The sequence below is a fragment of the Ptychodera flava genome, chromosome 6, assembly GCF_041260155.1.
Source record: "Ptychodera flava strain L36383 chromosome 6, AS_Pfla_20210202, whole genome shotgun sequence".
In the NCBI taxonomy this organism is placed as follows: Eukaryota; Metazoa; Hemichordata; class Enteropneusta; family Ptychoderidae; genus Ptychodera; species Ptychodera flava.
The window spans coordinates 20,254,478-20,376,615 of record NC_091933.1 but is presented as its reverse complement, the minus strand read 5'-3'; the positions used below and the strand labels follow the sequence as shown (position 1 = coordinate 20,376,615).

The window sequence follows — 122,138 nt, the reverse complement described above, 5'->3', positions numbered from 1 at the left end:
CAACTAAAATATTGCCAAGTCAGCAGTTTTTAACGGGTGTCCTTGGAGTATGAGCTCTTTGAGTCCGTAGGTTGCAAATAAACAGGGAGAAACACACAACAGGTCGTTTCCCAAAATTCACTTCAAGTGGATACTTATAGAAGAAATCGTTGTTAGCTGTTCAATTGAAAATATAATAAAAACAAATGTTTTGTGCATGTACAACTACCACGACGGTAAATGCGAAATGATATAGGGAGAACTGACATCGTGGTTTTTCTCCTCTCCGCATTGAAAGAAAGATACAACTGTTACAACATTCGTTGAAGTAAACATGTCCGAGTTAGGGCCAAGTTTCATTTTCAATCAATCAATCAAACAATTTGATGTTTTCAATGCTATTCATATAATAATGTGGTGGTTTGTGGAATATATTAATATTATAATGGAATCTCTCTCTCTCTCTCTCTCTCTCTCTCTCTCTCTCTCTCTCTCTCTCTCTCTCTCTCTCTCTCTCTCTCTCTCTCTCTCTCCTTTTTCGTTTGTTGGTATTGTCAGCAAACTGAGGTCCCTAAACTTTCAACCATTTGATATTAAGCCTAAACACACTGTTGTTCGGTATTTGCACTCTGACGGGATGGATCTTGTTATTACATTGAGTGTAAAATTGTTGCGATGAGTCCTCGGTGGTCCAACCACCACCCTTGTCCCACTGAGCATTCAAGAGGTCACAAAGTACAATTCCACTGTGTTGAAGGTGGCTTATATTATTGTTTTCCCACAGTATTTTATCAGGGTGATAACATCTAAAGTTTCCACCACATAGCTATCGCACATGAACGGTTTTCTTTTCAAGATTACACTAGAAGTGGAAAGGGATACCCATTTATCAAATAAGGTGTAACTGAGAGGCTATACGACACACCAGTATCTGCATCAAAGGGCCATGATATTCCTAAGAGAATATAGAACACTAATTTAGCCCTAAACACGATTGGAACTAATTTCGGATGAGTGGATAGTGAAGTTATGCAAATGTAAGCTCATCTGCTCTTCTTTTTTATGTCACACACTTGTTTTTATGAGTAAGTTGTAATATTACAACATTCAGCTTTAGGGCACTTAACACTGTTGAGAAATTTGAACAATGATGAAGATGCAATTCTCCCAAATTAGTTCCAATCGCGTTCGTAGTGACATGCTTAAATAAGTAATACAAATTGGTGGCGGGGAAAAAAATGTGTTTACCTATTGCTTGCTAGTTGTCAGTTGCTTTTGTTCCCCTCCGGATGAGCAAAAGTGACAAACTACTCTTGGTTATAACAAATATTAAAAACATCTGAAATATCGGGAAATGTTCAATAACTTTCAACAGTATATTAACATCTTTCTGTGCAATGATGCAATCTATGACAGCTGTGTCCTCGGACCAACACGGTTGAAAGTCGGAGGTGCGTGTCATGTGGCACATGCTTGTTGGGGTTTTTGTTCTCAGGGGAATTACACAGCTAAATCTATCAGAGTAAGAATAAATGGTATTTTAAAATTCACACACAGGATGAACAAGATGTACACTCAACAAGTAGGATTACACAAAGAGAGGGAAGTGCGGACATCGATCCAAGTAAGCACGGCAATGAGCGTTAGGGCTGGTGCTGCGAGTATCGTAGACAACAACTGGAATACAGGCTATGGACCCTTCCTGTTTACCACAGTTAATGTATATTTACGCACTAACTTACAACACCTGCAGACTCCGATGCATATGCTATTTGTGCTCTTTAGCCGATAATCCTAGAGACCGCTTCTGATAGCTAGCGAATCGCGATGGAAAGAAATGTGAACGGAACTAGATGTTGTAGAAATGCACTATATAAGTGGACAGTGAATGGACAGAAACGACATTAAAACTCTTAGAAAGGCAGCGAAAACGGAGAAAAACTCACAATTATTAACTTTGTTTACATGTTTGCTTTAAATGATTTCAGAGCAACCCATGGTTACCTGAACATTTACAGTACTGCTCTCGTGACATGGTACACGGCTACTGGGTCGCTGCATTTCAAATGGAAACAAAAATATTCATAAAAATATTTTACCTCACAATGCAATGAAATGTAAATATGAGGCACGATTTCAACGAGAGGGTTGACGAGAATGAACTGCCATATAGGCCCACACCTGTGAAACAGCTTTAGATATTTCACAGGATAAACATCCCTTTTTGACGTTTTTAGATTTTCGGAAACTGTCCTCTCGCCAAGAAACTTGACATTTAACTCCGCTGTCGCTTTTCTATAACAGACGACTTATCTAGGGACCTGCTCAGTGGAACTTATAGGAAAGGAGGGTGAAATACACTATGTTGTCTTGTCCGCATGGACAATTAACTATATGCAATGTTGTTGTAATCGTTAAAAATTCACCTCGGATTTTATACATAGATATGCAGGCAGTGTTGGCAAGCCTTATACTGGGTATTTCACCGTGATTTTAACAGAAGAACAAGAATCTGTCTGTCACAAACGGAACAAAAATAGTTGTAAATTGGACCAAAAGTTATACGTCTAATTGAACAGTTTTGCTTCCAACAAGTGAATTTTGTTCTGTAGACGGCTATGTCGTCCTTACTTTCCTTTGGGTAAATCATTTAAAAGAATTGCACAGCTTATTCACTTGAAGTTTGATCCTGTAAGGAAAAACTTAATTGAAATAATCTACAAAATTATTTCTTCCGACCTTCTTTCAAAGACGAAAATTGACATAAAGCATTCATCGATGTTCACAGTTTGTCATAGGGCCATATACTGGTGAGTTACGAGGCGATTGATTCGCCCGTAAGTTCAGGTCTCCCCTACTACAGGCCATGGCCATATGTGTTTATATTTGAACTAAATCTGGCAGGAATGTCGACAGCAGAAAAAGAGTCTATTCTTCATCCGGTATACATCTACGTTTAAACTGGGACACACTTCCAAATCAGAAATTCTAAGCGATCCATCAACTCTCACGTATGGGGAGGGAGCGCGGTCTCTTTTTTCAAGAAAATTACTCGCGGCGTGAGTTCCCCCCTTAACAATATGGGAACTTCGGAATAACACGTAAAACATCCACAGCAGTTGCCATGGCAACGTGGAGAGTCTGGCTTAGCGATGAGGATCAGATGTGAGGCGAGTGCGTGATGATTAGCGGAAACACTGACACTGATATGGAATTTAGCGTCTGATCACATACGCGACGCCTCCCAGCGCATAGAAGCCACACTTTCCCTGTCATGCCCAATTCCCGTCAACACATCAAGCCATTCTGCGAGTGAACAATGCCACTGTGTTCAATTGCAATGGCATGTATTTTCCGAGTGTACGACGAGACCGCGATTCTGTATTTGCGCACAAGACCCTTCCTTCTATACAGTCGATCGGAGCGATACTTTATGCTGATAGGGTGGTATATCTGCAGGAAAGTATTATGTTGAAGAAGCTCCAGAACAGAGTTTCACATAGACAATGGATGGATGGAGTTTGTACTGATCAAACACCCGGTACAAAGGAACAGATTTGGGGGACAGTAAACACGGTATTGGGAGGCGAGCCCACATACCTCGATTTCAATGCGTCCAAGCCCATACATTGTGAAGTAAATTGGCGACAACGGATCAATAGCTATTTCACACGCCACGAACAGACGGGCAATGTGCAGCCCAAATTGTGGCCTCAGCAGCCGCTAATAGAGAAAGAAAGACGGTATTGAGTTGGGTGTGAAGTTATCAACAAGCTTTATCGAGTCTAATCCCAGATTACTTATAAACTGTCATTCAACTTTATCGGGCAAACAGTTAAACATGCTGTTGGCAAGCATCTTACCCGAAGTATTGATGAAAACATCTGTTTACAGGAACCAACTGTCTGTATTTGTACGTGCAGAGTGGTTATCACAGAAAACATGCTTTTATTTCACTGGTTTCCATTTAGCAGCAGTAAATGTGATATCGTTTGCTGAGATATCTGGAAAATCGCATCAAACGTCCAGGGTTGCGCGCGGCGCAGCAGAGCGCGTTCAAATCACCAGCGCGTGAGTGACTGGACCGTGTGTGTGCATGGCTGTGCCGATACTTCTTATCTGCTAATAGACCGACACCTGGTGTGAAGTGGTTGGCACTACAGCCCCCTTGTCCCCGAGCAAATAAAACATCAAATGAGTTCTGAAAAAATAAAACTGGCCTCATTCTTTGCGTGATTATATTTACTTTTGAAGTGAAGTTTGCCCAGGGCAGAGGCACATAACAACCACCATAGTGGCAATTAACAGCAACCCCCTCCCCCACTGCTTTCTTAACACATCAGAGTAGTGCCCGCGATCAAAATGGGGGACTTTTTAACCACTTCTCCTTTTTAGGTACCTCTCCTATAATTTCACTGTTTCAGTTCATTGAGTGGTCTGGGGTGGAGGGGGGGAGCACTCTACTGGGAAAGATTTCGACAGGTAATTCAAGGGAGCGACACGTACATACAACACTGTAAAGATGATTTATGGCGGTCAGCCCTATACAACCCCAGCCCTTTCTCTTCGGCAAGTCATCGATTATCCAATAAAATCCTCCCGGGCTTTTTTTCCGAGACTCGCCATTGACAATTTGCGACCGCGCAAATCTGTCAAAAGAACACGGACACATTTTGAGTAACCCGTTTCAATATAAACTCCTTGAAGATTAAAAATCATGCACACTGACAACCCTATCTTGCGAGGAAATCATTCTCATATTGTTCCCTGGCAGTTTTAGGAGATGTGCTGCATTGTACACCGGAATGTCCCTGACAGACTAAAAGCTGTTTTGTAGGTTTCGCGTTAGGTAAACCATTTGACGAAGTTCCATCAATGATGCTTCAGAGCGATGGTATTCATTTGGACTTAGCATGGCCTCCCCCCTACTTCAGTCTGCCCCAATCCATACTATTCTATCAAGTACCTATTTTACCCTTGCTGATCTTTATAGATAGCCCCAGAAAGAATCCCTAATGGAGATGGGCCAAAAGAAGGAGAGAGGGGAACAGAAAGAGAAGCTTGGGCTGTCGGCACACCTGAAAACCCCTGGCCATCCGAGTTCAGGAGGGAGTTATTGAAAGCCCAGTGCACGCATCGGCGAGTTTCAAAGGGCAGGTTGCAGAATTTCACTCCTCCTACAGGCCTCTAATATTGCCCCGGTGAGGTTTTTTTTATGAATTCACGAGTGTACTAACATCTTAATGTGTGGGCAGGTACACCGAAATAGACTTAGTACGTAATCAGTCTTTTATGGTGTAGCACTGAATTTACAGAAAGCCGAAAACGGCAGGTGAAATTTGGATTTCGAAATGCAGACTTGCCCAATAATATTTTAACGTTGGACCAGTCTATTCCCTTCAATTGGCACACTGTCGTGAAGGGTTTGCGCTATTAGGTGCCTGACACAGTTATGACCCTAGAAATCATCGTACACCTGGTCTCCCAGCTCCTTGTCTTTTTTAACCCTCGTCGAGCACGACTTCCCGACGTGGAAATTTCGTGAACAAAAAAAAATTGTGTCACAGTTCGGGCACAAAATTCTGTCGGATGTGATGCGAATGAGGAAATTACCTCGAGTAAATAAACAAACGGCTGGAAAATAAGTTGAAAGTTCACGGCGTAGGTATACTCGTGCGGGTTTAATCTATCAAGGAGGGTAAGCTTTTTAACGCGAACACCTGGTCTCCAGTAAGAACCCAAACAGCGCAGATTAGATGTAATAACTGCGATGTTGATTGAACCTGTTACGGAGGAAGTGGTTCTGAATGTGACAAGGGGTGCTGAGATGTCATATTGCGATGAAATCATACGACAGAAGGGCCACCGGATTACATGCAATTTAGCTAGGTACACACACGGCGAATACACATGTCCCTGCAATTACTAAAATGCCATCACACCCTCGCAAACTTGAATTTTTCTCACATGGTTACAGAGAGCTGGCAGAGTGCATCAGTCACGGCTCCCCATCAGTCACCCGGGTGAGAGGAGGATGATACTCAGACCGCTCTGGTTGTCATGGCAACTAAGAGACCAGCATCAATAGGGACTTGCCATTTTCTGCCCAATTAACTACAGAAACAAAGTAGCGTACATTACGGGAACCTCCGTTTGTCATGCAAATTTCCAGGTTTTTTTATGCCCCACCAGCGATTTTCACTTGAATATTAAAATGAAAACGATGACCAGTGACATTAATCTATAGCCAGACATATGTCAGTTCAAGTACCAAGGTGCTTTAACATTAAATTTACACGAACAAATCACCATGACTGATATGGAAGACAATTTTTACAACACTTGAAAAACAAAAAAACAGGAATGAAAATGCCTTGATTTTTATCGTGAGAGAAATTAGATATGTGAGAGTGAGTCACAGAATAGTCAGTGGATCTCAAGTAGGAAACCTGTTAACCCCGGTTGATAGTGTTGTTCGGGAAGTGCCTCTCTATCTAAACACTGATTTTTTTGTATACACACTATGCCCGACTCGCCCTGACTGGAAATGAGACAACACTATTGTAGATTCTCCATATGTACCAAATGATTATCTTTTACCTTAATTTAATTTAATTAATAGCATGAATATTTTGGGGTGTTGTGTGTGTGTGTGTGTTTGTTTTATATTTTTGTTTTTTTTGGGGGGAGGGGGCACAATGAGTGTCAATTTTTATTTTCAAATAAGAACACACACCAAGAATAACCTGCGAATGAGACAAAACGAACAGGATGTTAATTACTTTTGGGTTTCAATAATCCTTTGTAATACTTGAAAGTGCGGCCGGACTACCCACTGGGAAATCACAAAGCTTTGTACATCCGAAAATTCAAACTCGGAACAAAGTTGATAAATTGTCTCTCAGTCTTAATATTTCCCTCAACCGAACACTTTCTGAATTCATTTGCGTCTCATTACAGAAAACCGAGAACAAACTGCACACAGCTTCTATAGGATTTGCCGTTCACAGGGCAAAAAGACCCTCCCATGGAATTTTTTTTTTTAGGGGGAGGGATTCAGACTGAAATATTGTCGATTTGTTCAGCAATGGATGGGTCAATGTTGGTGAGATCTCCATTAACTTTGCAGTGGAAAGAGGATTATATTCAGCTAGGGTGTTTTCCATACCGTTGGCTGGGATTACAGCAGCTTTTTGTCTTGCTTTTATATTTGAAACATTCTTGCAACAATTCCTCTGGAGTGATTTAAGCTCATTTGCGCAGCTATTACACATGAAACAAAAAGTCATAAAAAACGTTTTGCTCAACACCTGGTACAACAATGCTTGGTCAGAACATTGTCCCCCATATCGTTGCCCCCCCCCCTCACCGATTTATGCACTATTTTGAGGCATCAATTGTCAACGAAAACTAGTTTTGCTGATTAAGATACTCTCGTGGGCAAGATACTCTTGTGGGCATAAACGATTTTAGCCAGGCCGCACAGTGGACAAAGGGGTAACTTTTATGACGTAAAAGAGAGAATTTGTCAAAAATTGACCAAAGTTTATCCAGCAGAGTTGATTTGAACACTTTTTGAGGACACTGTCAACTTCGCCAAACACGTAATTTTACTGAAGACATGTAATTGAATTATTGGAGATATGTATTGCCTGAAGGCGCACGCACAAATTTCAATGAACTGTTTCCCAGGCTGGCAGACAAGAGTACGATAGATAATATTGCAGCCGAGCAGAAATTGACAAACTCGGGTACAAAGGTTAGAAGACGGTTGTCTCTGTTGTAATAGCATTTATTTGTAGGAGGAAATAAAATAATGGCGTCTGTCAATGAGTCCAAATGAGAAGTGACGTCCGTGCATGGGGTTGGCGCTGGAGACGATGACGTTAGTTGTGAGTGGGGGGAAAGCAGTTCTTCTGGAAGAGATCTGTGTCTCGGTATAGGTGTGGGAACCCAGCCTTTTCGCGTTCAAGTCACGAATTTGCAAAATAAACTAGATCGTTATGCTATCCAAGGTTTCATTTAACGGCGATAGAGCAGGTTCTGCTATCGCCCACCGCATGAAAAATGTCAAGTTTGCCACGAAAGACAACAAAATAGTTGGTAGATATATGGGAACTGATGTATTTTGGTTGGCGACGAAGGCAAAGGCATTTTCTTTTTCGGAGACAGTTAATGGGGGGCAATGTCGCCCCGGACGAGTTATAGGAGAACCATATTGCAGTTTGTGAGCAAGACAAAAACGTGTATTAAATGTAGCCAGCAGAAGTTACGACGTGTATTACCTTGGCCACAAGGAAAGATAAATGGATTGATTTCTGTCGGTTATTTTAATTAAAACCTGGCAGTGTTGGAGGATATGTCCTCAGGTGTAGGTTACCCTGCAAAGGGAAAAACTGTTGGATTTACAATGTTGCCTTTGTAGACGGCGTGAAGGGACACAAACACATTACAGGGATCGCGGATTAAGGGGAGAAAACTGCCCAGCTGAACAGCTGGTGCGAAATATCATAATGAGACTTAATTGTGCGAGTCTTAGGGAGTGGAGACTGGAGGAGATGGGTGCAAGCAAAGCCTTCAATGGTAGAATCTGACAATACTACCTACTTCACGGCATCAGCTTTGTGTTCCTCTTTCAAAGCATCAACTGCCAATCATTATTTCTCAAGACAAACACGAACAGATAACGTTAACAAGACTCTGTTTTAAAAAAATTGAGGGAAATTATCAGAAACCAGACTAACGTTGATTGATAGATATGGCATGTTTTAATTGGCTTGGGACTCTAAATTTCGTCAGACCTCTGAGTGCGACGATAAAAGCGTCACTTTTAATGACACAATGAAAAGAGGTGAAAAAAAATGCCCTTAGAAATCATTTTGTTGTTCTAGGCGGAGACAGGACGGATATTCTTCGGTAGTTTTCACAACTTTGTCGACAGGCAGAAGAGACAGTTTTGTGGTAGGAGTTTGGTGGACATCAGGTGTTTGGAAGTTCGAGAAAACGAAGACAGATACGGATGTCTAATTAAGGAAATAGCCGACCGGATTGGCGATTGTCAGCCGTTGCAGCTAAACTTAACCCCTGCATAGGAATGCTGTCCTATTAACCACTTTAATGACTACTTCTCCAGCTATGGTATTCCACTTGAAGTAGACTGCATTGTCAGGCCGATGGAAACCCATTGTTACCGCCGTGAAAAAAGTAACTAATGTCTGCCAAAAAGGGGAGGGGTGATGTTGGGAGGGGAAGAAACAGTCCCCCCCCTTAATTTTGGTCATGATACAAGACCCGAACAAGCGAGTGGATTCAATGTGAGAGAAGCAAAGTCCTTGATAGAGATTTAGCAGAGGTTCGGTGTTCTTTACCGCGGGAGGTGGGAGGGGTGGGGACTGATTTTAACCTTAGAACTGACTCAATACAAGAGAATTGATTGGATTGTGGGCAAGTACGAGGAGTATTAATCCAGACCTGCTCATTATGCGCACTTTGTCTCAGAGATAGCTTGGTGTCGGTAACTTGATAGCGTTAAAAATCAAAATAAACACAGAGGTAAATTCAACGGTGCGGGGAGGAAGGGGCCATGTCGCATCGCCACAATTCTGGTCATTGAAATACAAACCGGAGAAACAAGCACGAAGGTGTAAAGAGGGTCCTTTTTTTCTAAACTGAAGACCCAGCAGGTGTTGTCAACAAACCATCAGTGTGTTTAGGAAGATCCATTCTGAGGGCCGGCAAAGTCTTACAATTTCCACAAACACCATTATACCAACTATTCTCTCTGCCCAGTACCTATTCATTGGAGGTGTTGACTTTATTTGAATAAATACAAAGATGTCTTTCAGTGGAGCTGTGAAAAGAAAAGTTGCGAAAGGGGGAAAAAAGCTTCTGGTGATGTAGAAACCAGTCACTATTTGGTAGAAGCAAATGTTTGATTTGTTTTTTTTAGTTGTCTGGTACATGATGGTGCAAGCGGATTTTTGAAGGAGCCCGGGCATAGATTTGATAAAGTTTATTAGACTGACACCGTAGAAATGTCACACTGCAGTCTGGCACCAGAAATAAACTTGCCTTATGACCACCCTTGTAAATATGTGATGCCCTGATCTGGTAATAGAGAAAACATGTGTTTCCGTTAATGCTTCATAATAGGTCCGCTCTAATGCTGGCTGTGCGTGCTGTGTCCATGATACTGGGAGCCCAGTCGTGCCCACACACTGGTCTTGTCAACTCAAACTACCATCTCGGTTCGAACAGTCCGTGATGGCCAACTTTACATTTGGTAAACATCACATACCCGGAGCCTCACAATATTAGCGTTACTCACGGATATTAAAATTCTTCCATATGGAGGACAGAGAGCGGGGAGTTAGTTTCTGGCGAGCACTCCTGTTTCGCTGCCCCGACTGTTTGGGAGATCTTCGCGTTTCTCTAACTTTTTAAAAAGGAATTTGCACAAAATGCATGACCATGTAGTCAACAGTGAAATACGGCACCCTCAGAAGTAGTTAAACACGCCAGAGTTGACGCCTTTGTTCATGTTTTAGACTCATGTCCCAAATGTGGCCATGTATCATCTGAAATGAAATGTCTGACATGTGCAAATGACTAGTTTCATCCCCCCACCCCACCCTCAAATGGGATAGGCGATCTTGGATATGGCCCTCAGACATTTTGTGATGAGGATGATCAGTAGAGCAAGCACCCTCTCAGTGGTATCCATCGCCATGAATAAAGTATATAAAAACTGAAATGTTGAATAACATGATAGTGGTCCATCAAGCTACATGTAGGTTGTTTTTATCAGTAACTTGGCAAGTACAAATGTACATCACCAAAAGTTGACAACTGTTTTCCCATGGTAAACGACCCCTCAGGAATACCACAATTCTAAAACTGGACCCTGAGACCTCTCCCTACTGTACAACTATGTAGATGATCCCGCTTCATGATGGTAGTAAAAAACAGGCATAGAGTCATGTCTGAAATCCGGCCGTCTACTAATTACTAATGAAATGTGACAACCCCCACTCGGCACTAACAGAGCCCCTGCTGTGAGTCTGGGTAGAGGGCGCTCACAGAACAACTTCAAAGATGTGACCCAAGCAGTCAGACATGACCTTGCGGTGTCCTACTGGGCTAGTCGGGTTACAAACATTCTCATCAGTAATGAGACACAACACAGCATTAAATTACTAGTGAATGTGGAAAGTTCTTAATTTAACATGATGGGTCATTGCAGGATGTGGTGAAAGAAATGCTCAAATTATTTTTCAGGAGAGTGTTTTCTTACTTTGTTTTTAGTAGTATTCTCTGATAGCTAGGGTATTGGTGTACGTACTACACTATAATTTGGCGCAAATAAGCTTGAAACAAAGTGAAATCCCTTAAACATCGTGGTCTTCTTTAACAGGGAGAATCATTTCAGAGTCCTGGGGGAAATCCCTGCATAAATTTTGTTTGTTGTTTTTCATTATTTATTTTGTTGTCATTATTTATTTCTTTCATTTGATGAAATTTCGGCAAAGAGTTTTGAACAAGTCAGTCGGAGTAGATGAAAAAACGGGTTTTTATTGGTTACGATGATTCCCAGAGAGCTTGGATTGAACAGCATCATGGGAAAGACTCCATTTGTTGCCTTGTTACCTAGGTTATGACCTGCCCTCATCAGGTCATATGCGTGTGTCTCATGCCAGCGTTGCCTGGGAACAGCATTTGATCTCGACACCCTGGTTAGAAATAATCCCAATGTCAGCATCTTCTCCATGAGTGGATTTTAGACATTTCGAAGGAGCAATCAGAAATCTGTCCACCCATTTGGCACAAGAGAAGATCAGATTACCCACTTTCAGCACAGTGATGTCTTAATGAATGCATATTCTGTGCCGAGCATGTAATTTTGAACTGCTTAACGCAGCGGAGCACACATATTTCCATCCCAGGCGTTCAAAGTGGACCAATGTCAACAATCAATCGTAGCCGATTAACTGATGGCTAGCTGTGACCTCTTGCCGGGGTCAATGGATATGTATATCTGGCAATGAATGGTTTTGTGTGATTTTGCCGATACTGCATGCACATATGCATGTCCATGGTGTGTTCATTTAAATTGCTAGTAAATATTTGATTTTTATTTTGGTACTATTCAATGTGAGAACAATTCTAACTTCAATGCATAGCAACTGCTGAATGACTCGTGTGTTTCTCGTCTAAAGTTTACTGAAATGGCAAACGTTAATAACACCATTATCTGTGGTTTCAGCCAATTTTTCAAGTATGAGAAGGATGTAAGTCATGTTTGTCCATTCTGTATAGACAGATTTCAAAGGGAGTCACACCAATAACAGAATATAATTCCTTTGAGTGTGACAATATTTTATCTCCATCACGGTGGCTCCTGTACACTCTTACAGTGCGTTTCACCTAGGTACCGCAACTCAGCGTATGAGACGGACACAATCCACGTACGAAACACACAATTAGCTTGGTTATCACGGACACATTTCAAAGCCACCGACTCGTCGATTTATTACAGTAAACCAGCATGGGCAGCCGCTGTCTAGACTGAGAGATAAACAGTTGACCAGACTTGATCTACAATGTAACTTTTTCTTGTACAATTTCAGCTAAGAGTTCAAGAGGTGAAGGTATTCTCAACAGAAACTAACTAAAAAGCCATACATTGTAGATCAATGTATCTCTCAGTCTAGACAGAGCGGCTGTCCCATGCTGGTTTACTGTAATAAATCGACAAGTCGGTGACTTTGAAATGTGTCCGTGATACCCAAGCTAATCGTGTGTTCTGTACGTGGATTGTGTCCGTCTCGTACGCTGAGTTGCGGTACCTAGGTGAAATGCACTCTTAGTAGCTCAGCTGAATATGCAGATTCCCAAACAATATTAAAGCGTACATGGTCTTCCACTCTACTGTGTATGATTGAAATGACAAAGTCACTATATCTTTTCAAATCATTTCAGTCGTTTTTTGTTTCATATGAGAAGTGTTTTAAATGTTCTGCCCACTAAACCATATTGAATTTTCAATCATCAGAGCTGTATTTACACTGTGGGTGTACACATAACATGTAAATATGCTGATGTCATAATTTTTGGCATGAACCATAAATTATGCCATCAAAGTAGTTTTGCATCAGTGCGGTGCACTCTACAGCGTGCGGCGGATTTGCAGTCAGAAAAAATGTGACAACTAAACTCTGTTATTGAACCACTGTTTTTTTAAACGGTTAGGGATTTCAGTAGCTGAGCGGTTTTGACTGTGATGTCTTCGCTAGGTGACAAGGTGCAATATGCCGTGAGTTGGAATCCAGTCGTGAATTTACCAAATTGTTATATCTACAAGCAGGCAGGGAGAGGAGATCGGACGACTCACAATCAAGCATGTTTCAATGAGCAGAACAAAAATGAATAGTTTGCTCATATAAAACAAATAAAACTGAAATAATTGAAGATGGGGACTGTGTCCTTTTAATGAATATCTGTTAAGCTCATAATCTGTATTAATTGTTTGTATCAATTCAAAATATTGTCGTCTGTCATTTAAATTGACAATTGAAGTATCACTGAACTGAGATATATTTGATTCCACGTTTGTCTAAACAACAGAAAGCAGTGATTGATTTCACAGATTTTGAAGGAATAACTAGTTCAGTGGGATTGCAAGAAATGTCTTTGTGAGAATTCATCTTGAGACACATATTTCTGCTAATATGCAGTGTGCTCAGAAGGTTATATCTAATTGGTCGATTGTCCATATTCACAGCAACTTAGGGAGTCTATTTGTATTACTCAGAGACGGTCAGATTCTGCCACTTTATTTTAGACTTGCAGAGAGAATTATGATTTCACCATATCGTCAAAATAAAAAAAAATTCATTTTCCCAAAGATTTCATGCGGAAATTGCAGTCATCTTGAATTTCAAACATCACTGATTAAAACAGATGCCATAACACTTAGTTTTCTTGAATAGGATCAGGACAGAGATAAAATATAAAAAGTTTCCACAGGTGAAGAATAAACAAAAGTGTCAAACTATTATCTTCTTCCCAATGCAAACATTTTTTCCCATGGTATAATTAGGAGCATGAAAGCAAATCTTGGGACTTGTTTACCTGCATCGTTTTATACCCTCTGTCCACAATATGGAGAGATTTATTTCGTGTCTCAGATCATCAGATGTACTTTTCGGTTCCTGTTGTCAACAGTGATTTCAAATCCTTCAGTCATGCAACAACTAAGAAATATCAAAACAGATTCACTCATTAAAGCTATCTGTAATCATAAAAAACAGCAGTTTTCTACACTTTCCCAAAACACTTCTAGCCCCCCCCCTCCCACCCACTCCCTCACAATTTCAGTACTTGAGAAATTCAGCATAGTAAAGTTGTCACATGTTTTGTTGAGATTTCACTTGAGTCAAGACATTTTCAGTACAGCCAGAGCAATATCAGACACATTGCAGGGTTGCACTCAATGAAATTATTAGGACACTCCAAAATTTACAGACAGTTTTTTTCTTCGTGTAAGTGTCATAAGTGGCACTTACTCAACACGCAGTAAAACACAAGAGTTTTGAGATGGCGTCAGTTTTGGAGCAAAAATCACAGAATCATGCGACGTACATACAGCTTCTCTCAGTATCCTTTCACCGATGTAAATTACATTTCATCCCTGTTGTTTTACAAGCAGGGATAAAGATGGAGGGGATTGGGTGACTGTGTTGAAACACAGGGCGGACTCATTTAAATGTCTCGGGGTTTCGTTTTAACTACGAGAAATTTACTCAAGCTAGACCGCGGCAGTTTGAACAGGTTTGGCAGATTTTTACAACGCTGCTGTGAAGTGGAAGGCTGAATAAACACCACTTCAGACAGCTCTCCAGCGTCTGCAACCTGCACCGTTTGCCAAATTTAAAAATTTCAAGACAAAGGAAATTTATGGTTTTGGCGCAGATGACAATTCACAAAGTGCTTCGGTGTCTGTTTCTATACACTGCGCAGTCAACTGAAGCTGGCAACGTGAAACACGACTCTACTCAAGCAACGCAGTAATGCGCAGGAAAGCTTCGATAATTCAAATGATCACATTGCCATGAAGTATGCTGCGTATTTACATATAATATTGATCCATGAAGAATAGGGTAGAATAAAATATTTTCAAAATTTAAATCTTAATATTTCACGACTTAATATAATTCACAGTCACAAATTTCCCCTGACATTATTGATAGTTTTTCTTTTGAACATTTTTAAATTTTACTTTTGTGTTCCCTTTTAATGCCCTTTTTCATAATCTCTGATACTCCAGCTAGGTCACATAGGAATACAGGATGCTAGGAAATAGGTGGATATACTTGATTGTGGCTGGTAGGAAATCATACCAGCTCTACATGTAGTCCCTGGATTTCAATACACTTGTACTTTTAGGATTAGATAAATGGCTACAGAAGCACTTGTATTGGTTTCGAAAGTGTCTCAATTTAAATTCATCTTCATAAGAAGACATGTGAGAACATTTTACATTTTATCAATCTGTTTCAAGATATTAGATTCTATTTTTGAATCTTCAATTCTTCCCTGATCGTTTTTTTATGATTTAGACAAGACTGAACACTGCTGGGCCAATGCCAAACTATTGTACCATTCAACATTAACCTAGGGGGTCTGGGTGCATTCATCAAAGACGTCCCTAGAAAAGCGCTGATTTTCATTTATCACACGGAAGATGGCACCCCGAGTGCTCGTCAGGTGTCCAACACTGCAAGCAAATCAGACCATGATGGTGAGCTGATCTGGATGTGTCTAAAGCATATCCCATAATATGAATCCCATGGTAATAGCCAACCAGATTTGTTCAGTAGTTTGTAATTTCAGCAGGTAGTACAGCAAACCAATCATCACATGCCAATGTGTGATGCTCAGTTCCCAAGTCATCTATGCAATGTGTTTGTACACCTATCTTTCCCAAGCTGGCATAAAATGCTAAAGCCTGACTCCAAGAGAGGAGTAGCAACCACGGAAAGTTGTTTCGTTTCAGAAAAGGGATGAAAGGAAGATGACGATACAAAAATATCTGGAATGTGATGATCAATTGAAAAGTTTTGAAAAAAGTCTTTCGACATTCACAGTGATCGTATGCTATTAACTAGCTTGTTGGTTCAATAACTTACCATGGGAAGAAGAGTGGATGTAAACAGTAAACACCTTAGAGTGAGGGGGGTCATCCAATCTGCAGCTTTGCGATGTTCTTGTTGATAAATATTGCCTCTTCCGAGAAACTGGCGATGAATGTTGAGCAAACGTTAAGCAAAGTCAGCATTTGATGCAGGTTCCTTGTTCACCATTATTTTTTAGCTTTCCAATCACTTCATTACTTTGCTAAATCATAGACAGTAGAGGGGAACCCCCTCCACTGGCTATGGCTAAATACACTTTGCTTGCATCCCTTCTTTTACATGAAGTTGCTCTGCCGTGGTTACCAGTTTCAGAACAGCCACCATTTTAAAATTTGGATATGCACAAGGGATGTTGGGATATGTCATGCATAGCAACAGACTCATCGTATGGGTTACATACGCGCAGCTGCAGACGGGATGACCCCCCTTCCCTTTAAATAACCAGGATGGGGCTTTTTTAAATCAATCCTCACTCAGATTGGCATTCGGGCTGCAATGTCAATCAGATTTGGTGAATCGGTTGAGCAATACTGAGGCCAGTCGACAAAAAACCCCAACACTCAATGAATAGATACCATGGTAAAAAGCCAATATACTTTAATGAAATATACAAACTAATAATACTACACACATGATCAGCATGTAAATTTCTAATCTCCAAAATTAAAATGTAGCAAACAAAAATATACAATTAGTGTACGAATTACATTCACTATTGTACAACATTCAGGATATACCAGTAAGCCTGACTCAATGTAAATTAAAGATGTATACATCGATAAATAATGCAAAACCTGTGAAATGGCATAAACAGTGTTATAAATCCCGATGAAAAAACGCTTAATTTGATTGGTAAGTTACAAAACACTGCAAAAGTTTGACGTGGAGGTGAAAATTACCAGAGACAGGAATGAACAATCACTTATTAAATTTTATGCTGATCATCAATGAGATCAAAATATAACAAAGTTACTTACAGCCAAATGTAAATGAATCAGGACCAAATGCAATCTGAAGAAAACAAATTATAAAGTACACTTTCATAAAGCAGACTTTAGGGGTCCATAATAACCTAAGCTCTTCCTTTCAGGTGATTCCCACCTCAAAATTGAAAGACTTCAACTTTGCTCAACTTTTCTTCTCACAAATTTTCAATCACTCTCTTTAAAAATCAGGGATAAAAATTAAGGGTTCCCCTGCAAATGTTAGTACTTGAGAAACAAATCACCCAATATGTAACAATATTTGAAATTCAACATGGCTACCACGTCTGTGTTATCTCTATGAAGGGAAACAAATTCCCAATTTTCACAAAGCTAAGCTTGTAAGATTTTATTTACCCCATAAGCTTCAAAGTGATCCCTAACAAGGAGTATGCCAAAAGAATATTTTTAAAGTGGAAGAGTCCTACTATCTGTCCCAGGGGTGCGTTCTACCTTACGTAAATGAATACACTATAATGCCTATGACTGCCAGCATGTTCCACTGAGAACAAACTCAAGAAATATGGCACATTTCAGTATAGGGGGAACTTCGCATGGCAGCTACTACACCTTAAAAGCAACGGCTTTATAAATCTTGTGGTAGAGCCCGATCTGAACAGTGATGGATCGAGATAGGGGACATGCAAAATGTTCGGCAATCTACGTCTAATCGCTGTCCCTTTTGCCTAGCTGGGATAAATGTACAGCCCTTCTGATTGACTTTGGCATCCACAAATAGACACACTCACACGGACTATCGAGACTGGCTTCCCTGAAGACATACTGACAGTTTTCACAGCATCCTCCCTGATGAATGTCAAGCAGTAATTTACTTAAAGCACTGGACCAGCATAGCTGGGAAAAATAAATCTCTTGAAAGTAAATGCTACTTGAACTCAATGATCACGGCAAAAGGTTCCCAAAGGATAGACGGATTGTGCTCATCATTTGTCTTTGCTTTTTTTGACAAGTGACTGTAAGAGACTCGAGACTTGACATCTGAGATCATCATATCTTCTTCAAGTTAAGCTGCTCGCTCACCCCAATACCCAGTGAAAAGGTCCGCAGCCATCATTGATAAGAATAGGTTTGGGTCAAACCATGATAGTGAACGGGTTAAGCTGTTTGAATTTTACCTGATTGTTTCCATTTTGTCCCCTGGTGTTTATTATGATGTACTCTAATAAGCATTACCCGTACAGAGAAAAAAAAATTTGCTTCATCAGGAAAATCACCTATAGATGCGAGTGCTTGCCCTGCTGATCTGCAAATAAGATCACAGACCGGCTTTGGCACACGTTGAATCTGCGACATCTTCTTGAGGCATTGTTGAAATTTTTGAGGTAGATCCACACACGAGTCTTGGGGATGCAGAAAGTGAAAACACACACACACACCTTGGCTTCATGAAGTCCTTTGACAGAACCATCAGGTGTGTGATCAGTACTGAACTGTCTCAGCATGTGAATAAGGAGCTGGAATGCTGTCACACACTTGATTACGCTTCAACTGTCATCCAGATTCCATTAATACAATAGATTCTGTCGAGTAAAAAAACCAACTGATTCATCAGTAATGGTTGCCAACATCTGCGAAGGAAAATGACAAAAACGAAATCACAAATGTTGAACATTATCGTTTTAGAGATAGTCTCAAAAATGTGAACTTTTGACCAACATGCAATAGTTCATGAACCTGAAAAACTGGTTTGAAGATGGTGGCTTCTTCGCAGTACAATGAACAATGAATAAATTTCTGAAGATATTACAACATACCAGCAATTGACTGTCACAGTCTCCTTTGGTACTAATTTTAGCATAGACCCTAGAGTTTTTCTCAAGAGTCTACGATCTCAGTGATGTCTGTCTTCCCTGTACATATAACTGGCAATCACTTCCCAGGACTGAATCTGATAACTTTCAGTGTTTTCTTTTGTTTTCATCGTTAACCCTTTCACTACCGAATAATGAAACAACCCTATTGTTTTCTATGGCAAAGTTGGACCTCTGCACTCAGATATAGTGGTGAGAGCTTTACTATTTCCATGCATTCCACATATACCAGGAGATGGAGCAAAGACTCCAATTGGTGATAAGAAATTTGTTTTACACTGTTTTTCTTTATGATTGAAGGAAAAAAGGCAAGTAATTGGTGAAATCACAAAGCAAATCCGAATGTCTGGGTACCTGCAAATTAATGCTTGTAGCTTGTGATATGTCAAGCTCTGCTTGACTACAAAATATTGCTGTTACAAATTATAAAGTGGGAGGGGGGTGTATAACCCATTTCTTTCACAGGAAGAGCTGTATCGGTTTGTGTATTATGAAATAGGTGTTTCCTCTAATTTATGATGCTAGGTATTCTGACGGTTTAAGATTTAAGACCCTGAAAAGGAGCCTGCAGGAAAGAAAATATTTGAAGCCCACACTTAATGTTTGCATTTTCAAGCCGTTCCTATGAGTGTCCACGTGCTTTGTATGCAGTGAGCGGATCACTGTTTGGCACCCCCAAATCCCTGCATTACATTCTATTGAGTTCAGGTGAGGGATACGTGATCCAGATGTCACTATTGGCTCTCCAGCAAATCTAACCAGACTCAAGACAATAAAATTTTGCCATCCAGACTTAACTCCCAGACTTAAAAGCTTTTCCTAAATTATGCCAAGTGACGCAAGCGTGCAAAGTTTATCACCCGCAACAGGAATTTAAATAAATGAAATCGATGATCCTGCTAGCATGACCTAGCAGTTTATATTAGGTGAGAATGGCTGGTGTGGGAAACTTATGAGACCATTTAAACTGACATTTTCAAGCGGAGGTCTCTGTCGTTTGATTTCATTAGAGTCTATTATTACCAGCACACCGGTGTTTATGCGACGATTATTTACAATATTGTGATGCAGGACTCAAACGTTTAACTGCCAAAGAACTCAAATCTCTTTCATTGGTTTGTTTGTCCCTTGATAAAGAGCAAAAGCTGACTGAGGTGATCAGGGTCTAGGAGATAGAGATGACGAAAAAAGGTGCCAAATTGAGAAAAATTGGTTTGATTTAGGATTTAATGACGCTAGATGACTTTGCATTGGCACAAGGTGACGGTGAACGATGTCCGACTCAAAGAAAGACTGCGCGGCGGATTACGGCTGTATCATTTCGTCAATGGCTTGTAATTTGGAACGGCGGAATTCTCTCCCAGTAATACGGTGGGCGCATGTCTCAATGAAATTAAGTAATAAAAGGGTGAATAATACAGCAACTGGCTGGCAGCAAATCATATATATTTTATAAGAGTACAGTAGCCGGGGGCATTGCACCCATCATTGTCTTGTGCTAACCTAGGCATAAATGCAACATTAATATCACTAGTTTCACACCCTGGCTGACAGAGCAACACTCAAAGGCATTTGCGCAGTAAGACACTTGGATTAGCCGTTTAAAAAGCTCTCCATTCCCCGAGGGCATTTTTTAGAGCGCATGAACTATAGCCTCGCCAGGAATTAAAACTGCAGTACGTTATACAAGCGGCGCTTCACGGCTAACTATCTGCTCAAACACGGCTAAGAAAATTAAGTGATCAATCACGGGCTCTGCAGCGTTTGGGGTAGCATTACATTTAGCACTGATCACTGATTGTGTCCATATTCCCAAGCGCAATCAATAAAAAGAACTGCTCCCTTTTTTTCCCCACCCCCCTTTTCTCTCCACACGTTTCTGCCAACTGCATTCATTTTACAGCGGAGATTTATCGCCACGTATAAAAAGAATTACCGATGGAAAATCTGGACAAATTAAAATGTATGGCTGTTCCCCTGTATCTCGTGATTAAAGTTGACCAAGACTGGGACAATAAAGTAACATTAATTGTCACCTTACACAATATCATTAAGATTGCAGGAGCTGCCACCAGCTGCCCCCTTTTCTTTTTAGGAATTACGGCAATTGTATCAACAGACGACAGAGTGTCAGTGAAATTGCTGTATTACATGCCCTGATGCAAATCTTCTGATTGCTCAATATTCTATGAGAATTTGACGATGACATGCGTACATACCAGGATTGGGTGTTAATGGTTGAAGGGAGTGGTCAATGCATATTTATCTTCCATATGACCTGAATTTTACATCAATTATATAAAACTGTACATTATCTCTGACGTTCCTCTCTATCTAAAGAACATTTTGTTTGCTGTTTATGATAAAACCAAACACGGCACGTCAGTGTCTTTCATTTCAAATCTATTTTTGAAACTTTAGAACGGCTTACTTTCATTTTCAGATTTTAATTGATCACGCATTGTTGATAGGTGGTCCGGTGCAGCGGACTTCATTACTCTTGGTTGTGAATAACCAACAGCTATAAGGGCAGCAGAGTCACTGGGACGGGCATTTGGTTTCTGCAATTCATGTTAATGGGACCCGTAGTCCATATATAACAAAACCCTGTGCTGAACAAACAGAAAAAACCTCAGTATTTCATCATTAACATATCAATTTGACACACTTTACCAAAACCTTCAAACAAGCTTACATTTTTACACTTCATGTGTATCTCTACTGAATAGACAAAAAACCTGGAATTTGAATACAGAGTGAAGAAAAAAAACCCCAAAATCATTTATGTAACAAGAATAGAAATATGCAGGCCCCTATATGTGCCAACACCCATAATTTTTTTTGTACGGATCACCATCAGATCGCTTTTTTGCTTTGTATTTGCAGATGAACTGCAGAAGCCGCGCCATGTCATTTTATTTGGAATGCCAGACCAATTAAATATTACATGAACCTCTGAATATTTTATTATATTATATGTTTGAATCCATAATGACTTTCAAAAAAGTGCACAAAAAAAATAATATTTAAAAATTCAACATTGGCACTTATGCTTGCAAGTACAGAGTAAAGACAAATTTAATTTAGGATGTCCAGACAGATATGTAAAGCTGGAAGGTGATTCTTTGTGTGAGACATGATAGGCATGGGGTCTCATCAGCTGTCATTGGATTATACATTAATTGGTATCATGAGAGGGGCTTGCTGTGCTCTCTACATGCGACAAAAATCAATATTCTAAAAATTGTCGCAGTCCGGGTACTGCCCGGCACACACCGCACTCATGTAGTTCCAGTTTAGTTTTCCGTTTTCAATGCTAGTTATACGAAAGAATAGATTAGCCTCCCTGCGTGTTCTACACTTTGCGGTAGGTAGAATAATTCTCCCTGTCCATATGAGTAAAGATGCGTCTCTGTAAAACTGTGCGGTGGATAAGTATGGTCGGCTGTTTGACATATATCAAACTGAGCACTCGGCATAGAACCTCTGAATTCACGCCTGCAATTTCTTTTACCCGTCTATCTCAATTTTTTCCACTCAATCATGGTAGGCAACGTTATGAAGAGGCAGGGGGATGTGATTATGATGCTACGCTGGGTGGCATATTTTTTTTATTCTTAACAATCAAGGTGCATGTACATTGACACCTCCTGATTGGCTGGTTGAATCGCTACTGTTATGATGGCACGTGTACAGCCTTGTTACAATGTGTAAAGTTACCTTTCAACTTGACTGACAAGACTGATGTCAGTTCACACGCCTTTCACGATCGCTTTCTATTTCATCAGTTTACGGACAGAAAGAACATCACATCCAGTATCGATAATATACCTTGATTAAACAACAACTGAAGATAAAATCGGCTTCATCAGAGATATTGGAAAATCCTGACAGCCTCTGGCACTGCATTCACGGATGAAATATTGTGAATAGTACGTTGCCTATCCCACTTCAGAAAAACCATGAAAAGAACAAAAAATACATGGGAGTAGTTTTCTCCGTCGACAACGGTAAAACCTTTCATTGCCAACCTAGATTTTCATCACTGTGAATATGGGTGCACAAACATCTTTACAATCAGGATGATGTATTTCTACTGGGGAAATGAGCTTTATCACAGGAAATTTACCAACTTTGCACATATCAAGTAGTCCTGACAACGGAAAGGGATACTGAAATATGCCTGGTAGCCGGGTAGCGCCACGCTAAGAAAATGCAGCAGATACTGAATTATGTTGACAAGAGAGGTAGTGATTGCGATGGCGAGTGACATAAACCCACGGGTGCAAAGAGAACATAAAATTAGGAACAACAGAATGAGGAATGCGGGAGAAAAAAAAAATCAGGTATTGTCAAAAGATTGACGAGAAGTATGAAAAATTAATGAGAATGGGTGAAATTTTGTGACAGAATAATCGACCTGAATTGGAAAACCTGTTTGAACAAAATATAACCAAACTAAAATACACTGAATAAATACGGACTATAAAAACAACAGGCAAAGTAAAGGACATAAAAATGACAAAGAATTTATTATGCAATATCAGACAGGACAAAAACTGGATTTTGATATAACACATTTGGTTAATCATATATCAAAAAAAAGAAATTAACAGATCACAAGAAATAAATTTTAAATGGAAACATGCAAAGATATGAAATATGTCTTTATATATCATCCATTATTAAATATTCTCTACTAGTGAGATTTCATCAAATCATTCTGACCCAGCATGATACATTTTAACTTGGCAGTATGCTTGCTCTATAAACCCTGGTATTTTCATACTGATGATAGAGGCAATGAGTCAAACTTCCTCAAGCAAAGGATGAATAAAAGCTGAAGACTTTTCTCACAGAGGCTTTATCCTGAGGGATCTATTCCTGTAAATTAGGATTTTTTCTCCAGTCATTCTGTAACATAAATCAACTTGGCATCATAAATGTATGTCGACTTTCTGGATTATGGTGATTCGAAAATGGTGTTTTTAAGACCCAACACAGTTTTTAAAAGGAAGACTCCACGTCAATATGGGTTAAATGTTGTCCACAATAGATCGGAAAGATATCTGATAATGATGGTAAAGATATTGCGACTTTAATTTTCTTAACAAATTTGTCCTATGGGCGTCTGTCTTTATATTTAATTTCAACAAACACTAAGATTTCTTCTGATATATATATATATATATATATATATATATATATATATATATATATATATATATATATATATATATATCTCAGGATTCAGAAACAGTGAGCAGCCTGGAAATTCAGTTTCTGGTAAACTGGGGGATTTCTCACAATTGTCTTTTACAATGGCAGATACAGGTACACCCCTTGGCGAGGGTGGAATGCATGTGAAGCGTTTACGAAAATGTGGAGTTCAGAGATCAGCCAATTGAAGTTCAAGTGTGTTTCCACGGTTCAAGGTCAGGGACATGGCTGTCATCAATGAATGCTGATGTCACCGTCGATCGATTCATCTCACCTCACTCCGACACATTGCAAGATGGAATGCAAATGAGGATCCAGTGAACACACACAACATGTTTCTGAATGTATAACATCTGCATAGACATTGTACAGAAGTAATCTATTTTATCCGCTCTTAACGCTCTTCCAGACCGGTGATGGAAATCTTTGTATGACTCTACGTAATCATTTCCATACCATATGCCAGCATGAAATTGTGAATGCAAATCTTTAACCTAATTTCGGTTTAAAAAATCACTGCCGTCTTGAAAAGCTGCGTTTCCATCATAAATTATGGAAGTATATGCATTTGCTGTAAGCCATAGAGAATGCACAAATAAACAGGTATGGTCGGATCAAAACCCTGCCAGCAGGCCATGCACTTCTTTTACCATTGCTCTCCTTGTCTATGACTGCTCACCAGGAATATAAACTTCAAATTCAAACAACTGCATGTAGCTACTCTGGCTTTCCGTCAGACGTTACACTGATAATTACAAAATATGATAAAAGGGGGGTTAATTAAACATCTCTCCATCCGAGTCAAATTTGAAACCACTTCTACTTGTTTTGCTGATCCACAGTCAGGTGGCAGATGAATTGTTCTTTGTCAGATGTCTCATCAATAGTAATGATGAGTTATGCATGATCGGCAAAATCAGCCAGGCCTTATCTCCCGATGTGACTCAGTCCAAGTCACGCATCATTAAGTAAATTTTCAGCTACACAGACCGGTGGATTATTAATGACGGCGCTTTGTGATCGAGCTATCTTTACCTGTCGTGCAGTTTTCCATCCTCAATCTCCTTATTATTTTTTCCCTTTTTTCCAGAGAAATTACTTTTGATCAAAGATTAGCGATGTAATGGTGGGAAGTTGATGTTCATTTGATAAAATTGAGAGACTGTATAATTGATTCCCTAGATGGTTAATCTGAAATGGATCTCGGAAACCTTATCATCTGCTGTAGAAAGATAGTCCAGGGCCCAGACATGTGTCCCTAGTTCTGCAAACCTAGAGTATGGCAAAAGAGGATACAGACAGACAGACAGACAGACAGACAGACAGACAGACAGGCAGACAGACAGAAAGAAAGAAAGACAGACAGAAGACAGACATCATAGTCTTCTTTTTTCCCTTGTACCGTTACAGGTAAAGGGCCAATAGCTGTAACTTTTGATAATTTTTTTGATTTTTTGTTTTTATTCTGGTTCTACTCCCAAAAGCATATTGAGACAACGGGTAATCAGCATGTAAACTCAGCCTCTACATGTGTAGACTGCATTGTCTGTAATTGTTGAAAAGTGCATCCTGGTCCAGAATGGAATTCTAATGTCCACAATATTAAACTGAACATTTTACACATACAGAAGTTGTGTTGACAAGCTAAGCATCGGGCATTTCAACATGTTTTTGAGGAGAAGAACAGTTAAGACCTGACATATAGAACAAAAACAGTGAAGAAATTCATCAATAGTTACAGCAATTGGCTTTTTAATGTCAGTTCTCGTTGACAGCTTGCATTGCATTTTATACAAAGATTCTTCATTTCACTGCCATCATTTCCTAGTGATTCCCTGGCATCCCCCCTGCCCCCCCCCCCCCAAAAAAAAACAAAAACCAGAGATCAAAGAGTCTTGCCCTTTGTACAAACCAACACACATCGTTCTGCAATGTACCGGGGTATGTTGGATTTTCAATACTCAGTGAAATACTGAGTTAGTGAAAACTGTATTTCAAACTTTCAATATTTCATGTTTGTTAGGTTTACTAATTATTTTTCTTGGCAACAAATCACAAAATAATCTACAAACGCTAACCTTCTTGATCCAAGGAATACCACTACGATACCCTTTTGCTGTACGCCATCTTTCATTTCATTGTTTACAATAGTTTCTTAGCAAAGTTGATGGACTCGGCCGACGGTTCCATACTGGATCATTGACAACTTTACTATGTTACTACACAGACTAAATAAAATATGAACAGAGTGCAATGGACTCCACAGCTTGGAAAGACAGAAGGGTGACCAATTTACATAAAAATACATAATTAGGATATTCTTTGGTACAGTTATTACCCTATGAACAGATTGCTCCAAAAAACTGAGAGGTGGCCCACCCCTAAAAACCTGTGGAAAACCCTGGAAGGAATGTCATCTCTACAAACCTCTTCTTCAAACCAAAAAACACAGGAAAAAACTTTTTAATAATGTGTTCATATGATGCTATATTACAATTTAACAATACTTACATGTATATTAATAATGTGTTCATATGATGCTATATTACAATTTAACAATACTTACATGTATATTTTTGCCTATATTTGGAAAATAACCCCAAGACAGGCATATTCTAGAATTTGTCTACAAAGACCGGTAAAAATCACAACATATTAACAACAATTACCAACAAATTACATGGTCTTCAAGAAGTGGACAGTAATTCATGAAATGCTGTTGTTTATTTCCATACCTGTATTCATTAACATTTTGTTTCTATTTTGAAATCACGGCAAATTTCTCTTTCAAAACATTTGTCAGGTGGCTATGATGATTGTCAACATTTGATGGGAAAACACGTCACAGAACTTCTGTAGGAGTACGATTTTTTAAATCTGTTTCAAAGGAACAAAATCTTTCCGCTCTCATTAATAATATTGAAACATTTTTGATTGCAAAAGTTCGGAAGTGTGTGTTCAACACACTGACTCACGACCGCATCTTTGTACAATATCATACGTAGGTATATTCTACTATATATTCATACCTGAGTAAAAGAAAAAAATGCTAAGGATCATGGGGGCGCAGATACCGTGTTATCTCTTTATCATCTGTCAGTGTCTTCATTGGACTCATCATCATTTCAGAAAGATCAACACTGACCTAAATAACCGGTTATTTGAAGACAGGTTTATGCCCTGCTTGCAGAGTTATAATCACAACGGTTAAACTGTTCATTTCTTTTGTTGACAGTGTCAACATAACAACACATAACAAAACATGTACATCTGTGGACAACACTGGAAATCAGAAATAATATGTCACTAAAAGATTGTAAAACTGTCAATGTTTCACGTCAATAAAAATACGTGTAATATTGGAGAGTGACCCGACAACTCATTTAATATACTTCAGAATGATAATCGAAAACAAAACAGCCTCCGTTGCCGAAGGATCAAGGTTCAGCGTGGTCAACTCAAACTCATCTTATTACCAATCTTATTTTTCAGATGGGTCTGAAACCAACCTTTGCATCAGGATGAAATAATTGTCTCACTGTTGTCTGATACCACACCGAGAATATGTGGAGGTCAAAAAAAGCAGACCTGTAAAGCTGTGTCCAGTCTAAACCTTTCATCAGCTCGTCCCATCCTTGGATTTACATCCTAATTACTGGAATTAATCACATGGAATTTTAATGGACTTTGTGAATTGTTGGAAAAGGGAGCATGCCATCAGTATCACTGAAATTTAATTAAAATCCTGCAGACAATGGACACACACACACAGATTTATGACCTGCAGTAAATTACTTTGGGTGACAGAAAGGGAGCATTGGTTGAAACGCGCGATAAATAACGCCTTGAAATGACAGACGACCTGATAGAGGACTGGTGTTTAGTAAGTAATCATGTCATTTTGGGGGATATTTATCGCACTTTACCATCGCATAAAAATTAAATCAGCATGAGGGAGTGAAATGACTGATATGGCAGGATATAATTGACAGAACTCGCACAATAGACACGACACCATTACAACAACGTACAGGAAAACACCACCTGCTGTAATCAAAGTCAATCATTATTGTTGAACTTTCATTTTTTTTTGTCTGACAATGAATTTACAAGCCTATATTGAGTGGTTTTTTTAAACTATATTTTTAGTTTCTGGTGAAATTAATCAAAATTGATTATGCTCACCTAATTTTTTTCAGTCTCATCAAATTATTGAGAGAACAATGCTTTGTTCGTAACTTCATTGTGAGAATGACACATTATCTCTGACGTTACCGAGAGAACAATGATTGTCCCTGACTTTATTGTGAGAGCAATGTATTTTTCATGACTTTGTCAAGAGTACCATACATTGTTCATTACTTCATTGAGACAACAATACATGTCGCTGACTTTATCGAGACGACAATACAATGTCCCTGACTTTTATTGAGCGATCAATCCATCCTTCATGACTTTATTGAGAAAAAACTACATCGTTCATGACTGTCTCCTTTTCTTCATTCTATGTATTACAAATACTATCAGTCATAATGCAGATTATATTTTTTTAACATAGTTTGAATATATGAGCGCCAATCATCAGCTTTTGGCGTGTGAAGGTGGCAGAAATCTGAAGGGGACAAAAGCTGGAATACTTTATTACTTTTGTTTAATTAACTAATGCATTTTCTTGTTCTTCTATTTAAGGTAGTATGCACCTCGAAAGTGAAAGACTTAAGGCTATTGTAGGGGCTATTTTAAAACACTAACCGTGTAGTACCTTGTTTTCAGAGTTTGTCATTTTTTGTTGCAGTAGATGGTAAAATGCAGTGCAGGGGGAAAACCGGATATTCGGTTGCCGTGGCGACAATTTCAGGGTTAAAAATATGAGGAAATTTGTGGCAAAGATATCTATTGAACGAAAAGTCATACAACAACCGAATTTTTTCTGTAGCATTCAGATGTATATGTATTACAATATGAACCTAAATCTATGACTGTATAAGATGTCAATATAAATTAAATCATAGTCATCTCGGTAAGATTGAAAAATTAATAAATTTCACAACTTCCGTCAAGTTTCTACTATGACATGATTGGATGACCTTGTTTTTGAGATTTATTTTGTAAAGTATTTAATTTCACATATGTTGGCTGATTTTCATTGCATTCCAACCATTCTTTCAAGAGTTATTACTGCCACAAGAACGAATGCAGTAAAAAACACAATTGTTAGGAGTATTGGATTGAAATGTTTACAACATAAAGGTGATACTCATACTTCATGCAAAGTTTACGACCTCAAAATAGGGTATTGGACAAGTTTAAATTGTCAGTTAGAATTCTATTTACAAAAGCCTGGTTGTAATTGCTTTCTAAGTGAAAAATGAACTGTTAATTATCAAAAAAACATTGATTTTATAATCAGCATGATAATGAGATTCATGTGAGATTCTTTACTTGTTATGTATATGGACACCATAATAACGTCTAATACGGTTTGTTTTCTGGTTTAATTGCTATACCTGAATGAAAATCTTCATATGCCTTACAGTAATATCCACACAAATATAAAACAGAATCATTTGTTGCAAATTTCTTCCCGATTACTCATTGATCTGGCTTTTTTAGACTGCAATTAGTCTCAAACTCACAATTTCCACAACGCCATATTTTTACCTCTGAAAAAGCTGCTTCAATAAGCAAGCAAATGGTCACTACTTCATACATGATGCCATAACTCAACAAAGTTTTTAGGCAACCAATAATAGCGATTTACCTGTTTTCAATATATAATTAGACTAAATAAAATTTGACCAGGGGTCAGTGGGAAAAAACGCGATTTTTCTCGATTTTAGTTAATATTTTTTGAAGAATGATATAGCTTATTTGAAAGTATACATGTTGAGGGTGACAATGAAGGAAAAAAATAAAATTTGATTTTTTGAGCATTTTGACCGACATTAGCCCAGACGATAGCCTTAAAAAACTTTTGCTCAAACTTTCTTCAATGAAACTTTCAGCCATTCTCTTTCAAAATCAAGAAAAAAAAGTAAGAGGTCACATGCAAATTTTGCTGTGAGAGAAACAAACTGCCCGACATTTAGGTACTGATATTTGGAATTCAAAATGGCCGTCATCCCTGTGTTATCTCTATGGGGCAAATAAAATTTATGATTTCAACAAAACTAAGCCAGTGACAACTTTATTTACTAAATAAGCTTCAAAATGAGCCCCCAAAAGTGGTAGGCAAAAAGAATATTGTAAAAGTTTGAGTCTGAATGTCTATCCCGGAGGTGCATTCTACCTGAAAGTATTTGGAATTTCAAAATAATAGCCATACTAACACACTGCATTAACTACAATGATGCTATGTTAGTGTTGACAAAATGAACAGCACTGATCATGATTTCAGGTTTGTTACTAAATACAGTTGCACGCACACAATATTGGACACCACTGCTTAAAATTTGGACAAGTTTTATTGTTGCATGCATAGATGTTGTTGCAGCTTGTAGTCTGAGCCATTAATTATGACTTTTAATATCAATTGTAACACCAGCCGGTTTCATTTTCCTTGTTCTGGCAGAAAATGCAGACAGATTTTTATTTTTGCATATTAACCCTTTGAGCGCTGTAAATTTTCTCACCAAAATTATAGTGTGCAACATTTTATCAATTTTGTGAATTTTTCTGTAATTTTTATGACAATTTTGGACCAAATGTACATCACATTTTATTGTGTTCAGATTTTTATCAAAATTTTAGCAAAAATTATAATTAAAATTGACTAGTGTATATTTTGATATAGGAGACAAAAATTGACTTTGGCACTCAAAGGGTTAATGAAAGAAAAATGATGTTATTTGTGATCAGCGCTATTTTTAGTCCAGACTAACGTTCAAAGAACACTTGACAAGATTTGGTGAGTAGACCAAGAAATACAATTTATGAGACAGAGAGAAAATTTGCTGCGAAATACAAATACAAAATACAAATACAAAATACAAATACAAAATACAAATACAAACAAGAAACTGTAGAATACACAAAAATACTAATACTTGATATAAGAAAACACTTACACAGACATACCTAACCAAAAATACAAGAAACTGGTTAAATATTTATTGCTAGAGAATGCCATGATTCTGCTGAGAAAAAAACATCTTTTCATGTCATCGTGGCATTCCAGGCATTTTTTTAATGATAGAGAAGACAGTGTTTAAAGACAGAGCTACTGGTCTGGGGGGCTAGACGTTACAGTTGAAATAGCAATTACATTTAGCACATTGGTGGGCTGTACCATGGAATATGTTTTAAGTGAAATTTTTAGAAAAAAAAAACTGCCTCCTAGCTTCCAACAGTAAGGAGCACTCATATCGTTCCAGCCTGTGGCTACTCATGTTATTTTTTCCTCGCTCAACTAACTCTCCTCTCTTCTCCATGAGTTAAGTGTACCTCGCAGGCATCTAATGGTCCTCTCAACTGTTCATTTCTGGTGAGCAAATCTTGAGGGCTGTTTCATTATTCAGTTAGCATCGAAAAGCGTTGGAAGAGCGAGGCAGTGGCGATGGAAAAGTCACGCACAGCGCGAATGCTGCATGCGTCCGCAATACTCGAGTAGGATAAATGTTTCGTCAATAATAAGACTGGGATAGAGTGACTGAGATTTCCATTTTAAGCCGGAGAGCTCTTATATTTCCCAGATTGAGTAGGGAAGTATTTTTTTTCACAGTATTTGTGATTTACACCGAATGAATGAGTTATGAGAATGCTGACAGCACCAACTGATATTTCTGACACTCAGACAAAAATGTGTTTCAACTTAAGCTATTCTTTAATACAAGAAATACATGATTACAGTAACTTGAACAATTTTTAAAATCTAGATCTGGAGGCAGGCTTTCATCATTTTTTTTTTCATATTTTGTCATATTCAAGATAGAAATAGTAGCTTATTTCACATTTCACTTGCAGTCTTGCCTGTTTGCATGTATAGCACATGCATGTACTTGTAAAATCTCCTGTTTAACAAAGAAAAACCCCCATTAGAAATACAACACCCACTGGTTAAATTTAATCCACCATTCACACATAAAAATTATCAATACTAAAATTTCACGCCAGAGAAATTCAGTTCCTGACAATATATACTCTATATTCTGGCTCCATTTTGCACTTCTGTCCACAAAACTTTTATCACTGCTGACCAAACACAAAAGTCTGCCCTTAAAAAAAGGCATATTTCACTTCGACAAGAGCGGAGGGTTGATGGTTGCTGGGATGGTGGTGATGGTGAAGACAATTACATTCATGATGAATTTCTGTAAAATTGGACAGAAATAACGTACCTGTTATCGTTTGTTTGCAAAAGACAATTTTTTTTTCAAAAGTAGTGTGAAAATTTAAAATATTTTTCTAAGAAGCTTTATGGTTATACAAAAATAATCCCCATTCTTTTCTTTGCTGAAACAACTCTGTTTTCCAAATGTTTCACCGCATATGGTTATAAATAAATACAGTTTTGAAAGCTGCCCAGGTCACAGCAGACATTTACACTGTATTATTCACCAAATTTTGCTCTTGTGGTGGTGTCTGCCTTCCCTATGACTCTTTTCCAGACAAAAGTGCTCTGGTATTCTGACCCTTTCCCCCCCGTTCAAAGTTTGCTGGTCCATCCATGCTCTATGGAACAATAGGCAGGTGGTGAAGGAATTAAATTTGCAGAGAATTTCCCTTCACTAGTACCTGATCTGCCATATGTCTACCTTCCAACTGGTGCGTCACCATTGAAGATTTACGATATGAATAAAACGGTTTTCTAGGCAGACTACAAGCAAAGTACTGTATGTTTTCAATTGCTATCCCTAACCCTACACTCAATGACTCCCTGGATCACCAGTGATTAATATGAAAGATTCTCTGTACCCACTAATCTTCATATTTGACATTGGTAGAGCATTGCGTTCCCATTCCCTGCTATTCAAAATAGCTCAAAATAGCCCTATCACAAATGACGTCACATTTTCTCTCATTAATATGCATAAAATTAAATATTTGTCTGCATTTTCAGCATGAACAGCGAAAAGATAACCTGCTAGTGTTACATTGGCTACTAAAAGTCAAACTCTTTCGTATGAATTTATGGTTTTCACAACAAGCTATACAACAACAGCCGCGCATACAAAAACAAAATTTGTCCAAATTTCAGGCAGCATTGTCCGAAGTCGCGCGCATGCAACTATATTTATTAACAAACCTTAAATCGCGATCAACGGTATTGGAGCCTTTTTCAAACTGCTTTGTCATGAAAGACGTTTTCCTAAAACTTTAAAAGCGGCAACCATTCTTTAGAAATTGCTGTGACACCTTGACTTGCAAATTTGCTGATATATTTTTTGTGTTGATGCATGCAATGCAAATAAGGGAAACACTTTGGCGAATGTTCCTACACGGACGGCAATGAAAACAAAAATTGGAACTTATTTTGCAAATTTCAGTGAAAGTTACTGATGCAAAGAAAGAGCGACGTATAACACAATATTTTGGTTCAGTGGTAGACTATACATCACTCATCAATTTGAAATGTTCAAAAAAAAAATTTTTAAAGCAGACTTGAATATTTTGTATTTCAAAATTATCAACTTTTACGTTTTGTGTTAAGCCTTGATACTGTGTTTTCAAGCAATTTGAAGTTGGTTATAAGTACAATCTCTTGGTGATGCAGTCTGTTTTGTGTCTCGCCTAGTTACCATGTCACTATTACTGTAGTGTATATTTTCCATTCACGTAAGAACAGACAACCTGATTCAACTGTATGGCAATATATTCATTCGAGCGCAACAGAAGCACGGCATGTCCCCGTTTTAGTTTTTTTGACAGCCATACCATAAATTAACACATTGGGCCTGTTTAATCAGTTGCCTTCCAACACCAGTTCACACAAACACCAGTGCATTCTGGGAAACGAGAAGTCAGGCAGGCCGCCATGCACACTCAGGCAAACTCGGTTGCCAGGAATGCCTGCATGGAAACTCTCAACATTCCTGACAATATCCCTGATAGTTGCCTTGGATTCAGAAAATATTACGCCATAATTTACCTTGATTTGAATCAACTCTGCAAGTCTGGCAAGTCGGACTGCCGCTGTGAATCATTATAAAACGGCGATAAAGTAAAAAGCTGCACAGAGATAAATATTTGCCATGCTTGGTTCACCTGTTTTCACGCTTACATCGAGGAAATATTAAAAATCAGCCTGCTCCTCCAAGCCCTGAATAATTTTGAAAAATTTTCCTGACGTACATACTCAGTTATTGCAATGACTCATAATTTTACACAGTCTTCGCTTCCCATTTTTTCCAATATCATTTTGCCACAATTTATATTCCGGGCAGCAGGGTTTTTTTTCGCAATTAATTGTTGCTACAGCAACTTCACGTTTTGAGATATATTTATCACTAGCGTAAACAGTTTGTAAGTGTTGATGAGTGGCCAGTCTACTCTGTTGATACAGATACAGTTTTTTTTCCTTTTAAAACCTTTTTTTTGTTTAATTCTGACTTTATTCCAATGAAAAACAACAGAATATAAATATTCCCTTGCGGTTTTATTAGACAACTGTCAAATATTACAACACTGTATTTTGTGAACACTGGCAGTTATAGGGATCGTAAACTGTTATATCATCTGGTTGATATATGTGAAGGGAAAATAGGATGTTTTGCGATAAATGTGAATAATCTAAAAGATGGCTATTACACATAAAATACCAGATGTTGGACTGGAATATGCATGTTGTCTCAATTATTGTAAATCTGGTGTATCAGTGTTAAATTTCATTCCGTGGAAAAAGAACATCATCCTGGAAAACAGGGGGAACCGCAGATAATGAAATCTGACAACACAGCACAGTGTTTACACGGCCGTGTATGTATTATTTTGCCTTGGAGTGATCATCAATATCGTCAGAATGACAGGCCCGGCTCGGGGCAGTGCATCTTGCATTAAAAAACACACAGATGACTTTGATTGCCATATGTATGAAGATTATAGCAAATTTTCCATGCATTAACGTACCAGAGACAATCTGTTTTCATTAAAGCAGAGAGTGCGATCACACATCCCAGTGTTTTCGATTCTTGCAAGCGTGTCTGGGAAATTTTGATCGTCACCGCGATTCTAGGGTGACGCGGAATAAGTACATGCTGGAAGAAAACATACCATTAGCACTGATCGGCATTGTGACGATCTATTTAGATGGAATGACTGATGTGAGATGTACACTTTCTAATATAAATTGCATTCAAGCTTTGGAAATTAGACATGTACGCGAAAAACGCAGAAAGGTCAAAGTACTGATTGGCTATTGAAAATCTATGCCTGAAATAACAGCTTAATAGAACCAAAAAAAAATGTGTAACTGTAACGTATGTCTAACTGATCCTATATCCTGTAAATTGGGTAGAAATTACTTCACTTCAGAATGCTACTGCGATTCATTTTAACAGAATTTAACTGGCACGAGTCCTTTCATGTGACTGCTTTCAATACAAATATGTTTCAGCATTGCAAGGATTTTTATTACCATGTAAATACCTTTAACTGAGAAATCGAAAGACATGAAAGTCACAAATGTGGCACCACACATTTTGTTCAGCATTTCATAAACTGGTTGGAAATTATCGACGCGAGGAGACGTATGTCTCTCTTACACCTTGGCGGTCCAGTTCCACGTTTAAAACATGAAAGCCATCCCCTGTGCAAAGGACTGCCCCCATTTGCTGCAAAATCACTCAAACTCAGCAAAACATCCCAACACGTGACAGAAGCAAATGTGAAGCAAAGAGATCCATCTATGCACAGTTAAGAGCATTTGCGAAATACACCGTCGGGTTAATCTTGAAAAATGATTACATGTACGAAGACGCATTGGACACAGATTTGTGGGAATTCTGAGGAAAACGCTGCTAACAGAAGATCATGATCAATCAATTGGTGAAAGGCTTACATCAAAAAATGTGTTGACGTAAAGGAAGCCAAGATTCATCTTAGTTGCGATGACAAAAAAAGGTGTCGCGACGTCTTTTCAGTGGATTTTCTCATCGCACTTTTCACTATACCCCTGGATTGACAGTGTCAAAAAATACTTGGAGTATCTGCTTGAAGGGAATAAACATCACAGTAACAAAAAAACGAGCCATATTTCATAAAGAGATTAAAAAAAATTCCATCAAGCTGTCGCATCCTGGACAAAAAAATATCAAAAAGGAAATAATAACATGTGAAGTGGGATAAATATTGAGTTACAAGGGCAAAAATGTCCTCAACTGATCAGAGTGTGATAAATGTTTTACCAAAGTTCATAATCATAAATGTAACCATTATCTTGAAACATGCTGAAACTGTAGATTATCTAGGCCTCTACTCAGCAGCAAAAATTGGGGTACGTACTATCTTTTTTGAAAATTTTATTTCATTATTCGTTATTGTTTTCTCTGCAATGTTAGACCTGCTAGTACAACTTGGAGATTCAAATACTGCACGTTATCTCAGTACATCAAATGAATAGCCTCTTCAGATAAAAGTCAGAAAGATAAAAGATGAGCGATGGCCTCACCATTTTACCAAAAGATTTATTGATGGTGAGTAATCGCATTAATGTATCACAAGTTCATTTCTAAGTTTGCCCAGGATGCGCGTGAACTGCCATCATAGATCAAACTATATCTTTCTCAAAATTTCAATCCCAGAATTCATTTTTGTGCGTGATGTGAATTTCTGTTAAGCTGCATGACCCCCCTTAAGAGCGCATGAGACGTTAATTTCACACCAGGTTTCACTTCTGATCGTTCTATTTCGGTTACAGCGCTATATAAACACAATATTTGTATGCTTTGACTCGCACACCATTGCCATAGCAACGACACGTGAGGTGTCGGGCCATTTAAGACTTAAATATGAACAAAGATATGTGTTTGAATGCATGTAATCCCGTCACCTAGCTCTCCCTCGTCCCTATTTGCCCTCAACTCTATATTCTGGAATACGTCTATAGGTTATAGCAACTCTGATATGCAGTGTTCATTATTTCCCTGGCAGCTACTACACTCTCCCTTTTTTTCTTTCAGTTCCGGGAGATTCTGCAATGTGCCGACTCCTGGGTATTGGAAATTCCAATTGTGCCTCCTCTATTTTGAATTTTATGAAACCAGGTAATGCAATTCCCTGCATCGTTTCTCTGTTCGTTTACAAAAAAATCTGCATTTGTACAATGACTGAGGCAACTCTCGAGCTTCCGCGTAATTTTTTGTGAGGCCGCTTGATTGGGAGCCAAACCGGCCGTGCCCGTGAAAATTCCTGAAAATTAAGGCAGGGTAAATTTGGGGAAACCAAATTAGGATAATTTTGGGACTGCTGCTAAACTGGTTAAATTGGGCGCTGCTTTCATGTTTGATGTGATTAGCATTTGTAGAGTGCTGCAGAGAATTGACAGGTTCATCTTGCTTGCACAAAAACTCTCTCTCTCGTTTCGTTTAATAATTACGTGCAAGTGTGAAAAGCTATTCTGATTTGAAGTGCAACCCATGACCCTACGACCTCTTCATCACACATTTTGTCAAAGCGTATTGCACAAAGTGCCAGCTACTGTCACAATTGCAAGAAATTATTCCAATCAGCCAAATCTGTCAGATATGTATGCACAAACACACAGTATGTATTGAAAAAAAAAATTTCAATATATTCAAATGAGAAATGGCGAACATGACCGAAATACAGTTGAGCAGATAATCTTTGGTGTTGTCACTGGTTGAGCAAATTTGATACTGAGAATGTCCGTAAATTTCTGATAAACCATCAAACAGCTGTTTTCAACATATTCACCAACCAACTGAAGATGGGAGTTCTGGTGATGAAAAAATTGTGACTTTGTGAAATTAGTGATGAGAAATACGTGGGACTCCATTAAATCACTGTATATTGCTTTGTTCAGCCACTGAATGGTAAATTTCATATGTCAATAAAAATTGACATTTTGGAATGAATCGACCAGGAATGGTAATGAAGTGATGAAAAATTCAATTTCACAAGTAGACATAATCTCCAAGTTTCACTTTATCTGAAATGTAAATCACTTTCTGAATTTGAGTGTAAGATAGCAGATGTCGAACACATTTGCAAAGGTATGGTAGGTACAAGTTGGTTTTTTTTCCGCCCTTCCACAAATGACCAATGTCTACTATGGTACTGTACGTGTAACCTGCACAGTACATTAGACAATATTCCCAAAGCTTCATCATTGCACAAGATAACTTATCAAAATTTTTAAACTGAATCCAAATGCATTGTTTTCGCCAAGATTTGGGTATAATAGGCAAATGGTCTCGGAACCCCAGCAACATTTGTGTCGTCCCCTAACGTGATTGTGTAAAGGGGGAACCTCGGTAACATGACTGGGTTATCCCATAGTCATGTTACTAAGGGTGCAACCCTGTAACGAAAACGCTGAAAAGTCACAAGTTACGGAGAAAATTTCCAGTGAATACTTTAAACTTTTATGATGCATCTGAGGATCATAAAGGAATTAAACCATATGCCATCTGTTTCATTTTTTTATCGAATGAAGCAAACCCAGCCCATGCTGAAGATCAACTGATCATGCATGAACATATGAATAATAATCGTAACAACATTTTCACATATTTTGGAAACAAAACAATTCAATTCTTTGTCACTGCAGTCTATGGAGGTATCATGTATTTTATTGCTTTGTCATTGAAAACACTCTTTATTACAAGAAGTTTCCCTGTAACCTGGATTTTTTCAGGAAAACACACTCTTGATATAAATGCGACCAGCAAGAATGCACATTGAATTCAAGCATCATGGGTACCAAGCTATCATCCAATATTGGTATGATATCTGAGTAATAGACAGTAATTAATGCTTCATTACAAAGGCATTGTCCAAGCTTAGACATGGGGCACAACCGTGTGTCTGATTGCCTATTATTATAACAGTAATACGACTAATAAAACTCAATATGTCCTAGAAAAAGCGTGCCGAACACTTTGATGCACCCGAATGCAGGACAAAGATGGGCACAGCATGCATGTATAGTCATCCTTTGTGTTTGGTGTGTCACTACCGGAACATCATGCGTTGAACTCTGCCTGATTTTATCGCTGTACATCCATCAGAGCTGAAAGTATACAGCGGGCTGATCACTGCCCGTAATGATCACCGTTTGCAGTAAGGGCGTTTATGATCTTGTCCATTGATGGACTAATGCGATCAGGTACTATTGTACTTGTTCATCGGGATGTGACGGGGTCACATGTCAATGTACAAATACATCCCATTGTCATCCCGGGTAATCACATTGGGGTATTGATCTGCCAAACAATACCATTTTATTCACTTGCATTTTCCGCCAAGCTATAAGGTGCCAACTTCTATCACTTGCGTGCACGGTTCAAGGGAGACACCTGATTAACCCTTTGAGCGCCAGAGTCAGTTTTTGTTGCATTTATGAAATGTACACCAGTCAATATTTTTTGAGAGTTTTGCCAAAATTTTGATAGAAGACTGTAGGCAATGAAATTTGATGTACATTTGGTCCAAAATAATCAAAAAAATTACAAAACAAGCGACCTAGCGGCCGATATAGCTCCGCTGTGTTTATGTAGAGAATAACTATTTTTGACACATGCTGATGAAGAAGGTGGAAATCTTTGATAGCTCAATGCAGTGGCCAGAAAAAAGTAGCTAAAATAGCTGCAAAAATACACAATCGAAGATTTCATCATACTTTGAATATATCACATGGGATCATCCCTAAGAACATGTCAACCACAGCTATCTCATGAGTAATTTTTGGAGAATAAAATTTTCTGACCAAGAATGGTAACAATTGCCCCCAAAAATAAATTTGCAGATTTCATCATAATTTCAAAAGATCAAATTTAGTTCATCTATAGAAACCTGTATACCAAATTTCAAAGCTGTTAGAGCAGTTATGTTATGCTATGTTATATCAATTTATTAAAGTGTCATGTGTGGTCTTAAACAGCTTGGTTGCCTCACCCAGCCCCAAGGGCTTACAAGACACGAAAACAGTATATTTTGAGAAACACATTTTTTAACCAAAAATGGAAAAAAATTGACCCAAAAATTCAAAATTGCAGATTTCATCATAATTTCAATAAACATTATTTAGTTCACCTATAGAAACCTGCATACCAAATTTCAAAGCTATCAGATGAGTAGTTTTGGAAAAAGACATTTTTTGACCAAATATGGCAAAAATGCCCCAAAAATACAAAATACAGATTTCATCAGAAATTCAATATATATTACTAAGTTCATCTGTAGAAACCTGTATACCAAATTTCAAAGCTATCAGACCAGTACTTTTTGAGAAACACATTTTTTGACCAAAAATGGCAAAAATTGCTTTAAAAATGCAAATTTGCATATTTCTGCACAATTTGAACAAATCTGAAATAGATCATCCCTAGGAACATATGTACCAAATATCAAAGCTATCTGACTAGTAGTTTTGAAGAAGGAGATTTTTAAAGATTTTTTTACCAAAAATGACAAAAATTGCCTTAAAAATACAAATATGCAAATTTCACCACGATTTGAACAAATCTGACTGAAGCCACCCTAAGTAAACTGCATATCAAATTTCAAAGCAATCGGACAAGCGGTTTCAGAGAAGAAGATTTTTTTACCCGAAAAACACCAAAAAATGCCCCCAAAATACAAATATGCAAATTTCACCACGATTTGAACAAACTTAAGTGAGGTCACCCCAAGTGAGCTGCATATAAAATTTCAAAGCAATTGGACTTGCGGTTTCAGAGGAGAAGGCAATTGTTGACGGACGACGACGGACGACGACGGACGACGGACGACGACGGGAAAATCAACCTATTTGATAAGCTCCACGTCGCTGACAGCGGAGCTAAAAATTTATAAAAATTGATAAAATGTTGTACCAAAACTTTGGTGGGAAAAATTACAACACTCAAAGGGTTAAGAAAGCCTGCAGCCAATTGGAAACAAACAGCGTGCATTTGCAACGCCATCTATGTCAGAACCATACCCATACAAAGCTATTCAGGGGGGAATTGGGTGGGTTTTGAGGCAGAGATGCTGATACTAATGCTTGTTCACTACAATACCAAAATGCAGGTAGGAAAGCCACTTTGCATGGACCTAGCAATCTGAGAGTCCAGGAAAAACTCATTACTTTGATTGCAATAAAATATTTATCAAGGGATATCAAATCTAGACTACATCATAATGAGAAATTTATGAACATAAAGTGAACTGTTATTAAGGCAGTGCGCCTCTGGCATTCTAATTGTGATCAATATCCGTTAATTAAATTTTTAATATTTTACCAAATTTTTTCATAGAAAGCAATATCACATTACATTCGTATGTATTCTGATTTGCTAGAAATATTTATAGAGCTATTGATGAAATGTGAATAGCAAATTCCTGATTTGAAACAATTATTTTTATGATTTCCTTGCAAAAGAAAACAAGGCTTGATTTTCTGAGTGATTTGCATGATAAATGGTAGAAATTATGAGGATACGTACAAGACTTGTGGCCAAGCTAATATCTCAGATAAGAAATGATAGCCGTGGCTTTTGATAATGCCGTTGTATTTCCACGATTTTCTATAAAAGAAGTGCATGTTCCTCACTCTTCTCCCAATAGTACATGTCGAAAAAACCAGACATTAGTTTTGCTTCCTCAAGGCATTTTTCACCGTACGCAAAATAATTTCTGAAAAAGTTGAAAATGATATCATTGGACTTAATACACATACAGGCAGTCTCGACAAATTGAAAAAAAAAGGCTTTTGGACATGATTTGCGATTCGAACGAGACAACATATTTTATATAGAAGAAAAAAAATGCAAAAAAAATATATCAAAAGTTAAAGCTGATGAACCTTGACATTAGGATGGAAACATCCACAGCAGAAAGGTACATATTTTCCAGAATTGAAGACTGAATGACAAAACCGGAATGAGACAATAATTCCATGAAATATGTGATTTCTGTCCAAAATCCCTTGATTTATACACTGAAGTGCTAAGAGGATTTTCCGTGAAATGTCTTTCAGTTTTTACGATGTCAGCTTACTGAGGCATTATTCAATGCTGCTTGACACGTCTGCGTTGCTAAGTTTGTCCATCGGAGAGAATCTACGACACCCACAGACTTCAATTTGCGTATTCTGATGAGATTAATTTTCTCGTAAATTGCAAATTGTCAAAACGGACAGTGTATGATATCGGTGGAAATGTCTGAACCCCTACACACTGTTGGTGCTATATGGTCTACACTCTTATCTGCAACAGGCCTTTTTTTTTCAAATCATCGTATGCACTTATTATAATTCACATCATTACGGTGTCTCCATCATCATCTTGGGGAGTGCCATGCTGCAAAACAACCTGGGGACAAAACGAGCAAACAGCCATTGTTTTGCAAATTCATCCAATTGTGCGATGAAAAGCATCTTTGGAAGGAGCGACGCAATTGGTTCAATTCTCTAGGTTTCCCTCGGCATGGTAGTGGCGAGAAATTTGACTAATTCTAGCATTAAGGAAAGTAATGCAAGTGTGTGATAGGTGAGGTGTTTACGACAACATTATGGATATTTTGATGCGGTTACTTGTAATTGCCACCTCCATCTATGTTGCTACGCCTGTATTGGTAAAACAAATTCAAAACAAGCTATTATGATATTGTTGGTACAAACAACTTTTTCACAATTTATTAATAAAGACCAGGCACATTTCCTTTGCACTAATGACTATGAAAGGCATATATCTCTGTACAACACAGAAATTTCATTGTACTAGACCTGACATAGATGAAATACCATTATGCTTTTTTGTAGATGACAAAACTTGTGTTGCTTTGTTCATGTATATCTGGCTCAGATTGTTGACAAAAAAACCCACATAATTTAGGAGCAAAGCAAAGACAAAAGTTTGAAAACAACAGTGTTTGATCTAGACAGGGGGATGGGGTATTCCTCCTCTGTTGGCATGTTGGCAATCCCTAGTAATTTGTCAAGGGGGCACCCCTCCCCTCAAACTATGAAATGGTGCCAGTCACACCGTAGAGATATTTAAGCATAACACATGAACTGGTGAAATCCCCCCTAAATTTTCTAGTAAAGGGGAAAATCCCCCCTGTTAATACCATCCTCGATGAAACACTGAAACAAATGACATGAAACAAACAAACAAACATGCCATTATGAAAGCCAGCCAAGTTAACTGAATGTTCTTATGGAAAAATACAGTAGGGTTTCATTGTGACAATTCTACAAGAAATTATGGTAGTATCAGCGGATTGAGTGTGTTCACAGAAGCTTGCAAAATTCAGCAGATGTAGGTATAATGGCCTGTAAAGGACGATTGATTAATTCACATTGAAAAAAAAAGAAGCCTAGAGCACTGTGCCATCTGACAGAGCCTGCTGACTATTGTCATGGCGACATCATCCATAAATATTACGGCACAGGAAATATAACATTATAATTAGTAATTGTCCGGGTAATGGTAGCGAAACAACCATTATTGCACATTAGTTTCTGCTATCAATCACGCAAGGGGGAGAAAGTTTTACAGAAATTAATGATGCGCCTGTTTTGTTGAAAGATGGTTCAGGCAACATCACTCAAATGACCTTAGAATAGACTTATATGACAATGTGATACACTTTTCCTACTTAAAATGTACATAAATGATGAATAATTAATGTTATGTGCATTAATAACAAAAAATGGGGAACTGAAAGCATTGAAACAGAAGGGGGAATAAATTCCCAAATCTTGCAGTAATGCTAGGCAAAATCCAATTGTTGGAAAAGGCATTATTTCCTCGTTGGTTTGTGAGTTATCTGATTAAAGATGTAGTGGCATCTTTTGGTAGTATCTCCTTCATGATATTACTGGTGTGTAAGTACGACACAGACATCTATCATCCTCAGTGTAGTGCTTCTCTGCAAATAATGCGCCCAGAGTGTGACATCAGATCTAATACAGGAAATTAAAAAGGCTTATTGTGTCACGAGAGATGCGCGGCGAAAGTTTGCACACATAACTTATATGTGACACCAGCGTAAGCTGAGTCACTTGGAGAGGGAAGTCGACAAACAGAAGGTGTTTAAAGTGTTGTTCTATGAACACATTGCGTGACTACTCGGCAGTCTCGTCCTCAATCAAATGGTCCGTTCACAATGACCAAAGCTGCGATTGCTGGCAACTGTGCAAATATGCGGGAAAAGTGAGATGCTTTGTAGCTGTGTAACATTTTCCGGGAAAAATCAATATTCCGATTTGAGATCCCCTCTATTTTTGACAGGCGTACAACCGGGCAGAGTAATGATGGAATAGACCATCACAGACACGTCTGCTGCAAATAGGGTTTTCAGTGTCAATAAAAAGAGTTTTTTTTTTCTCCTTTGAGCTGCAGTATGGTTTCTTTGTTGCCGGCAGAGGAGTCTGTTTGAGCCGGCTACCGAACACAAGCACTTGACACAACTCCTGAGAATATTGTAAACACTGCTCTCTTTGTGCAAGAAGGGTCCACAACATCGCATCAACAGAATACACTGTTTCTCACAGCATATGGTTTTGGTGAGAAAAGAAACACATTGTCCCTCTCTTTCTTTTATGCCGCAGACATCATTTTCCAGTATGGTGTGAATAAAATCTCTCTAAATCCACATCAGGGGTCAAAGATGAAGACTTATTCACAAACAGTTGTTTTTATTCACATTTGTCAAACTCACAAAAAATATAATTGTACCCCAGATTTTTTTCTCAGACTGGCTGACATACAATTCATTTCCCATGGTGAAAGAAAGCCAAGCATGGCAAAGAAAATATATTCCAATGGCGACCTGTGAATGCGCAAGAAATATGGAAATCCCTGAACAAGATTTTTGGCATTACAAATTCTATGATTGGAAAACAAAGAAGGGCTGTGCAACATATGTGTCCGCGGCTGACAATTCATGTTTATCAATTTCTCAACACTCAAACATAAATTGATTGCAAGAGACCCAATTTCAGTTGCGGAGGCAAAAGAATGGATCACCAATATTTTATCAATAAAACTGCAAGCACGGCAATCACGCGAGCCATATTGAGCAGATTGCGGGGAGACAGACTACGTGTCAATTTTAGCCGATGCATGAATTTTTTACCTCAATAAATCCTTCAATTACCAAACTTTGAAATTAGAAACTGTAAGCTGTTGTGAGCAGACCGTGATTTCTCTGTTGTTTGATGCGTCTCGGTACCTGTGATCAAATTTAAAAGCTTTTGCAAGATATGGCATTGTTCTTGAACTGAGGACGAATCAGGGCGATTGCTTGCTATCGACAGATACCATCCCAACAAATGATAAATCCAGCAACCCTTTTTTCAAAGCTGTAAAGACTGAATTTTCAAAATGCATGATTTTGTCCCGCTATTCACTAAAAAAAAAAAGGGTCAAAGGTCGAGTTATAATTATCATCAGTGGACACATTTCTAACATGCTTAACCTGCAAACTAGGGCTGATCATAACTTAAACTAGGGGTCAAGAGAATTATTAGCTATACTTTCTGCTTTGACAGATATTTAAATCCTTTGAGAGTTGCAAGGATCACATTTTTTGACACAGCATATAATATAATGGTTACTTTTATGTTTTTTTTCTGTTGAGGGCGCTTTGAATTTCACTTGACAACCTACAGAATTCCTCCGCTCAGCAAGTGAATGTGCTTCTTTAAACATTTGCTTTCATGGACAATGTCAACATGATACCAAAGTGTATAGACTGGTGTCTGTTTGTTTCAGTTGTTTGTCCAACCATAGATGAATTTTCTGAAGAGTTTCAATTTTGATAATCATCAAAAGAAGAATTTTGAACTATGCTGATTACCTCCGTATAATTTGTGATCTTGTTGCAGGCTTTCTTTTCATGACTGAATATTATTAAGGTAGTATGTGCCTCGAAAGTGAAAGACTTCAACTTTTGCTCAAATTTCCTCACTGAAACTTTCAACCATTCTCTTACCAAATCAACAATAACATCACAGGCCACTTCATGCAAAGTTTGGTAATAGAGAAACAAATTGTCTAATATTTACCGATTTTTGCAATTTGAAATGGCCACCACCCTTGTGTTAAATCTACAGGGGAAAAATACAATTTTCAATTTTCGAAAAACTAAGACAGTCAATGAGACTCCCACAAGTGATAGATCGGCAAAGAGTTGCGAAAATTTGAGAGTCTGAATATCTGTCCCCAAGGCACATTCTACCACTTTACGCAAGGACACATATCACATTTTTGTTTGGCTTACCCAATATTGACTGGCTGAAAAAATTCAATTCACAAACAAAGAAAACAGAGATTTTGTAAATGTATCTCTAGGTCTAGATGTGAAAAAATTTTTGATTTACAACTTTTTGAACTACTTTTTTTAGGCATTGGCTGTACAGTGTAAGATGACTATGGCAGTATCAAATCTGCAAGTGGTTTCACAAACAAGAGTTCAAGGCTGGGGGATAGCGATTATTATTCAGAACTGCTGCTACTACTTAAAAGACAATCGGTAGAGATATTTAGAGTTCTTAATTTCATGGCAATCACACGGTGCAAGTCAGACATCCATCAAATTAGTCCACTCTCCGCTCTGAATCTAATACTCTCCCTCTTCAGGACAGGTTTTTATTACTCTGCGTTTATTGCTGAAATTCTCCATTCTTTCCTCCGCATCAGTAGCACAAATTACACCGTGTTGCCAAACATCTTGTCCTGAATGTAAATTTGAAGGTGATAAAGGAATGCACGGAGTTGCTTCATGTTGTATTCTGTGTCACTGTCACTTCAGATGACAGACCATGTTTTTCGATGCGTGTGTAGAACAGAGCTAAGACAATACCAGAGTTCAACTCCCTTTTTGGAGGGCCGCGAACCTGACATGATTTTTTTAAACACAGTCTGACCTTGTCATGTCATTTGCAAGAGGTACGACACAGATGCACAATTGCAGGCACACACTGAATTCGTTTGTTCAGTGACACTGCCACTACGACTCAATGAGTTTCTGTCCACTTGACGATCACTCATGCTGTGGGAACCTGAAGTTGTCAGCAAAGAGAACACGGGGGCTGTGCCAACCGAAAGATGTCAATAACCAGCGGCTCCATCATGTCTTTCTAGTCAGATACGATTAAACTGCACATTTATACAACTGGTATACATGATAAAAGTTGTTCTAAGAGACCTAATGAATTTTTCTTTCCACCCTTGCATATTAGAAACTCCCAAGTTTCCTTTATGCAGGGACTGACATATTCCGGTGTCTCCTGTTATGGATTTCATTTAACTTGTAATGTTGCTTCCTCAATTCACAGTAATAGAATAAACTCAAGAGAGAAGATGGGAATGCAAAAACCTGAAATTTCCACGGCTCGCTCCGGAGTTTAAAATTAGAAACTTATTTCCTGTGATCAATTGGATTTCTTGGAGAGGCAAAATGAAATTGCCTCAGCTTTCTTGAAGTCGAGGTACGGCAATCAATGCAGCTTTGCTAACACAATATCTCTTGACTTTGTTGGATTACTAATAAGATTATTTTGAGAAAGCCAGTCGGAAGAAAGGAAAAGTGTCAAAACTGTTGCCTCGCTACGCTGTGATGAGAATTCAATTTACTCGACAAAATGACGAAGATGAGGTTCTAGAATACACGTAAAAAGTAATTTTCTCAAAGCCATTGAGTGAGTCTACAGTGTGTTATTCCTGAGTTATTGAAATAGAATGCCACTTGAGTTGAGTGCATTTAAGTTTATTTTCTGAAAATAATGACACAGCGTAAGAAAAACAGAATAACGCTGCCTGGATTAGCACTCAAAGGTAAATATAATCATCCTCAGTGATAATTTTAATGCTGAATTGGAAATTACGATCAGAGATGTGGGTGGAATTCCAAGCATTTAGCAGACTGTATAGGCAAACTGATATACGCTTGTAAAAATTTTGTTCGACAAGACTTACAACTGCATACAAATACAATTTACTCCTGCACAGCTACTCATACTAGTACTTTTGCTCAAATATCTGCAAGTCAGAATTAATTAGAGGTAATACTGTGTGATGTGATTGCATTGTGAGACATGAAAGGGAAAATTTCTTCGTTGTTAGTGATAGCGCCCTCATACACACTACTATACATTTCTTTTGTTTGAAGAACAAGCCCTCCCAACACAAATTCGAGAGAGAATGACGGTAATAATTGCCACAAACATTACTCTAAGAGAAAGATTGATATGCTAACTGTTGTTGTAGCAAGGTTTGTGAATCAGAAATTCCTGTTTGGTTCTGAACTTACCAAATCATGGGTACTGTTAAACTCTTTTCTTTGGATCAACTCCACAAGTGCCAGTTCCACATTCCAGTTTTCTTCCAGTTAGAGAGAGCCTGTTGTTTGCAAACCACATGTAGGCCTTGTCAGCCAGGCCAGATACAATAGGTAGTTTGGTAAAACTCCACAGCCAACCAAGTCCAATGGCTGAATACATTTGTCTCATCGCTTCCACCTTTGTGTACAGCTGGAAAACAATGTAATGAATTTAAAAGCTGTCTTTGGACTCCTTTCTTTGATGGAAAAGTCTATTAATTATTTATCAAAAGCCTATAAGAACAATTTTATTGTCAAAATGACAACTTGTAACAACGTTTACAAAACAAGAAAAAACAGGTATTAATGAACATGATGCGAACAGATCTTCATCCATTGAGAGATACCACCAAATTATTTCAATAATTATGTAAAATTGATAATATTATAAATCTGGAAAAGTCACATTTTGAATGGACTTCTGACATTGAAGATTCCTTTCACTGTCTATTTTCTATTTCAATGCTTTGGAAAATGTTGTCATCCTTGTACATATACATACTGGTAGATAACAGTACCTGATAGAATTAGAAATGGCCACTTTCATAGATAACAGTACCTGATAGAATTAGAAATGGCCACTTTCATCGTAAATATACCTAATTTTGATTGAAAATCTCTCAGAATTTTGATTGTCAAAACAGCTTAAGTACTCGGCACCAATTAAATTTTTTAAATAGACCATAAAAGAAACGTTGTGTATCCCTTGTCAACTATGTTGGTGTAAAGAAGTGGCTTTGTGCCGCAGAGTAACAGGCCATCATACCAGTGCAGTGTTCAGAAAATTCATCAGGCCCATAATTTAATTGTCAAGCATGTATTTAGTTACAAAGTTACACTTGACCATCTTACTTTACTGCCTGATATCAGTACTTAACCTATGCCAAAACATGTTCTGGCAAATTGTAACAAGGAATAAGCATGTGCCATGTTATAATATATATTATATACCCCTGGGCGTAGGGCTTAGGGGAATAGCAATCTGTTTCTGGTATGAATGGCGCCCTCAAGGTAATCAACTGACACTATAGCCCTCATGACCAGGTAATAGATATTTATTATAGCCTAAACAAGGGACTGTGTGCCCAAGGACAGGTGACGATTTGCCAAACGGAAGGAGGGCAAATGGACTCCTGCCTCGAGGGAACACTGCCCCTTATCTGGGTTGTTTTTATTACATTTCCCTTGTACATAGTTTTCACTCCAAATTTTAGGTTTATTTGCAAATGACAATCATAAAAAATAGTATGTTTTTCATAATTGAATGGCATATCGGTATATTTAAATAATTGTAATGCGGTTTATCCATTTGTTGTGCAAAATTTTCTAAAAAAAACAGATTTTCTATGAAAAACAGGTAATTTTATCATTTTTAAATCCTAAAGTTGACAAGTTGAAAAAAGTTCAGGGTCATTTTCAGTCAAATGATGACTATATGGCCCACGACGTCACCAAGAAATTACCTCTTAATTCTATAGGGCATGAGACATTTAATAATTGAGGCATGTAATAAAGTAATTGGGCGTTCAAGATGGTCTTTGCAAGTGAAGTGTTACCCTCTTGAATTCAAAACTCTTTTTGCCACTAGAAAGTTCTAAGCTAACAATTCAGACATGAGGGACTTTAGAATTCCTCCTGGCTCTCAACCAGCTCTGGTCTTCAGACATGCCAAACATTTGTGGATTTCCTGGAATTTAAAAACCCTGGTTGCAAAAAGCTTTCACACCTTTCCAATGTATCAAAATGTACTTATGCAACACTGCACACAATGGTTTCTTCTTTGTTAGTAAAATGCAAAATGGTACAGCAATTGGGGCTGAAATGAAGTTATCCAGAAATCCCATAATTGAAATCAGATCACCATGCCAGGAATTTAATGTACGCCTGTGGGACCACAAACTTGTGATGAAAGTGCTGACGCGGTCAATGTCTTGACATGATGGTAGGGTTCCCCAAACGGGGATTTTTAGGGGTTGGCCACCCCTCTGCTTTTGGAGCAATCTATTGATAGGTTAATACCCATACAAAAGAATACAATTTCATAACAATATGATACCCAAATTATACATTGATATGTAAATTGGCCACCCTTCTGTTTTTCCAAGCTGAACACTGGACCATCTGCATTCCTCTCAGATTTTCATTGTTTCTGTTAGATGGAGGAGATGTTTGCAGGTGAAACTTAAAATTACAATATATTGTATGACGGATCAGAGATGCCAAGGAATCCTTCAAAGCACTGACAGTTTCTAAGGGACCGTCTCAGATTGTCGCAGAAGTTCAAGAAACGAAATTTCTTCGTTTAGATCAAAACCCCCTCCCCCCTCCCCCTAAACGAAACTTCAAAAGTGCGAAATGTTCATGTCTGCCAGAGAGTACGATGTTGCATTTTGCTATAGCTACTAAAGACGTGTATCCCTCGCCACATTACAATTAAAGTAATCGGTCAGATTTGAGTACTAACAGGGCTTTTTACCGCATAAAAATTTCATTTTATTTTACTTTCCCTTTTTGCATCTCTTGTGCTGTTCTTTGTCTTTGTGAACACCCAATTGGTACATGGTAGGGGCGGTAAATAAGCGAGAAACTTTGACAAGGGGGCCCAGGCATGTTCAATCATATTCAAAATGACTATGACCAGGTGCATAACAAGTGAGAATAAAGACATCTAGTGGTTAGAGCAGACGCTTATAAATAGCACATTTAAAAAAATGGTACTTTTTGTCTTTGTATAATTTGATGAATGAAATGTTTAGGATACAATGTTCCTATCGGTAAATTGTGTTTGGGGCACAAACGAGATGGAAACAGTGACAAATTTGTTGGCACGAGTGTTCAGTTTTTCTTTAATTTAAAATAAACACACGAAAACTTGTGATCACAAAATAAAAGTGCGAAAGTGAAGTTCACTAATTGAATGGAGGTCAAACCCCCTCCCCCCCCCTAAACGAATAAATTTCGCTTTTTGAACTTCTGCGACAATCTGAGACGGTCCCTAAATGTCTTCATTTTGCATGATTTCAGTTGAGCCTGACCATGGTTTATGTTACTTGTTGTAATTTTTAATTTGAAAAAACAAAATTGCTGTGGCATTTCTTCCCCTTTGTGTGCCGGTTAGACATCCAAAATATCTCTCTTTTTTGAATACATGCATCGATGTTGGACAGCTTTGAAATACAACAAACACTATCTGTAAATGTTTTGAAAACAACGGAAAATAATAACTTTTAAAACATTTCGATGTTCACTTTTCACAAAGTTGCAGTATGGTTACTGCTCACTTGCAATAAAGAAGCAATACACACTCCAAATTGTCACATCATCTGTGTATTACCCAAAGAGTCCTATATAAGCCTACTCAAACTGGTCAATCACACAGCAATACCGAGATTGTTTGTATTCTGGCATTTTAGGTTTGCACTCTTAAACAATTTTGACGATTTCTTGCAAGTGACATCAACAACCATTGAAGTGCTTTGACTTCTAGAATACATGTACTTGTGAATTATTTGTCTATCTGTTTCATGATTTGTCACATAGAAACCAAGTACATTTGAGAACTCCTGACAGGGGGACTGTGAAAAATTACAGCATTGAAATATCATGTCCTCTTCTCTGGATGAAACACAAACGCTAACAGAGGCCACACACACACACACAAACCATAGACCCTTGAGAAAAGTTTTTCTCAAGGGTCTATGCACAAACATACAACAAGAAAGAGTGTGACAGTGAGTTGTTATGGCAATGTTGCTGAAACATATTGACTGATACAAATTGGCACTGATAGATTTACTTTTTCACTTGTCCATTAACACTTGTGAGTAGCAGCATAGACTGTAGAAGAAAGACGCTTCTACTGACTATGGTAGCAGGTACTGTCACTAATATTATTAATACCGTATACGGTAATGACATTTTATGGTCTGAAAGCGTGAAATAAATGATTTCATACTCAACTTGTGTCAACTGATGGAAAGATAATAACCTATCATTGACACAACACTTTCAGCTCTACTTCAAAAGTTTGGAGAGACAAAACCTGACGTGCAAAACTTCACTGGTATCTACGGAAACCAAACCTCATATTTTATGCACTTATATAGCATGTTTCATATATAAAGGGTTGAAATCACTTTGAAGCAACTGCAGAGTTTTTTCACAGGTCATGTATTTGTGCTCACATTTGATGCACATGATTTTTACACACTGTATATTGTTTGGAGTATATATAACTCGACACAAACAGGTATGATGCTTTGAGAAATAGTCTGACACACTTAACGCATACAGTCTTCTAAATGCCGTAATATTGAAGTTCTCTGTGTTGATTAAAATACATAAGTTTCTGTTTTACCAGAAAATGTGAATAAAATGTATATTCCAGACTCACCTTCTTATCTGGTCCGATAACATGCATAACGCCCATTGCCTGTTCGTAGGATATATTGAGATTTTCTTCTGGTTTGAAGTCGGGTTTTGTAATGTCAATTAATTGCAACCTCTGCTTCTTTCGGTCTAAATAACGGAGAATGTTTATCTCTTTCAGACATAGAGGGCAGTCTCCATCATAGAGAACCTGTCAGGTGCAATCAGAACACATATCATCATAGACATTGGAGGGGAGACCCCTCTATTGACTACAAAAGCATCAACAGCACTGATAACTCTGGGTGATGACAATGCATTGGCAACACAATCAGGTTTCTTGACTTATTTTTTCGCTGCAAAGTGTACTGCCTATGGCGGATAGCAGTGCAGAGCAGACTAGTATAAAAGCCCAAAACTTGTCCGCACTTTGAGCATTGCAGACACAGGCTTTTGACTCAATGAAGATGAACCGCCAGCCATATTCTATTGAATCAGTGATGGCTGGCGGTTCGCATGCATTGAGTCAAAAGCCTGTGATTGCAGATATGTGTATTATTATTTATATGTACTACCAGGATCTACTATAAGCTTGTATGCATGCTGATTCCCATCAGCTACTTGTAATATTTTGTAGTTCGATACACGGCGAAGGCTGCTGTATAGTGTATGCATTTCCATGGAGGTATGAAGAAAGAGTCTCCATGGCATATATATGCATGTAGCTTGCAGCAGCCTTCTCTGTGCATCGAACCACAAGAGACTGCGATGAGACAAATGCCCAGAAAATCAAATGAGCAATCAATCGGACGTTAGTGTCAAACGATATTGACTGTAGACAACAGAACTTTCATGGACATGGTGCTCTGTCACATTTTCCCGAATGAGTATCTGAACATTCTCATTGAGAATGGAGCCTAGGACTTGAAGTTGAATATGACGAGATCTGCGTTGAATATGACTCGATCTGCATAAAGTTGCATTACTAGGAAGAATAGTCCAGAACAAGAACTCTCCCGAGTGCAACATTGGTTTTAGACAATTAGCAGTTAAAAACCTGAAAAGTGCCGGCTGGTTCATCGAAATTAAATTAGTGCTTTGGAAGCACAGCCTTCCTGATGTCTATCAGCTTTTTCAAGATCCCCAAAAATTACACACATCGAACAGAATTGTAAAGAAGAAGGTTAATATCTATTGGTAGAATCAACTATAAGAAACTGCAAAATTGAAATCTACATTAAAATACATGAACACTGATAAAAGAATCGACAATGGACCCCATCTAATTTGGTCATCTGTGAACAGCAACACCCGAGATTCAATGCTCTATTATTAAAAGCAGACTGATAACTGTTACATACCGTTTTCAAGCAAATAAAGCAAAATTTAACCAGTATACAATAAACCCAACTTGCCAGCTCTGCAAGGCAGAACTTGAAACTCATGAACATTTTCTATTAGTGCAAGATGCGAGGTATTATGATATTCAAATATGCAGATTACATTAATGAGCATTGTTTCGGTATTAAAATTCTATGCTAATGACCCTTAATCAATGTGGAATATTCATGTACCTTGGATCTTACATTGTATAAACATTTTATAGGAGAATGCATCTATTATATTTATAACAGTACATGAAGGAACTTTATTAACAAAATTATTACACTGCTTCAAGGAGAGTCCCTACAGTGCTTACATGTGAATGACCGTGGAACTATCACTCCGTCTGCTACCAGACCTCAGCAAGAATTAGCTGCGAAATTGTAGCTCTACGGTGAGGCGGTCGGTGAGTTTTGGGTTTTGCGAGGTCGCAAAAACCAAAACTCGCCGACCGTCTCACCGTAGAGCTACAATTTTGCAGCTAAGCAAGAATGTATCAAAGAGAATCCTGATTGACATTGAACTATTGTGCAGTCATTATTATCACACTCTACACCTCCAGAGGAACAATTATTTGAAAACAATCAATCATACCTGATTCAAGTCAACATGTGTGTTTTCCAGAGATTTATTCGTACTACAACTTACAAGACGACTTATTTAGCCGAAATACAACGGCTGGACCTTCTGAACTGAACTGAACTGATGACTACACTATGTAGATAAAATTACCTCTACAGCGAATTAAAATCAACATTTACATGTAACACGCTTGATAAAATTCCATACCTTAGTTCTCTCTTGTTGAAACGCTGAACTCTTTCTTCTCGCCACAAACCCTGTGATTGGTGTCGATTTCTGTATGCTGTATATTGAACCGACACGATTTGACGATTGCACCGCAAACGTCGGTACTCTGCGAATGATTTGTGCAGACATGGTAGCCGACTGGTATCGAGTGTCATGTGAGACAACACTTGCTGTAGAGTACACCCTCTATAGAGTACACGCGCTCATGGATGCAGGCGACGTGATGATAGAGAGCAAGAGTGATGTAACCATGGACGTACGTCATGATGTAACTAACCCATGGAGGCAGCCATTTTGAATATATATACAGAGTCAAATTCCCAGCATCCTTTGGTGCATAAAGGGGACATCGAAAATTGAAATTGAAATTTGGTTTTCCCCAAACATCTTATTTGATATAACTGTGATAATACTGTTCGTTTTATTAATAAACAAGGAGAGTTTAAAAAATGCCCGTGTAAAACGCACTTTTTAGCCATGCCTAAAATACTGCCCTCATGGCGATACTGCTTATTATACCTTCCTTTTTATCAAAGATTGTGATAGGCATGAGGGATTTTTTTCTGGTGAAAGATGTTGAGAGTTTGCCTACTGGGTTCAGTACCACCGATGTGGAATTTGAAACAAATTTAGTGAATGCTACGAAAGTCTGAAGCAAATAATATTGCACATCAACACTCCATGGTATTCTTGGTGGTGAAAGAGTGTGTTGTCATGCCCACAAAAGAGGGGAGGCGATCACATAAGATGTAGAGGCCGTCGATAGTAAAAGCTGATGCACTAGAAATGTAATTCCTTAGTTTAGGGGGGAGGGGTAAGACCCAAATTCGTTTTGAGTGCCTCAATATTTCCATACATAATAAAGAACACAGTTTTCCTGAAACCAATTTCACATATAGGAATTTCGAAGAGAGGATTGACATCAAACTAAGACTAGTATATTTCTAGTGTGTCAGCTTTTATGATCAACAACCCATAGGTCTTATCATTCAGTGAACTCTCTCTCTCTTTCTTGGCACTCAATGTATGTTTCAGTAGCTCATAGCTGAGGAGGATACAGGACAAAGTTTGACTAAAACTATGATGATGAGAAAGTTACAAAGACAACTATAGCCAAATATGTCCATTTTAAGTGAATTACAAATCAATCAATGGTCTATTATAATTTACATGTAGGTAAATACAAGCTTTATTCTAGTTAAAGGCAAGTATGTACATATGAAAAATCTTTTTTTTTTGTATAAATACTTTAAAAATGCCCACAGGATTATCATTTACAAAAATATGTGCCAAGTCAGTTAACATGTTGTGTGTTCCCTGAAAGACTGGAAAACTGGACAGGACTGAAACATACATGACCTTCCTGATGGGTGGGTCTAGCTTCATCCTGGAATATGATTCTTTGTAAATTTTCATAACTTTTCATCAAGTGTCCCGGATCGCTGGAGAGAGAAATTTATGTTGCAGCTGGCTAGATATTTAAAAGACAGTCATATTTAATGTGCATACTTGGAAAAACTCAAAGGGAAGACTTGTTAGGGCTTGCAATTGGTAAGAAAGATGACAGTGCTATTGCTGTCACAGCAAAAACAAAATTTCATTACCTAACAGATGATTTAACAAGTCAGTGTTATCAAATTAGTGAATGAAAGTAGCCTTTGTAAGTTGGCCTCACTGGTGTGCTTGTTTTCCAATAAATTATCACACTGGGGTAAGTTTTCATAGCAAAGCTACACAGCTTAGACTCCCTTAATGAGTGAGCAAGTATTATCAAGGAGACACCACCATTAAAGCTTTACATAGAAACAATCTCTGGGTTCTCTCCTTCGTTATCATTCAAGCATTCCAGGCAAGTTTTTTAATTGTTAGTTTTTGTTCTGACTGGTTTGATAGTTGCATAATGCATAATAAATGCATTTGTGCGTGTGTGTGTGTGTGTGCGTGTGTGTGTGTGTGTGTGTGTGTGTGTGGTTGTGAGTATTGCTCAATAATCCTGCTCTTCTTGTATATTTCCAACATATTCACAAATGCTGTCATAGTCCAATTTCTTAATCTTGCTTCTATCGCTAAGTAGTTCCACGTGTGCTATACAGTTTGCTTTGTCCTTTTTAAGAATGGTACCAACCTGAAATAAAGGGCAGTATTAAGGAAAAATGTCAGTACAGGGGAAGTATCATCACTTGTTCTGAACATCTGGAGAACAAATTCTTGACATTCCTTGAAGTGAAAATACATGAATTCATCTGGAGTTGGCATAGAGAAAGGCAGTAATTTTGAATTTCAAATCATGGCAAACATCTGGTAGTTTGCAATTCTAATCCAAGAGATTGATAAATGACCCAATTTTTTTCACTTGACTACGTATTTTAATATAGTTTTTTGAGCAAAGTTTTTATCTGCCAAGTGTGTTTTACCTTATTACGAAGCTTTCATTTTAATGATTCAAAATCAGATGGTGAAAATCAAAGAACGGGAAATGTCAATTTGCCTTACCTGTCCTTTATATTTTCCAGTCACAATCATCACATGACCTGGATCTGCCTTGGGTATTAGAGTTTCTAACATTTCTTGTTTCAGGTCTGGAGAAAAAAAAATGCACAGAGTAAGTCGACTCCAAAGGAAGTGGCTAAACAATGATGCAGAGCTGTAATAGGATTGAATACATAAATTGTTGCAATGGTTCTGTAGGATGTGTCGAAGCAACATACAAAACACAGCTGATGCATTGAGGAACTACCATGGTAATTTCAATAGAGGGTTGGAATGTGTAAGCAAGCATACATATCAAAACACCTTGCATTTCCTAAGGTACTGATGATTTGGACACATATTCATTTCATTCTGACTTCAATTCAACGCAATAACATTGTTAAGAATAGTTATCTACTCCTGCCATAAATGAAATTAGGAGTACTAAAACATGTTTCATATTTGCCATATAAGGTTTGTATGTGTTCATGTAACAGGCCTATTTTGCCATAATCTTCATATGATGGAGAAAGTTACACACCTTCAAGAAGTTTATCATCATCTGTTCTACAGGAGCATGAATCTCTGGTGACAACATCCACAATGACCACTTTGGTGTTGTAGTACCGGCCTTTCTTGTACTTTTGGTCAATTATTCTCACCCGGAGCTCTGGACGGAGCCAGTATGACCCTTGACCTCCATGACTGGCAGAGTGACTGCTGGTTGTTGAGGGACTGTATCTGTACATGTTGAAACAAAGTAGAATTAGAAAGTGACAAAAGAATTTGATTTACACTATATGCTGATCCTGCAGGAAGCTACAATTTCCATTATGTATGAAGAAATGAAATTGTGAGATAAACCCGGAGTTTCAGCTAAAGTTGGCGGAAAATGGATAAATGGATCAGAACACCATGCCATTTCTACTTTCAAAGCATGCAGAAGATTTGATTTCCAAAACGAAACACTGATACACATACAATGACTGTGAATTCAGTGTATATGGGTGGCTCTGACAGAGCTTCCCCTAAATTTCGTCAGGCCATGTACAGGTTGTAATACAACTCCCTGCTATCACACAAATTATTACATCACAACAATAACATAAACTCTTTTCCAACAGTAGGGTGCATAACTTACCTCTCATCTTTGTGTTTTGTCTTTTTATATGCTGTTGTTTCTTCTTCTTTCCTTCTATCCCTATGTCTGTCTTTATCTGTACTCTTCATGTGGGGAGACACATCCTTGCCTTCTGGATAATCACTCTTCCTTTTCCTCTTGTCACGATGCCTATCCCTATCTCTTTCATCGTTATCTCTGTGCCTCTCCCTATCCCTGTCTCTACTTCTGTCTCCGTATTTATCTCTGTCTCTGTACCTGTGTCTGTCTTCACCCCTGTCTCTGTTTGGGGAATCTCTCTCTTCCCTGCCATTCTCTTCTTTGTCCTGGTGAGCCTTACTTAACCGACCTGAAAATTACAAAACAGGGAATCAACATTTGTCATGAAGCAGTTGCCAGCCACTGAATTTACACAATTGCTCTCACTCTGTGGATTGTTCACATCACCTCAGACTTAAACTAATGCACATGTTAAGGAAATGACAGGTGCCAGTAATCAGAACTCTTTGACATAAGTTTCATATTCGCCTTTTCCTCATCACAGGTGATGTACAACTGGCTAAAAATGTGGTGTTGAATACTTGCTTGTTCTACAGTTGCTCAAGTCACTGCGTGTGTGACCGGCTGTATGCGAAATACCGTAGACTGGTCTATTGGACACATATCCTATTTTTTATTAAAATTCATGACATTCAATGACGTCTGAACAATCTGAATCAATTCTTCAGTTAACCTTCATACATTTCTTATGGTGCATATTTCCCGAATTTATTCAATGTTGGTTGTGGAGTTGATATGCATTGGCGTCAGTACCTCAGTCACACCACCAATGTTGTCTACTTATTTATATGATGTCCCTGAAAATCAGGCACATTTGTGTAGATACGACAAGGCTATAGCTTTATGATAGCATCCATACAATGTAGCAAATGCTCAATTATGCAATTTTTTACATCAAAACAACAGTGGGAGGCCAGGCTCAAATGATGCTAAAAAGTCTTCCATCTTTCAACAAAAATATCTATCAGAATATACCAACTTGGGGATGTACTCCAAGGACAAAAACACATATTTTACAGTTTGGTTCAGTGCAGAGTACCTGAAACAAAGGGACTTACTTATGTCAAGTGAATATTTCTTGTACTCTTTCTGACTGACAATCTTGGCAGCATATTGGCTGACATTTGCAGTTTGGTTGCTGATGGCTAGTCGGATGAGAATTCTTGAATTGTCTTCATCAACACCTTCAATCTGAAAAGTAATAAATCAAAATGGTAATTTAAGAGAGACAGTCCACTGTTGCAACTTAGTGCTAAGGCTTATTTCATGAAATGGACCCAACGGTTGATGTTTTATGAATATAAATGTGTTTGTACCAGGTAATACTGCCTAAAAGCTAAAGGAACATAAGATGAATGATATTAAAAATAGTGACAACATCACTGTTTGCTCCCATATAGTTATCAGAGTCATGACATTGACCCCAAGTGTGCCTTAGCTCATGGAGATAACGAACAGCTGAATGTTATGATAAAATAGTTAAGTATAGACCTATACAGGCACTGAGAGTGAATATGTTACAGCAATTTGATTAGTTGATTAGTTTCTTTTCCTTTTTCTACTTCTGTGATAATCTTTAAGACAATCAATCTGCAAGGCAGTTTATGTATTGACAAATATGTTATCTTTTACAAGTACACAGTAAACTGTTCTTGATTTTTCATTTACAATATTTGACAAAGACTGAAATACATAACATGCAACCAATGTTTACACTTTGCCTATACACCAGATACATGGAGAAATTTCAACATACAATCATCAACTCAGAAACCCTACACGGAAAAGTAAACATTGTTTTCTTCCAGAACAGCTGGTGCATCAACATCTGGAACAACTTACAAACTTAACCAATTACACAAGGATGATGAAACAAGAGATAAAATTAAACTGTGGTGAACTTGACCATCCCTTTCAAATCCTTACCTAACTTGACATCTTAAACTAAAATACACTGCATGGTTAATTGCGCACAAAAATACATCGGGGTGGACTATTGATAAGGGACGGTGTCTGGAAGATCGATGAGGTACATTACAGTATCTTTTTTATCCGATCCATTGTACATTCTTTTTTCCCCACTCTCCCATCTTTTCGTTTTGTCAAACCTTCTCTGGCTGAATTTTTTATTTATTTGTTTGGAATTTTTTCAAAATCTGCCAGGATTTTTTTACTGCATTTCAACACCAAATACAGTTTACCATATCAAATGCTTACTAAATCACCACATTATATACTCTTAGTTCCAGTAGGTATAAAATTACCAAAAAAAATCTTAAAAATACAAAATGAAAGATATCCCAGTAAAACTGAAAGTTTTGCAAAGTTGCCCCAAAAATTCAAAATTCCGGATTTCAACTTAATTTCAATATATCTTATTAACAAAAACCCTAAGGACCGGTTTACTAAATATCAAAGCAATCAGACTGGTAAATTTTGAGAAACAAATTTTTTGACCAAAAATGAGAAAAATTGCCCCCCAAAATACAAAATTGCAGATTTCATCCTAATTTTAAATATATCAAATTAACATAAACCCTAGGAACCTGTACACTAGATATCAAAGCTACCAGATCACAAGTTTTAGGAGAAAAATTTTTTGACCAAAAAAGGCAAAAATTGCCCCAAAATAAAAAAAATTGCCAGTTTCAACATACCTTCAATACATTATATTGGGATTAATCTTAGATACCTGTATACCAAATATCAAAGCTATCAAATCAGTAGTTTTTGGATAAAAAATTTTTTTATCAAAAATTATGAAAATTGCCCCAAAATTACAAATATGACAATATCAATACAATTTGCACAAGCATGACTGAGGTCATTCTGAGGAACATGAATATGAAGTTTCATAGCAATCAGATTAGCGATTTCAGAGAACAAGATTTTTGACTAAAAACGGAAAAAATATACCCTAAAAATACAAACATGCAAATTTCATCCCATTTTTGCACACATACTTTAGAATACCTAAAAAAATCTGCATACCAAGTTTCAACCAAATCTGACCACTGCTTACTGAGTTTTAGCCATTTGCAGGATTTTTCCTTTTTTCCCCCTCATTTGCATATTTTTGGCACTGACATGTTCATTTGAACAAATTCACATCTCCACCCCTAGGTGCACCTGTACACCAAATACTAAGACAGTAGGTGCTACGGTTTAGGAGTTTTTGATGTGGACGGACATACATACATACATACATACATACATACATACATACAGACGACATTTTTCCACCTTATACGAATACCTCCCATTTGCATATATACATATGCATATTATATGGGAGCTAAAAATGTGATGGTCAGACCAAGTTTTGCGATTTGCCACTCTATTCTGATATCACCACTCAAATTCAATGCTGTATTCAAGGTTACACCCAAAGTCCACCTTTATTTAGAATGTTGCCCAAGTCAAGCATGGCCCATACATGTAGAAAAACACCATTCTCAGAAAATAATGATACTAACAGCTCACAGCCAATCAGATTTACAGAACTGTGCGTAATATTCTAAAAATCTTCAATTGGAAGATGGAACTCAGCATAAAGTGAAAGTGCTCAAATTAAAGTGGTACAGTATTTGTTTTCATGATATACCTACTTTTCCATACAAATTCTTGTGTGGTCCACTAGTAACAAGGACAGAGATCCCTTTGGCAAAGCCCTGAGCTACCTCCTCCTCTCGTTTGTCACCTGGTTTTATTGGTTTCTTCTTTTTCAATTCATCTCCAGGTTTCCTGTCAGCACCAAGACCTAGGCCCTTCGGTCGCAATACAGCTTCCACTGGTGCAGAAACCCTTTCATAAATACAATAAAACATGATTTACACAATTTGAAAACACTCACTGATACAATACGACTGGTCCATATCAAATTCCAATTGCACAATAAGAGAAGTAAACATAATTAACCACTTGGGCTTGGACATATGGATGCAGAAAAATATTGAGGAACGGGAAGAAATCCTTTCATCAAATTTTTCAATAGACAGAGTCATGTGTGACCTTAACAGTTTGGTTATACATGTATTCCCACTATCTTGGTCAGACGATTTCCTTACGTGACCGCATTCAACACTGGTAACTTTTTGATGTAGTTATGCTCTCACTTCCAAATTTTTGAAATTTCAGATATCACAATTTCTTTCCCATAGGACATTTTGTCAACTCCACCATTGTAACTTACGATATTTAAAGCCCCAGTATTTGTAACTTTTAACCTTTTTTTATGTTCGAAATTACATATTATTCTCTTACATCCATCGTGAAATGTTGTTCAGTAAAGAAATAAGCCAAATTTGTGCTCCTGTAGTGACATACAAACGCTAAATATTGCCCGATCGAGTTGGATTGCCGCGCGGGTTTGTTGACAATTTGTAGGCTGTGCACGTGATCGAGAACGCCGATACTGATGACATCATCGAGCCTGCAACATTCCTGGGGCCTTGCCATGCCATGCCACACTGCCCGGGTAATCGCCCATGGTCGCCGGCTGAATGACCTGCGAATGGTTTTATTTTGTTCTTCTCCGTTCAAATACGTACTGCTACTGTGTTTCAGAGGATACAGAACTTTGGCAGAGGAGGCTAACATTCTATTCTGGTACCGTGTGCGTTATATACGGATTATTCAAACTGCAGTCGGAAGTGCACTGATGCGCACCCTGCAGTTGGTCACTTAGAACTCCGGGTACCGATGTAAAATCAAAACGACACTATATACACTTGGCTCACTTCTGTAGGCAAATAGCTATCAAAATTGAGTAACTTGAAGTAATAAATTTCAGCTGATTGTCGCTTTAGCGGCAAGGTATTGCGAAATCGAAGCAACATAGTTTGGCAATGTATGGTAGGCTGTGGAGTGCAGTGAACGCGATGGCCTTTGGCAGCAAGTAAGGGAACCGTCAGTATTTACGACCTGGGGGTCATTCAAAAATTGAAAGTTATAAGGGGGTGCTGAAAATGTTTTTTCTTTGTCTTACTCTGTCCTCAATGACACAATGATTAGTTGATTATATATATTTTACTCTGATACACATTAAATAAAAAGAAAATAAATACTCTAACAGTACAAATAAATATCAACTAGATGAAGCAAGGCAAAAAACTACAAGTAGGTGCTACTACTAGCAATACTTATTATGAAAGAGAAGATGGTGACGATGAGAATGATATCGTTGTTCATGTACGCAATGGCACCAGCGACATTAAAGATGAGGATCAACAGTGGTGATGATGATGTCACGCAGTAGCTTTCTGCAGTCGTTACCAGGGTTGGAAGGAGAGGCTGGGTCATGGAGAAATGTTCTCGACAGATATCACTATAAGTGCACAGGATCTAGGACAAAACTGAACTGTTGTGAATTCATCCTTTATATTATCAGAAATGTGTATTTTATTTGACTTGAGTTCAACAACCATTTGGACATTTAACCATACCATAATGACATGCTACCCATCCAAATTTAACAATACTATATGGTCGGAGACTGCTTATTAGGTGAGCTTTTATATCTACATATTATTACATGGGCTCAGGTAAGCCAAACTTTCTGTTAGAGAGGGGGTCCGGTTACTCAAAGTCATCATGATTGGCTGGGGTGCGACTCAAAATTTCGGAGTTTCTAATGTAATTCCTCTGACCCCCAGATCGTAAATAATGACGGCTCCCTAAACAGCTGTGAACGCCTGAGTCGGAACGATCGGGACCAGTATACACACTGCTGTATCTCAGCGAAAATTTAGAAAAAACAATGGAGCTACTGCTAAGAAATTTACAGACTCTTGGCTCTTGATGCATCAGTTACTGAGCTTTTATACTGGTAAAAAGGCATTCTGAATACAGCGGTAAATTTCCTCCCAAACGAGAAAGGATAATGCGCGGGCATTCTGCAATGGACGCTGTCAATTTTACCTTGCTGCAGGCCCCACACCAATCTCGGCCCGGCCCCGCTGCACTTGTACAGTCTACTACCTCCATGTAGTACAGCCTTACAGGCTAGTAGCTGGCCAAACAAAAAAAAACAACGTCGCAGTGTAAATTCCGTAGGTCAGAACCGTTGATCATAAATTTTCAGAACCAGTGATGTTTAAAAGTTTTGTATTGATCACTTCATTTAGGTTTATGTGAATGACTTTCTCATCGAGCTGCGTCTATAATTGTCCCGGGTATTGTCCATGCAAATTTGGGGCCTGCCTTAGCTCCCTCCGTTCGTCTGTAGACTACAGCCTGAGCAAATTGTACAGTTGTGAAAGTCAGATATGTATCATGAATTTTATACAAAAATATAAACAACAGAATCAAACCAAGAGGTTAGTTTTCTGTCGGGCCGGGTGCGCAGGGGACGACTTTGCAGTGAGGCCGGGATCTCTCTTGTGTTCGAACTTCCATCGCATCGCAGCTAGCCGATACTTGTTGTACTACTGTAGTCCTTGTGAGGATTAGATACCCGTTACGTTCGATATTATTTTGAAATACTTTTAAATTTAATAAGTAAGACTTTTGTACTGCATTCAAGATATAATTTTTCCTTTCTGAGCGTTTTCAATTACGCCGTACGGCAACGATATGCGAAGTTGATAGGCTGCGTTGCCTGCAGCGTAGCCTGGTCGAACACAAAACTTCGTTTGAGTGGACGGAGCAGAATCAGTCCCGTCATTTATTTTCAACGCAATTTTCATTATACTCCATGATGGAACAAACGACGAGGTCAATGATTACAATGGTGAAGTGTTGAATTTTTATTCATATATATTTTTCTCTCTCAATTCATTCAGCAAACTTGATCTCCGTACCATCAGTCACAACGTGCAGTGCCTTGCATGAAGCTTACAATCGACTGCCTCCGTCGTTAGTTTAGCTGTTCAAGACGTTTGTTTGCACGGCTCATTATAGTCGGAACAATCTGTAAACACTTACATATTTATATCTTTCCGGTATTTCACCCAACTTTCGCGCGTTTTTAACTGAGTCTCCAGTTTCGATGGACCAGACCTTTTCGAAGAGCGTATGGTTTCTACGGACGCCACAGCTGTGTTAGCGCTGGGTTTGGAAAGCTGTTAGCCACTGTGGCGAATAGTTTCAAATTTTTATTAGCCACAGACAAATTTTATTAGCCACACATTTTTACGAAAACAAAGCTTTCTATAATGCTATTATCTCCAGTGTCGGTTGCATGCACAAGAATAAACTATCAACACATCAACCTTGTATCCAATTGTCTTCATTTTAACACTCAAAAATTGCATGATTCTGGACCGCGATGCAAATCGACAGCAACATGGAACGTTGAGACCGCGATTAAAATGAACTGCAACATGGAAGGTTGGGCCCGCGATGTAAATCAACAGCATGGAAGCAACACTGAACGTTCGGACTGCGATTAGAATTAGAAATTAGAGATTAGAAATTAGAAGTTTGGTTACACTTACATGTAACGTTCCATCAGTACGCGTAGTGTCTTTGTCACGTTATAACAAGACGTCGCATACTGGTACATGTGGCCTGACGGTCCCTTCACAAAACGGTGGTACAGACGTTCGGAACGTCATCAAACGACACTTCTACACGTAGTCATAATTACATATAGTATTTTTAGATTTTCTTGATGAATTCCGGGAATTTAGACAGGAAATCTCGTTAAGTATCATTGTAAATTAGCAAACATCTTTGATATCAGAAAATTCCATAAGGTTCACTGGTATAGTACAAGACATACGTGCTATGATTTCCAGACATAAATGAAATGTTGTCGTCTAATTCAACATTTTATCTGAAGCTGTCACAAAGATTTCCCTATAACCACATAAATAACTGTATTACAGAAAATCGGTAAATTTAATGCGAGGATACAATGAGCTTTGCGTAGAGAAATTGTTTCTTAAAACTTAGACGAATTTCTTATGTTTCTGAAAAAAACAAACAAACAATGCTGCAAAATGACCAGGAATGCGCAACTAAACCAAAAACTTTACAACTGAGCACGGATACGTACGCCACTGTGTGCCTTCAGTCTGAGAAGTTCTGACGTGCACTACACGTAGGATGAGGTTTAACTAATCCTCTCTAATAATGAACAACAACACGGAACGTCAAGACTGCGATGCAAATTGACAGCAACATGGGGGACGCGTCGTTGGATGGCGATTTAAATGAACATCAATACAGGACCATGAGGACCGCGATGCAAATCGACCATCATTAAAACAAGACCGCGATTAAAATGAGCAACATGGAACGTGTAGACCGCGATGCAACTAAATTTCAACACCGAACGTTGTGAATTAGGTGCGTGTATGTCTGCTGTAGCAAAAGTTTCAATTCTCGCAAGTGTTCGCTTTGTTTGCTGAACACTAGACAAAATGACGTCAAATTTATCGCGAGACTAGGGGCTCGATCGCTTCTGTCTAAATTTTAATTCTCGCCATAGTCATTTACATGCATGCTGTACACTTTACAACTTGACGTCAAATCTCTCGTGAGACTTGGCTCGATTGCAATTACGTACGTTGGAGAGAACAATACGGAAGTAGATATAGTTTTTTCGCGAATTGCCGAAAGAGAAGTGCAGATCAACAAAAGACTAAAAAACCCATGTGTTTTCTTATTTTGCCATATTTTTTAAACAAAAATCACTTTCGCCACTGTGGCGAATTAGGATCGATTTTTTTTCGCCACTTCTAATTTCTATTCGCTTTTGCGAACGTGGCGAATGGGCAGCGCGAACACAGCACAGTAAAACTTGCGTAGATGTGGTTGAGCATGAGCGGTGGTGTGATTACGTTTCGTTTCGTGTGTCAACAAAGCTGACTTCTGGTCCGGACAAGAAGTCATTTTTCACTCCTTTTACTGTTAATCGTGAGGCGGGCTGGGCATGCAAACCATGCGATTCAGTATTAATTATGGTCTACTTTCACATACTGAGGATGTCATTTTAATCAAAAATATGAAAAAAATTGTTAGAAGTTACAAATACTGGGGCTTTAATGGGGAAAATCCCCTGATGAAACTCCTGGGAAGTGAATAGATTTGAAATATCATCAATAGCTGTAACATTTACATGACTTTTTTATTGAATTCCCCACCAAGCTTATAAAATTTGGAACAAAATTGTTGCTCACTTCACTACAGAGATTGACTATATCTAAAGGGAGTGTCAAAACAAAGCCTTTTCTCATGGAGGAGACCATCAAGCCCTTTTTTTTCTGTTCAAACTGAACAGTTAGCCACTCAGCTGAAACTACTTACTGTTTGAATTTACCTCCTATTGCTTCACCAGGTTTCCATCCCATGCCTCTAAGCATTGCTAGTCCATATTGCTCTATAGGTACCTGCTCATAATCAGCTTCTGAAGCCTGCATGAATGATAAAAATATTCTTTGCAATTTTGTCCTCCTCTCAGAAAAATGTAATTGCGGTATACAAATACATACTGAAGAAACATATGCGTATCATCCAGAAATTTTGAACAGGATAACTAAACATAGGGCCAAAGTCCCTGAAGCTACTATAGACATGGATACAAAATTAAGTATTTCCTGACTGTATGAAATTATCTCACTAAGGTCATCCTAGGGACATTTAAACCAAATATTCAAGCTGTCTGACGAGCGGTTTTGAAAAAACAAGCGACTCAACAGTTGACAGAGCTCTGCTGTGTTGTGTAGAGAATAACCTTTTGTGACAAATGTATTGATGAAGAAGGTGGATATCTTTGATAGCTCATTTCAGGATTGACTGACCAAAAATGGAAAAAAATTCTGTAAAAATACAGATTTGCATATTTCATCAGACTATATTAGTGTATAATAGCAAATAAACGAGAGTTAATTACATTCTAATCAAAGTAAACAAGACTTGCTTAAATCAAGATTTACGTCATAAAAAAACAGCATATCTGTCAGGTTATAAAGAATCTTGAGCTGGTTATCTTTTGGTAATATCAGTATTTTCATCCTATTAACCAAGCACATTTTAACTTTCAAATTAACATTGTAAGTAAGTTCTGTTGAATAAGTTGAGACTGTACGTACTCAGAGAAAGCACACTGAAGAGACAAATGTTTCAAACTTAGAAGTTCAAGGTCATCAAAAGCATTATAAGGAATCATGTTACACTTTCATTGCACTGTTTACACAGATTGCATAATTGCTATAAATAGCACATGAGGAATCTTACAGCCCAGCTTTACCATAAAAACCCTATCACTTTGACCACTCTTTTAATTGACCACTCTATTTTTTTCCTCAAAAAGTAATCCTATTTTATCCTTACCAAGTAAACCATAAATGGAAATTAGAACTTTCTCTATCTCTATTTATTTGACCACCCTATCATGACAAACTATTATGAACAATTTCTTTTAGATAACATAAATGGTGGTTCAGAATATATCAAAGTTGGGATTCAGGAAAGTTGCCTTTACATGTTTTAATCCTCAATTCACTATGAACTGTCGAAAAAAGTTGAACTTTCTGATAATTCCACACTAAAATTATTTTGGCTTTGATGATTTCCTAATTAATTCAATTATTTAAAATCATATTAATTATTTTTTCTGGGTGAATTGATAGGGTTTATACAGTACAAGAATTACATACAATGTAAGTCAAACTTTGACCAAAAATGACAAAAAAATTCCTTAAAAATATACATTTGCATATTTCATCACAATTTGAACAAATCTAAGTTGGGTTATCCCTGGGGACCTGTATACCAAATAACAAAGCTGTCTGACCAGCGGTTCTGAAGAAGAAGATTTTTTACCAAAAACACCTTTTTGGGCATTAATTTGCCTATTTTCAACAATATCAAAAAATTAAAAAAAATAGTTTCTCAAAATCATATTTTTCATCTACACAACAAATATCAAATCAGTAAGTACTGCTGTTCTCAAGATATTTGAGTGGACGGACGCCTCACAAACGGACATACATACATACATACATACATACATACATACATACATACATACAGACTGACGACGGACGCCGGACGGATACCCATCCCAATAGCTTCTATAGACTAGTCTATAGTAGCTAAAAATTCAGTTTTATTTACTCTTTGAGTTGAAAAGCTGCTGCCACTTTGATTGAAATTATTGACATTTAATATCGTTCATTGCTGTAATTAAAACTGTTCCATATCTCAGGTCTACATGTGAGGGTATCTACAATTTCACTTGATTGTTGTCATTCAATCATATCAACAACGTGCACCACCACTTTGTTCAAAGATTTTCGAAAATAAATATTTCTATATATGCTGCTTTTTGAATATCTTCCCAGTGCATCTCATGTTTTAATTAGTTCATAATTTGCGATCAAGAGGTTTTGTACAGATGCTGATTCTTCAAATTTTCATGACAATGCAAAGTCTACTAACCTCATTTGGTCTGAGAGATGTGTCTAGCCTGTCATCTGTTTCATATCCTTCTGGAATTTTATTCCGCATCAACAATGGTATTGCCAGATTAGGATCTCCACTGCCTCGCTCATTCCACTTTTCTTGTTGTTTAGCGGCATCTACAAAGTTGAGGGAAAATTAGCCAGTCAGTTTTGGGTGAGATATCAACATTTGACCAACCCCGTTCTATGGACTCTGGGTACTTAGTAAAACTAAAACATAAGGCAAAGTAGTAGATTAAGTTTTAATATGAATAACAACATTACACAATAAATAATTCAATGAATCCATGCACAATGAATTCCAGGGCTGCAGGTAAAATAAGGGTGAAGTTTAATAATGAGGTAGAATCCCGCATTCAAATCATATCCAACACGTCAATCATTACCACAGTATTTTGTACAAAGACTGCCTCCTCCATCACAAGGTACACAATTATTTTCAAAACCGTCATCAAAGTCATTCTATTTGAACACTTCATGTGACCACCCTTGAACCTATCATGTTATATAAGCTGGACAATGATAAATGACAACCTTCAATGAGTTCTTTAACAGCTTCGTTATCCAAGGAATCAGCTTTTCCACCCTCTCCATCTGGTGCTTCCTCTTTTGTATTCCAGCGATTCTTCGTAATCAGTGGTATCACCAGATCTTTTGGCTTCTCCTGAGGTTTTGTGCTGGAAGAAGAAACACAAAGGCTGTATTCCTATCCTCCTGGAAGTGAGAAAAGCTGATGGGAATATTGATATGCTCTGAATACTCATTTTAGTTTCGTTCTTACACTGAACAGATGTGAAAGATTCTCCGGACTAAGTGTGAATCTGAAACATGATCCTTTGTAAAATGAAATGCTAGTGAAGAGCTTTACAACCGGGTAAAAGCCAAAGGAGTGCAATGTGACAAATATTTAGAAACTGTGGCTTTCTTTCACACATTTCTTGTTACTTTTGCTCATCAAAAAAAACCTGTTCATTCCTGATGATTGCTGGCTGCTTGATGGATTTCAGATTAAGCTGAATTTCATTTGGCACTGCCATAAAGTCCAAAGGGATTCAGAAGGACCTTATTAGTATGCCAGTTTGATTTATAATGACACAGAGCTTAATGATAACATATTGGTTACAAGAAAAAATAAACTGTGGGATCCCGAGAAAACTGCAGTCACTATCATTGTCCCTCTGATGTCTGGTCAGTTGCGACTCCTTGTTCTAACTCCATGGCTGCACAATTATACCTCTGAACATTTACTGTGGTCTTGCAAATAAATCCTTATACACTGTCACTTCCCCATCTGCTGAGTCAGTTAGTAAAAAGGCGTTATTGAACCAAAACCTTCACCTTCCAGTCCCACTACACTTGATATTGACATAGGAAGTTGGGAGGATAAAAGGTTAATCCTAGTGATACATTTTAGTGTATTAATCTTCCACCAATCACGGATGGACTTTCCAGAATATCTATGCTTGTGACAATGCCTAAGAATTAACGGCCACTGAAAGTTTCTCGTGTTGTGTATGGAGTGACTGTGGTTATGCTATGGAGGTAGTAGGTCTACCGTACCTCTATGGTTTATATGTTTAAAATTGTCACTGGCAAAAATGGACTTTTGTTTTGTTTAGTGTAATCCATATTTTGACCGGGAAAAGTGGTTGTATACATCATTAATCTATAATATAAATGTTACTTACATTTCATGAGTAAATTCATAATATCTGTTTGCTTGGGATAAAATTGGGATCTAGTTGATATTATGATAATTTAGTGGACAACGGACTCAGACAACTTCATGCTGGTTGTGTGCCCCAGGTCATCAGCTTTTCCGTCATACAACCCACATTACATTCGACCAGTGAAGCAGCAGGGAAGTACTTGCTTGCTTTTATAAAATTTTGATCATATCTTTAAAACTGGAGAACGTGCTTCACAATGCTTCACGTCGCAGTGACGGACATGCCGCAACGCCAGGGCGCTTAGATTCACTGGCACAGAGTCAGCATGGACTGGACGTAACGTTGCAATAACGTAGAAATACATTTGTACGGCGAAATTTACCTTTTTACCTCCTTTCCTTCTAACGCAGTGACAAAATCGGTTTCTTCTTTCTTTTTAACACTTTCTTCGCCGATAGTACTTTGTTCAAGGGTCTTTTTCTCTGTTTTCTTCGAGAATACAAATGAGATCTTTCCTTTCTGCTCTAGCTCAGCGTCGTCGGCCATATTTTCTACGCATAATGTATGATGGGTATTTTCAATGACCTATGACCCCTCACCTTATGTTCATCGTCATAGGCGCTTGTCACGTCGCCAGCGCGGTGTCCTCTGCGTGTAAGCGGAGGGGGACCTGGAAACATTTTGGTTCCCTATTATTTTCCACATGTTCAGATTCCATAGTTTGGTAGGTAATTCAATGAAAAATTAATAAAATTTATACGTCATCCTATGGTTCTAATGTTAGTAATCTGTAACCATTTTGCCGCATTTCATAACTTTTATTACGAAAAAATCTAACACGAATGAATGCCATTGAATTTTCATCAGCAAAACAAGTAGGCCCTGTAACAAGGCCGAAGCTGGAACTGTCGATAACTTTTTTCAATATGTCGATGCAATCTATTACAAACAGTTTCTTGCTGCCTCCCTACAAAAACACACAATATTCAGTTTTCAACAAAGCCGGTATGTGTAAGGGAGCGTTCAGTTATTACAGCCGGAGTGGGCCGGCAAATTCTTCCTGTGCATCAGTCAAAATAAGAGAACCTCCTCCTATTGCCCCTAAAAATTGATGACCCTTCTTTAAAGACGATAACATTTTCATGAACCCACCTTATTTGCTTGAGTATTGATCCAATTTTGAATGATAACACTGGCCATTAGGCCTACCGGTACAGAGATACAATATAGCATCAGTGGAAAAGAAATTTTTCAAGGATCCTGCTCTTCTCTCAGATCTTGTATAACGTTGTGGCTATCGACACGATGATCGTGTCGGTAAGCAGGAATAAAAAGCAACTTAGCGACACGATCATGATAATTTGCGATCAAATGCAAATTGTACACTTATGTCACCATTTTGCGTTATCAAGTGGTCTCAAATGTACGGCTTTCGAGCTGAAATAAAATTTCCTCGTGTGACAAAAAGTGTGTTCTCCATAATTTAGCCTTAGGCCCACGTGTTCAGTTGACAATTGAATTGCTGGCATCGCTTGCTAAAATCCACTGCCGTTTTATAATAAACCACCAATGAAATCTTGTTAGCGATCTCAATATTTCACGTTTCCGAGGCTCAAACTGCCAAAAAATTGAATTAGAGAGCATAACAAACAAAATTGCAGCTTGAAAGAGACAACAATACTTCTTCTAATTATCCTGCTTATTTTCTCCAACGTTTGCATCGATAACCCGTTGGCACATCGGGAACGCAGAATGATCACATTTGAACGATGGAAGCCAGCCTCAGGAGGTGCACGTTCGATTCGCGGACGGAGCCACGTGTTTTTTTCCCCTCTTTATTTTCTGTCAGTTACTTTGTAATTTTTCCCTTCTCGCTCTTTTACTCTCCTTTCCTATTTTTGCTATTTTCTCGCTAAATTCATTGCATTTGACAATCTCCGCCGATCCACTGCCAGTAATTTTGAGTCAAACTGACAAACCCCTCAAGCAAAGCGCCATACTAGTACACACAGTACGTACACAGCCGATGTATGGAACTCACCATCACTCGTTTGCGACATTTCCAGGATAAAAGATGGCCGTCAAGTTTGAAACGTCGCGCGTACTTTTTTTGCATTCAGCTTATTTATATGTAATTTAGGGGGTTGCACGCTGTAGGATAGAGTCGCCATTGAGTCGCGGACATAGTCACCCAAACATGCAAACCTTCCTAACTTCATGACCAGACCGAGTACGCCCATATTTTTTTTAAGAAACATATTTTCTCTATATTCAATATTCAAATTTTCTAATTGAGATGATAATTAAAGTCTTGAGATGTAAAAAACTATAAAAAGGACGTTTCAGGAAAAGCAAAATGATCGTGCAAATAAGTAAGAAAACCGCTTATTTGCACGATGATCGTGTCTATAAGAAGCATTTTCCATCATCGTGCAAATAAGCGGAAAATACTTCTTATAGACACGATCATCGTGTGGATTATCCGTTTGTTTTTCTTATCTACACGATGATCGTGTCGGTATGTGTTGTTCTTTATCAAAACGATGATTGTGTCTTTAAGAAGCATTTTCCGCTTATTTGCACGATGATCGTGTAAATAAGCGTAAAATGCGTCTTATAGACACGATCATCGTGCAAATAAGTAAGAAAAACTGTGTATTCGCACGATCATCGTGCAAATAAGCGGGAAATGCGTCTTATAGACACGATCATCGTGCAAATAAGTAAGAAAACTGTGTATTTGCACGATCATCGTGCAAATAAGCGGAAAATGCGTCTTATTGACACGACCATCGTGTGGATAGGTAAGAAAAACCACGTTATCCACACGATCATCGTGTCGGTAAGCATTTTTTTTGGTTTATTCACACGATCATCGTGTCGGTAAGCATTTTTTTTTGTCTATTCACACGATGATCGTGTCGATAGGCGCCACCCTTGTATAAACGGTATACTGTGTCTCAGAAGGTTCAAAACGCTCTTCATCACTCGTGCTGCTGCCAATTTCATGGATTACAACATCATCATAGTCTTCATCGGCAAAAAGCTCTGAGTCTGGTACGTCACTGTCACTAGCAATATCTGTATTTTGAACAGTTTCCGAATAATTTATGACCTTTCTGTGAGTTTCCATGTTTTCCTTTTCTCTCCTGACTATATTACAGATAGCTCCTTTGATTTTATCTCCTTTGTTCCCTTTGGTAATTGACATATCGTGTACAGGCATTAGTCCTACATATTGAATCAAACCTACATTGCCATTTCCGTGACCCCTTCTTGGACCGCGCATCCTGGTATTTATGTACATGTTGAAATACGTCTACCTGGTTGATTGAAAACTGTAACATTCAACCACATTTCCATCAGGCTTCACTTCCAAAGGAAATTGTGCATTTTCACATAGAAGCACTTTGTTCAGAGGAAAATGTTGCATTTGGAATTCCCTCAGATCACCAAAAATGCCAGGTCATGAAGGGTCAAAATACAATTTTACAGGCCTAGGTACCCACCGCTCCTGGGGTAAGGAGACGCAAAGTTAGCTATGATAAAAGTGCTTGATCAGGAACATGCTCCTTAGTGGAATACTCTGGCCACAATACAATAATGCTTAATTATGAGGCCGCCTCACTTGTCATGTCTATGCATATTCACACATCCAGGAAACCAAATCACTCCCTACCACAAAGTAAGTATTTTCCGGAAAGTGAGAAACGCATCTTCAAAACTCTGTATTTACTTAGCTCTGCGTGAATATTTCAAACAGGAATGACGTGGCACAAGAAGAGCAGAACGCTTAAGTCCAGACGTTTAAAAAAATAAACTTTTATTTGACTCATGCTTTAATGCAAAATGAAAATCTAAGGGAGCCGTCATTATTTATGGCCTGGGGGTCGGAGGAATCCGAGGGGGGGTCACTCAAAAGATTGAAAGCTACAAAAAGTGGAGAACAAGAAGGGGGCTACTCAATTTTGTTGATATGTACTGAAGCATTTAGTGAAGTTATGAATTAATATAACAACAATAGTAAAGAACAGCAATATATATGCTTGAGATACGTATGTTCATACCCGGTATATGTACACACACACAAACACTATATATATATATATATATATATATATATATATATATATATATATATATATATATATATATATATATATATATATATATATATATATATATATATATCAGAATACAGATGGTTTCATGTAGAAACTAAAATCTCATCACACTATGTGTTTCACGTTATTGTGATCTTCAGACGAGAATGATCAGCTATTCGACGTGGCAAGCCTTATGTTAGAGGCTAGTACTGAGTACATTTTTCACTATTTCCTGATTATTGATATACTTGCATGATCATTCATGAGAAACGTCTGCTTTCTATATTCTACACTGTAAGCTTATAGGTTACCGATAGGGGAAAATGTGTAAAGAAAGCTACATGTAATTCTGATTCTATAAAGATTAAAACCAGTGGAATGCCTTGATAACAAACCCATCTTTTATTGCAGGAAAATAATAATAAATAATAAATGTGAATAAATGTATTTCTGTTGCTATTTTTTGATTTTCAAAAAATGTAATCTTCATTGAAATCAGTGAACTGGAATATAAGTTTTGGAATACTGTCTCAGATTTCTGTTCCTTTGAGTTTTTTATACAGAAAAAAATCTGAAAAATTACTCCCAAAGTGCCACCAAATAACACCATTTTAATCTCAATTTTTCAAAAGCTCCAACGGCAGGAGAGGGGGGACACCCCCTGACCTTCCCCCGTTGCGCAGTCCCTTGTGGTGCTTTTGCACCACATTTTCGCCCCCCCCCCCTCTTGTGAAAAAATCCTACAGAAAACACTGCATGTCATCAGACCACTGGATACAGACCTGTACACCAGCCCCTGCCACGGCAATGGAACCTCTTCCGACACTGCAGACCTGTATCACAGGCCGTGGTTTAATCAAGATCTGTAGGCCTACAGGGTCTATCACAGCAGCAATCCATTTTACTGTATAGGCCTATAGGCCTATATATTTAACTTTCCTAATAAATTTTGGGGGGTCACTCAAAATTTCTGTAGCAGAGAGGGCGGTTACTCAAACGCGTCATGGTTGGCAGGGGGGTTACTTGAAATTTTGGAGTTTCTAAAGCAATTTCTCCGACCCCCCACGCCGTAAATAATGACGGCTCCCTAAAAAGTAGTTCCGCTGTGGATAGATTAGTCAGCGCGTGCGCGCGTACATGTGCCCGGAACTTTAAAAAAGTGACAAAATAGATCGTGCGGTACGGTATGTGGCGCGGTAGAGCGTCAGGCGACATCTGAATCTGAATCTGAATAAATACGTTGAAGACACCAATACTGGTATATGATCAACATTTTGTGTGATGGAAGAGAAAACAAGGGGACAAGAAACACGATGGTAGGAACGACGCAATATTCTTCTTCAAAATTACTGTCGCTATAAATATCACAAAGTTTACGCCAGTACAGATAAGTATTACGATATTCGCGGCCCGAAATGCGGTAAATTTTCTACAGGCCTGTAACCCGCGCTGAGTGATATGCCTGCTTGCATAACTTTGTCCCTGGCCGCGCGAAGTTGGCCTGGCGACCGCTAAGGCCTGGCCATTCGCAGCTTATAATCTTATATGGAAGCCATGGTGGAATATTTGACATGTATACGTATTCCCAGCTTTTCATGAAATTCGTTGTTGGATGCTTTGTGCGCCGAGTTTACGTTTCTACACATGCCACTGCCATTTCAAAAGATTGAGTTCTGGCAGGTACTTTTACAGTTTTGACATCGTATTTCCTCCCAAGCGCGACAGATAGACTAGAGTAGTAGAGATGCTGCAGGATATACTTTCTGCTCAAAGATTTGTTAATTACTTCCGAAATAACCGACAGCATGTGATTGTTTTTTGGGTATAAATGGATGAACAAATCAATGAATCATCTCATCAATCACAGTTTCACAACACACTGACTCGTGAAGCGGCAAATAAATGATCATGTGGGTTTTCTTATTCAATTTGACAGAGTGCTTTGTCAGCTGTGAAAAAAAGAGAGCAGGAAGAGATAGATTGTGATTTCATGAATGGTTTGACTAGTGACGATGACGTCGAAGAAATCGTGGTGAAAAGAGCGAAAGTCGAGCATCCAGTACGTGAAGACAAAGATGATGATGATGATGTTGTGTATATTTGCACCAAAAGTGCATCTAGCACTTCAAAGAATCAAGATGAAAATAACAATAACTCTGCAAATGAATGTGTACTTGATGAAGGCAAGTGAACTTTTTTTTTGCGAATCACTAATATTTGCAATAGTATAGTTTTTCATTTTCATCCGAAAAGACCATGAACCCTTTATCCTGCCAAGTTCTTATTTCACCGTCAGATAAAGTTGAACAAAACGAATGAGGCCATAACATGTTGCATTTTAACAAAAGCTTGAAACTTTAGAAGGCCTGTTAAAACAGGGATACAGTAAAAATGAGTTTTGCAGACTGAACCTGCCGTGACATACCTTTCTAAGTATGTTAAAATATGCACGGTTTTAGCTCAATACCAGTTTTTACTGACTGAGCAGATGGGAAAGTGATACTGCCTGGCAGGATTAAATGTGGCTATAAAAGTAATAGTCACAGTTATAAGCAAACTATTATAAATTTTCAAGTAGATAAAAGATTCTATATTGTGAAGAATGACACTGCATTACATAGATAACAAAGAGGTATTTTTGCTAGATTTATTGCAGTCATATTGCTTTTTTTATACCAATCTTCTAACACTTTTGTTCTAGAAATAAGCATTGTCTTTGCAAGAGTGACGCCATCAGCTACCCATCAGTATCCTCACAGTCGTGCTGACTGTCCAATGTACAAATTTGAAGCCATGTATGGGCCCTTGTATCAACATATACCATCAAAACCAAATAAAAATTTCTGCAACTATTGCTATTGCTATGTCTGTGATATTGAAGCTTCAAAGGTTAGTATGTGTGAAATGTTGCCAAAGATTCAAGTTTTCTTTTGTGATAAATAATGTCATTTGTTTTTGTTTTGAAGATATGCTGGAGCCCAAACACCAACTTGAAATTTAGACGTTGGTGTTGCATCAGCAGTGATACAATGACTACTATTGTTATATTGACAATTACTGTAATAATATGAAGATTTATCATATACTCATGCCTTATCACCTCATCCTTGCGATGTTTACCGTAAAATATCAGCCATGATATATCATGATAAATGTCAAGATATGCACAATATATAACGTCATCGGTTTTGGAGTGTTCCCAAACTACATTTGCAATTTGATGGTAAACAACGTAAACAAACAAATGGCTGCTGCTCTCTGTCTGCAAAGCAATGTCGCTGACGTAAAAATTCGAAGGGCTTTGCAAAACATGGATATTTCGGGTCGCTAAATACCAAGATAACATGTTGAGTCTTGTAATGTTTTCCCATGTGTTTCTGTTAAAGTTCTTGTATTTTTTAAACAAGCTCTAGCAAACATTCTGCCGTTAGTACGGCCTACCTCCGAACAGTCAACGAGCACGTCTGCCATTTTAATAAAATGGCAGAAATTTTATGAAAATTGTAAGCGATTGGTTGGCTGAAACTCATTCTTCTTATTGAATTATTTCCAAACGCCAATCAGGTAGAGGATAGCCCTAGTTCATACTCCTTAAGTTGCTCTAAATAGTGACAATCTACTGATCAGATGGGACTCTCAGGGTCGCTGCACAATACCAGACTTCATCTGGTGTAACTTGAAGTCTTCTCTTTCACCCTTAACTTTCGATGAAACCATGTAGGAGTGCCTTGTGTTTGAAATATATGTCTTTGCTTATGATAAATTTCTATACTGTTTTGAATAATTTTATATCATAGAAGTGCTTTACTTCACATGAACTCCCTATCACACATTTGTTAATATTGTACCAGGGATGGACGTCACAATCCACAAAAGTGTCAGATTCCAGTTGAAACTTTAAAACACAACAACAAGAAGTACTGTAATGTCATTTATGGTTTATCTTTAAATGATCCTCACAATCATTACTTACTGTGACAAAAGGAGCAGTTTTGTTTAAATGGCTTTGATGAATATACCTGTATCACACTAAAAAATGGCTTCTTATTGCTTCATTTTCTCCTGCCTAGTGCGACAAATGGGCCTCTGACAGAAGGTCACACTGCAATGCAAGTAGCAAACACAGTTTGTGGAGAAAGGAAAGGCAGTATTGTAAGGTGGGTATGTTCCTGCCCAGGGTACAGAGAGGGTTACATCGTATACACCCCATGAAGTATGCATAAGATACCTCATAAGATTTTAAAACTCCAAACCATATGACACTCTAACTGTATTGTAAAATTTATACATAAATTTGTCAGAAATCAACATACAAAACTGCAGTTTGTAAATTGCATTGCTGGATAAATATTAAATGTTACCAAATGGATACCGTAGTATTAGAAAGTCACTTTTTATCCATTTAAAGACAGCAATGTTTTTGGAAGGTGCAATCAAGTACTAGTACTTATATTGAAACTTAAGTTGATCAACAAGAATCCTCATCTCACCAACTTCAATATTAATAAGCAATGTCCGATATAAAAGTTGTGGTAATTATAAATGAAGTAATGAAATACCACAGTACATAGGGTATAAGCCAGAATCAAATGTGGTCAGGTCTGAGGACAACATATGGTTTGACGATATATCAAATTTACAAACTGTTTAATTATATTCCAGTTGACGATCCTGAACTTCCTGGATCGAGTCCATCATACGGATGCGGTGATGGAAGCTGCAGATAGAGCATGTGCGATTACATCTTCACTCAAAGTCAAGTTTGAGAAATATCGCACGGGTGATGAGAGATCTCAGCACTGTGATTGCCCTTGTCACCAGCGTTGGAACTGGCATAGCACCAGATCAGATGGCTGTAACGAGTGTCGTCCAAGTCACCGTGTGAACATAAAAATCCACCTGTAGGTAACCATGTATGTTGTGAGCCGATCTCTTAAGTCACATGAAGTTTATTTTTATCAACAGCTTTTAATTAACATATATGAACATACTATTGAAAACCTGTCATTTTTTTCAACTGTTTATCCCTTAATTAATTTTTCTGAAATTGTAGCATTTTTGTCGGAAAATGTGTCTGGAAATTCCTGTTGCAATCTGGCACATCTAAAAATTTCTAATGTATAAGTAGAAAGTGTAATAATGAGAGAAGTTCTCATACGGGATTGTATTACCAGCTTTGTAACTCCATGCCGTGGTTGTTTTTGACAGTTTCATGATCACTTTCCTATCTTAAAGGTTCTCTGAAATCTATTCCCAAATCCTGTGCAATTTGACAACACTATATTCATGCTTATTGTCTGGCAAGAAGGATGATGCTAAAGCAGAAAATGTACATAAAGCAGCCATCACACTTGATGCAATCACATTCAACATACTTGGAGAGAGCATCAACACTGGGTAAGTTTGATAGCTCCACCATCAAAACTGACAGTGGTACTTCAATTGTCATTATATTTTCCTTCCTCAATCAAAAATGTTTACTTCATTGGCAGATATTACTTTCATCATACAGGAACTTTTCAAGACTGAACATGCCAATATCAATCTTGCATTGCAATAAATTGCTATACCACATTGATATTTTAATTGCATTTGTTACTGATGTGAAAGCTAACTGCTACATTAAAGGTATACAGTCACCTGTAATCTATATATGCCCACATATGGTCAAAGGGGCGTTCCTTGGTATTTAAAATGCCCATGTGAGGGCAATGTTTTTAAAATCTGTGATTGGTTAGATTTTCTCTTTCCATGGTAACTATGGCAAAATTGGAACAGGTGACAGTATACCTAAGATAACATTTTGAAGCCTCATGCAGAGTAGTTTTGACAGGGTTCACCTCAGAATCTGCTGTTAAAGTAATCTTTATGTTACACTTAATCCGACAGACAGGTATGACTTTTCACAGGACGAGAAAAATTATCTATTTTTAATCCCTTGTCACTTTTTTGCGGTACAAATGTACACATTACACTTATTTTAATTGACACAAAGACCGTTTCATCATCATGTTGATAATAGACCAAATTGTGTTTATCTCAGTGTGTTTATGTTATTTTCAGCCAACCCGTGTCTCCTTACAATGACATAAAAATTCAGCAAGCCACAGAAAAACTTGCTCAAGTTTGGTGTAAGTGTATGGGCTTAGCTGAAGGGACAGCTGCTGTAACTTCCAAAGCAATTGAAAGACTTAAAGAGGCCCTGAGTAGGACCACCTGGGAGAAGAAATATGTCCAGTGTCTTGAGAAGTAAGTTATAGTTTGTGGAAATTTTTGCTTTCCAATGTAAGTTCAAAGACACTATTGTGAGTCAATACTGCAAAGACTCAAGTTCATGTTTATTTCGATCCATATCATGCATTCATGTTTTGAATGACATCACTATGTTTTCTTTGAGAGTGTTTGTTGTCAGCTGTAATCTTTGTAGAAGGAGCAAATTATAATTTTAGTTCCAGGTATTATAATCATACACCTCCATTGCATTGATGCAATCTCATCTCATTAGTTTGTAAGTCATAAGCAAAGAAATTTAGTTTACAGTCACAAAACAATGCCAGTATATGTTAAATAATTAACATTATGTGGTGGCATGGATAATTAAAGATCCATTAGCTGTAACTTTGGTCATTTTTTTTATTTGTTTGTTCAGTGTATCATCTGCAGTTTCTGGTTTGAATCCCTGAACCATGGAGAAATTCCTAATATTTGGCTCATAAATATACCCTATTTGAGTATAATCTGCATTGTTATTGTTTAAATTTTGCATTCAAGTCCGGACTAGAATACATTTATCAACAATAACAATGGTCATTTCACACATACAGGCTGCGTTTGCAAGCAGGACACCGGGCATTGGTCATGATGATCGGATTATAGTAAAATTCTGTAGTTGATACATTGAAACAGAGTAGTGAAAAATTTGTCAAAAGTTATAGCCTGGTGAAATTTCAAAAATGACTCCATGGAAGTTACATTCATACATAAGGGCTAAGGGACTTTGTAAGTGCACACATAGTCACTAAGCTGTTTCATGCACCTAGTTTTTTCACAAAGATTCCACAGGTTATGACCAGGAGATGGCAATAATTTCAAGAAACGCTCACCCTTAGTGACTTTGCCAGTGTTTTGTTTTTTGCTTTGTTTCCTGCACAGTGTTATTACCAGCGTGGCTTCAGGTACCTGTACAACTGCGAGGAACCTGCCAAAGGTAATTGCTAGATATGATACTACATCAGTTCGGTCCCTACACGAAGCTTCCAAGACGTTCAACCATCTGAGTAAAACTAGGTAAGACTTTCTTTCTTCATAGTCATACCAGTAAGATTACACTCTGATACACTTCAATGTAATCCTGTGAGAGGGTTAACTTGTTTCATATATGTCTTGAACAGTACTGTACAGTTAAATTATCCAGATACCTGAACGTTCTTGTATTTAAATGCCATGGATAGTTTAAATATATACACTACATATAAACTCGTTTTGTTTTTTTTGTATTTCCAATCTTTTGCTAAGGGGAGGGAGTTCAAGATCAAACACTATCATGAGAAATTCAATCAGATCATAATTTCGTTGTTTTTTGCATTTCAAAACATGCATGGTGTAGCTTGCTAGTTATTTTTTGCTCGCCATGCACATTACTAATTATCAGGGTGTTTTTAATACTGGTATTAGTTTGCATTCATTGCTATGTGTTATTTGTAATTCTTGTAATTGAGAATCTACAGCTGGCAAACAGTATTCAGGCAATCTCACAGTCTTCCCCTCCACTGTCTATTCAAGTTCAAGTTTTGAAATATACAAAATAGAGCAGTAGATAAAGCGATTCATGTACCTCATTGTTGTGTTGGAATATAATGTCATTTTATTGTCCAGTACGTCAACATTCTGGTGCTAAGTGACAGTAAGTTGAGCCGAGGAGGCACAAGGTTGTAGTTTTTAAACTGTGATCACTATATGAGGTCTACATATATACCGGTATAATCAGTGTGATCTAATTGCAGTCCAAGGGAAGCCTTGTTGTTTGGAGCATCGGTTCGAGTGAACGCCAATGGTGAAACCCTATGGAATGTTCCTGCAACTGTAGCCAGTGTTGCTACCCTTCTTGCAGAATGTGGCTACTTGGAACAGGTCGCCATCTATTTGGAATTACCTTCCAGGCTCATGACGACGTTAACTCTCCTCTCAAAGATAGGGAGTGATTTTGCCTGGGTGAGAATGTCTGGAGGTCATGTTCCAGCGGATACATGTAATTATTCACACATGGCAATCAGTGATCTCAAGTATATCCTAGGCATACTGTATCAACAGTGGAAGAAAGATGGCTGCAAAGTGGATCAAACTTTTGTTCATATAGTCAGACTGACCGTTCGTATCTGTACAGATAAAAGAACAAAAGGCAACACCTCTCATGTAAGTGACACCTGAACATTCATAGCCTGCTACATTATGGGGGAAGAGTTCACTGTTTTATTGTGTTCACAGGAGAGGGGGGCACTGCTCTAAAGGATGGAGGGGACAGACATTCTCAGATCATTCAAAGTTTCCACACATATACTGATATTTTTTACAGTCGTCTCCTGAATAAAACTGCATAATCTAAAAATGTGCAGAGAAAGGCAGTCTTAAATTATCAGCATAAAGCACATTTTGTACTGACTGTAATTCAAACAGAGTGTCTCGAATGAACACTTTAACTTGCATAATTTCTACCTCATGTCTCATAATTGTTGACAAAAATTAAAACTTTTTGGTTTCGGTCACTTTGATGACATTAAATCTCATTCCTTCATTTAAACTCTGTGGCTTAATATTAGTGTAGTTCGAAGGGTCCCTTGTTGACCATAGTGGTTGTGCCAAGTACAATATAGGATTGTTACACTTAGTATATATTTACTATATTTTTGGTTGACCAAAAGGGTATGGATATGTTGTTTACAGGCATAAAACAGGCATTGTTGTTACATCTGCGATATTACTTTTGTTCCACAGAGTGTTTTTCTCTGGATGCTGGATGAGTTTGTTTGTGCAGGGTTCAAATACTATGGAAGTTGCAGCAAAGCAAACAAGGTAAAAGCTATACAGTGAGGATTTGTTGTTTAGACTGTACTCTCAGCATGTGTAAACTATTATGTTTATTCCAATACTATGCAATACTTTCAAATGGCATAAAGACTATAGAGTTGCTCAGATGGTGGAATGTCATAGAGTAGCCTTATCCAAAGTGTCAAATCATGCATTGGTTGCTGTCATGCAATCCTGCTCATACATAAAATAATATGACAGAGCTTGTACAGTCAAACTGTAGAGTGACAGAAGGTGTGATACTCTGTAGTGTAGTCCTGCCCAAACTGTAAAATTAGATGATAACAGCTGCTGTGGCCCTGTCCGTCTCAAAGTGCAGATAGACATAATGTGCCTGCTTTCATCATGTCCAAACCAATGAATAGAGTTTAGAAGGCTGCAGTAGTCCAGAGAGCAACACAAGGGTGTTTACCTACTTTATTTTAGTCCTGTCCAAGCTCTAACATTTCTGTTGTGCTATTTACCATAATTTTTTGAAATTGATAATTGCTCATCTTGGAATTTTTTGTAAGGCTGATGAAACCAAACTGAAGGAATGGGTGTACAAGATAGCAGAGCATAAGAAGTTAGACTTCAGTATTCCTTCCTTTAACATAGATGGAAACGTAAGTACTATGAGACTTCAGTATTCCTTCCTTTAAGGTGGTTGGAAAGGCTATTTTTGCACCAATTCTTTTCTCAGAGTTAATGTCAAGTTTCAAGTGTTAGAATCAAGATATTTAGTTCAAATTTTCAGGATAACTCCCTTAGTTAATATTTTCTCCAAAGAATATAAAAATTGTATATTTGCAGCCATGATTTTGAAATATGACATCAGTAAATATTAAAATTTAATTTTTCATATTTTTTTTACATATTTGAATTTAATAATAATTGGATAGTATTAATATTACCAAATTAGTTATAAATATGTTGACACTATTTATTGTAAGATTTGTACGGCAGGATTTGTAAATTAAATTTGTTTTTATGATTTTACATGGGTTTATATATCAAAAAATTATTAAAAATTCTTTCAAATTTCAAAATATGATTTTTCAAAAAGTACTTCAAATACAGAAAAATTGTGCCGTACAAATCTTATCTGTAACCTTGTAAATAGGCTGTGAAAATTCCATGTTCATGTCTCATTTCAAAGTTGGATTAAATTGGTATACAATTATGTGGGAAAACTGTTATTCTGTCAAAAATGTTGAAAACAAGCCATATTTGCACCCCTCTTTTGAAGTCATAGAGCAGTTTTTTTGGTTAATCTCACTTTTGACACCTCTTTGACACTCAAAGAATCTAACAATGCATTTACAATAGCAGTCACTCACTCTGAATGCCAGCACCGCCTTGTCAAACTTTCCTGAAAAACAGCAAATAATGACTTTCCGTTTTCAAACATTTTATTAAAAGCTAGGGGACCTCTACCATAGTTAATACACTAAGGACTCCCCAACTTCTTCTTATTTGGTCAGTTTTCAGAAGTTTTAACAGGTTATAACTCTGCAATGCCTTTGTGCCCAAATGTCTAGTTTTTTTATTCCACAGACAATGTTGACTACTTTTATATTTTATAGTTTTGTTGAAATTTATAACTGACACTCTAGCCTTTCCAACCACCTAACATAGATGGAAACGTAAGTACTATGATTCCTCAAAGTGAGGCCAAGGCTTTCAGTTCTTAGAAGTATCAATTCACCCTCTGATTACTCCACACCAATGTCAGACAAAGAGTTTTGAAGTTTTTTAAGCTTTAAAATTTGGCCCCAGAGATATTAACCCTTTGCACCCTGACCCCCTGGTACTCTATGATGTCATCTGACATTTCTGTCCGAGCCGGGTTCATAGGGTTAAGGTAGATTCTGACTCTCAAACTTTTACAGTTCTCTTCTGATATACCACATGTGGGGGTTCATTTTAAAACTCTTGGTGTAAGAAAACTTTTCACCGGCTTAGTTTTTCGAAAATCAAAAATTTTATTTTTTCTCCATAGAGATAACACAGGGATGGCGGCCATTTTGAATTTCAAATATCGGTAAATCTTGGTAATTTGTTTCTCTTGTACCAAACTTTGCACGGTGACCCCCAATTTTTATTCTTGATATTGAAAGAAAGTGGTTGAAAGATTCCTTGAGGAAGTTTGAGCAAAAGTTTTAAGTCTTTTACTTTTGAGGCACATACTACCTTAAATCTCAATCACTTGATTAAATTTGAGTGAAAGTATCTTCAGATCAAAGTATCTTTCATAAGTCGCATTTAATTTGGATGCACAATGTATTTAATACCCATCTACACGCTTACTTGAACATACTGTATAAAAGATCAAAACATTTAGAATTTGTGATATTTTTTGAATCACAGTTTACCATGAAGTAATGGTGTGGATGTGCTTGTCTGTATTACATTGGTAATGCAAGTTTAAATGCAGGAAATGTTGGTTGTGTTGTACATGTGAAAAGTTGTATGCATTACATTGAACTCGGTGAAGGAGGTTATTGTGTAACAGTTCTAAAATGACTATTTCTGTAGGTGCTGTTGATCCTGTGCATTATACATGTCAGTGTTCATAGTTGGTGTGATATCTATGATAGGCTGGCCAAAATATTGTCAACTTTCAATGTAAAGGTAGGTTGATGCTGTCTGCACTCATTGTTATATCTATTCACAGTCACAGTGCCCATAGTGTTTAAGCAAGCTTCTTTGAATAGGCTTCTTTGTATAGGCTAGGTGTACTTCTTGTAGACAGATTTGTTGCATATGTGACTTCTGATGCCAAAACACCTGCCATGTAGTTGGCTTCCATATGTTTGTTTGTGTACATGTTTGCAATTCTATGGTTGATATTCATAGAGCAGCATCCGTAGTATAGCACTTTATTTTCTTTATAAATAATTCCGTTGAGGGCAAATAAGGTACATTAAGTTGAAATCTTCCATACCAAACTTCTTATAGTGTCTGTAAAGAGTGCTTCAACTGTCTGCTTGTCATATGCAACGCATAGCCATGTTTGGCAAGGAGGTGTGTTGCGACACGAGCAGAATTGTTGATGCTAAATTTCATGATAATGTCAACAATAGCTATTCTGTCCAAACTTGATACAAGCATTGTGAGCAATCATATATTGCTTCATACCAAACACCCAAAACACCCAAAGATGGTAGCATCCAACCATGAACATGAGCCAGATTTCAGTAAACCTAATTTTTGCTTCAACTGACGGCAGGTGTAGATTAAAAAATGAAATTGCAAATAATTGATGACATTTAGAATGAAAGAATAATTTTTGCAGGACAACAAATACAAATATTTATGTTAAAACTTTTCCATTAAGCCATTACAGTCAATGCTGGACTTTGATAAGTAAAAACTTTTAGTTGACAATAAAATTTTTGTTTTGTCTATTCATATCACCAAAATGTTTGAAAATTTTTGGAAAGCAGTAGGCAGTATACTTCTTTTGTAAGTGTCACTTTAAAGTGCTTTCCTGGCAGTTTTTCAAAATTTGAGATTCTCAGCAAGGAATAGAAATATCATTTTCCAGCAATGATCATTCATAAACTCAATATTTTTGTTCAGTATGAAATCCTACTTGGCATGGATCCTAGTCGTCATCTTGTTTCAAAATAATAACTTTTTCATCCTTTTTTTTATTCAGAAATTGTACTGGGCCTCATCCTCTTTTGTCAAGGCTCTCTACGATGCTAACTTAAATGCAGGACATGCTTTCCATGAAGAGTTCATAAACAACACATTGCCTCATCTGAGTTATGGTAGCCTACCAAATGTATTGTACGACAAGTAAGTTGTCAAAGTGTCAAACTTTTGTGGCTTATACTGTTGAGGAAGTATAGGGGCCACAAAGGTTAAGGACTTAGACTTTTTCTCAAATTTCATCAGGAAAACTTTAAAATTATTCCCCTTCAAAATTAAAAATAAAAATTGGGTCACAGTGCAAATATTAGGTACTAGAGAAACAAATAACCTAATATTAATATTTATTGATACTTGAAATTCAAAATGGCTGCCATCCCTGTGTTAGCTCTGAGGGAGAAAATACAATTTTGGATTTACACAAAAAAAACGAGCAAGTGCAAAGTTATTTACTTCATAAGCTGTAAGATGAGCCCCTTAAGTGGTAGACAACAAAGTATTTAAAGGTTTTAAAGAACTAATATCTATCTTCAAGATGCATTGTAATTTAATTAATATCACGGCAATGAAAAGTTAAAATTTCATCAATAAAAGGAATGCACATTTTGTAATTACATGACTGTTCTTTCCCACTTTGAGTTGCTCAATGCAAAATTAGGTCTAAGGGACCGTCTCAGATTGTCGCAGAAGTTCAAAAAGTGAAATTCATTTGTTTACAGGGGAGGGGGTTTTACCTCGATTCAATTAGTGAACTTCATTTTTGCACTTTTATTTTGTGATTACAAGTTATCTTTACATCGTGTGTAAAAATAAACAAAGACTGCACACTCGTACCGACAAATTTTGCTTTAACTATTTTCAACTCGTTCGTGTCATGCTGACGGTGGTTAGTACTCAAATTTGGTCAATTACTTGACCATGTAATGTTGTCAGGGGAAACATGTTCTTCAGTAGCTATTGCAAAATGCTACATTGTACTCTCAGGCAGACAACATTTCGCACTCCTGAACTTTCTTTTAGGGGAGGGGGTTTTGATATAAATGAAGGAATTTCGTTTCATGAACTTGTGCGACAATCTGAGATGGTCCCTAAAACAATTTGAATTTGACTCACTTTTTTATGTAAAAAATGCACATTTAATGTTCAACATTGACTTCTCTTAATCATCTTAGGCTGGTTGAAAACCTGAATGTGGATTGTCAAATGAAATTGGCAATGTTCTTCAAGAAGGAAGCAGCCAATGTCCAAGAAGCCACTGCAGTGATGTTGAAAGGAAAAACTGTTTCGTTGGTCACCCTTATCGCCGACAAACTGTCCAATAAAAAGCATAGTGAACTGAGAACGAGGACAAACCTTGTCAAAGACCTAAAGAATGTAAGCTATGAGCCGGCCCCCTCTTATTGGTTTGATAATGATGCAATGTTGAAATGGAATAATCATGGGGAACTCTGAATGCTTTCATAAGTGTATTAGGTGACATCATTCTGTCCGTACAGTTACATGTTGATCTACTTTTGTTTTTTTCTCTTATGTAGTTCTCCTATCTACGTGATCGCACTCTGAAGATGAAAATTGATGAAGTGGCCTTCTATTACAGTCTTTCGTACACTTCTCTTATTGCTCTTAGAAAGCACCACACGTAAGTCATGAAGAGTTACCCTTTCCTGCCAGACAGCGTCTTTTTCCCACCTTCCAATTCCATTAAAAGCATTGTCATATAACTTCCATCGAAAACAATAGAAATTTGAGTGCACTACAAAAGGCGTATGGAACGCCTGTTTGTTACCGTGTCCAGGTTCCCCAACCAAATGTACATTCTGTGGCTGCATCTGCATGTTCATTGTAGAATCGTTTCAAGGGACCCATTGGACTATTGCCAGACTATGTCCCATGCTCTGTACCTGCAGTGCACAGGTAACCAAGAAGTACATACCAGATAGCATTTGCACTTGCGCTTTAAATCACAAGAAAAATTGTCAATATTCTATGAAACAGCAAATGAACTCGGCCCATTTGACACCCCAGTCACAAATTTAAGATACACAAAAATGTTATTTTCATAATAACCTTGTGGTATTGAGCCAAAACCATAAGTGTTCTGACCTACTTAGATTGGTCTGTTATAGCAGCTTTAGTCCATAAAAATCATATTAATAATACGTATATTTTCAGGAGCCTTCAAATGTTCAATTTTTTGTTGAAAATGCACCATATGGGATTGTTGAGCTTCACTTCTCTAAATCAACTTGATAGTGAAATATGAACTTAGCAGGATAGGGGATAATTAATAGTTTTCTCACAATACTCAAAGAAGCTAAAACTTCAATAATTGCAAAGTCTTTCCTGAAATGCTCTTTGCTGGTCGTCCGGTTCAGATGATGCATGTCAACAGAACACGTCTGCAAAAGGAGGATATGATTATCGTGTCTTTTAAATCCCTCTACCAACATGATGATGTACCTGATTGCAAGCAGTTTCAATTTGGTATCACTAGGCAGTAGGAAATTTTCAGTCTTTGCTCAGCAGATGACCTGAAAAAAGCCCAGTTGGTTGGCAGAGAGTATAGGGTTCTGCTGTTTTACAGTGGGATTAGGATAACCATCAGGTTGCAGGAAGAGGGGAAAAGAGGGTCTGTAGTTGAGAGAGCCAGGCAGTTTCCCTGATAGAGAGTAGGCCTGGGAGATAGAAACATGAATGGACTTGAGGGGCTGTTGCACACACCCATCATTTTCATTAAGATCACCATAGAATAGTGCGTTAAATTGTGCATACAAAACCCTGGTGTTGTTCACAATTTTTTTTTCAAATTTGACCTATTTGCTGCCCCTGATTTTCTTGCAATAAGGAATGGCATTTTTTTTCAGGGACTCGGACTGGTCTATGAAATTTGATATGTACATGGAGCATGCTAGACAGCAGATCACCAAGTAGGTTTATGGAATGTCTTTGTCAATGGATGCGTGGAATTCTCAGATAAGAGTATCAGCACTGGTGCATCTGCCAAAACTAGATTTACTGATTTGTGGGTATTCAAAAACAGTCATAGACTTTAAAATTCTGTCGATAAAGGGCTCTCTGTACGCTTTCCCTCTTTTATGAGGTCGGGCAGCGTAGAGAGCGTCCTTGAGTGACAGTTTTTTCAGTCTAGAAAATCCAGGAACATTCCAAAATCACCATAATCTTGAATGTGTATTAATTTTTAATGTTTTTCCATGAGAAGTGCCTCAAAAGTGTGTTTTCACATAATCCTGTGAGGAAGACTCTGAACCATTTCCTTTTCAATGTGATGACCGGTATATAATCTTTATCGGAGAACAAATTGACCAAAGTGAAAGTGTTTGCAATTCAAAATGGCAACTTTTCTCATTTGCTAGTAACTATATTTAAGGAGGGGAAAGGAATGTACCGGTACATATCATTAATTTTGATATAGTTTACACTCTGTGACCCTTTTCAATTTCAAAATGCCACCACCCTTCAAGATCTGTATAAGTATGATCTGATTAGGCTGAAGGACATTCTAAAAAGGTTATCCAAGTAAAAAAAACACGGCGGAGTCACAAACTCTGGCATTAATAACAGCACATGTTTTATGTGAAGTTCCACAATATAGTAGTATGCATGTATGCAAAATGTATGAATGAGTGTTTTTCAAGTATACAAATGACTTGACTCTAAATCATGTGCCTTGACTTGTGCACTAGATATAGTACACTGATGTCTGCTACTCTTCCAGATTTTATGTACCTGTGAGAATGGTTTTGTCAATGTGTTATATTGTCATCACTCTTGACATCAATATATTGGTGTGCTTTATTATTTTTGTTCATTTCCGTCAAATCTGCAGATATACCGGTAGATGTGAAACTATTGGTAAGCAGTGGGCAATGACCATGTTTGATCTCTTCGTAAGAGCGCATTATTTCTCATGTGCACGGCAGATTCTGGAGATGTACCCATACAAGAAAAAGGAGATAGTCTGGTCAAAGGTACAGTACTATTTATAATAAATAGACATCATTGCAGTGAGACCTACTAACAGTAGTTCACTGCATGATTTCATCTGATATTCATCTCCTATATAATGCACAGTCGGGGCAGATGAATATTCCACATTCCAATTTTCAATACAGATACAATGCTCATTAATATAATTTGCATAAAAATTAATACTCATCTGCCCCATATTTTGTACTAATGGGTCATCTTCTGTTTGTGATCCTGAGGATATAAGATAGGCTGATTGTTTGTTGTTTTCGGTCTATCTGTTTGTCGTGTGCCGACAAAATATTTCTCGACATGTGCTGGTCTTACTGCTTTGAAATTTGGTATGCAGGTTGCTGGTGGTGAGCTAAGGTTTGTTCAGGTTAAGGTAAAATTTGCATACCTGTATTTTTTTGGCCACTGCTTCCCATTTTCAGTCAAAATGTCTTCTCTGAAACCTCTTGTCCCATTGCTTTGAAATTTGATATTACAGTCCCTTAATGATCTATGTCAGGTTTATTTAAAATCGTGACAAAATCTGCAATTCTGGGACAAGTTCATTTTGCTGTGTTCGGTCAAAAGATTCTAAGTCAACAAAAGCAATGTAATCTGTACATACACAAGCTAAGTTGACAAGCTCAATAATGTGAATCTGATTATGCTTTGGGTAGTGAACAAGAAAATGTAGTTCACATTGGAATACTAAAAAAAAATTATCAAAAGTCCTAGTTATTGGCTCTCTGATGCAACAAGAGTAAGAGGCCTTTCATAGTACCGTATGTTACTTCAGTTTGCCACTTTTTCAGACTTGCTGCATTTTGATTGATAATTCTAGCAATTCCTATTATCTAAATTCTCTCAAATATTACAGCAAAGCTATCTTAGCAGTTGATGGCATGTTTTTTTCTGTTTCTTCCTGCAAGGGAAGTCAAGAAAATTAACTTTCATACTTTTTTGTAGAATTTTGATGTATGATATTGGTATACTAGCTATTCTCAGGATTTGTGCCCCACACAGTTTTATTACAACTTCAAGTCCACTGATCTCCAGCCTTTGTTGCTTAAATCATGCAAATGCTGCCGAGCCACCTCTGCATTTCCAGATTTTTTCTCTCTGCCGCCTGACAGTCTCTCTGCCCAATACCAGATCTTGCAAGACTTTCACATTTGATCTACCCCTTGATCTCCAGCTGTTGGAAACCAGTAAGGGAATGAGTTTTGTATAGCTTGAATGAATTGGATATGATGACTCAAAAACTCAGGCTGTGTGTGCTGAAATAATGACTGTTGATCATGCTGTAGAGTGATGCCTGGCTTGTCCTCTGAGGCAGTCAGACAAAATCCTGCAAATACTTATACAGGCATAGCAGATTTCTGTGCAGTCGTACTTCAGTGTAGTTTACTGGCCATTATCAAAGCAACAAAGATGTACTAGCTTACATAACATTCTAATTCTGTCTTGCCTCTTTTAACAGGTGCAGACTTTGTTGGCAGAACCAAACCTGCAAAACAAGCAATCCATGGGAGTGTATCTGGGCGTCGTAGTCGCGTTTGTGTTTAAGGTGATGAAAGACACATCTTCAATAGTGGCGTTTGAAAAGGTATGATTCCAGCCAATGCAGGTTGTTGTGAGATGTGCATTCATAAAATCTGCTGCTGTCTTAATGTAAAGTTACAGGAATGGTAACTTTTGACAACTTTTTTAGTATTTTCATTCCAGATATCAACTACTCTCGGTCTACTTTCTACATCATTTTTGACGATTGTCAGTGTGGCACGTCATTGTGTGGCATGTTGCATTGTTATAGAACTCAACAAAGCAGGATACAGATTATTACACAGTTAATGTCGACAAGCTGCATGTGTAAGTTGACCTGAAAACAAGCTGATACATGCAACAGAAAGATGAAAAGAATTGTCAAAAGTTACAATCACCAGGCCTTTGAGAGCTCAGGTACCCAACAAAATTGTTTCAACGATCTAAAGAGAGAAGAGCAAAAAATTGTGTCTGTTTTTATAAAAAACCATGAAAATGTCATCAGAGGCAATGTAGTAGTTTTAATTGATGTGGATGCATGGAAAGACAAAAAATGACCACATTACATGTGGCACATGAAAGCCGAAACTGTTAAATATCCTGGAAATACCTGAAATGTTTCATGATACTCTTACATGTATTTTTAGACTAGTGGTGTAACAGGATCTAAATTTGGCTTGCAGGTTATAAAGGAATTATTGAAGATACTTGATGCAATACCAGCATGTTGCTCCTCAGCCTCCGTGGCATTAGTACCTGCGTTTGATTACATGATGATAGAAATGACAAAGGTTAGTTTAATCCTCTTTCTCCCAAGTTGTATTTATTTCTATGGTTTGTCTATGGAGCCTGGTAGAAAAAAAGGATGAAAGGGCCAGTCCCTGTACCTCTTGATATTATCACTTTTTTTTTTTTTTTTTTTTTCATGTCAAGTTCATGTTACATCCCTCCAAAATAAAACACGTTGAAATGCCAGCTATTAGGCTATTCAAAACAACCTCTATATGTGCAAAATGCATTGTGACTGTTTAAATTTGAATTGTAGTTTGAACAAATTACCAGTAGTTTGAAAGGGAATTCACTTGTCAACTAACACTGCAGTTTACACATGCGCAGGCTGAGTTGACAGACTCATAACATTAAATCTCAACATTCTTTTAGGCGTGTAACAAAACTGTAGTTGATAAAAAAAACAGAGCAGTGAAAGAATCCTCAAAAGTTAGCCACTGACCACCGTCTTGCTCAAGAGAAAAGCAAGTAGAGACAGAGAAATATTGCCGCTAGAATTTTAATTTCAAATAAACAGAGAGGGCCAGCTTGTTTTTTCTGATCATTCCCAATAATTTTATGATAATGAATGCTAAGTAAATACATATCACCAGAGAAAACTGGTGAATATAGTATACTACTTTCACTGAATTTATTCACTTTGTAAATGAAACAAGAAGATAGCTGCTGATGGAAGTGTTGATTCAAAGGTGTAAGTATATGTAGCTGCAACTTTCGATAGTTTTTAGCATTTTTGTCTTGTATCTAGTTTCATGTCCTATTCCTTTCACTCATTCGCTACCATAATCCACCTTGGCGGCCTTGTTTTTTATGACAGGGTGGGACCTGTACAAAGGAAAACTGGTGAAAAAATACTACCAGTATTTTACTTGTTATCACTCTGTATACATTACATATCCACTTTGATGATAAAGATGTCATGGATTAGTTTGTCAACAATAACAATACTCAATACTTACTCACTCAGGTATAGTGTTCACATAGTGAATACTGGGCCTGTAGACCAAAACAAGAAAATCTGAAAAAATACAGAGCAATAATACTGAAGTATGTAGCTTACAACTTTGACACCAAATGAAATGTGAATTTGGTTTTCTCATAGTATTTATCAAGGACACTCTGGCAGTATGAGATGGATACAGCATGATTCAAATGACAATATTTATTGCATCCCAATATAAAGCTCTCTCTATTTGACTCCTGCAATTGTTGTACATGACGACAACACTATCATGGAATTCATGGTTGCTGAGAAAGAATATTAAGCCACATAAAGTTTCTCTGAAATAAAGCATACGGTAGTTAATGCTACACTATATTAGTATAGTGCTGCCATTTTACAGGATATTGCCCCTAAATTTCCCAAGTGGCAGAAGAAGAAGTGGTGATTCCATTATCAATTTGGCATAGCTGAAAGATAGAAATAACTTCAGAATCCTCTCCTGAACTATTGAATTTATGCATTCAAACAAATTAAATCAAGATAGAGAAAAAAGCGGAGTTTTGAAACAGATGATGCATTGCTTTTCATATAAAGAGTGTAGTAAATAATTGTGAAGTGTAAATGAAATTGAGAAAAATTCATTTCTCAGTTTGAATGCTGTACAAATAATAATTCTGCTGCGGGATACTTCCCTACTGTGCATCAAATAATTTTTCCTGTTCTGTGAGTTTTGACTGAGACTTCATGAATCAGAGCTGTGCCCTGCCCTTTCTGACAGTACAAATTGTGGTCGATGTATTAATTATCATCAGGTTTGTTCCATCATAAATTGAATTGCCATACAGCATACATGACTGCAGTTTGAACCTCACAAACCCCAGGGAGATTCAACGAGATTGATCATTGGTTCTTGTTACATTGCAGCATTATCATTGCATGCTCAGCACCCCAATGTATAGTGGATGTCGAAAACAGATCATTGATCAGTTGACAAAAATGAAGGTAGGACTTACAGATTGTCATGGCAAGATTTAATCTACTAACGTATGCAATATTCTCGTGAACATTTCGAAATTGGTTGTCAACCAGTCTTGTCAGTTCAAAGATGGAATATACTGTTATTTGCAGAATATGTTTACAATAAAACATCATGGCCATGTATTAAACTTACATATGTCACTGTGTAAAATCATGCTTTTTTATCACCAATTTTTTTGAAAAGGTACAAAATGATCAACTAAATCCTTCCAGACTGTGTGCACTATATTGGAAATTAAAAAATTTTGAAACCTGTAATGTTAATACAACAATATTTTTTCTCATTCAGCCACCTGTTCTTAGTATTTTGGTGGTAGATATATTTTGTTCTTAGAAAAATGTAAGCCATGTCATGCATAATAAGACATAAATCAATCTTTACTTTTTTCAGGAACTATACCAGGCATGCACTCATCAGCCACAGAAATTTTCAGTGGAACTTGAGAGGATGATTAATGTTCTACAACAAAACACAGCTCTCACCAGGTTAAGTATGAAAAAATATTGCGTGCTTTCCTTTTATTAAAGGTAGTATGCACCTCAAAAGTGAAAGGCTTGTACTTTTCCTCAAAATTTACTCAGTGAATCTTTCAACGATTGTCTTTCAAAATCAAGAATAAAAATTGGGGGTCACCGTGCGAAGTTGGTACTAGAGAAACAAATTACCCAAGATTTACCGACAGTTCATCATTTGAAATTCAAAATGGCCACCATCTCTGTGTTCAGTCTATGGAGAAAAAGAAAATTTTCAATTTTAAAAAAACTCAGACGCTGAAAAGTTTTCTTACACCAAGAGCTTTAAAATGAGCCTCCACAAGGGGTAGATCAGAAAAGAAATGTAAAAGTTTGAGAATCGGAATATCTGTCCCCAAGGCGCAATTCTACCTTTAGAGAATCTTATAACATATATTGTGAAGGATGAATAATCAGTATGTTAGTTTGTCAAGGAAATCTGTGGCTGGGCAATGAAAGTCGACACCTTTGCCGGTGGTTATTAATATATCCATGGAAACATGAAACTTCCCTCTTTAAAAAGTGAGATAATAATACTGAGCAAATGTTGTGTCAGAGGACCAAAGTGTTTGCTAGTGAGCTGCTGGCTTTCAAAAATGAACCCAGATAATATTATTGTGCTTTGGAATCTGATCAAAACATTGTTTCAAGGGCTATAGTAAGAAGTCAAGAAACAAGTATACTCTTTATTTGTGTTGATACCCCTGTATGGATTTTCCGATCTCAAATAGGTCAGATTCATCACCTATCACCAAAATCTGAAGTGGCTTTCTCACTTCAGTGTTTTCGCTGGCCGAGCACTACCCTTGATCCAAGTCCAACGTACTTAAAAAAATATGTGAGAACAGTTCCAAATGCCTCTGGGCCAGTGTTAATTTAGGCCGTAGGCGAGGGGTGGTCCCGAGTCCGAGCTCGGACTGAACTTCTGCATTCGCAGTGTGTTGTGAACACATCAGAAATAAGTGACGTCGAAAAATACCCCCATATGGTGACTTTTGGGCATATTTTCATGAAAACCTATGGCTTTGTTCAGGTGTCGTTGAGTTTAACCATGACAAGCGTGTCCTACGCAGCCAGAGCAGTGTCACCGAAAAATAGAAACCATTAAGGCAAAATTTAAAGATATAATCAACCACAATATCACGAGAAGCTGTCAGGGAAGGAAGAGTATGCCATTCTTTGATAAACTTTGTGAAATCCTTGGCAATCAGCCGGCGCCATGGCGGTAAATAATTCCATAAGCTATCTTCGTTTCCCTGATGCCCAACATAACTGTAGAGGGCGTTTAGGTCGGTATCAGTTTCAAAACAAAGACCTAAACTTAACCTTGTGGTCGCACTTCAGGTTAATCCCCTGTATTTGCACAGCATCAACACAGACCTTGCAACGCCCAAGAAACTCACAGTGAGAACAAGACTTGTATGCCAGGCAGAGGCAGATGTGAATTCCAGTGTACATGTGTTTGTAGGACCAGACCACGACAACGAAATTAATCCTTTTTTGCCAAGATAATTGAAAGTCATGTCTTTGCTCATGACATACCTAAAATATTACAAAATTCTAGTTCAAAAGGGCTACCATTATAATAATAGTTTACTTTCAATATACCAAAATAAACATGCGTATTCAGACTATTTGCTACACATTGAGCGGTTGACCTATTAAATCAAACTGAACTGGTGAAATAGTGATCTGTAACTCCTTGGGAGAAAAACGGTTATTTGAGCAATTTTGAAATGGTGAAATCACTGACAAAGCTTTTTGGAAAAGTAGCAAAAAGTACATAAGACGAGAGGCATGATGTCAGTCTCTGTTGTACAGTGTATCAAAGTTTGAAAATCTTCCACTGTTGTACTTGCCTGCAATTATGCTAAGTTTTAGTGTTATTGTAGAACTATGTAAAAGTTTTTGAAGTGTGAAAGAGATTGCCTTCACATTTTGAAGCGATAAATCATTAATCAGCCAATTTGTTTTGGTCAAAAAAAAATAATTTCATCTCTGTATCTATGCCAGGGAGCTGAAAGCCTGTTTCTTGCGAGTGGAGCATCAGCAAGTGGTGAGTGTTACCGTACACAGGTCAAGCCAATACAATGAAGCAGACCAGCGCGTGTGCAAGGTTCAGCCAAGCCAACTTGCTGTAGCTACAGCTGAAGTGGAACAGAAGCAAAAAGTCCCCGAATCCAGTGGTGCTGATGGTCGTCGGACCAGGCAGACTAGTGGCAGTCATTATGTATCTAAATCATCATCATCGCTGAGACAGCCACGCACTCGTAGGACCTAATCTAAACCATTGACAGTCAAAATATAGTCACTTGCAATATTTGTAATCAGATATGTGTCAAACTCAGCAGTTGAAAACTTACTCCAAACTTAATTTCATATTTTAAGAATTTGTCTGCCAGCTTATATCATATGAAAAAACTTGGCACACTTTTTGATGTAGCAGAGGAGATGCCTATCCATTCGTGTGGACAGAATGGAATTGTAAGGCAAATGTACTTCATGCATCAGAAAGGAAGCCATAATATTTCTGGTTAAGTACCTGCTTGATTTGATTCTGTACAAATAATCAACAGTGACAGGTCTACGACATTTCAGTGAAGCAGTGATGATCTGACAAGCTTCAAGACACTAATTACATCATACAGTGAGCGGGATGCTACATTGGAAATTAAACTGCCAATCTTTCCCAAGAAAACAATGAGAGCTGCTTTTTTTTGTCGTAGCTACGTGTACCTGGAACCAGCACAGCAGATTTTGAAACGCCAACGATGTACATGTATATTGATTTATGTGTTGACACCTTCAGTCGCCTTTTCCTGTTAAATTTGTTATATTTTGTCCGACATATTATTGTTTACATCTCTCTGAAACGTACCAATTGGGTTGCTTGTCCATTAGCTCTGTAAAGTATGTACATGTACTTGGAATAGTTATAAAACTTGTATTGCTTTGTTCCTTGTTTCTTTGGCGTCCTTTTCAGTTTTCACCATATGTTAGTAATTCTATTGTGATAAATAAATCTTGTTGACTTGTTTTGCCAGATTTCTGATCTACTTTGCTGTGATATGTGTGAATGTTTGGGCTGTTTCTAAGTCTGCCTCATTATTATATTTTTCTCTTCATATTGATAAAAGGAGTCGTGACAGTTAGAAACTACTTGATATGATGCCATGGGAATTTTTACCAATCTGAAATCAAGACACTCATGCAATCTTGTTTTCTGGTAAATGAAGCTTCTATGGCAGGAAAATAATTCGTCAAGGTTTCAAGACTTAGTTTATGTTTGGCCAGTAGGAATTACTCCAAGTATTCACTGTTCAGTTGTAGGTTGTAGTTATTTGTAGAACGTCACAATTGGTTGTCATCAAATGGAGATAGTCGTCAATTTCAACCATCATCTTTTCAAACAAATGTTGTTTTTGACCCGTGTTCCTCTGCTCTCTGATTTTTCAAAAATGTCTTCCGAAATATCTCTTTGTATCTTCTTTGCCATATCATCTGTAGCTACCAGTGGTCTCACTGCTTTGTAGGAATATTTCAATGCTTTCCGGTAATACTTTGCTGCCAGCCAATTTCTTCGCTTTTTCGTGTATACAATAATTTCGTCAAACATATCATGCTTCTTTCATTGATATTTTTGTTATTTATACAAGATATATTTAATTACTGCATGGAAACAACAGTTAGATTGCTTTGCTCTGCTGTCACAGCTTTTTTTGTATCACTGTGAGACACGTGTTTACTGTTGCTGAGAGCACTGACCTGGTTTTTAGACCAGACCATTGTCAACTCAAGTTGTCCAAAATCATGCATGATTATTATGTGTGCTGTTTTCTATCAATATTTCAATCATGTGATAAAATTCTCTAGATAGCTTTCTGCTTGCTCAGCAGCAGCACATGTATTATTTCCTTAGTATTACAGATAACCTTGTGGAAAAATAATTGCTGAAATAAATACTGGTTTCATTCATCAGATACAAAGAGAATGCATGCTTAGTTCTCCGTTATGTTGTGCCAAAATTTTGTATTTTTGTATTTATTAGATCTTTTCAATTTCAGAAGAGGACAGTTGTATGAAAGTTCAATACAGTTTATGCCATGTATTTCTATCCTTTCCTTCTGCAATCTTGTTTGTATCTGAAAGTTGTAAGAATAAACTGTTAATGTGATTTCCACAATCTCTTGTTCTCGTATTTTTCCTTTGCAGTCATTTATCTGTAGAATGCTATGCCACTAACTTGTATGCTATGGCTTTAGAATGCCTGCCAATATTTGCCTATACAATGCTCCAGGGACAATACTGCAGTTTGTCTGTGCAATACTGTAGTGTGGGAATGATATGATTAAATTATAAAATAAAATACTGTATGCTTGAATGTTATTATGACATACTGATATGAGATAATATACTTCAGTAATATTTTGCAATGATCAAGTTACAATATGCAGCACACCTTGATTACATGCACTGATTATATGAAAACTTAGCATTCCATCTTGATGTATGCCCCCATGCGAGAATTTGCTATGAATTCAGGATGTTATCAAATGACTACATTATATACAGAGTGGTGAGGTGAGTACATGATTGCTTAAACGCAACCATGCAGTATCACTATGCGAGCAAGAATATGAAGCAACCTAAAAGTAAAAATTAACCACAATGCATCAGTCACCATGGCTTCATCTTCGGCGACTCCAGTGTTCATAATATATCATTTACATCTAAGTGGACATACATTACTGGTATCCCTCTGATCTCTGAACAAACAAAACTGAAGGATTGCAACGAAAGTGTCACTATTTTGTCTTGCGTCGAATTTTGACACCTTGGGAATAATCCATAAGGAAGTTCTAAATATAAAGGAAAGTGATACGGTATAGCAAGAAGATCAAAGGTTTCATGATGACAGAAAACTAGTAAGGTTCAAATGAACTGATAGTGCTCTGACACTGGTTATGTGATCTGGGTCCTCAGGAAAACGTTTTTTGTTTGTGATTTGACCTGTGTTTCGGGACCAAAGTGGGGTCCGTTCATCAGTGTCAAATAGTTTTGTATTCCTGTGTTGAGTTTGATGGTAGCCATTGCTCATCATAAAGAGATGCTAGAATTCTTATGTTGTGGTCAGACTGTTGCGTGATCAGGCTCAGACCATTCGCTTAAACTATCCTCGTGTTTGATTTTTGCTTGAATGAGGATGTCTTTTATGTTTTTATTCCTATTATATGCTATGATAGGTTTTTCTGGAAAAAACTTTGCCCAGTGTTTGATCGCCCTCTGTTATTTTCCAGTTTCTTCTTAAACATTTTGATTAGGCTGGTTTTGATGAATGTGAAGATAAGTTCTTCGAAGTTCAAGTTCCTCTCCGCCATGGTTCAAAAAATAAAATACTGATGCATTATGGGTAGTCTGTACTCCCTAGGTAACTTAATATTTACATGGTCGCATTGCAAGGTTGCACTCAAGCAGTCATGTACTCGGCTCATCACCTCAGTACATCAAGTAGTCATTTGATAATACAAGAGCCTGAATTACGAAGTTCTTGTATGGGGCCGTACGTCAAGATGTCATGCTGGTATCAATGAATGTTTTCATATGGTCAGTATGTGTAATGATCTAATTATCAGCATGCCGTATGTTATTAGTGGATTATTGCATAACACATAATTGAAGTATCTCAACACATCAGTATGTCATAATGACAGTAAGGCATAGAGTATTTCATTTTGTAATCGAGTTCACATTCCTGCTGTGCAGTATTGGCATAGACAAACTGCAGTATTGCATAGACAAACTGCAGTATTGCATAGGCGCAAATTTTGGCATGCATTCTATGCCATATGGAAATGTTAAAACTTTCTCTTGCAATTCCAAAAAGTACAGACAATCTGCCAACAAAGTTTATAGTTTTTATTCGTAGTTTTCTTAAATTTTTGTCAGTTCTGGATAGACTATTCATATTTTGTATGTGGATCCACAGGCGCTCCATAGCTGGGTAGTCTGCTAAGTAGATCGATTTTCGGATCGAGCTATTGATCCTGTAGTCGACATGCCCGCCACTGCAACCTAAATACTCACAAGGTGTGCAACAGAATCACTCAAAAAACACACCACCCGATTTGTCAACTGGCCGTGCGCTCACACAAAACATTCAAAACTACACTCCCATATACCTATGTAGTTGGATCTCAAATTTAACCATCTCCTCGAAAATCACTCTGATGAACGTGTTACTCGCGTCATCTTGAAGAAATCGGCCGTGTTTTGAGACCAAGCGCGGTGAAATGCGGCCTGCAGAACGATTCTACCATATGACGTAATTTTTTCCACTGCTAATTGGTTCAACTGTACTTCACCCGTGACGTCTTGCCATGACCTTCGTTTTGGCCGTTGATTAGCCAATCAGTAGTAGAATAAATTACATCATATGGTAGAATCGTTCTGCAGGCCGCATTTCACTGCGCTTGGTCTCAAAACACAGCTGATTTCTTCAATATGATGCGAGTTACACGTTCATCAGTGTGATTTTCGAGGAAATGGTTAAATTTGTGATCCAACTAGGTATATGGGAGTGTAGTTCTGAATGTTTTGTGTGAGCGCACGGCCAGTTGAAAACCCAGATCGCGTGTTTTTTGAGTGATTCTGTTGCACACCTTGTGAGTATTTAGGTTGCAGTGGCATGGTGGGTATATCGACTACGGGGTCAATAGATCGATCCGAAAATCGATCTACTTAGCAGACTACCCAGCTAGGGAGTGCCTGTGGTGGATCTTGCAAATCTTAAGAGATTTACAACCTCGAAGGACAAAAAAATTGCAAGTTTACTTGGTCTTTGAAGTAATTTGTCGAGTGCCCTTTGTTTGCATCACTTCTCAGCCAGGAGAGATGTAAAAATACATACAACAAATGAAGATTGCTAGATTCTGCTGTCCAAGATGACAATCAGCAATCACCAATTCTTGTTCATATCAAAAGCTGTACAGAAAAAGAATGATTTTTCTTCCAGAGTTGGCTTGTGTGTGCAGTTCATATAGACAAAATAAACTCTGTGGTTAAAGCACCTGTAGGCCAAAAAAGTCCTGCATTCCTAAAACAATGCATTAATTCTTCCAATGAGCTGCTTGTTCTCTGTGATTTGACGATGCCATGCACCAAATGGGCACCAATGACACAGAGGTGTTATCCCATTACATTACTTAGTCTTTCAGAAGCGTTTGAAACCTTCAAATAAGTTGCACCTGCCCAAACTTTAAAATTCCGTGCGTGAGAAGTTCATAGACAATGAGTGTGTGTCTCAATAGTTACGTGCACCACTGGGTCCAATCGGCACCTGATAAACCCACTCTCTCTCCTAATCACTTTGTCTCAGCTAGTTTCAGCTTGTCACCTGGCAAGTTCAAAGTGAAAGCTCCCCTTGTATAGTCCCTGAATATGGATTTATTCCAACATCAGGTTGAATTTGTCAAAACAATGCACATCTAATCCAAGACGTGTGTTGTCTATTGTTTCTCCTTTGAATTCCCATCCATCTTGTGACTGTTTTTGTCTTTAATCTCTTTTCCTTCTTCCTGATTGCTGTCATTCTGCTCAATTTCCTTTTCCTGGCGCTCTTCTGAATTTTTGTTGCGGTTTTCTACTGATTTTTTCACGTGACCTATCACACTGAATGGGTCAACATTCACATTGGAAGCCTGAAAAACAATTTCATAAGTTTGTAGAGGGCGCTATTCACAGGCCATTGCACTGGCTGCCTACACTTTCAGAAATCTTTCTCAGTAGGAATTTGATGCAAGTACATGCTTCATTGCTATCTAGAGTTGAATGAAATAGCATCTGCCTAATATATACAGTCTTTCTGACTTAAAAATGCTGAGAAGAAACTTGGAGCGTTTGACAAAAAATTCACATCCAAGATCTCCCTGCAGCAGCTACCAAGGTCAAGGGGACCTATTTACAACTTGTTTTTTCTCAAATCTGTATTGTAGGGTAGGGCTGCACTGCATACGAAATATTGCAAAAGGCAAAGCAATTTTTACTGGCACAAATATGCTTTCTCTTGAGTTGTCTTTACAGAATATATCACCATTCTGATTGCAACCTGCCTTTCAAACCTTGACTTGCTCTGTGACCCTGGATTACCTGTTCACCTATATTATCTTGAACTGTTGACCTTTGATCCCAGTGAACCCACAAAACTCAAATGAAAGCAATCTTTTCCCAATGTGCAGAACACATACAGTAGTAACACTTACAGCAAATAGTTCCATGGCACTGATATCATTCCGTGGGTTGTTTGCTGGTCCTCGACTGATGATCCTGACAATTGCGGGAATGTCATCGGAAGTTGGCTTACCATATGGCTCCTGACCCAAAAATACAAATGTATACGATATAAAATATGACACAAATCAAGATGATAAATGTATCAAATCACAGATTGCTCTGCAACCACATACTGTTTGCACTGCTTTAAAACTCCTCTGCCCATATTCAACCTTCCATAGAGAGAGAAAGACTATGTGGGGACAAACGACGAGTAAGTAGAGATTCATTCACATGCCATGTCATTGGTCTAAATTTTTATGCCACACATGATGATTGACAAACAAAGCTTCATTTGTAAGTTATAATGTAATTGTTGTCTCAAACATAGTTTGATTGTCCACTGCACACTGAGTTGACTATAAATCCTTTCAATGTCAAGCGTCAATACAAACCCTTCTCAAAAGGAATGTAGGGGAAAGTGTTGAGCTTTACCACTTAGACGACAAATTTTCAGCTGAGGATGGCTCACCAGTTTTGGAAGGAACATGGCCAAACTCCAGGCATAAAGTTGTAAGTCGTCCATATAGGCTCGGATAGTGTAGTACAGTAACTGGAAGAAGTCCTTGGACGGAGTTTTGCTCAGTATGATGACTTCGTTATCCTTCTTGGGTGTGATGTAAGCCATAGCTGTCGCACTGCCTAGCGACGTTGTCAAACCTAATGCTTTGTGAATCTAGACGAGTCGGAAAGATTGTAAATTATAATCAGTGATGCTAAATTCCTGTTAGAAGTAAAAGCTTAATTAAGAACAGTTTTGGTGTGTCATTTTCAAATTTCTGGAAATCAACACGGGTTTTACAACTGAAATGTGCAACTCGTGTCATACAATTGTTTGGAAGTTCTCTGACAGAGTCAATGGTCAGTTTTGTGCGGGGTCAATGCCCTTTGCCGGTGACATGTTTTGTGACAATGCAAAACAAAGTTCATGACATACCTGGACAAGATCTGTGAAATAATTGTTACCATTATTGCTTCTGCTGTATTCCATTGCTTCAAGATGAATATGTTCCATCAAACCTTTGATTAAGATCATAACTTTCATGCATTACAAAGGTGCACTGCCATTTAACTTCTTTCTGATATTGAGGTTAAAATGGAATTTTCAGTTCCAGTTTTTTTTCCTTTTATATTTTTTTGCTATAAATGATTAGCCTCATTTATTCTTATGAATTTTAACGTGGTGAATTTCTTTGGACAATTTCAGTCTTCAATATGTTGGCATGTCGGCAACAACACAGTATATTTCACACTACACAATATCACAAATATCACAGCATGAATGGATTTATTTTCCAAATTTCTGTAACAGTTATTGCTCACACAGATTTCCCACTGTTTGAACGGAGATCTTCAATAGATGATTCATAAACTTCAGACTTACCATAGTGTCTGACAGGTCCAACACTAGCCTGTGCATGAGGATGAATTTGACTAGCGCTAGCCTTAGATAAATTGTCCCACATCAAGTGAGGATATTTGTAATTTTTATCCATTTCGTGTACTTTCATAAACCTACCAGAGAAAGGAATAAACTTCAAGTGTGTTATGCATTACTGTTGGGGTGCCTAACAAGTAATATGAAATTCAACTCTGTTTAATGTTCCTTTTCAATACAACTGCTGTAATTCTCACGTTAAAATCTATCAAATATTTGACCTGTTCACCTCCAGTTCCCTGTATGCAGGTCCATAATCACCATTGATAACAATGGGTTTGGGGCAAACCATGGCGGCGAAAGGGATAAACAGGCAGCAATGATAACATAATGGGTCAAGGAAGAGTGAAGTAGTAGGAAGTTTTGTCCCGTTCCAATGCAAGTGTTGCACTTGAAGGAGTTATAGCATCAAAAAGAGTGACAAATGTGGCACAAATATTAAAACAAATCATTCAATTTTAATCTTGGTACTTTCAGTCACCAGTTATTGTTTATTCTGTTCTGCTTGAATAAAGCTACATGTAGTTCTCCAGAAAATCCCAATATAGAAATAACAAGTAAGATCATTGACTGACAGTGTGCCGCTTTTAAGAAATAGATTGATTCAGTAATTCATCTTGAAGTCAAGAAAACCGGTGGAAATAGAAACGCATAAACTCAATCACAGCTCAAGATAACCAACACATTTGCATTCTCCTTGAACGTACCATTTCATTGCAGTGTCCATCATGTCTAGGAACTGCACCTCACTGAAATCCAACGGACTGTGTGATTTCATTATCACCAAGGCATGATACGCATCATATTTGAAAGTGTTCGCTGCGGTAGCCGAGTGCTCTGATTCTATTCTACCAAATGTGTCTTCTGCTGTTTTGCTGCAAAAAAAATGGGAACTTTTTTATACAACCAGTGCAAGTCTGTTTTTTTTGGAATTGGCTGGAAACCGTAAGGATTACAAAACACAGTATTGTCACAGATACATGAAACTATGACAAACAATGGTCTTTAGAATCGACTTGTGAAGGGACAGGTGTCAAAGATTTTAGTCATTTTTTCCAATGAGTAATGATATCATTGCATAACTCTCCATCATGAGAGTTGGTACGGAGGACACGTGTCTGTAACTACCGTAAGCTATGACAAGAATGAAGGGAGTCATATGTTATGAAGAGGGTTTACAACAGTGTCTCAGCCTTTCTACCCCTGATGGAACAACCCATAGCAAGAAAGCAATTGTAGGGGTAAACCAAAATTGTAGGGGTGAAAACCAGATAAACGTTTGAGTCTGTTCACTTACAATTGATATGCACAGAAGTCACAGTCTTTTTCTGACTTCTTGACCTGCTCTTCAACACTGGAAGAGAACAACACAAAAAAGTCCATAATAGCTCCAATTCTCACATACATCCCCCCAATGGTCCATGAAAGCTAAGAAAATGTTCTTTTTAGTTTTGTTTGCATTGATTTAACTATGATTTGTCAAGGCAGTATGCAGACTGACCATGGATGGCTTTGTTGACATGGCTGGACTTGTCTGTATGTCTTTTTGTCTTCAAGGAGTTTCTCCATCTTTCCCAAACAGATTATTCAACATCATCTCATGTTCTAACATCTTACTAGAAGTATGTTTATCACAAACAGAAGTTGAAAGTTTTGAAATTTGACAGAAAATTACTCGTACTTACTATTCTTTGATTTCTTCATCACCACTAACACCGGGTCTTTTTGATCTCAGTGGATTGAATATTGCACTCTCATGCGTGTATTTGTTGAATATGGAAGTAATGAACTTCAAAAAAGAAATGAAAATATTTTAGATGCACCACAAGACAATATGAATTGAGTAAGATGATTGTCTCCGAAATTCCATGTTACACATGCATTCTGAAGACTGTCAAAGGATGAAGTTGAGCTATCTGTAGCACATTTTGTCAAATTTGTACAATTTCAAATATAAGTTACATTGTTGTGTGTCATGCAATCAAATTCAATGACTGTTGAAAAAACTGACCACAATTCATCTCAACTTGTCTTGAATAGATGAGGCAGTGTTGACAGTGATTGGCGGTGACTATTGGAAAAACTTGCTGACGGACAAATAATAAATGAAAGAATAAAGTACAATATGAATGTATTTGACACGAATCATATTGTGCATGGATACTATTGCATGCTTTATTGACTTAATTGAAAAGATATGAAAAATAGCGAAACCCCCCTCCCCCCCCCCCCCCCCCCCCCCCCCAATAAATAGTTACTGTTGTGAATGTTTCGCAAATCATATTAAGGAATGTGATTTTGGTATCTTACAAGAAACTTTGGTATCTTTGGGCAAAAGAAAACCTAAATCTGATTAGGTGTTTTACACAATGACAATACAGCGAGTGGTCTGGCTATGACTAGAATATCTCACTGCTAAGTTTACCTGGAGTTTGACCTCTTTGAAAAGTTCCTCGTCATTGTTCAGCCATTTTAAAACTTTTGTTTGGAATGTGTCCGGAATGATGACCTGCCCTGCACGACGAGTGACTGAATAGATATCGATGAATTTCCCATAAAGCTCTCTATGACAATGAAAAACACCATAGAGATATACGTAACTATGGCAACTTTGCTGTTGATGTAAAAATTAATACCCGCTTTTAATTTGAACATTACATTGAACTTCAATGATATTACTCTTATGAGGAGAATTTTCCATACTGTACCTGTGATACGTTAACTTTCAGAAAATGTTCAAAATGATACGTGTAAATTTATATGGATGATCAGAATAAACTTTTGTATTGGAATCCAGTACATTGCTTTTGTTTTCAATTTTGAAGAAGAGAATTCTAGTTGATGACTAAAATGTTCTCATTAGTTTAGATGAAGCAGATTTCAAGTTTGAACACTGACTCAAAATTCTGTAGTAACGTCTATAACAAACTGTTAATTTTTTCACCATGTGCCAAACTATACACACAAACTATTGGAAATAAGATAAATAGAACAGCTTTGAAAAATAGGCAACTACAAAACTGTACTGAAACTAATTGCAATCAAAAATGGAGTTAAATTTCGAAGAGTAGATCTTAGGTACTATCTCACCTAAAAAATCAAACTGACGAAAGCATAAGTGTAACGAATAGATTTGGTTGCTTATTCCACTAGAGCAGTTGCTCTATACCGAAAGACTGAACATACAAACTAAATGCAATACTAGTATCATTATTAATTCAAGGCACTTTTCACACCACTTTTATTTGAGTGGCTGACGATACACAGAGTCAAAGTCAAAGACATGATACATGGCTATAAATTTGGACTGAGTGTACTGTAAGCACTGATTTTATCAACAAGAAATGTGTGACAGCACAGCTTGAAGTTTACTCAACTGAACTTTCACACTTACCTACACTCTGATGATGTTGCTATGCTCCATCTGCCGATGACATCATCAAGCATCCCTATCAACAGTGTCTCATCAGATGTTAAACCCAAACAGGTCTTCCTGCTCTCTTCCTGATGAAATAACAATTACCAAATTGATGTAAAAATTGAATTATGAGAAATTCCGCAGGTCAATCTGGGTAATGGGACAGCAGTATATATTATTAATTGATTAATTATTAACTTTAAAATTTGTTACCAATGACCATGCTATACATAACAGGCCTTTGGTGGCATTCATAATATGTGGCTTTCATGCAAATTTGCAAATTGTAAAATATAACAATGCAAGGTAGTAAAATTTGCATTAGTTTATTGTGGTCATGGACATGTTGACAAGTAGCTGTGTCAACTAGTACTAAACCCCCTCCCCCACCCCAACCCCCGTGGCGTGTGTTGACCTTTTGATGACCTGCATAGATGCAGCCTAACCTGCCACAGACAGCATTTCCACAGCTAGTTGACAAGATGACATGTATATTACAAATCACACAGTGCATGTACAACATGGAGTACAGTTATTAAAATGCAGAGTTCTACAGAGAAAAGCTACCAGTAGTTATCTCACAAACATGATGCAGTGACGCATTTTTTTAACCCTTTCACCCCCAGTTCCCTGTCTACAGGTCCAACTCTACCATAGAAAACAATGGCTTTGGGACAAACCATGGTGGTGAAAGGGTTAAAATCTTACATTTTTTTGAGCTCAAAAGATCCAACTCTTGACACAGAAACAACAAAAACTAGAATGTTTACAACTATATGCACCGGTACTTATTCTGACATGAAGTAACATGAGAACAAAAAGAATATTGTTCACAGCTATACAAAGCATACGTGTCATTCTACAGATATTGACATATATTCTTCTATGTGTAGAGCAGTCTGACATTTAATAAATAAATGATTTATTAAATTGACTTTTGAAGTGGCCTGCCGTTTGTTGTCATTCTATTTTTGAGTGAACCTGAAAAAAAAGGTTTCTGTTTCTATCCTTGATTGAAGCACACATGGAACCATAGATAGTAGTCTATGATGGAAAAAAACTTTTTTGTTATGACCTTTACTAAATTAAAATGACCCAAACTGTTCATAACGGTGCAGGTAACATTGAGTGGCCATGCTACGTTCAATTTTGCAGTGTTTGTTTGTTTGTTCCCTATAGTTTTCTAACCAAGCAACCACATGACTTCTTAGGTTCAGGAGAATACTGGAGTACTCAATGAGTACATGGTTGCTTACGATATGATGGCAATGTTCCAAATGTATGTTTTCTGTGGGCAAACATTTGTACTGTTTTGAGAGTTTTCTTTATTCTGTTGATTCCAAACAATCATTCACATAGTACATTTGTGAAAGATTTCAAACTGGCAAAAGTTTAGCTATCTTGAAGTGAATGTCAATAAGAAATTAGATACCCCATCGTCCCTCCACCCATGGAGGGATGGTGTATACCCCTTTGACAACTGCTTATTGTTTTGTACTCAGTGAATGGCTTTGTATTAAATTTAAAAAATAATTGTTTTATAAAGATTACAAACTCCCCTTGGCAACCGTTGCCTAGCAACCTGAATCATTCTCCACATTTAAAGGTCTGGTGAAATGGTCCCGGTCGTGTGACAGAATATCTTCCAGGAGGTCAATACTATTACACTCGCAACAAAATTGCAACCTAAAAGTACGCGCAAGTGTTAATTTTTTTGATATTTCTATGCGCGGCTTTCATGGGGTCATTTTGCGACACTCAGGTCACGCCCTCAGCGGGAGTCAAGGTTGGCCGTCTGTGACGTCACAGGTGTGTTCATTTACATCGAATAGCGGTCCAACGCCGCCTTATCTCTGCCCGGTATCCGCTAACAAAACAGGCTTCGCGCTGCCCATTCGCCACGTTCGCCAATGCGAATCTGAAATCCGAAGTGGCGAAAAAAATCGATCCTAATTCGCCACAGTGGCGAAACTGACTTTTGTTTAAAAAATATGGTAAATAAAGAAAAAACGTGGGTTTTTTAGTCTTTTGTTTAATCTGCGCTTCTCTCTCGGCGATTCGCAAAAACTGTGTCTACTTCCGTATTATTGCGTTCTTTCCGTCGCGTCGTACGTATTTGCAATCGAGCCAAGTCTCGCGAGAGATTTGACGTCATCTAGTCTAGTGTACAGCATGCATAAATGGCTCTCGTGAGAATTGAAACTTACACACACGCAATCGAGCCCTTGTGATAAATTTGACGTCATTTTGTCCAGTGTACAGCGGGCATAGGAACGCTCGCTCGCGAGAATTGAAACTTTTGCTATACATAGCAGACATACGCATTTTAATCGAGGCAACAAGGTTCGGTGTTATAGTTGATTTACACTTATTGCGGTCTAGATGTTCTGTGTTGTGCATTTTAATCACGGTCTTAAACATTCCATGTTGTGGTCGAGTTGCATCGCGTTCCTCGTGGTCCGGTATTCCCCGTTGTTCTATTTAGCCTCAGTAATTGCCGTCCCAACGACGCGTTCCGTGTTGCTGTCGATTTGTATCATGGAGGACTCTACCTCCATGATTTGTATCATGATCTCTACGTTCCGTGTTGTTGTTCGTTTTTAATGGTAGTCTCAACGTTCAGTGCTGCTGTTCATGCAGCTGATTTGCATCGTGGTTCCAACCTTCCGTGTCGTAGTTGTAGTGCATTTTAATCACGGTCCCATTTACGTTTTTTACTGTCGATTTGCATTGCGGTCACGACGTTCCGTGTTGTAGACTAGTGCATTTTAATGGCAGTCACAACGTTCAGTGTTGGTGTTCATGCAGTTGACTTGCATTGCGGTCCCAACCTTCTGTGTAGCGAGTAGCGAGGCAGGCTCAGCCGAGGGACCGTGGCCGATCGTACGAACCAGCCGAGATAAGCACATTATGGTTCAAACACTCCACACTTGACGGGAACTTGAAAAAGTTTACAGTTGAGCCGTTCATGTTCTTGCCACTGTCACAGCCACCAAAAGAACAACGTGAAAGGAGGACACTGTCCTGATCATGTAAGCGGAAACCCTAGAAGTTACCCCCCCCCCCCCCGTGGGGAGCTTATGGAGGTGTGAAATACTTCACTTCCCGTTATGAGATACGACGTCGGGCAAACTTCGGAAAGCCGAAAAAAGTCGACTGGAGAGGCTCGGGGGACACGCCCACATTGCATTTTTCTTTTGCCATATTTCATAATCACGCGCGCTAAACGAAAAAAGAAATGAATGCAACTGTTTTATAGACCATCAACTGTATTTTTGTGATTTTGCAACATGGGCATTTCACCAGACCTTTAACACGTACAGCAGCATGCATTCACTTAGCTGTGGGTCCATAGCTGTGGTGTTTTCGGACGGGATTCCTGCCTTTTACGGTCTGGTTTTGACTTTTCACGATTTTAACCCGGGGTTAAAATCGTGAAAAGTCAAAACCAGCCCGTAAAAGGTAGGAATCCCGTCCAAAAACACCACAGCTATTGACCCACAGCTAGCATTCACTAATTTACGGTCTTTGCCTTTCATTCTCTTACATATCCACCTGTACAATGATATAGCCGTTGCCTTGCATATAGTCCCCTCACTTACATACGACAGTCCTCCAATGGAAAACATTTTCAGTTGATGGACTGGAATCGGCTTCGGTTTGAGTTCATAGGAACCGATTGTCAAGAGCAGTTTCAGCCAACCGACGACAGAGACAACCAAGACGCCAGCCGCGATGATCAGTAACCTTTTGTTCATCCTGTACCCGGCCATGTTCTGTCCCTGTAAATCTTCCTCGCAGTCGCTCAGGTTGCAGTGCTTGCACATACAATGCCGTTGATAAAGTGAAATGATCAAGTGTTGACCATGAAATAGGTACCAGCGTCATATACTCCACCACATGTAGTTCACATCTTACAATTACAGAGCGTAAAATGTTATTAGTAAGTTATCCGTGACACTTGCAAATCGGGGTTTGAAATGTGAACCCGCATATCATCGAGCACCGCACAATTTGGGGTCGACAGATGTAGCGAATGGGGCGTCTGTCTGTATGTATCACGTTGTTGTAATCTCCCATTAGTAGATTCAACCAGACAGCTTTGAAGCAATGCAACTTACTATTGTACCGTTCTATGTTTACGTGTAAAAATGCGTACTGATCCACTTGACTTGCACGAACTAGCATGCACACTTCGTTCTTCAAATGTGTAGTGTATTGCACTAACCATGGGCGTCTTTTGCACTAACCATGGGCGTCCACTCACTTACAAAGTTTAGAGGATTATAAACAACATCTCCTTATGCCGGTGTTGACGACTACCTCCTCCACGCGACCTGTGTGTTGTCACTGGCTTTGGCAGGTCCTTTCTTGCACCGAACGATGTTTTGATGCAACCCGTACGCGCTATTATCCTATTATCAGCTGTGATTGTGTGAAACGTCACTTCCTGTATTGACATTGGGCAAGAATCAGGGGGATACACGCCTCGCAGTCAAACGTAACAACGGTGCATCGTGAATGGCACGGAACTCGGCGAGTTCGGCTTTGTTGAGTGACCGTGTGTCGGCATACACATGCCACATTTAGAGCACAAAGAGCTTTAGTCTCGAACGTTTCCTCGTTGTTTGTTTGTTTGTTTGTTTTGTTTTGTTTGTTTGTTTGTTCTAGAGTATGGAGCTATAAGAAGGGATGGATGGAGTAAATAACTTAAAAATGACGATGTACGTTTGTTTTGAATAAAGCAATAAATAAAACATGAAATGTAAAATCATATCAGTCAGGGCAGAGTGATAGTATGGACACAGTGTGTGTGCTGTCTGGCAATCGTTTTACATTTCATATTTTATTTATTGATATCAAACAACTTAGAATATTTTTTAACAAAAACTTTACAGTAATATCTGGTATGCAGAATTCTTCGTTGCATGGCTGATGAAAACTCATTGTTAATACCATTAGTGACTAAATTTTGTTACAACTTAATGTCCAAAAGTACTAGGTATGGCAGTTAATGCTTACCAGCTTATTTCCGAACGCATTTCAACAAGTCCCGAATTGCACTTCGTCCCTTTTCTGAAGTTGACTAATGCACAATCATGCATTTAGCCCCAAGGATAAGTGATGTCACTCTATTTCTCCAGTACTTAAAATTAAGTCGTCCTTTTTGTGACACACCAATGAAGGAAAACATATATGGCGCAAACAGTGACGCAGGCCGCGAAGACCAGCAGCAAAAACAACTTTTTTTGCCTGATTGAAAGAAGTCAGTTATATAGTTAGGTCTACTTACGTCAGCGGAGCGACCATTGCCAAGTGCAAGTAAACTGACTGCCCTTGAGAAAGTAAAGAACTTTGAAATTGCCACCTTTCATTCAACTTTTTTTCTCACCGGGGAAATTTACATCCACAAAATCGCTTATTTAAGTCATGACAAAAGAAGCCCCATGATCCCCTCTGGGATGGACGATTAGGACTCAAACGCTCACTGGGGGGGGACTGAAATTATTCTTGTACCAAAATTAATCAAAATTAGTTATTCCCAACCCACTCAAAAGATGATAATACCTAGAAAATGATACAATAAACATTTCACGCCATTGCTGGGGCTGACTTTTATGACCTCGTCGGTGTTTTTGTTATTTGTGTTAGGCGCATATTTACGGTTGTATTGAAATGGCGCATCGAGTTACTGCGCAATGCTGCTGCAGTAACGATTATTTGAGGTTCTGTGCTACAACTTTATGAGTACTGATCACCATTCAGGATAAAGGTGCCGTAGGGTACTTTTGTAACTATACAATAATGGCAGAAATATTATTTTTTATCAAAAAATATTCGTAATAATAAATTTATTAATAACAAGGTCTGTACTACAACTGCGCTAATTTGGCATGAAAACTAGTCGTCATTCAGGATTCGAGTGCAGTAGGGTTCTTTTGAAAGTATATAATAATGACAGAAATATGTAATTTTTCTCGACAATATTCATAATCATAAATTTATTATTTTGTTTACACTCTTGCTATGACTTATAGTGCCTTATGACCCTATGGGAATATTTCTTCGCGGTTTGTTGGGAACGCGCTAAGTGATATCATTACTCGTGTATATACTACAGAGAGTTACGATACAAAGTATATATTTTCAACAATTAATATTAATTGATGATACAATACTATACTATACAATACATTTTTCATATACAGTTCTTTGTTTTTATTTCTCTAGATGAGTTTTGTGTATCTATTGCTAGAATAAGTGTTAGATATCAGTGCAGTTTTCCTTCACCACAAAGGGAATTTTTTTCTAAAAACTCGGCATCCGTTTAACATACCTTGTAGGACTATTGGGCTTGCCTTACCCAAGTCGCGTACTATGCAAGCTCACTTTTTTGGCACGAAAAGTCGGTATAGACTTGCAAAGACAAGTTAGGAAAGATGATGCTTTGATTTAGGTAGCCGCAATAATTGTAGCCTTGGTTGGCCGTGGGGCTTAATGGGCTTCTGTCGTGCGGCTCTCGCCTTGCCCCAACCATGGAGGTAGTAGAGACTACTACCTCCATGCCCCAACCAAGGCAAATCTATGATTTAGGCTTTCATACCTTGAGAAGGAAAGAATGCGGAAAATCACCGGAATATTTTACAATTTTCACGTTATAGGCCTATTCCCAGAATATTTTTGAACACTCGAACAACACCATTTTACTGGATGAATTGGAAAATCAAGTGACCATCCTCCGTACTGAGTGAGAACCCCTACCCGCCCCACCCCGCTTGCAGTTGTAGACCCCTGGATTTTGCAAGTCGAGTCTACGATGCTGAAGTTATTTTCGTATTCGTTTTCGTATTCGTTTTCGTATTCGTATTCGTATTCGTATTGGAGTCACTGACAGAAAATGTTATTTTTAGTCCAGGTTTCAGGTATGAAACGTGCAATATACGATATTTACTGAGGTTTAAATATTGTGATAATTTGATTCGTAATTTCATCTGCCAAATTTGGTTAAATTTACATAAATTTGCATTTGTAGATTTTAAAGAATTTTGTTCACCTCATTTTATTTGGAAAAAACATACTTAAAATCGGTTGGGATCAGGTAAGGCAGCATCTTCGCTTGCCAATGTCTCTTGACCGGGCAGCTGGATGCACCCCAAAATCAGGTGGTCAGTGCCAAGTAATGGGACTCGTGAGAGCGGATGCAAAGGAGCTGCCCTGGACTGTACCATTATTTTGCGGGGAGGGCAGATTTTGTGAGGCGCTGCAAAACGGGTGACTGTTGAAAGCTATGATGAACGGGGGACTTGTCCAGGACAACCATCTAATTAAAAAAATGTGAAAACTGTTATATCCGGTCATCCTTTTGGGACTCACTTTAGAATACTCATATCCATTTACAATTTGTATTTCAAGTATTTTACTTCATTTCGACATGGCTCTACGTAGACCTGAAATAAATTTATAATAACAATACAATACAATACTTTACAAAACTCAGTGAGTGCGGTAAGGCAAAAATTACAAAATTGCAAGTTACGACAAAGTTGTACGTGCTGCTACTGGGTAGAAAGTAACAGAAATCAATCACAATAGGTAGTTTATCTTTCAGAGTAAAGATGTGAGCAATAATAACATAAAACGATAATTCATGTATTACATTCAATCAGGGCTCAAAGTAGCGACCATTTTCAGTCGCATAGGCGACCAAATTTTATGAGATTGCGACTGAATTTTTTTCAAGACATTTCTCCATACCGTATACGTGATCAAATTGTATTCGCTCAGTGTTCACGGAGCATTGTCCCGAAAGGCCGCGACCCCAAAATACACATTGAATAAGCATAGCCGTTGAGCGGAGTTACTCAAAAGTTTGAGCGCGTTCTCTCCACTGCACAGCGCTGCCAATGTGTCTGCTGATGTTATCTTGGATGATCTGTCAAAATATCCCATGAATTTAATGATAAATTTTACTACAATCCAATCAAGAATCAGAAGCAGTTTTAGTGCTGTCACATCATTTCAACTGAACCAATCATAATCCCAGCATAAAATGTCATCAAAATATAGCTGGCAAGGGAAAACAAGCAACCAGTAACTGCAACATGTTTCATGCGTTCACGTGCGTAATGAATATTTGCGTTTATAGTGGCATGTGACCGGCTAGACCATTTCCGGAAATCGTCCTTTGGAAAGCAGATCAAAGCATCGATTTCATCAAGCTTGGACTAGATTAGCATGTTTCATAAAGGTTCTTGTTTTCAGCTAGATCTAAATAGCAAGCAACTTTGTTGAAATATCATGGCAAATCTGCCTGGTAGCGACTGCAATTATGTAGAACAGACCATGGATGTAAAAACTTCCATGAACAGACCATGGATGGGACTGTGGCGATGACCTCAATGACCCGAGCGAGTTCGATACACGCCACAAGTACCGCTGCGATATCACAGCTAGGATTCAATGCGCATATACGTTTGAGTTTTGTTCTCTTGCCTACAAAATATCTATCGAAAGTTGATAGTTGCTGCATTTCTATTCAGAGTTTTTGTTGAAAAAAGTAGCTATCTACGGCTAGCGGCTTAATTGGTCCCCCAAAATAGTACTGCTGAAAGTTTTTGGAGTGACCTGCAGAACGGAGCTGTAGAGCGGGCAAACTGCGTAACACTAAAACTGGATCGCACAGTAACAAATGACGGAAACCGATTGAGCCAGTTGCGACAGCTACTAGACTAGCTGAAGCCTATTTATCATAGAATACAGGTGTTTCTCGATATTTCGCGATACAAATTAATTTCCATGCATTCTGGTGTATCTTATCATAACGCAAGTTGATTAACATGTTCTGGCAATGACAGTTGACGCAAACGCAAGGAAAGAAAAAGAGATGGTCCGTACTCAAGTAAAGACTCTGACAACAGCTCACACATTAATTTAATCTTTATTAGGGAAACAAATGTACCGATCGGTAATGATGCCATTTTATTCATCTCGCTTTCCTTTGCGACAGCAGTCTAAATATAGCATGTCATATATATATAATTTTTAAGGTTTTCGTGACACTACAAAAGCCTCTGATATTTTCAAGGTCCAAGGTTTGCCCCTAAAATTTCGACTTACGGGCATGCGATAACGTTGAGCCCTGCATTCACTGTCGTTATGACGATCACTTTCTCAGAGATATCAGTTTAAAACAAGAAAATTACCTTTTAAGTTTACAACTCGTCAAATTGGGCGGGTCAGCTAAATTTCCATTATCGATATTAATGATGTCAACAGAATGTTGCAGTTGCTTGTTGTGATAGAAGTTAATACGAAAACGAATACGAATACGAATACGAAAATGATGTTTGTTTAAAAAATCTTTCCTCCAAAGACTACTGGCCCACAGGCGCTAATAGTTTGGTAGATTGCTAAATAGATCGATTTTCAGCTCGATCTATCGATCCCGTGGTCAGTAGCCCGCGACTGTAACCTAGTGAGTATTTTGGTTACAATGGCGCGCATATCGACTACGGGATCGATAGATCGAGCCGAAAATCGATCTATTCAACAGACTACCCAGCTGAGGAGTGCCTGTGTACTGGCCGTTTGTTTTTAAAATCTCTCCTCTAATGATAGCAACGATATCTTTCAATCTAGGGCCTAAAAAGATTGGATCTTTTTCAACTTACATTCTCAAATATTGAAGTATTGATATATTGTCATATATAAAGCACTTTGACTTCTGTAAAGACAGAACTTTTATATAATACGTACGAAATTTGGACTAAAAATAAAAACTTTTGTCAGTGACTCCAATACGAATACGAATACGAATACGAAAACGAATACGAAAACGAATACGAAAATAACTTCAGCATCGTGTCGAGTCTCAGGATTCCTTTTTGAGACTCTCTAACTTAGTTGAAATAATTTACTTCTTTCACGTGGGCCTTGAGTGTACATGTCGAAAGCAGTGCGCGGTATCAGACATAAAAAAACTAGAAGTGCGCCACGTGGGGTGCCATTTTAGTTTACGTAAATTCAAAGGTAAGAGATGTTTATCAACGAAAGGAAACAAAAGTGCATAATAGCCTGACATTATCTCCTCATGAATAGGTTATATGTAGTGATCGCCAATCACGTCGGACAGAATGGTTGAAATGTGAGAAGTACGGCGAATGTTTTCGACAGATCATTAATTATGTAACGCATGAGTGAGAATGGCGGCCGACTGAATCCCGTTGCACGTTCAAAACTTTGCACTTTTCGCCCGTTTGACACTAAAAGTACTTTCGTCACAACATATAATCGTACTAGTGTTTGTTAGATAAATCACATGTAGTTACATATAGAGGTTTTTATACATCACTTTGACAGCAATTTAAATGGTTACTGCCGCCAAGTGGAAATGGCGCTTTCACGAAGAAAGTACATGGAAGATGGGAAGCGACAGCTTCGAATGAAACTGAGTGTCATCGAAGAGCAAGAGGAGCAAATGCATCAGTATTTGTCCGATTTGGTCAGGCCGGTGAGCGCGTGTTGACTGAATTTGATGTAGTTCAAAGCAACAAAATGTTTTCCACTCGCAGACGCTGCAAGTTGCAGTATGTCCATGAATGCGATGCATGAGAGATTGACGTTCGGGTCGGCTTGGCTGGGCCGGAAGTAAAAATCTCAACTTTATTACGCCGTGTATTCTATTTACATATCATAGGTCAATGTTTAAAATTTGTCGAGATATTGTACCGGACACCAGAGCCGGTAGTGTTCAAAAGGCACCTGTCCCTCCAGAAAGTTGTCAGTCCGGATAACTTTCTTTCTTAGCATAACGCATATGACTATTAAAAGTTCTTCGAAAGTGAGTGTAGATTTTACATGTAGTATACTCAGAATCTTAAATTGTATCTAAATAATAACACACGCCAGCATTTTGCTAAATAAAACAACACGCCAGCAAGGGTAAGATCACGATTTGTTGCCTGCCCAAGGGATGGTGTATATGATGGTAATATTGATGATGCCCGATCCGAAGGCGAGGGTATCATCAATATTACCGTCATCAATACCGTCAATCAATATTAACGTCATGAGCACCAGACCCGAGGGCAGGCAACAAATCTTGATCTTGCCCGTGCTAAGCGTGTGGTATTAATTTTATTACACTGAACAGACGCTTTCGTTTTGGAAACTTTGCTTAGAGACTCCCTACAGTGAAATGTTCTATTTGTTGCTCGATCACAATGCTATATGAAGTTGAAGGTCAACTTCTCAAAAACAAAGACAGTGTTGTTAAAGCTTTTCTCGTGTAACGTACTAGATGTCGTCTACTTCAGGTCCAGCTAATTTCTTGTACCTT

The 122,138-nt window shown here is 37.9% G+C and overlaps 5 protein-coding genes across 10 annotated transcripts in view; 2 read left to right on the top strand and 3 right to left on the bottom strand.

Moving 5' to 3' along the window:
- Positions 1 to 16,740: 16,740 nt before the first annotated feature.
- On the bottom strand, positions 16,741 to 55,556 carry LOC139135100 (uncharacterized). Of its 3 annotated transcripts, none has more exons than XM_070702333.1 (4): positions 55,234 to 55,556; positions 53,087 to 53,272; positions 48,625 to 48,844; positions 16,741 to 18,744 (listed from the first exon to the last, which is right to left on the bottom strand). In XM_070702333.1, the coding sequence occupies exons 1-3, from the start codon at positions 55,381 to 55,383 to the stop codon at positions 48,641 to 48,643; spliced, it is 540 nt and encodes a 179-aa protein (XP_070558434.1). In that variant the 5' UTR covers positions 55,384 to 55,556; the 3' UTR covers positions 16,741 to 18,744; positions 48,625 to 48,640. The 3 variants fall into 3 exon arrangements, with proteins under 3 accessions (XP_070558434.1, XP_070558435.1, XP_070558436.1); XM_070702334.1 differs by having other exon boundaries at positions 16,742 to 18,696; XM_070702335.1 differs by lacking the exon at positions 16,741 to 18,744 and adding an exon at positions 32,379 to 32,516 and having other exon boundaries at positions 55,234 to 55,554.
- An 857-nt stretch (positions 55,557 to 56,413) lies between these two features.
- LOC139135099 (G-patch domain and KOW motifs-containing protein-like) lies at positions 56,414 to 72,552 on the bottom strand. The gene is made up of 10 exons (XM_070702332.1): positions 72,367 to 72,552; positions 70,849 to 70,991; positions 70,292 to 70,431; positions 68,156 to 68,262; positions 62,512 to 62,707; positions 59,962 to 60,094; positions 58,865 to 59,192; positions 58,265 to 58,464; positions 57,748 to 57,833; positions 56,414 to 57,379 (listed from the first exon to the last, which is right to left on the bottom strand). The coding sequence occupies exons 1-10, from the start codon at positions 72,528 to 72,530 to the stop codon at positions 57,239 to 57,241; spliced, it is 1,638 nt and encodes a 545-aa protein (XP_070558433.1). The 5' UTR covers positions 72,531 to 72,552; the 3' UTR covers positions 56,414 to 57,238.
- Positions 72,553 to 77,262: 4,710 nt separating this feature from the next.
- Positions 77,263 to 101,799, top strand: LOC139135097 (uncharacterized). 2 transcript variants are annotated; one of them, XM_070702326.1, is made up of 22 exons: positions 77,263 to 77,406; positions 78,027 to 78,273; positions 78,792 to 78,979; positions 80,161 to 80,247; positions 80,753 to 80,991; positions 81,326 to 81,487; positions 82,154 to 82,339; positions 83,243 to 83,377; positions 84,094 to 84,502; positions 85,082 to 85,159; positions 85,687 to 85,779; positions 87,692 to 87,787; positions 88,818 to 88,960; positions 89,986 to 90,187; positions 90,349 to 90,452; positions 91,678 to 91,740; positions 92,661 to 92,802; positions 94,272 to 94,397; positions 95,017 to 95,124; positions 96,990 to 97,067; positions 97,495 to 97,589; positions 99,630 to 101,799. In XM_070702326.1, the coding sequence occupies exons 1-22, from the start codon at positions 77,353 to 77,355 to the stop codon at positions 99,895 to 99,897; spliced, it is 3,303 nt and encodes a 1,100-aa protein (XP_070558427.1). In that variant the 5' UTR covers positions 77,263 to 77,352; the 3' UTR covers positions 99,898 to 101,799. The 2 variants fall into 2 exon arrangements, with proteins under 2 accessions (XP_070558427.1, XP_070558428.1); XM_070702327.1 differs by lacking the exon at positions 77,263 to 77,406 and adding an exon at positions 77,548 to 77,770.
- On the bottom strand, positions 94,389 to 115,230 carry LOC139135098 (uncharacterized). 3 transcript variants are annotated; one of them, XM_070702329.1, is made up of 12 exons: positions 114,403 to 115,230; positions 110,777 to 110,886; positions 109,808 to 109,946; positions 109,068 to 109,171; positions 108,680 to 108,736; positions 108,090 to 108,257; positions 107,329 to 107,459; positions 106,882 to 106,964; positions 106,417 to 106,620; positions 105,875 to 105,985; positions 96,082 to 96,118; positions 94,389 to 95,089 (listed from the first exon to the last, which is right to left on the bottom strand). In XM_070702329.1, exons 1-11 carry the CDS (start codon positions 114,625 to 114,627, stop codon positions 96,086 to 96,088), a joined length of 1,365 nt encoding a protein of 454 aa, XP_070558430.1. In that variant the 5' UTR covers positions 114,628 to 115,230; the 3' UTR covers positions 94,389 to 95,089; positions 96,082 to 96,085. The 3 variants fall into 3 exon arrangements, with proteins under 3 accessions (XP_070558430.1, XP_070558429.1, XP_070558432.1); XM_070702328.1 differs by lacking the exons at positions 94,389 to 95,089; positions 96,082 to 96,118 and adding an exon at positions 103,512 to 105,313; XM_070702331.1 differs by lacking the exons at positions 94,389 to 95,089; positions 96,082 to 96,118 and adding an exon at positions 104,454 to 105,313 and having other exon boundaries at positions 115,029 to 115,230.
- A 5,489-nt stretch (positions 115,231 to 120,719) lies between these two features.
- LOC139135095 (uncharacterized) overlaps positions 120,720 to 122,138 on the top strand; it is a 23,793-nt gene continuing 22,374 nt past the window's right edge. Inside the window, exons 1-2 of the mRNA XM_070702325.1 lie at positions 120,720 to 120,829; positions 121,160 to 121,310. Of these exons, the coding sequence (XP_070558426.1) occupies positions 121,191 to 121,310 (120 nt within the window). The 5' untranslated portion in view covers positions 120,720 to 120,829; positions 121,160 to 121,190. The remainder of the gene's footprint in view (positions 120,830 to 121,159; positions 121,311 to 122,138) is intronic.

Excerpts from the sequence above, each read along its gene's own strand:
- LOC139135099 (XM_070702332.1), bottom strand. The coding sequence starts at position 72,530 with ATGGCCGACGACGCTGAGCTAGAGCAGAAAGGAAAGATCTCATTTGTA. Across the intron at positions 58,465-58,864 it reads ACAAAACACAAAGATGAGAG|ATACAGTCCCTCAACAACCA; the intron begins GTAAGTTATGCA and ends CAACATGTACAG. Across the intron at positions 57,834-58,264 it reads TGATGATAAACTTCTTGAAG|ACCTGAAACAAGAAATGTTA; the intron begins GTGTGTAACTTT and ends TTTTTTCTCCAG.
- LOC139135098 (XM_070702328.1), bottom strand. The coding sequence starts at position 114,627 with ATGTGCAAGCACTGCAACCTGAGCGACTGCGAGGAAGATTTACAGGGA. Across the intron at positions 109,172-109,807 it reads TCAAAGAGGTCAAACTCCAG|TTCATTACTTCCATATTCAA; the intron begins GTAAACTTAGCA and ends TCTTTTTTGAAG. Across the intron at positions 105,314-105,874 it reads GTGCCATGGAACTATTTGCT|GCTTCCAATGTGAATGTTGA; the intron begins GTAAGTGTTACT and ends ATTGTTTTTCAG.
- LOC139135097 (XM_070702326.1), top strand. The coding sequence starts at position 77,353 with ATGATCAACATTTTGTGTGATGGAAGAGAAAACAAGGGGACAAGAAAC. Across the intron at positions 80,992-81,325 it reads GTGAACATAAAAATCCACCT|GTTCTCTGAAATCTATTCCC; the intron begins GTAGGTAACCAT and ends CCTATCTTAAAG. Across the intron at positions 81,488-82,153 it reads GGAGAGAGCATCAACACTGG|CCAACCCGTGTCTCCTTACA; the intron begins GTAAGTTTGATA and ends TGTTATTTTCAG.
- LOC139135100 (XM_070702333.1), bottom strand. The coding sequence starts at position 55,383 with ATGTCTGCACAAATCATTCGCAGAGTACCGACGTTTGCGGTGCAATCG. Across the intron at positions 53,273-55,233 it reads TTCAACAAGAGAGAACTAAG|GTTCTCTATGATGGAGACTG; the intron begins GTATGGAATTTT and ends TGCACCTGACAG. Across the intron at positions 48,845-53,086 it reads TTATCGGACCAGATAAGAAG|CTGTACACAAAGGTGGAAGC; the intron begins GTGAGTCTGGAA and ends ATTGTTTTCCAG.